The sequence below is a fragment of the Phocoena sinus genome, chromosome 14 (genome assembly GCF_008692025.1).
Source record: "Phocoena sinus isolate mPhoSin1 chromosome 14, mPhoSin1.pri, whole genome shotgun sequence".
Lineage (NCBI taxonomy): Eukaryota > Metazoa > Chordata > Mammalia > Artiodactyla > Phocoenidae > Phocoena > Phocoena sinus.
The window spans coordinates 39,230,931-39,375,109 of NC_045776.1; the positions used below are offsets into that span (position 1 = coordinate 39,230,931).

The 144,179-nt window shown below is 38.7% G+C and overlaps 2 protein-coding genes and 1 long non-coding RNA gene across 9 annotated transcripts; 2 read left to right on the forward strand and 1 right to left on the reverse strand.

Annotated features, from left to right (window-relative positions):
• The first annotated feature begins 4,008 nt into the window (after window positions 1-4,008).
• Window positions 4,009-76,693, forward strand: RPRD1A (regulation of nuclear pre-mRNA domain containing 1A). Of its 5 annotated transcripts, XM_032603143.1 has the most exons (8): window positions 4,105-4,349; window positions 35,226-35,355; window positions 38,149-38,255; window positions 38,335-38,432; window positions 41,536-41,662; window positions 41,772-41,947; window positions 43,284-43,399; window positions 43,475-43,559. In XM_032603143.1, exons 1-7 carry the CDS (start codon window positions 4,199-4,201, stop codon window positions 43,359-43,361), a joined length of 867 nt encoding a protein of 288 aa, XP_032459034.1. In that variant the 5' UTR covers window positions 4,105-4,198; the 3' UTR covers window positions 43,362-43,399; window positions 43,475-43,559. The 5 variants fall into 5 exon arrangements, 4 of the variants coding, with proteins under 4 accessions (XP_032459031.1, XP_032459032.1, XP_032459034.1 ...); XM_032603140.1 differs by lacking the exons at window positions 43,284-43,399; window positions 43,475-43,559 and adding an exon at window positions 73,179-76,693 and having other exon boundaries at window positions 4,009-4,349; XM_032603141.1 differs by lacking the exon at window positions 43,284-43,399 and having other exon boundaries at window positions 4,010-4,349; window positions 43,475-45,108.
• Window positions 76,694-97,454: 20,761 nt separating this feature from the next.
• On the reverse strand, window positions 97,455-104,910 carry C14H18orf21 (chromosome 14 C18orf21 homolog). Of its 3 annotated transcripts, none has more exons than XR_004345470.1 (5): window positions 104,759-104,910; window positions 102,889-104,674; window positions 102,173-102,372; window positions 100,389-100,588; window positions 97,455-98,033 (listed from the first exon to the last, which is right to left on the reverse strand). XR_004345470.1 is itself a non-coding variant. In XM_032603283.1 (5 exons), exons 1-5 carry the CDS (start codon window positions 104,833-104,835, stop codon window positions 97,880-97,882), a joined length of 654 nt encoding a protein of 217 aa, XP_032459174.1. In that variant the 5' UTR covers window positions 104,836-104,899; the 3' UTR covers window positions 97,455-97,879. The 3 variants fall into 3 exon arrangements, 2 of the variants coding, with proteins under 2 accessions (XP_032459174.1, XP_032459173.1); XM_032603283.1 differs by having other exon boundaries at window positions 104,652-104,674; window positions 104,759-104,899; XM_032603282.1 differs by having other exon boundaries at window positions 104,652-104,692; window positions 104,759-104,884.
• Window positions 104,911-123,108: 18,198 nt separating this feature from the next.
• On the forward strand, window positions 123,109-133,837 carry LOC116739295. The gene is made up of 4 exons (XR_004345525.1): window positions 123,109-123,194; window positions 123,277-123,460; window positions 123,787-124,060; window positions 133,705-133,837. It is a non-coding gene; the product is annotated as an uncharacterized LOC116739295 (long non-coding RNA).
• The last annotated feature ends 10,342 nt before the right edge of the window (window positions 133,838-144,179 follow it).

Below are 144,179 nucleotides of genomic sequence, written 5' to 3' on the forward strand. Positions count from 1 at the left end.
CCATTTGAAAACGTACAATTTAATGGTATTTAGTACATCTGCAATGTGTTGCAGCCACCACTTCTGTCTTGTTCCAAAACATTTTTATCACCCCAAAAGAAAATCCACATTAAACACTCACTCCCATCCCCCACCTCCCATGCACCCTAGCAACCACTTTCTGTCTCTGGATTTACCTATTCCGGATATTTACATATAAATGGAATCATAAATATGTGATCTTTTGTGTCTGGCTTCTTTCACTTAGCATAATGTTTTTGAGGTTCATCTATCTTCTAGCATGCATTACTATTTCATTCATTTTTATGGCTGAATAACATGCTACACTGTTTTTATTATTGTAGCTTTGTAGGAAGTTTTGAAATCAGAAACTGTGAGCTCTCCAACTTTGCTTTCCTTTTTCAAGATTGTTTTGGTCATTCAGTGTCCCTTGCAATTCCATATGAATTTTAGGATCAGCTTTTCTATTTCTGCACAAAAGACCATTGGGATTTTAATGAATTGCACTGAACCTGAAAATTGCTTTGGGTAGTATTTCCATATTAACAATATGTCTTCCTATGCATAAATAAGATTTGTCTTTCTACTTATTTAGGTCTTTAATTTCTTTCAATAGCATTTTATAGTTTTCAGTGTATACCTGAAAATCCTCTTGGTTAAATGCATTCCTAGGTATTTTATTATTTTTGATGTTACTATAAACGGGACTGTTTTCCTAAATTAATTGTCAAATTGTTCATTGCTGGTGTATAGAAATACAACTGATTTTTGTGTGTTCATCTGGTATCCTGTAATTTTGCTGAATTAATTTATTAGTTCTAATTATTTTTATGGATTCCTTATATATACAATTTTCTATAAATAAGATCATATCTTCTGCAATAAGATATACATTTACCTCCTCCTTTCCAATTCCGATACCTTGTATTTCTTTTTCCTTGTCTAATTTCTATGGCTAGAACTTCCAGTATAATGTTGAAAAGAAGGGGCAAAAATAGGTATCCTTGTCTTTCCTGATCTTAGGGGGAAAGCTTTCAGTCTTTCACCATTAAATATAGTGTTAGCTGTGGGTTTTTCCATACATGTTCTTTATTATGTTGAGAATAAAAATATTCCTACTTTGATGAGCGTTTTTTTTATCTTATCTTATATAAGGATGCTGGATTTTGTCATATGCGTTTTTTCCCCCACTAATTGAAATGATCATGTGTTTCTTCTTCATTCTATTTATATGGTGTATCATATTGATTGATTTTTGTATTTGAACCACCCTTGCATTCTTGGGATAAATCCCACTTGGACTTCATGTATAATCTTTCAATATGATGCTGGTTTCGGTTTGCTAGTATTTTGTTAAGGATTTTGTATTCCTTGTATACCACATATTCATTAGTGATATTGGTCTACAGTGTCTTCTTGTGATAGTCTTCCTTTTTTAAGTTGAAGGGGCATATCTTCTTGTTACTTGGTGGCCATTCCAAGAAAGCCAAAGATAGTTTATGGAAAAAAATGCATTGTTCTAAATTTGAGGCCTGTATTTGGGAAGACAAATTGAGAAATATGGTCAGAGGACCCAAGATATGAAAATAAGTCATAATTATCTAAGGGCATAAACAGTTACAATCACTATTTTGAAAACACAGCAATAATTAACAATGTCAATAAATACAGATCTAACTGCATGGTGTGGAAAGCCATGGTACACTTGTTAGGGGAACCAGTGACTAAAACCGCCCACCTTAGCCAGGCCCGATAGTAATCACTTGCATGAGTTATCTTACAGCAGGAGGTCCTACTAAGGAACACAGAACTAACAAGCTACCACCAGCTGGAAGAATTTGGGAAAGGTCAAAAGGAGAGAGGAGACGTCAGTCCATATGTCCTAACAGCCTCCCAGAATCCTTCTTGCTGGAATCCATCTTGGCAGAGTGATGCACAAACCTTTAGGAAGGTCCCTGAGTCAGAATGATTGGCCAGAGACAACCCGGAAACGAACTCCATTACCATAAAGCCTGAGACTGTGAGCCACGTGGCACAGCAGTTCTCCTGGGTTCCTTTACCCTGCTGCTCTCCACCCGGGCACCTGTTCCCAATAAAGTGGACATATGAATTATATATATTCTCTCTGCAGCTAGATTTTGCTCTCAGTGACATATATGTAGATATGTATAATTATAAATAAAATAGACTAGTGGTGTAAGTACTAAATAAGTCATTCAAGTCAGTTAATGACATAGAAAGGAAATTCTCACATGTATTGGACTGGTTGGGAAAGAAAAGAAGGTAGAATTTAAGGTGGTCTTTAAAGTTAAGGTAGACTTGGGGCTTCCCTGGTGGCGCAGTGGTTAAGAATGTGCTTGCCAATGCAGGGGACACAGGTTCGAGCCCTGGTCCAGGAGGATTCCACATGCCACAGAGTGGCTGGGCCCGTGTGCCACAACTACGGAGCCTGCACACCACAACTGCTGAAACCTGTGTGCCACAACTACTGAAGCCCGTGTGCCACAGCCGCTGGGGCCCACGCACTTGGAGCCCATGCTCCGAAACAGAGAGAGGCCACCACAGTGAGAAGCCCATGCACCACAACGGAGAGTAGCCTCCACTTTCTGCAACTAGAGAAAGCCCACACACAGCAACAGAGACCCAATGCAGCCAAAAATAAAATTAATTAATTTAAAAAATAAAGTTAAGGTAGATGAGATAGAGAAGAAGGGAGTGGGAAGAGTTGGAATCTCAGGTGAAGACAATTTGGGAGAAGATATGAAGCAATTTTGGTGGCTTCAGGGCTCAGGGAATAGTGTTGAAGATACTGTTAAGTCTTGGGAGACAGGTTAAAGTTGGACTAAGTTAAGGCTTAGAACTAGACTAAGCAGATTGGGTAAAGAAAAGGATGTAAAATGAGGGAAAGAGAAGAACGTAGAGATAGGAATTGATATTGGAGTGAGAGGAAGAGGAAGGAGAGTTACCTCACTTCTTGAGGTATCTCTGAACCTCAAGCTGTAGTGACATTAAAAATGGGAAAGAGAAGCTATACTTATAATCAAACAAACAAATAAATAGGCAAAGTTCTTGAACAGTGTTTCCCAAAAGATGGCTTAGGAATTCCTGTGGTTTCTTATATACCTTCCTTGAAATTTCTTGTATTAATATTTAGAATATGACAGCATCTGTCTTCTGTTTCTTTTGTGAATTATCATAGTTAAGACAAGTGCTATGTCCAAATGTGCTGAATTAATTATGAGATTTCCGAAATTAATTTTTAACTATGTAATATGTTCTTGTAAAAAATGAAAACAGGGCTTCCCTGGTGGCGCAGTGGTTGAGAGTCCGCCTGCCGATGCAGGGGACGCTGGTTCGTGTCCCGGTCCGGGAAGATCCCACATGCCGCGGAGCGTCTGGGCCCATGAGCCATGGCCGCTGGGCCTGCGCGTCCGGAGCCTGTGCTCCGCAACGGGAGAGGCCACGGCAGTGAGAGGCCCGCGTACCAAAAAAAAAAAAAAAAAAAAAAAAAAAAAAATGAAAACAATTCAGACACAGCTTAAGGGCACCAATTCTTATCCTCTCTTATTTGCATACTTATGAATTCTTATAAAATATATACTTTTATAAAACAAACGTTATACTGTACTTATTTTTTGCAACTTAAAATAAAAACAATCCACCATTGGGTTTATGAATCTTTTAAACTGCTGCATGTATTCTGTAAGATGAAGTATCACAATTGATTTAGCCATTTACATGAAGAAAGTCCCAACTCTTCACTGTTACTGAGCTGGACCACACAACTAGCATTTGGCGCCTTGTGCAAACACGCTGGTGTTTAAGGGATTTTTAATTACCCCTTGGTAAATACATTTTCTCCCAGGAGGAGGGTTCTAAGCCTGGCAAACCCCGCCCCGCCTCCGGCCCAGACCCAGGGGGCACGCCCCCCGACCGCCTCTCCAGGGCGCGTCTCTTCCCCGCCCCTTCCGCTCGGCCTCGGCAGAGCCTGTTCGGTGGGCGGGGCGTGGGTAGGCCGTGACGTCACTGCCGGCTGGTCGCCATCTTGCTGGTTTGCGGCTGATCTTGGAAGTGGCGGCAGCGGTGGTGAGGGCGTGGGGAAGGGTGGGGTGAGGGGGCGAGGCCGCGGCGGGGGCGGCGAAACTCTCCTCCCCCTCAGCCTCACCGCGTGGGACGGCGTGAGCACGGTATCGGAGGGATGTCCGCCTTCTCTGAGGCGGCGCTGGAGAAGAAGCTGTCGGAGTTGAGCAACTCGCAGCAGAGCGTGCAGACCCTGTCCCTGTGGCTAATCCACCACCGCAAGCACTCGCGGCCCATCGTCACAGTGTGGGAGCGGGAGCTGCGGAAAGGTGAGTCGGCCGCGCCTCTCGGCCTCTCCCCGCCGCTCCCTGCCGCTTCCCGCCACCCGGCCAGTTCCCTGGCATCCCCGGGACTACCCCCCTCCTTAGGAGCCCCACTCCCCTAGCGACCCCAACTCCCGGCTGCCCCGCACGCCGCCTCCCCAGGGCCCCGGGCTTCCTGGCGTCGGTGGTCTGCGGGCCAGGAGGAGCGGCGTGTACTGCGCTTCCTGCAAAGTCTACGTTTAGTAGGTGTTGTTGAAGAAGGTATTGTATAAAGGATTAACATTTCTATTGGTTTAACGCGGAAACAGTAGCCAGGGGCTCAGCACTCCGCACCTAATTACAGTCAGAAATTTAGGCAGTCAGGTTTTTTCGTTGGGTACATTGTAATGGAGGCTAGAGGAGGGGAAAGATTGGTATGGGGAGATACTTCCATTATTTCTATAACACATCAACTCAAACTTGTAAAATTAAGGAGAATCATAGTTTTAGAGCTGGGGAGTGTAAAATAAGATGCGTGATGCAATGGAAAGAACTCTTGAGTTTGTAGATTTTAGAGGAGATGGATTAGGGAGATTTCTTAATTTCTGGATTGCAAGTGCCTCACCTGAAAATGAGGGAATTAGATTAAGTTGATCTAAGGTCCTTTCTTGCTCTATGATTACATGCCTCTGGGGCAGCGTCTTTATTTTACAAAGCATTCTACAGTGCTCCTGTAAATGAAGTTAACTTTTTTTCAGCTGTAGTCTGCTGTCACTAAAATATCTAGAAGAATCATTTCACTACTGCAGAGCAGATTTATCCGTAAGAACTGATTGTATGATGGTACGACTGAAAATTAAAATATTTCATTTGGTTAGTCTGAATTTGTACCTTAATTCTTATTTCATTCGATAAAGAGAATGGGCACTCTTAATTGTTGTTTCAGACATCCTGATGTACCTGATATGATGGTTATTATTAATTGTTTTAACAAGCCATTATTAATCAAGTAGATGCTTGTGTACTGATCCATATGAAAGCCACATGATGATTAACATCAGAGCCAAAATGTGGCATTGGCTATATAGAGTGGAGACATTCTGTATGTTTTCTTGTGTATTTGCTTGTGGTTAATCCCTTAGAACAGTGGTCTCCAACCTTTTTGACACCAGAGACTGGTTTCATGGAAGACAGTTTTTCCACGGACCCGGGGGGGAGCAGGATGGTTTGGGGATGATTCAAGAGCATTACATTTATTGTGCACTTTATTTCTATTATTATTACGTTGTAATACATAATGAAATAATTGTACAACTCACCATAATGCAGAATCAGTGGGAGCCCTGAGCTTGTTTTCCTGCAACTAGATGGTCCCATGTGGGGGTGATGGGAGACAGTGATACCCTAAGTGTGTTGCTTATGTCCAGTCTACTCCGTAAGATGCAGCTTAATTGTCACTTGCCACTCACTGGTAGGGTTTTGATATGTCTGCAAGCAGTTGATTTATTATGGTCTCTGTGCAGTCAAAGCTCTCTGCTAATGATAATCTGTATTTGCAGCCGCTCCCCAACGCTAGCATCACCGCCTCAGCTCCACCTCAGATCACCAGGCATTAGATTCTCATAAGGAGCATGCAACCTAGATCCCTGGCATGCGCAGTTCACAGTAGGGTTTGCCCTCGTGAGAATCTAATGCTGCCACTGATCTGACAGGAGGTGGAGCTCAGGTGGTAATGCGAGTGATGGGGAGCAGCTGTAAATACAGATGAAGCTTCGCTCACTTGCCCACTGCTCACCTTCTGCTGTGTAGCCCAGTTCCTAACATGCCATGGACCAGTACTGGTCTGTGGCCCAGCAGTTGGGGACCCCTGCCTTAGAATAAGTTGATGTAGAGCCCTGTTTTTCACTTCATATGTAAGTGTATGTGTATTGGCTCTCATGGAGGAATTCACCTGTGAGTGGCCGAAAAGGTTTGAGAAACACAGATATAAATGTCTGGCGAATAGCTGTGAACTTTGAGAAGGCAGGAATTGTCTTTGCTTTTCTACCTTACTAGATATGAAAATCAACAACAGGTTTATATTTGGGGGTGGGGTGGAGAGGGAAGAAAGAGCATAAGGATTGGTACCCAAATTGTTCTTAAGAACTACCACAAATCAGTAGAAAAATGGCCATACTGTTAAAGGCATTTTACGTAAGCGGAAACCTGAAAGGCCAATAAATGATACTCAATCTTACTAATCAAGAAAAAATAAATCAATGAAGTACCACTTTAGACCCTTTGGTTTGCAAAATTAAAATTATGATAGGAAATGCCCTGCCATTCCAGTGGTTAGGACCCGGTGTTTTCACTGCCTGGGGCCCCAGTTCGATTTCTGGTTGGAGAAGTAAGCTCCCGTGGGGTACAGCCAAAAAAAAAAAAAGAAAAACAGGTGTGACAGTACCTAGGATTGGTGAGGATGACAGGAAACAAGGACTCTCTTACACTGCTGATTGTAGTGTAAAAAAGGAGATGAACTTAGCAACCTCTAAAGAAGTTGAAGGTATATGTCCTTTGGCCTACCAGTTCCATGGATATATCCTAGAAACTCAGGAAATTATGTTTATTGTAGCCTCTTAATAACAAAATTAGATAAACACTTTAAGCATCTCATTAGTTAGAGTATGGACAAATATATTTTGTCTTTCATACAGTATAATATAATACTGTCCAGCAGTTTTTGTGAATGAACTAGAGCTGCATGAAACAACATGACATGAATGTTGGGCTAAGAAAGCAAGGTGCAGACCAGTATGCTATATAGTGAAAGTTTGAAAACATGCAGAACAATACTCCATATTGTTTACAGGTATCTGTAGCTAGAACATGCATAGAAATGATTAACACCATAGTCCAAGATAGTGGCTACCATAAGGAAGAGAGGGAATGAAAATGGATCTGTGTTAGCTTATAGTACATATATATGAAACATTTTTTGAAACAAATGGAAAATGGTAAGATGTTCTATTAGCTGAGTTTGGGGATGTTTTCATATGTTAAAATGTTTCATAAATAGAAAGAGTTAAAGGCATATAAATAGATGCTTTAGGAGGAGAGTAGTGTTGGGTGATGATGGTGATGATAGAAATGATAGTAATAGTGGAGGTGATCATGCTGCTGCTGCTGCTGCAGTTCTCAGTGTGCTCTGGGCTTTTCTGCCAAGGGTTTCCTTTCCTTGACACACGATTGTGCCTTTGTAGGGTGTAGCCATTATGTCCTCCCCATTCTCTGCAGTTTTGCTCATCAACTTTAGGATCCTCTCTTTCCTTTAGCATAATGATAGTGACAGTAATTTACTGAGTACAAGGCATTGTTTTAGACATCTTACTGTGATATCTTGACTCCTCACATTATCTCTGCAAAGTAAGTATTTTTGAAAGGAATTGATCAAATTTGAAATGTCAAGAAATTAAGGAAAATTAGTTGAACATTTTGTATTAAGCTAGGCATTCTTTAGTTTCTTGAAGTGTTTAAAGAAGACAAAAATGTGACATTGGTAGGAAAAATTACTGCTCAAAATATGAGAATGAGTAGGTAAAATGATACGTCAGATATGGTAGTCATGCAGTTGTGAAGATTTCCCCTTTGTCTACTTTTCTTATTTTTGTCTCCTTTAAAGAAAGATAATTTCTTTTTGGAGGAATATACCCCGTGGCCCTTATGAAGACCAAAGTAGCTATAATTTCCCTGATAAATGCAATAGAGTGTAACCAAAAACATAAGTGACCATTTTGTTGTTTTGTAACAGCTCTATTGAGTTATAACTAAGATACCATACAATTTACCCATTTGGTTTTTAGTATATCATATATTGTAAAACCATCACCACAATAAATTTTAGAACATTTTCATAACCCATGCCTTTTAGCTATCATTCCCGCTTCCCCACCTCTAGGCAACCACTAATTTACTTTGTTTCTATAGATTTACCTTAAATGGAATCATATGATATATAGTCTTTTGTGACTAGGCTTCCTTTGGTTAGGATAATATCCTCTAGGCTCATTCTTGTTGTAGCATGTATTTAGTACTTCATCCCTTTTTATGGCCAAATAATAATCCATTGTATGCATTTATCCATTCATCAGTTGATAGACATTTGGGTTGATTCCACTTTTGGGCTATTATGAACAATACTGCTATGAATATTTGTGTACAAGTTTTTGTGTGGATGTGTTTTAATTTTTCTTGGATATATACCTAGGAATAGAATTGCTAGGTCATATATGAACTCTACATTTAATGTTTTGGGGAGTTGCCAGACTGTTTTCCACAGTGACTGCATCATTATACATTCCTGCCTGCAGTGTATGAGGGTCCAATTTCTCCACATCTTTAACAACACTTATTATTATCTGTCTTTTTGATTATAGACACCCTGTTGGGTGTAAAGTGTCTTGTGGTTTTGATTTGTGTTTCCCTGATGACTAATGATGTTGAGCATATTTTCATTTGCTTATTGGCCATTTGTATGTCATCTTTGGAGAACTGTCTATTCAGATCCTTGCCCATTTTAAAATTGCATTGTCTTTTTTTTTTAATTTTAGAATTTTATTTTTTTTATACAGCAGGTTCTTATTAGTTGTCTTTTATTATTAAGTGTTCTTTATTTTATTTTTTAAATTTATTTTTTTAAATTTATTTTTACATCTTTATTGAAGTATAATTGCTTTACAATGGTGTGTTAGTTTCTGCTTTATAACAAAGTGAATCAGCTATACATATACATATATCTTTATGTATTTTACATACAAGTCTGTTATCAGATCCATGACTTGCAAATATTTTCTCCCATTCATTGGGTTGTCTTTTCACTTTCTTAACACTGTCTTTTGAAGGTGATTGTTTTAAACTCTGAACTTCTCAGTAGTGGGCTAAATTATAAATTAGCCCACGAATTAAATTATATGTTGCATTAATTGCTGTAGAAATATCATCCATGAATGTACCAGAATTTATGAAACAACACTGACAGGCTGTTTCCTACATGCAAGTACAAGAACAAGTCTCTGCAAGAGTTGTAGAAAGAGAATAGATAGGAGGAAGTTCTTTGCAGTTGATTAGAGTTGCTGCTTTCAGTAGTCTAGTTGATTGAGTCGTTTACACTTGCCTCTTGTATGTTATTCATATTTGAGTCTTAACAAAATCATAATTGTCTCAGCCCTTTAGAGTATGTTAATTCACCCTGTATTTATTATCATATATGTGTCTAGCATTGGATATATTCCAGTCATAAAACAACGTGTTTTTTTGGTTTTGTTTTGTTTTGGCCATGCCGCGTGGCTTGCGGGATCTTAGTTCCCTGACCAGGGATTGAACCCGGGCCACAGCAGTGAAAGTGCCAGGTCCTAACCACTGGACCGGCAGGGATATATTTATATGTCAAATATATTTCAATTAAAAAAATAAATAAAAAGAAAGAAAGTTGGTCCCTGCCCTCATAGAATTTGTAGTCTCATGGGGAGGGCAAACAATGAACAAGAAAATTGTAAATATAAATTTTGTATTAAGTGCATTTAAGGGAGGAGAACCTTAAGTAGTTAGATGGTGAGGGAAATGATCTCTGTAAGGTGACCTTCAATTAAAGACCTCTCTGAACCAGCTATGCCATAAGTGGGGAGGAGGTATTCAGCTACTGGGATATGTGAAGATGCTGAGGCAAGAAATAGCTTGGAATGCAAAGAGCCAAACCTGGGAATGTTCAGCCCTTGAGTGCTCGTTACTGTTTTTCCCCAACTGGCAACAATTAAAATATTAAAATGCCTGAAGTTTAGATTTTCCTTCTATTTGTAATCACTTGTTAAAATCAGTACTTTGTTATCAATAAACTGTATTAGACATCTTTCAGGGAACTAATTATCACTTTATATTGTATTATAGACTGGGGGGTTATGTGTTGGTTATGAAGTAGATAGTGGGTTCCTATAGGTGGTTGTTTTCCAAGTTTTAGCCTGCATAATCTCAACATATTGCCTTTGATAAAAATTCTTAAATATGTTGAATTAACATTTATATTCATGAATATGGCTTTAGGTTTGTAAGTGGTGCTAAAATAAGTATATTCTTAGATACTCTATTTGGTTTTAGAAAAATACAAAAGGTTAAAGAACATTTTTCTTCCTCTTTAAAAACATGTAGCCATATAAATCCTTAAAACGAAGAGATTCTGTTTTTGAATTGACAATTCAGTGGCTTTTATATTGTCTAATACTGTTATTTTGGAAATACTGTACTTTTTTGTAGTTAGAATTAAACAAGTTAGACAGTGTTTATATTTTGTTAATTACACTAAGAATTTGTTTTTCTCAAATCTGTATGACTTTTATGCACCTCAGTGTAGTCATCATCCAGCTGTAACAGTTATATTCTTTGTTAACAACTTTAAAAAAGTTAATTTCTTAAAATATCATCAAATATCCAGCTAGTATTTGTTTCCTTGATTGTCTCACATTTTTAAAATTTTAGCCAGTTATTTGAATCAGGATGCAAATAAAGTTTCTTCATTGCATTTGATTATTATATTTAAGTTCCTTTCCATCTATGGATTCCCTCTTTTATTTTAAATTTATTGTTTGAAAAAATCACATTGGTTGTTACATAGATATTCTCAGGGTCTAGACCAGGGATTATCGACTGTATGATTAAAGGATCCCTTTATTTTTGTAAAAATTATTAAAGGCCCCTGATCAAAAAAAAAAAAAAAAAAAAAAAGCCCCTGATCTTTCATTTATGTGGTTTATATTTACTGGGAGTTATATTAGAAAGTGAAACCTTGAAAAATATTTATTTAATAATTATTATTTTAAAACTGTGGTACTAAATTGATTTTATGTTAACATAAAATGGCATTTTTAAAGAAAAATAACTTAAAAATATTAGAGAAAGGAGTGATTGTTTTACATTTTTGCAAATCTTTGTCTGTCTTAATTAAAGACAGCTGAATTCTCATGTCAGCTTTTCCATTCAGTCTTCTTGTGATGTATATCACATAACCGCAGGAATATAACACTGTACACAGGTGAGAGGATGAGAGTGCAAAAGACAAATAATGTCTTAGTATTATTGTGAAAATAGCTTTGAGTTCATGGACTCCATGAAAGGGTTTTGAGGACCCGCCAACAATTCACAAACCAGATACTAAGAGCTAGGCCATTTCCTATTATTGGCAGTTAGATCAAGAGGCTAGCACCCATTGCTTTGCCTTAAGCAGACATATTCCCTCCAAAATGTTAATTCCTACTCAGTGTGAACTTAAACCAAATTTATGAAATTTCCCTTTGGGTTATAATATAATTTTCTTCAGGTTCTCTTTCCTATAACATACAACTTTTTAAAAAATCGATGATTTGATGTTTTTACGGCTCCAAAATTTAGGGAAATTATCCTTAAATTTCTAATAAAAATAAAGGTGTGCGCCTGCATTAAGCAAACATAATTATAGTTCATAATTTTACAAGTGTATTTTTGAATAAAATGAAATTTTCATTTGATATGTAAAAGTTTCTCCTGTTGGTTTCCTTTACTCAGCAAACACCTATTGAGTTCCTGCTCTGTTGCTAGACCAAGGATGATTCAGTGGATAAGGGAGACATAGCTTACATATCAGTCAGGGCAACAGACTCTGCTAAATTAGTAATTTCATAGTGATACAAAGAGAAATATCAATATAATTGGGAAACTAGCTTAGTTTAGGCAATTGATTTGAGATTTGAATTTACTAGGAGCTGTACAAAGTATGTAGACATAGTTTTTAGTGTTGCTTTAATCGTTTGAATGTCGTTTTATGTCAAACAAAGGTTATTTGACATTTTAAATATAACATTTCAGTTCACAACTCCTTTTTGGAACTAGACAGGATAATAAAGTAAATATTTTACGTAGACTTTTAATGTTTTATGTCTGCAAAGAACTTTAAGTGATTTAAGATTTTTAAAATTCTTTTGTTTGTAAAAATGTATGAAGAGGATTATAATAATGAATTATTTATGTAGTCACCTTGCAGTCATCTAGGTTATTTGGTCATTTTTGGTTCTCTTGGCTTTTATCAGATACCTGTTAGTCTTGTTCTTCTTTTTTTTTTTTTTTTTTTTTTTTTGGCGGTACGCAGGCCTCTCCCGTTGCGGAGCACAGGCTCTGGACGCGCAGGCTCAGCGGCCATGGCTCACCGGGGCACGAACCCGTGTTCCCTGCATCGGCAGGCGGACTCTCAACCACTGCGCCACCAGGGAAGCCCTCTTGTTCTTCTTTTTATAGCTTTTCCTTAGTCCCTTTTATATCTATAATAACTGAGAAACTAAGAAAAAAATTACCATTCTATATACTTTCCAGGTGTATTTTTTTAAAATACAGTATATTTTAGTAGGTAGTAACACGCATGTAATACGAAATTGAAAAGTCACAAAGGCTCCTGTCCACTCTTCTCCCCCCACCACCCATTTTCCTTACCCAGAATCAATCTGTTAAGTTTATTCTTCCAGAATTTTCTATGCATATATAGTCATCTACATATGTTACAGTTTCTTTCTTTCATGTTTAGACAAATGGTTGGATATTATATAGATTTCTCTGTTCTTTTGCTTTTCTTTTTAATATGTCTTTAAGATTATGATGTATTTATATATATGATGTTGCCTCAATTAAAAAAATGACTGCACTGTATTCCATTTTATGGATGCACCAAAATTTATATAACTGTTACTCTATTGATGAACATTTAGGATGTGTCAGTTTATCTTATAGTTTATAAGTATTAATTTATGTTACTAAATATTCTTATTTTCTTAACGGTTTCAGCTGATAGAAGTGGTAGGCATTGGTTTATCACACCATTTTTTTTAAGTTCTTTTTACCTCCGCCCATTTGAAATGCCTCCTTTAACATACACTCAGTTTTCATATATATTTGGCATATTTGTAGACTGTCATTCTGCTCCATTCATCGGACTACTCATGTATCACTGTCACACTCTTTATTATGTTTTCACATCTAGTAGGACATCCCGCTCCAACCCCCCGCCAGCCTGCAAATTGCTCTCCTTTGTTTTTTTTCCCCAGAGTTTTCTTGTGTCTTCTTGTTTTGTTTTTCCATATAAACGCTAGAATCAACTTGTCATTTGCAAGAAAAAAATTATTTTGGTATTTTATTAACTCAAAGAGAATTCACATCTTTTTTTTTTTTTTTTTTCCTTTCTGCATAGCATGTGGGATCTTAGTTCCCTGACCGGGGATTGAACCCGTGCCCCCTGCAGTGGAAGCTCAGAGTCTTAACCACTGGACTGCCAGGAAATTCCCGAGAATCTACATCTTTATGATGGCTAATCTTCTTAGGCTGAGAACCATGCAGTCTTATTCTAAATGTATTTGTTGTAATTGTTTAAGTAAGTGGTTCTCAAACTTGTTCAGGTATTCGTTCATGATGCCTTGTAAAGCCCTGTGAAGACCATCACAAAATGCACATTTAAGTTTACAGTAACTGTACAACTTTGCACTAAATGTATCTCATTTAATTCTAGTACAGGCTAATAGAAGAAAGTGTCAGAGGATTGTCATGTTATGCAAAAGCACTTAAAACTGAAAACATTTACATTCATTAACGTTCTGTGTTTTTTTTGTAAATTGGGAAAATGGTTTGCATTGGTTGATTTTTGTGATGACATTTTGGTCCAGTTCAAGGAATATTCTTCTTCAAGAGCATGGTTTAAAGACCTTATCTATTTATGAATGGATGAACAAGATGTACATATATGCAATGGAATACTACTCAGCCATAAAAAAGAATGAAATAATGCCATTTGCAGCAACATGGATGGACTTAGAGATTGTCATACTAAGTGAAGTAAGTCAGAAAGAGAATGACAAATGCCATACAATATCACTTGTATGTGGAATCTAAAACATAACACAAATGAACCAATCTATGAAACAGACTCACAGACCTAGAGAATAGACTTGTGGTTGCTAAGGGGGGCGGGGGAGGGATGGACTGGGAGTTGAGGGTTAGTAGATGCAAACTATTATATATGGAATGGATAAACAACAAGGTCCTACTGTATGGCACAGGGAACTATATGTGATAAACCATAATAGCAAAGAATATAAAAAAGAATGTATATATATGTATAACTGAATCACCTTGCTGTATAGCAAAAATTAACACAACATTGCAAATCAACTACACGACAATTAAAAAAAAACCTTTGTCTATTTAATTCAACATGCTGTTTTCATCTCTTTAGTATTGGAATAAATTATAATGTGTATGGTATTCTATTTTATAGATTATTCTTTTAAACAAGGAGGTTTGGGTAGTTAAGGACCATATTTTTCCTGAACTATCAAAAAATTCAGTTTTCTTAGTAGAAAATCATGAGTTATCTTGAAGAGCACTTGTGATGGTTAATTTTATGTGTCAAATTGACTGGGCCACAGGTGGCTTTAGTTATTTGGTCAAACAGTATTTTGGGTATGTCTGTGAAGATGTTTCTGGCTGAGATAAAACATTTTCATCTGTAGAGTGAGTAAAGCAGGTTGTCCTCTTTAATGTTGATGGGCCTCTTTCAGTAAGTTGAAGGCTGGAATAGAACAAAAAGGCTGATGCTTCTGTGAGTAAGAGGGAAACTTGTCCTGCCTGACTGCCTTCTTTCCTGCCTTTGGACTTAAAGTGAAACATGGGCTCTTCCCAGATCTTGAGTCTGCTTTCTGACAAGTGCTATGCCATCAGCTCTCCTGGGTCTCCAGTTTGCTGACTGCAGATCTTGGGACTTGACAGCCTCTATAATCACATGAACCAGTTCCTTATAATGTCTTTCTGTGTACGCACACACACCTTATTAGTTCTGTTTCTCTGGAAAACCCTGAGTAATGTGTACATAATTCAGATTTACAACAATTTAATTAGTAAATCAACTAATACTTGATGTGGATTTAATCAAGTTTATTGTTTTAGAATTTTAAAAATGAAGTTGATGTGCTATAACTAGCACATAGAAAATGCTTAATGATTAAGAATAATTTCACTTTATATATTTTTAAAATTTTTTAAAAATTATTATTTATTTATTTTTTTGGCTGCGTTGGGTGTTCATTGCTGCGCACGGGCTTTCTCTAGTTGCAGCGAATGGGGGCTACTCTTCGTTGCAGTGCACAGGCTTCTCATTGCAGTGGCTTCTCTTGTTGAGGAGCACGGGCTCTAGGCGCGTGGGCTTCGGTAGTTATGGCACACGGGCTTCAGTAGTTGTGGCTCACAGGCTCTAGAGCGCAGGCTCAGTAGTTGTGGCACATGGGCTTGGTTGCTCTGCAGCGTGTGGGATCTTCCCAGATCAGGGATTGAACCCGTGTCCCCTGCATTGGCAGGTGGATTCTTAACCACTGTGCCACCAGGGAAGTCCCACTTTATATTTTTATAATTGACACTTTAGGTGTAATTTTTGCTTTCTTCCATCAATATGCTGATGATTCAATATTCTTTTTTTTTTTTGTAGCAGTCTCAATGTCACTGTATTTCTTGAGCACCTCAAACTCAGCAGGTACAATGCAACACTTTGTCATCTTTCCCCACTCTTGTCCCACTTCCCTGTTACTCTTCCTGTATTTCCTATCTGAGTGAAAGGGATTACTGTCTACCAGTTGCCTAATTTCAGAACTTCAAGATTATCTTGACCCCTCTCTTTATACATACCTCACCTGCAGCTTTTTTATTGCTATTTTAGCAGTATTCTGTTTGTCTCTGCTATCCCATCCCACTGCCCAGCTCCTCATCTTTTACTAGCACTCTTGCAGTAATCCTACTCCTAGGTATATATTCAGGAGAATTGAAAGTAGGTATTCAAGCAAATACTATACAAGAATGCTCATAGCAGTGTTATTCACATTACTCAAAAGGTGGAAACAACCTGAACGTCCATTAGTGGATGAATAGATTTATGTGGTATATCCATGCAATGAAATATTATTCAGCCATAGAAAGGAATGAAATACTGATTCATGGTACAATGTGGATGAATCTCAAAAACATATGAAGTGAGGACTTACCTGGTGGTCCAGTGGTTAAGAATCCTCCTGCCAGTGTAGGAGACATGGGTTTGATCCCTGCTCCAGGAAGATCCCATGTGCTGTGGGACAACTAAGCCAGTGCGCCACAACTACTGAGCCCATGCTCTAGAGCCCATGAGCTGCAACTACTGAGCCCATGCGCCACCACTACTGAAGCCTGCACGCCTAGAGCCTGTGCTCCGCAACAAGAGAAGCCAGTGCAATGAGGAGCCTGAGCACCACAATGAAGAGTAGCCCCTGCTTGCTGTAACTAGAGGAAGCTTGTGTGCAGCAACGAAGGCCCAACAGCAGCCAAAAAAAAAAAAAAGAAAGAAAGAAAAGAAAGGAAAAATGAGGAGAAAGAAGCCAGACACAAAAGGTCGCATATCGTAGGATTTCATTTTATATGAAGTATCTGTTGAATACCAATAGAATAGATGATTCCACAAAGGGAGAAAGTCGTTGCCAGAGACTGGGGGGAGAAGAGTAATGGGAAATGAATGACTGTTTAAGGGGTATGAGGTTGTCTTTGGGGGTGACAAACGTGTTTCGAAAATAGGTGTAGGTGATAGTTGCACAACTATATGGTAAATGCTCCTGGATTATACACTTTAACATGGTTAGTTTAATGTAATGTGAACTTTCTCTGAATTAAAAAAAAGATGATATAGGGAATTACCCAGCGGTCCAGTGGTTGAGAATCCGGGCTTTCATTGCCAAGGGCACAGGTTCGATCCCTCGTTGGGGAACTAAAATCCCACAAGCATTACAGTGTGGCCAAAAAAATAAATAAATAAAGATATAAAAATAAAAAAAGGTGGGGCTTCCCTGGTGGCGCAGTGGTTGAGAATCCGCCTGCCGATGCAGGGGACACGGGTTCGTGTCCCGGTCCGGGAAGATCCCGCATACCGCGGAGCGGCTGGGCCTGTGAGCCATGGCCGCTGAGCCTGTGCGTCGGAAGCCTGTGCGCCGCAACGGGAGAGGCCACAGCAGTGGGAGGCCCGCGTGCTGCCAAAAAAAAAAAAAAAGTGATATAAATACATTGCACTTTTATGTGTCTTTATATTGTTGTCACAAACTACATTTTTTTTTTTTTTTTTTTTTTGGCTGCGCAGTGCACCATGTGCGGTATGCAGCATGCGGGTTCTTAGTTCCCTGACCAGAGATTGAACCTGGGCCTCCTGCATTGGGAGCGTGGAGTCTTAACCACTTGGACCACCAGGGAAATCCCACAAACTACATCTTATATATGTTGTGTGCCCATCATCAGACTTATTATTATTTTATACATTTCTATTTTAATTCACATAGGAAGCAAAAAGAGAAGTTACCAACCAAAAAATAAAGTAATACTGGCTTTTATATTTACTTATGTAGATACTTTACTGATGTTCGTTATTTCTTATATGGCTTCTAGTTATGATCTAGTGTCTTTTCATGTCAGTCTGAAGGACTCTCTTTAGCATTTCTTGTAGGAGACATCTACTACCAATAAAGTCCTTCAGGTTTTGTTTACCTTGAAATATCTTAATTTCTTCTTCAGTATTGAAGGGTAGTTTTGCCGGATTTAAAATTCTTGGTTGACATTCCCCACTTCACCCCCACCCCCAGGGGTTTAAATATGGCATCTCATAGCCTTCTGGCCTCCACAGTTTGATGAGAAATTGTTAATTTTATTGAGGCTCCCTTGTGTTTACATGATAGTGAGTTGCTAATTGCTGCTTTCAAAAATTCTTTGTCTTTGGACAGTTTGATTATAATGTTTCTCAGTGTGGGTCTCTGAGTTATTCCTACCCAGAGTTCATTGAGCTTCTTAGATTCGTAGATTTATGCTTTTTTAAAATTTGGGGAGTTTTGGGCCATTATTTCTCCATATATTCTTTATGTACCCTCTTCTCTTTCTCAGACTCCTATAATGTGTGTTTGTTAGCTTGGTGGTGTCCCACAGGTACATTTCACTCTGTTCTCTTGCCTTTATTCTTTTTCTTTCTGCTCCCCAGACTCCATTTCAATGTTCTTATCTTCATATTTGTCAGTTCTCTTTATTCTTGACATTTTCTCTGTTGTCACCTCCATGTACTTTTTATTGCTATTATTACAGCTTTTAACATATAGTATTTTAGTGGTTCTGTGTTGAGTTTCTTATTACTGGAGGGCTGAGCCTATTCCTTTGTTTCCTCAACGTAGCATACAGTAGATACACAGTAAGTATGTGTTGAGTGAGCTACTGAATGAATGTTGCAAAGTATATAGAATCTGAGACTTTTAGAGCTAGGAGTATTACAGAATGTTTTGCTGTTTTTTTTTTAAGAGTAGTGCCTGAATTTGGAACTTCTGACATCTTAAGGCAAATGTTGAACTCCATTTATAAACATTTACCTGATTGAGAGAAAGACTTGAAAATTTTCCAGCTTTTTCAGTCTATCATATTGTTCTGCTCTTGCCATATTTATCCATCTTTAGAGAAGTGGTTCTTAAAGTGTGGTAACTGGATCCCCCTTGGTGGATCACCAAGACCCTTTTAAGAGGCATATGGGACAAGGTAAAAAATGTTTTCATAGTACTACTAAGATGTTCTCTCTCCCCTGGCCCTTTTCACTGTGTTGGCATGTTCTGTGGTGGTGTAAAAGCAAAGGTGGGTGAAAACTGGTAGTGTCTAATCAGTAGTCAAGGCAGAGACACCAGACTGTACCAGTAATCATTGTATTTTTCACACCACACGTTCACAGCTTAAAAAATATATTACTTACCTGACAGTGCTCATCAGCGTAGCTCAGATTACTAATTTGGTTAAATCTTGACCCTTGAGTGCATGTGTCTCTGTGCGTGTGCACTTTTTTCGTTGTGTAAAATATACATAACATAAAATTTAACGTTTTAACCTTTTTTTCTTTCTCTTTATTGTGGTAAAATATACATAATATAAATTTACTATTTTAACCATTTTTTAAGTGTACAGTTCAGTGCCGTTAAGTCCATTCACATTGTTTTGCAGCTGTCATCACCATCCACCTCCAGAACTTTTTTCATTTTCCCAAACTGAAACTCCATTCCCATTAAACAATAATTCCCTTTTCTCTCCCAGCACCTGGCAACCACCCGTCTACTTCCTGTCAGTTTGAATTTAGCTACTCTAGTTCCCTCATTTAAGTGAAATCATACAGTTTATTCTTTTGTGACTGGCTTATTTAACTTAGCATAATATCTTCAAGGTTCATCCATGCTGTAGCATGTGTCAGAACTTCTTTCCTTTTAAAAGGCTGAATAATACTCTTGTATGTATATATCACATTTTATTTATTTGTTGCTGACATTAGGGTTGCTTCCACTTTTTGGCTATTGTGAATAATGCTGGTATGAACATGGTTGTACAAATATCTGTTTGAGTCCCTTCTTATTTTGAGTATGTACCGAGAAGTGGAGTTGGTAAATCATATGGTAATTCGATGCTAATTTTTTTTTAAATAAATTTATTTTACTTATTTATTTTTGGCTGCATTGGGTCTTTCGTTGCTGCATGCAGGCTTTCTCTAGTTGCAGCGAGTGGGGGCTACTCTTCGTTGTGGTGCTCGGGCTCCTCATTGTAGTGGCTTCTCTTGTTGCAGAGCACGGCCTCTAGGTGCGTGGGCTTCAGTAGTTGCTACACATGGGCTCAGTAGTTGTGGCTCACAGGCTCTAGAACACAGGCAGGCTCAGTAGTTGTGGCGCATGGGCTTAGTTGCTCTGCGGCATGTGGGATCTTCCTGGACCAGGGCTCGAATCCATGTCCCCTGCATAGGCGGGAAGATTCTTAACCACTTTGCCACCAGGAAAGCTCTCTGTGTTTAATTTTTTGAGGAACAACTGTACTGTTTTCCATACTAGCTGTGCCATTTTACATTCCTACTTGCAGTGCACCAGGATTCCAATTTCTGCACGTTTTCATCAGTGCCTGTTATTTTCTGTTTTTTTCTTTTTTGTTTTGAAAAAAGACATTCTAATCGGAATGGAGTGGTATCTGTGGTTTTAATTTGCGGTTCCATAATGACTAGTGATGACTATATATGCAAGAGTTTTTTGCTAGGCTCGCTCTTCTATTTTATTGGTCTATATGTCTGTCCTTATGCCTATACTACAGTATTCTGATTACGATAGTTTTCTAGTAAGTATTGAAATCAGTAAGTATGAGTCTTTTCAATTTTAATTTTCTTTTAAAATATTGTTTTGGCTATTTGGGATCATTTGGGAATCTATATGAATTTTAAGATGAGTTTTTCGATTTCTACCAAAATGCCATTGGGAGTTTGATAAGGATTGCATTTAATTTGTAGGTTGCTTTGAGCAGTGTTATCTTAGCAATATTAAGTCTTCCAATCCGTGAAAATGGGATGTATTTCAATTTATTTGTATCTTCTTTTATTTCTTATTATAGTTTTCAGTGTACAAATCTTACACCTCTTTGGTTAAACTTATTCCTAAGTATTTTATTCTTTTTGATATAATGGTAAGTAGAATTCTTAATTTCTTTTTTGGATCGTTCATTGTTAATCTATAGAAATGCAATTCATTTTTGAATGTTTTGTATTCTGCAACTTTGCTGAATTCATTTATTAGCTCTAACAGTTTTTTTGGACTCATTAGGGTTTTATACAAGTAACATCTGTGAACAGAGATAATTTTACCTCTTCCTTTCTAATTTGGATGTCTTATTTCTTTTTCTTACCTAATTGCTATGGCTGGAAGTTCCAATACTGTGTTGAATTAAAGTGGTAAAAGTGAACATCCTTCTCTTTTTCCTGATCTTAGGGGAAAAGCTGTCAGTCTTTGACTATCGAATATTGCATTAGAGGTGATTAAATATCTTTTTAATAATCTGTGTGACAAAATGGGAAGTCTACATAAAGTACCATATACTGAACATTCTGGAGGAAATACGCCTGTGTGATTGAGTTGTGAGCTAAATCAGATGCTTTTTTCATGGAGCACCATTTTATTTGAAAAAATGACAAGAGAAACTGTGATTATTCAGACACGGATATTTGGCAGATGTTTTCTCAAAAAAATGAATATAATGAACCTGTTCATCAAGGAAGACAACTGACAGTATTTGTTACCCATTACAAAATTCAAGTTTTCAAGCAAAAATTAGAATTTTGAAAAACTCAAATGTGCCTTCATGAGCCTGACAACTTCCCAATGCTTTTAAACACTTTTCCAGTGAAATCAATAGTGATACTTACAAATGTGATTTTTTTTATATTGTCTAATAAAATGTTTCAGCAGTTGGAATGTTTGTGTAACTCAGCAAACCAGTATTTTTCAAAAGACTTATGCATGATGTTACAAAATTATACAGGAGTCAAAGATCCATTCAAAGAGCATGGTAGCTTAAAGTATTTTAATGTAAGAGGGTTTTAGCCGTTCATTGATATGTTTTCAGATTCCATATTACAATTTAGAATCTTTTTAAAAACTACAACTTGTTGGATTTTGGTGTAGTTTCAAAGAATATCCACAATTATTTGTAAAGACTGTTAAAACACTTTTCTCTTACCAAGTTTATATTTGGATGTGGTCTGCTTTTTTTTCAACTTTACTTTTACTAAAACAATATATTGTATGTTTAATAGGAAGCACATATGAGAATCCAGCTGTATTCTGTTGAACTGGAGATTTGCAAAAACGTAAAACAATATGACTCCTCTCACTTAAAATTTTTTTGATGGAAATATATTTTTTAAACAAATGTTATTTATGTTAACATAATTTTAAAAATTGTTTTTAAATGAACTAGCACATGTCTTAAGAATTCCTCTGTTTTAATTTTTAATAAGGTAAGTATTGGTGGATAAACAAAAGTTTTTTGGGGTTCTCAAGAATTTGTAAGAGTATGAAGGGGTCCTGAAACCAGAAAGTTTGAGAGTTGTTCTCAGATTAACAGAGACCATGGGTGCTTTGCATTAATTTTCTTTTAGTTCATCTCTATCTTGCCTAGTTTAATGTAGTAATTGTTTTCGTTTTTAAAGCTTTAGCTTTCAGATTCTTTTGGAGTTAAGTCACTGAAATTGATATTAATGTTTATAAATAAATATGTAGAGTGAACACTGGATTTTGTTTCAACCACCCTCTTCTGGGAGTGCTTTTGTAGTGATTTTTTAGCTTCAAAACTAGAGGACTTAAAATGAAATTTTTGAAAATACTGTTTATTTTTCTGTAACTACAGATTCACATTCATTTGTAAGAAATAATACAGAGGGGTCCTGTTTACCCATTTCCAGCTTCCCCCAATGATAGCATCATGGAAATCTAGTTTAAAATAAAATCTCTATAATTATAGATATTGCAAAACATCATAACTGTAATATTGACATTGATATAGTCAAAATATGGAACATTTCCATCACCACGAGGAACCCTCATGTTGCCTTTTAATAGCCACATCCACCTCAGTCCCGGCACACCCTTATTTAACCCTAGTTTATTGAATTTTTCTTTTATGTGTTATGATTTTAGTGTCAAGTTTAAGAACTCTGCTTAGCCCTGGATTCCAAAGATTTTTTTCCCTGTGTTTTGTTCTAAAATACTTATAGTTTTGCATTTAAGTCCATGATCCATTTTGAGTTAATTTTTATATAATGCGTGAAATTTAGGTCAAGGTGCAAATGCTCCAGCACCATTTGTTGAAAAGGCAGGCTGTCTTTCCTTTATTGAATTGCTTTGCTCCTTTGTCAAAATTGACTTGAGTGTATTTGTGTGAGTCTGTTTCTGGGTTCTCTGTCCTATTCCATTGATCCATGTGTGTCTCCCTCCACCAATGCCACAGGTAATCTTGATAGCTATATGATAAGTCTTGAAATTGGGTAGATTGATTCCTTCCACTGTATTCCTTTGCAGAATTGTTTTAGCTACTCTGGTTCTTTTGCCTTTGTCTATAGACTTTAGAATATAATCTGGTCTATATCAATAAAAATTATTTTGCTGGGATTTTGATAAGAGTTGCATTAATCCTGCATATCAGTTTAGGGGAAATTGACCTCTTTATTATGTAACATCTTCTAATCCATGAACATGGTATATTTCTCTATTTATTTAGATCTTCTTTGACTTTTTTTTTATCAGTATTATGTAGCTTTCAGCATACAAGTCCTGTACGTGTTTTGTTTTATTTACACTTAAGTATTTCAATTATTTTGAGCAATTTAAAGGGATATTTTATTTTTAATTTTATTTTTCTCATATTTATTCCTAGTATATTGAAATACAACTGATATAATAGCCAAGACATGGAAACAACCTGAGTGTCTATCAAGAGATGAATGGATAAAGAAGTTGTGAGATACACACACACACACACACACCCCACACAGCAGAATATCATTCAGCCTTAAAGAAGTGAGGAAATGCTGCCATTTTTAACAATGTGGATGCACCTTGAGGACGTAATGCTATGTGAAATAAATCAGAGAAGAAAATACTGTACAATCGCACTTATATGTTGAATCTTTAAAAAAAAAAAAAGCCACAAACCCAAACTCAGAAAAAGAAATCAGATTTGTGGTTGCCAGAGGTCGAGGTGTAGGAGGGGGAATTGGAAGAAGGTGGTCAAAAGGTACAAACTAACAGTTCTAAGATAAATAAGTAGTAGGGATGTAACGTACAACAGGATGACTATAATTAACGCTGTTGTATGTATGTATGACAGTGTTAAGAAAATAAAGCCTAAGAGGTGTCATCACAAGGAGAAGAAAATTTTTTTATCTTTTTGTTTTTGCGTCTATACGAGATGATAGTTAACTTACTGTGGTAATCAGTTCACAGTATATGTAAACCAAACCGTTATGCTGTACACCTTAAACTGATATAGTGCTGTATGTCAATTATATCTCAAAAAACTGGGGTGGGGGAAGCAGCTTTTTCTTTATTTTTATGTGTCAATTTCATTTTTTTTTTTTACTTTTATTATTTCCTCATGCTTCCTTGTGTTTATTTTGTTCTTCTTATTCTAGGTTTTTGAGGTGGGAGCTTAGATTATTGATTTTAGACTTGTTCATCTTTTCTAGTGTGTGCATTTAGTGCTGCAAGTTTCTCTCAGCACTGCTTCAGCTTTATCCCACAAATTTTGTATTTTCAACATATTTGCATATGCTAGTTGAAGCATTTTTATGATGGCTGCCTTAAAATCTTTGTCAATAATTCTCAAATCTCTGTCATCTTAGTGTTGGCATCTATTGACTGACTTTTTTCGTTCAGTTTGAGAGCCTCCTGGTACTTGGTATGATGGAAATTTTGCTGATCCATAGATTGTTTTGTATTATGTTATGAGACTCTGGACCTTACTTAATCCTGTTTAAGCTGGGTTTCTCTGACACTACCCCATCAGGGGAAAGAGGTGTTCTTTGTTACTGTTGGGTGTGAGTGGGAGTTCTGGCTCCCCACGAGACTTCCACTGATACCACAGAGTTGCTGGGCCATGGTGGAGGTGCTGACTTTCCACTAGGCCTTCTGTGACACCACCCCAGTGAGTGCCTCCTTACTGCCGAGTGGGGTGGAAGTCCAGGCTCCCTCCTTTGCCTTCTCTGACACTACTCTGGAGAGGTGTTGGGCTTCCACATTACAGCCTTTGCTGGTGTGGATGTGAGTGGGGTCACAGATTTTTCTTTTTTCTCTTTTCTTTTCCTTTCTGCGGTGTGTTTGGTTGGAGTAGATAGGGGATTTTGTAAAAGTTTTTCTGTCTTGCTAGGCTGCCCTTTTCCTGCTCCTTTGACGAGAGTGAGAAGGCTTTTTGGGGAACTTTTTATATCTGCACCTGTTAGGATTTCTGGGGTGCTGGCCTCTTCAACTTTGAATGTGAGATATATGAGGTAAAATGAAAACTCTGGGAACTCACCTTGTGTTGAGCTCCCAAGGTCCCTAGCCAGTCTTCTGCCTTTTCTTTTCCTATGTTTGGTTTATTTATAATGTCTAGGATTTGTAGTTGTGCTTTGCAGGAGGAATAGGGAAAAGTATGTCTGCTGTATCTTCTCAGAAGCAGAAGTCCTCTACAAATTGGGCTTTCTATTGGAATTGGTACACATCATTTGGAACTCTGAGACTAGTGTGTTCTACCAGTATTTTCTTGTCTTTGATATTATAAGATATTTTCAGGCTTGCCTGTTGCGTTAGTATTTTAACAAGCTTATTTTAATGTAACTGTATGCTAAACACTAAATTTTACTTTTTATCGGTTTAAAACATACATTTGTTGTATGTGTTTTAAAGTACGGTAGTATGTAAAATTGCTAAGTAAAAATTGATTGCAGAGAGGTCAGATATTCCCAGATTAATCTGTAAATTCAGGGCAGTCTGTAAGAAATGTAAAACTAATTCTATAGATCATTGGGAAAAGTGAATGTGGAGGAAGAGCCAAGGCAATCTTTGTCTTGTGAATTTTGACAGTTTTGAAGGGAAAACAATAATGAAAGTAGTGTGCCCTTTTAGGTATCCACGTAGACTGTAAAGGCATTGAAATTAGAAGAGTATGATGTTGGTAGAGGAAGAGAAATATATATATGAAAGGAACAGAGTAGAGATTTGTGAGAAGACCTATTTTATGTGGGCATTTGGTAAATTAGACACTTGAAACTCATGTGATAAGAGATGGAATATTAATAAATGATTCTTAGATTCCTAACTAATATCATATGAAATTAATCCAGTTGAATTAAAGATATAACATTGAAAAGAATCAACTATGGAGTCATGTAAGAAAAATACATATTTATAATCATTTCTAGTTTTGGATCATGAAAGGACTTTCTAAATACAATATAGGCCATGAGTCATATAGGAAATAGATTTGGCTACATAAAGTTATAAAATCCCTGAATGCAGAAAATATCAAATTTTAATTTAAGCAACAGATTTGGAGATAATATTTGCACTACCTAAAACAGGAAAAGGCTAATATGCATAACATATAAAATGCTCCTGTGAGTTGATAAAAAAACAAACAGCTCAGTAGGAAAATGGGGAAAATGATGTGAGTGGGGAACTTGAATTGAATTCCTTCAGTTTACAAAAGAAGGAATATAAATGACTGAGAAATCAGCTTTAGTAATATATAGGGAATTGCAAATAAAAACAGGATCATTTTACTCCCGAGAGGTTGGCAAAGATCTTAAATATTAATAGTATTATGTTGATGTTGGGAAATGAGCATTTTCATGTGGTAGGAGTTCAAACAGTTGGCCTTTTTGATGGGCAACTTGACGATATCTGTCAAAATTTAAACTGCATACCTTTTAACCTATCACCTCTGCCTGTCAAAATCTATCCTATAGAAATACTCGCTCAGGTTTACAAACATAAAAGCTATTAAAGATTTGAAACAACTTATATATATATATATAATGTGACTAAGTTATTAAAAGGAATGAGGCTCTTAAAGAGAGTTTGTGACAGATCTGTTTATGAACACAAAAATGCTTTGGATATATGAAGTGTGAAGAAAACTGTAAAACATTATGTGTGACATGATCTTACTGAAGAAAAAATTCTGTGTATGTGTGTATCTGTGAATAAGTATATAGTATTTGCAAAGGCACATTAAATGGTATGAAAAGGATACACATACTAAATAATTAACTCATTCATGGTGAGGGTGTGGAGATGAAAGGAGATTTCACTTTTTATGCTCAATTTTTATTTAATTTTTAAATTAACTGTTTATCATAGACTTAAAATTATATACAAAAGTAAGTAAAGACAATAAGATTTTGAACTTCCATGAACCCATCACCCAGCTGCATTGTTACTAACGTTATACCTTTCTGGTTTCATCTACCTAAATCTTTCCTACCCTGATACCTACTTATTTTCCTGTTTTTTTGTTTTTTTGTTTTTTTAAAGCAAAACCCTGACTTCAAACCATTTAAAACACATATGTCAGGATATATTTATAATAGATAAATTAAGCCTTATATTACAATTTTAATGTAATTGTAAGAGCTCTGTCACACCTAACGAAGTTAACTTTGATTTTTGTTGAACCTAGTCCGTGTTCAGTATCCTAGATTCCTTGAAAAATGTCTGTTTATAGTTAATGTTCAAAGTAGAATCCAGAAGGTTCCACATATAACATTTGGTTAACAGTTCTCTTTAATTTGTGCCCCGTCTCCCCCTACATTTTTTTCATGTAGTTTACTTGTTGAGGAGACTGTGTCACATGGACTATAGAATTTCCCTCCTTAGGCATTTGGGTAATTCCATCATTATGGTGTCATTCCCAAAGAATACTGCATTGCCTGTGTTATGCACTTCCTGCTGCATCACATTAAGAGATACCTAATGTCAAGTTGTTCTATATTTAGGGATGAGATTGATCAGTGGATTCAGTTGTTATCATTATGAATCCATTATGAAGTTCCTCATCACCTTTCACCCAGTGATTTTAGCAGCTTCTGATGGTGGTTGGTTAGACTCCTTATTTTATCAGGAGTTGCAAAATTATGAATTTCTAGTTCTTGTATTCTTTCTGTGTTTATTATGCAGAATTCTTTTCTAACAGTGGCTCTCAACAAGTGTAGGCCTCTGCAGCATCAGTATCACCTGGGAATTTGTTGGAAATGCAAATTCTTGGGTCCTGTCCCAGACCTACATCAGAAACTATTGGTAGGAACCAGTTATCTGCATATTAACAAGCCCTCTAAGTGGTTCTGAGGCATGCTGCAGTTTGAGCATTTGTTGCATAAGAACTTTCTTCATCAGCCATTGTTGACTCTGAAATTCAGTTCATCCAGGAAAAGGAGGATAAATAGCTTATTTTTTCCCCCTTGTCAGCTAAATTAGTTCTTTAGCAACCTTTTTTTTTAAAGTATTTTTTATGAACTTACGGATTTTTAGCTATTTGTGTTTCAGACAATTGTAGTTGTTCTTTTTGATACTCTTTTGCCAGTGGCAGCATCTTGGGGCATTGCTTGTGTCCTTTGGATACAACCTTTGGTAGTTTTTAAAATAATTTTCTTACTTTCTATCACGACGAGATGTTACAGGCTCATCTTATGTAGTTCCTGCTTTTATTAACAAAATGTTATTTAGGGACCATAGTATGTGTTGATTGATTTCAGTGCATTTCTTTGAGTGCATTTAATTACTTTAATACTTCTTTCATTGGTAAATGGGGATAATAACTTATTCTGTAGGGTTGTTTTGAAGACTAAATGAGATACATAATAAACTTTTAGAACAGTGCCTAGGTAATAAGAAACTAGTCAGTATTATTTTAAAGATATTCTTAATAGGCCAAAAAAGTTTTAGTTTCAGTTCCACTCTATAAGCATAATGTGAATATACAATGTGATGTGTATTCTTTAGAACTCTTCCAGTTCACAGTGTCTTTTATAGTGGTGTAATGGTCCAGGATGAAGTTTGTGCTTTTCAAGATTTTAAGAATTCATTTGTTGTGTATACCAAAATGAAGGTTTTTAAAATTTGAGGAAGCAGAATTGCCTTGGGCCTTTTAGAATGGGAAAGATGTCCATTTGTCTGGGCCTAGGTGGAGTTTTTTTTTAAACCAGACATTGAGACAGGAGAGATCATGGGTAAATGCCCTTGCAGGACAAAGTCAGTTGGTGGAGCACCAAGTCAGTACTACCCAGAAGCCCTTTTCAGCATGGAGGCTCAAGTTAATCATTTAATATATAGCTCATATGTTTCCATGTTATGACTTCTTTGTTGGTAACTCTTGATCCCCCTCAAATTCTTTCTTGATCTTCCCTCAGAGTAAAGCTATCTACTATGTGTGTGTTTGTTTGGATGTGTGTAATTCAATACTATTAGGTATCTTTCTATATTTGTATATAAATCTATCTCATTTTTTAACAGCTATAGAGTATTGGATTGTATGAATGTACCATGATTTAATTAGTTCTGTCTTTTGTGTTTTATCATTAATATGCTTAGTGTTTCTTTGTGCATTTATGAGAAGATACCCATAGGATAAATTCCTAGAAGTGAAATTTGCAGGGTCAAGGGATTTGTGCATTACATTTTTCATAGATATTGCCAAATTATTTTTCTAAGAAGTCACACTAATTTATATTTTAATTATAATGTCTGAAGGTATCTAAAGGTGATAATCTTACCCATATTCTTGCCAACTTTAGTTAGTGTCAGACATTCATCTTGATCAATTTAACAGGTAGAAAATGATAGTTGGTTTTAATTGCTTAACATTTGTACTTTTTGACCTTCCCCTTCACACTACTTGCATATTTTTCAGTGGGGTTATGATTTGTGAGAACTCTAGAATGGAGGAGGGGAAAGGAAAATATTTGAACTCAATATACTGAAAATAAGAAAGAGTGCTAGATCTGTAAGAAAGTAAAGTTTGTCTTCCATAATCAGAATTTGAAGTTGAGGTTTCTGAAAGTAGTGTAATTTTACGTGTTCCCCTTTCAGCTGCTGGGTGAGGTTAAGACCAGAAGCTAAGCTAGTAGAACAAATAATTAAAGACATAAGTTTAGGCCAAAATTGATTGATTTAGTAAATGTTGAGCAAATTATGAATCAGCTGCTAGCCTTGATTCCATAGATTGGTAGATGAGACTGACAATTGTTGCTTTAGATGGAATTTAGTTGGGAAACACCAGATTAAATTAAAACAATTATAGTTGGAGTAAATGCTCCATAGGAAAAGTATGAGGTGGTATGAGAGCGTATCAGGGCTGCCTAACCTATGTGTAGTGGGTGGTCAGGGAAAAATTAGAGGAAACCATTTAACTGAGGTCTAAAGCATGGATAGGAGTTGGGGAAATTGGAGGAGGAGTAGTGTTGGGCATGAAGAGAGAGTAGTGTAGAGGTGGAGACAGACCTTTTTGGGCCTTTGGTTCATGTTAAGGATTTAAAATGTTATCTGGAGAACAGTAGAAAATCTTTGAAGGATTTTAAGCAAGGGATGGGCTACCAAAAGTGTGAGGCATCCTGGCAGTGATACAGGAGTATGCCAGCTCTATCCATTTTTCACCCACCTCAGCCATTAAGAAGCAGCCATCTGTGTCTGACTGAACTGTTTGTCCTGTCTGGGATCGATAGGATCCATTCAAGAACCATCTGTTGATTATGCATTTTCTGTGGCAAAGAATATTACTAAGTTAAAGCAGTTTCTGCCTTACAGCCACCTATCCATCCATATGAACATGTTTTCTAGTCTGTGATTCAGTTTATCAGGGAAATAAATAAATAAGGCTGTCCAACAGTTGTTAATAAATCCTTAATAGATTTTTGTTTCAAGATAATGGCTTTTCTTCTGATGTCCTTCTATAAGAACTGCAGTAATGCTCATTGGTGCGTGTGTGTGTATATACATATATATATTCGTTTATTAAATTTTTTTGCTGCTTCTCTATATAGAATGCTTCCCTTGGAAAGAAGGTTCCTGTATTTACAGATAAAACAACATTTTTTTAGCTATTTGTTGTATTTATGAGCATTATCATCTACTCTGGTTATAAATTTCAATCTACGTAAAAACACAGTGATTAAATTAGATGATGATATTCTGTATCATATCAAAACAAGTAGGCATATGGTCTGAACAGTGTAAGAAAATAAGTAATGATCCTATCACTTTCTGATTATGAAGAAATAAAACTAGATTATGAACTCAGTATGAATTAGTGAGACTAGATGGCATTTCTGTAATCCTTTGAATAAGTTTGTTTCCTATTGTTTACTCGTCTGGATTCTTCTTTCTGAAGCTTTGTAATTGATCCTTATTTGAATTGTTTGTGAATTATTGTGAATCCATTTCTTACTTGTGTGATGAACTGAACTTGTATCGCCCTTTTTGGGGAGTATGCTCAACTTTTTAGGGAATACTATGTTCTCTTATATTAGCCAGCCAGACTTTATTATTATTATTATTTGTTTTGATGTACCTATTCATATACAAGGCCCCTGGAAAAGGGCTATACTTAGTACCTACAGGAACTTAAGATTTAGTTCAGTGAGGTGAGATATAAGAAAATGGTTTCTCACAATACGTTGACTAGTCCTTACTTGGCTTATATTGGTACAAACATAGCAGTATACACACAGACTAACGGGGATATAATATTGAATTTATGGTTGCTTTCTCTGGTGGTGTCATATTAGTGAAGAGAAAGAATTAAAAAAAGAGAACTAACATACTTAGTCATGTCACCTATCATGTGCCAGTTTGTATGGTGCTTGCAAACTCCTGATTGAACAGGAAAGGTTATTTTTGGTCTGTGCCCAGCATGGTCCCCGGCACATAGCAAACATTAAATAAACGCTAGTTAAATTGAATGGAAGATTGAGAAAATAGGTGTCTTTATAAGGAAACTGTGAACTGTAAAAACGTAGAAGTTGATTACATCAGACCCATTATTTAGCCTTATATTCTGTTGCCAATAGAGTTATTTCTTTAAGAAATTATGAAATGGCTTGTTTGCCCTTTCTGTTAACTTCGCATGTCTTTGTAACAATTTATGGCTCTGTTATATATAACTTATAAAAATTTATTTGAAAATCATTTTTGTGATTTTCTTCTGGAATTGCTTGTTGTGATTTGTTGCATTAGTTTATTGTTCTACATAAAGTTTTAAATGGAAGTAAACTTTTTTCTCTGAAAATTTGGAGAAGGGTATAATTTATGGCAATTTCTAGTTTTTCTCATATTTTAGCCTGGGTTCCACAAGGAAAGAAATGAAAATTATGTTTTGGTATTTGGATTCCATACTAAAGCCATGCTCCTGGTACAGAGTTCATTCTTTGGAATATACTGGGAAATGTGTGTTGAAATCTTGAAAATTTTTACTTTAGTGTACATTGCAGAAATGATTCTGAATTATTTTCAAGAGATTAGTAGCTCACAAATTTTAAAAAACAGTGTAAAATGTATACTTTTAAATGTTTGTGATAAAATAAACATAACAAAAAATTGACCACTTTAATCATTTTTAAGTGTGAAGTTTAATGGTATTAAGTACATTTATCCTGTTATGCAACTATCATTAGCATCCATCTCCAGAACTCTTTTCCTATTATAAAACTGGAACTCTATACCCATTAAACAGTAACTCTCCATATCTCCCTCACCCTAGCCCCTGGCAATCACCGTTTTACTTTTTCTTTGAATTTGACTATTCTAGGCACCTGATATAAATGGAATCACACAGTATATGTCTTTCTGTGACTGGCTTGTTTCATTTAACTTGATGTCCTCTGGGTTCATTCATATTGTAGCATGTGTCAGAATGTCCTTTCTTTTTAAGGCTGAGTAGTATTCTGTTTGTATGTATATACCACCTTTTGCTTATCCATTCATCTTTCGACAGACACTTGGATTGCTTCCACTTTTTGGCTGTTGTGAATAATACTGCTAACATTCTAAAATATTTTGGTTGAGTTGCTACTAAATCTTCTCTAAAGGTAGTATCCTCTTTCATTTATGACGGTAGGCATAGTCCAGTTGTAAAGAGGGAATGCTTTGGAGTTGGACTTTTAAGATTCAAATCATGGCTGATCCCTTCCTGTCTGTTTCACTGTGGGCAGATAATCTTTTTGATGTCTATTTTTATTCAACTGCCAAATGCAGATAATAACGGTACCTTACATTATATGGATAAATTAGGTTTTATATATATATATATTTATCTATATATAAAGTGCTTAGAACAGATTTGAGTATTTAAACTCATTTTGATGCTAAGAAGGCAAATACTTGGATTAAATAATACTTCTAATACTTGAATTAAATAAGGCCTTTTCTTTGTGTGAGGTGTTTTGTGGGCAGAGGCAGAGGTAGGTACAAAAAAAAAAAAAAAAGATAGGGTTGAATACTGGGAAAGTTACCATTATTATCATTTTCATGGGAAAGGGTCCTGGTATCTTAACCAGTTATACTCTATGGCTTGACTAACCAGACAAGCCAGAAGAATCAGAAATTGGTCTCTGTTATTGCCATCTCTCCCTTATCTTTATTCTATGCCAGCAACTTTCAAAAGCATGAAAATTGGTGGGCTGCAACTTTAGACAGGCAAACCAGGTTATGCAGTGGGTGGCACAGCTTTGTAAGGTCCGATTAGTTGTGACTCAGTATTTTACAGTTTCTTATGAGAAGGTTGGGATGCTAGTTTCCCCTAAAAGAAAAATGTGAACTCAAAAGTGGGTTAAATTTTAAATCGAATACTCAAATCTTGAGGACCAAGTGCACCTGGCCAAATATTTGTCTTAAATCCAATAAACTGGCCCACATGAATAGTGCACTGGATTATCAGTCCTGATCATAAGTCCCCTACACCATCATAATGTGGTTGCCACAAAGTATGTTGTTCCTGAATATAATTGTACAACTTTGATTCAATTTTAATTCTAGTAAAATTGAATTATGAAAATAGTCAATATAAAAGATTGTGTTCAGCTCATAGGTTTTCCTTTTATATATGAATCTTAAGTCATATTTAATACTACTATGCCACTTATCACTGTAACCAGTAAAAAAATGGATTCTGGTCAGCAATTAGTGAAATCTTACCTGCTCTTTTAGGAGGATGACTATACCCACAGAATATAGTGAGTAGGGGCATATTTTTGTCAAGATGAATCAGTTATTTAAGGCCATGTAATCCAAAGGGGGGAAAAAATCTAAACTTTGTCCATTTGGTTTCCCTAACATTTACTCTATTAGCTTGGCAAATATTTCTTTCATAAACAAAAAATATGTAATTGATTGAAGTGATATCTCTTTCAACCTATTTTACATTTTGTATTCTTTTATTTGACAATAATATTGAGTTTTAAATCAACATGGGTATTAAAATAGTCATAAATTCAGTTAAGATTTAGGGTACCATTTTAATAACATGACCAATCACCATTTTAAGTGGCTGTATTTCATGTAGTGTTTAATAGTTTTAATAAAATTTAGTACAGGATAGTCAGATGTGAGGATTTCTGTGTATAAAACTATTAGTTTGGAAATAATTAAGACTAGCAATCAAGGATCGCTCAGCCAAGATGGATTCCAGTGAGAAGGATTCTGGGAGGTTGGCAGGATGTATGGACTGGCATCTCCTCTCTCTTTTGACCTTTCCCAAATTCTTCTGGTTTGTGGTAACTTGTTTGTTCCACGTTCTGAACCAGGACCTTCTGTTGTAAGATAACTCATGCAAGTGGTTACTATCTTACCTGGACAGGGCGGGCGGTTTTGGTCAGTGTTTCCCTTAACAGTCTCTTCGTCTCACACTGGCTCTGCCAGACACAGGCGAGGAGAGGCCAGGGCCTTCCTCAAGCTGCGGCCTTGGCTTCCTCCCTGCCCGCCTGCCCACCTGACAGCTGGTCCATCCCTGGCCCTGTGGTGCTCGTGTCCACGACACGAGGTGGTAGTATTTTTATTGTTAAGGTTTGATTTTTTTTTTAAATATAGAATTAGGTTTTTTATCTTGTGTCATGTAACAGTCTATTTCCTTATCACCAATTTCTTTTAAATTTTGGATTAAATAAATAATTTGGAATAAATAAATAATTTTGTTTTGGGGAAAAAAAAGACTAATCAAGGATAAGTGGTTTGGGCGACTTAGAACTGCAAGGAAACAGATATTTCATTGACTATCTCTGCCTCTTTAGTTCTCTTTTTTCCTCACATGAGTGACCTTCAGAAACCAGAGTAGTTATCTTTTAAAGAATAATGACTTGCTAAGTTTGGTAGTAGAATGAGAAGTTAGGGTTGAACATAATACACAAAGGTTAGTAAGTTTGTTGTAGTTCTCTAACTGCTTAATTCAGGTATTGAGAAAGTTTGTCTAAATTAAGTGAGGATATTTTAATTAGGTTAAATCTTTTTTTTTTTTTTTCAGCCAAACCAAACAGGAAGCTTACTTTTCTCTACCTAGCTAATGATGTCATTCAGAACAGCAAAAGGAAGGGGCCAGAGTTTACAAAAGATTTTGCACCAGTTATAGTGGAGGCTTTTAAGCATGTTTCAAGGTATGATAATTGTTTTGGGTACTAGGTAACCTGTTGTAAATGCCTAATGTGTCCTTTTGCTAAAACTTGCCTTAAGACATTAAAGTAAAACAAAGTTATGTATTTCTTTGAAGTTTTCACTTGAAAAGACTTACCTGTAATGGCATTTGTAAATGTGTTAAATACTTGCTGTGAAGGAAACATTTTTTGAGCTGTTACTAAGGTGGGCATTTGGAGTACTTGAATTTTACCTTTTCCTTAAGTAACCAAAAGCAACTGCCATTTTGGAATGAAATTCATTAAGAATGAATGAATGTGTTGAATTGAAAATTTGTGTGCTTATAAAACTATCAATCTTCCAACTAATATTTCTGGAAAAACTTAGTACCCCTTTCTCTCATATTGCTTATAATGATTTTAAGGTTTTCTAGTGTGTGGGTGTATGTCATAACATTTTTAAATGCTTTGGAAATACAGAATATTTAAAATAATCATAAGCCTGTTGAAAATTTTGCCACAGAAAAATTCTGAAGGTAGAAATCTGTACTTTTAAAATGCTTATTTCCAAACATTATATGCAAATATTTGGTAGATTACTGGGTAAACATTATTGGGGTAGGCGATTAAATCAATCTAAATTATAGAATTCAGTGGTGAATGATGATCTGTGTTGAACGATTTAAGGATGAAAGTATACTTACCACATGCCGTGCAGATTCAGTCACAGTAGAAGCATTTTTTAAACAAATTATAGAGTGTGGAAAAAAAATTACAGAGTGTGAAACACTGCAGTATATTGCTTTCTTAATATTATTTATCCTTCAATTTAGATACTCTTACCATCTTTTCAGGTGCTGGTATTTCTTAGAGTTTAGTCCCGGGCCTTCTTCTGGTGTCATATTCTTTACTAGCCCTCTGGGTGATTTCATACATTACATGTATTTATTTATTATCCATACCGTAAAAACTGGCAGTCTTATGCTTCAGTCCAGATGTTTTTCCTTTTAGTCCTGTATATCCAATTGCCTTTTGATTTCTAGTTGTATGCCTCCAAACATCTCAGACTCACTGTGTCTGTTATTGAACTCACTATGTCCTTCCTCCCTGGCAAACTTGCTTCCTCTCTGGGTTCACTCTGTTGATGAATGGCAACTCCATCTATCCAGATGCCCATGTGAGAAACTAGGTGTTATCTTGAACTCTCTGTGATATAGTGATTTATAATATATCAACTGTCCTTTCTCCTTCACGCCCCTTATCCCTTATAGTACATATAGTTCCCTCGGTTCTTTAGATTTCTTTCCGTTCCAATTACCATAATGTCATTTCTGTATAATTACAGTAGCCTCCAGTATTGTTTAATCCACTTAGGAAACTGTAGCCAGAGTTGCAGAGCTGATACAACACTCTCTTGCCTTTGAGTGGTTCTCGTTTGTCCTAGACATCAAGTCTCAGGTCCTGAGTAAGACTTCAGGTATTCCTTCATGGCCCAGGCTACCTGTTCAGTCTCCTGTCTCACATTCCCCGTGGCCATCCCCCCACCACCCCACTCTCACACACACTCTATACACTATACAGTTTAAGCTAACTGAATCTCTTTTAGTTCTTTCTGCCTTAGGCCTTTAAATATATGTTGCTTCTCCCTAGAATTCAATAAAATATTTATTGACCACCTACTATGTGCTAGTCAGTGAGGATACAGTAGTGAAAGACAAAGTTCTGTTCTAGTAGAGCTTACATTTTAGTGGATGACAAAGTAATAGACAAGTGAATATATATTAAAATGTCAAAAGATAAGTACTGTGAAGAAACTTAAAACAGGGAAGGAGCTAGAGAGTGTGATGGTGCTCAGTTGTTTTATGAGATAAAGATTGACTGTTTTGGGGAGGTAGCATTTGAACAGAGACTAAAGGGAGGGATGAAACGAGCCATTTGACTCTAGGAGGAAAGGATCCTAGGTAGAGAAAAAACTTGGCAGAAACAGTGAGATAGCCATGTGCTGGGCATGTTTGAAGATCAGCAAGGAGATTTATATTTAGGAAATGTGGACTGAGAGGTAGCCAGGAAGCAGAATATGTCCACTTTGTGACCCAGGATAAGAATTTCACTTTTATTCTTGGTATGATTGGTGGTTCTTAGAGAACTGAGAGCAGTATGATATGATTTACTTTAGTAGGGAATAGAATGAAGGAGATAATAGTGGTTCATTCTATAGTGGTAGTGATGAAGGCGGTGGGAAGTGGTTGGAAGTAGTCTGTTTCCCACTTCCCTGTATATCCAGTCTTTAGAACTCAGATTAAATACATCATTTCCTCAAATACCCCTCCTCACATATCCTTCCTGATCTCTCTTGAAGTGGACTGTGTCTCTCTGTTAAGCCTGTTTTTAACACCCTGTTCTCTTTTGTGGCACTTATAAAAATACAGCTGCCATAAAGCTCCATTTGTATCTCCAGTGTCAGAGATAGTACCTTGATCGATAAATATTTGTTAAATAAGTTTAAAAATCACCCATTAGAAATCTTCCTTAGCTTTATGTTCATCCCCTATTAGGTTAGGGGTATCTTCTTGATAACCCCTAGGCACCAGTACTAACACTTTCATCATTTTTTGTTTAATAATATGTCTCTAAGCTCTTTAAGGGAAGCAGGGAATATGTCTATCTTAGTCACTTCACCCCTGCTGGTCACATAGTGGAACTCAGTAAACATTTGGGCAGCTTTTTTCAGGGAATGAGTGTCATTGTATTTAAAATCACCATTTTCTTTGCAATAGCACTATGCATTTTACTGTTAATATTTTTATCTTTCTTTAGTGAAACTGATGAAAGTTGTAAGAAGCACCTTGGAAGAGTGTTATCTATTTGGGAAGAAAGGTCTGTTTATGAAAATGATGTATTAGAACAACTTAAGCAAGCTCTGTGTAAGTATATAATCTTTTATCATTATCTCTTCATTAAAATGTATTCTCTGATTAAAACTTAAATGTTCTTTCAATTCAGATGGCGATAAGAAGCCTAGGAAGCGAACATATGAACAGATAAAGGTGGATGAGAATGAAAACTGTTCCTCTCTAGGATCTCCAAGTGAACCACCACAGGTAGTGGCTTTTCTCTGTTAAGGGAGTTAATTGCTAGTACTTCATGTAGCCATCAAGCTTTACTAATTTCAGTGTTTTACTTCTGTAGATTGACTTTTATTATAATTCTGGGTACAGGAAAGAAGCTATGTGAATAAGTCTTATTTTCTGATTAATACATTGCTTATGTTTAATGTAGTGTGCTGTATATTGTATATTAGGCGCTTACATTTTGCGTAGAAAGAGTATTTGATTGCTAAGTATGATTAGGTCTGATGAGATATCTACCATTTAAACAGTTTCCTTTTAAATAAATAAAACATTATATGATAAGACTATTTTGTTGTTTGATTTAAGTATGCTAAAAATTCCGTGCCTAGAGATAAGCACCACTCTTAAGTATTTTTGCTTTTAAACATATAAAAATGCATGTTAGAGTTAACGAGTATGTATTCATACAGTTCTATGTAACTATATAAAACCATGTAGTTCCATGGTAATAAAATAAGATGAATCAGAATCATTATCTTAATACTCCATGTCCTCCCAGGTTGATACAATGTAGCATTTTCTAACCATCAGACGATTCCAAAAAGACATTTTTACCTTAATTATGTGGGCATTGAGTCTTAAAGCTTCCTTCTTCTATGTTTCAAACATATAGGAGGGATAGGTAAAATTTTAAAGGAGAAAATGAAGACATAGCCATAGTCTTAAAACAAGGTAAATATTGCCATGGGCTACAAATGGTACAGAAACATAACTCAAAATATGAGCCAGAGTATGGTTCCTGCTGAGCTTTTGTCTGGAAGCAGACATGGTTTGCAGAAATTAGTATCCTGTAGAGTAACAAGAACCTAAGGAGTTGGAGACCTGGACCAGAACTCACTGTGTGAAACTTGAAGGTGGATGGAGCTCTTTCCACCATGAAAAGAGCTTGAAATAAAGATACAACCAATTACTGCCTGGAATTGTGAATTTATATCAGTGTTAGTACTTAGGAGGCAGAAAGAATTTGCCTGAGGGTCTCAGCTAGTACCTGAGTCAAGCCCCGGTTGGGGCTTACTGACAGTAATGCTGAAGCCCATATGCTAATAGGAACATAACGTTTGGAACAACCAAACAATAAGGCTTATATTTCTCTGTTTGGTAATAATTCAAGACAAGGAATCACTTTTTGCTAAGAGCCCCGTAATGACTCCATGAACAGTATTTTACCCCAGTTCTAAATATAGGGTCTTACCCTCTCCTGTTCTACCTCATGAAAGAGTAACCTAGGTTGTACTTCCTAGAGTTTCTGAGTAACCACCTGACTCTTCTCCAGTACTTGTTGTATAAAATGCTATCGCATTTTGTTGTTGTTGTTTTTTTTTTGGTACGCGGGCCTCTCACTGTTGTGGCCTCTCCCGTTGCGGAGCACAGGCTCCGGATGCGCAGGCTCAGCGGCCATGCATGGCTCATGGGCCCAGCCGCTCCGCAGCATGTGAGATCTTCCCGGACCGGGGCACGAACCCATATCCCCTGCATCGGCAGGCAGACTCTCAAGCACTGCGCCACCAGGGAAGCCCCACATTTTGTTTTATAATGACCATTTTCAGATTAGTTGTACTGCTTAATTCTCAGTGGTTCAGCTTTATAGTTAACCATTTTATATATGTCATTCTTTATAAGAATGGCTAAAATTTCTCATTATAGAATGTAGTTGAACTCATTTCATTCTCCTCTGTCAGGAAGTCCTAGGCTAGTGTTGTTTCAGACAACTTTGCTTTCTTATCTGGATCCTTGACTGAGCATTGGGAGAATTAGCTCATGTAGGAGTGTGAAGGTATGATGAGAGTAGGTTGTAATTAAAGCATGCGTACATCGTCAAAACTGTAAAGCCAGATTTCTTCTTAGAACTCTGGAAAATTTTAGAACTTTCTAAGACTGATTAAAAGATAAAAATATATAAGTTATTTGGGGCACCATGAGAAACAAGCTTCCTGGTAATTGTCATTGCTCTTAAGCTCACTTTCATTGTAGAGGTGAAATGTAACAAAATTATTTTTTTTAATATTGGGATTTTAAACATGTAGTGGTGAATTAAAAGCACACTTGGGATAGTATATTTCTTATTAGGTTCCATTCATTCTTACTATGTTTGATCATTTGCTATGTGCTAGACCCCAGTGGTAGCATTTTTTATAAGGGAATAACGTAAAGAAAAATCAGTTACTGGCTGTCAGTGTCATCTAAATATATACACAGAATTTGAATATCCTGTATTTTTCATGTATGTGTGTAATTTCCTAGTGTTCTAGAATCTAGGCTTAGAGATGAAAAAAAGAAGGAAAAAAGAAAAAGGGAGGTGGGATGGGAATGGAGACTAGCAAAAAGAAAATTTACTCCATTTTCTTTGGAATAACTTTAGATATATTATGAATTGTTAAATCATCAGCAGAGACTTGCCCTTCCCTCATAATTATAGCTGGTATGAAAACAGTGCAACTAAAATATTCTGATGATAAAATACTGGTTAAGCATTATATAAATATTAGTCACCAGATATATATGGAACTTTGTAATATTTTAATGATCTTAGTAACAAACCATAGGATAGTTTAGGTGCCATGTTTGAACATACATATTCCAAAATTACATTTCTCTTATACTTTAACTACTTTATTGAGAAATGGAATTTGGGGGGCTCTTGTATGTTGTGGTAGATGATGATTTGTATCCCCCATCCCCCAATATCCAATTTAATACAAAAAATTCTTAGGTATAATGATAATACAGTGACTATAGCATATATAAAACTTGTATTCTCCAGGTTGAAATTATAGCCTGCCTTTTACCACTGTATGTATTTGGCTTATAAATGAATCACGTTTTAATAGTCAGATAATTATTTTTACATTATTTGTCTCCACCACTAGAAATATCTATATGCTCCCAATTTATATATTTCCAATACCTAATATAGTGTAGCTTTTTTCTTAATATGAAAGAAATGGACTGTCTCTGAAAGCAGCTTAAACTAATAAATAGCCCATAAGGATTAAGGAATATGAAATAAATTTCAAGTCTTTTATATTTGTTTAAGCTTCACTAATTTTGATTCTAAAGTTGTATAACTTTTTAGACTCTAGATCTCGTTAGAGCATTACAAGATCTAGAAAATGCAGCTTCTGGTGATGCAGCAGTTCATCAAAGGATAGCTTCTTTGCCTGTTGAAGTTCAAGAAGTATCCCTACTAGATAAAATAACAGGTAAGAAAAGAAAATGTGATCTGGAACTTTTTTGGGAGTTGGAGTAAGGAAACCACATATGGCATTGTTTTTGTTGTGTAATAATTTTGTTATTCTGTGCCTTTCTTAGATAAAGAATCTGGAGAAAGACTTTCTAAAATGGTAGAGGATGCTTGTATGTTGCTGGCAGATTACAATGGAAGATTGGCAGCTGAAATAGATGATAGGAAGCAACTCACTCGAATGTTAGCAGATTTTCTTCGTTGTCAAAAGGAAGCCCTTGCAGAGAAAGAGCATAAATTGGAAGTGCGTAACCTTTTCCTTATTTAGTGCTTATTTATTTAATTTATTTTTGGTAGGAATTTTAAAATAGCTTAATATTCCTGAACATTTTGCATTTTTTGGACATAGACCTTTTAAACAATGGCTCAGGTAAGCTACTCCTTGCATTAATTGGTTTCTTTTTATTTGAACCAAATCAATCTGCCTAAGTAAATTTAGAAATTTGGAATTCGCAAAATTGGTTGCATTTTAAAATTATTCACGTGAAATTCCAGTAATAGTATTTCGTCTTCTGAGCTTAAACCTTTATCTTCAAGAACAAAAACAATGGGAAAATAACAGTTGGTATAAAGTCTGATGTCAACTACAGTAAATTATGGTTGGACTTAATTTCTGTCTGACTACATGCAGTCTTTTGGGTATACAGTTATGAAATAAAGACTTTTTGTTATGAGTATCCCCAGTCTCCCTGTTCCTGAACATCATTTTTGTTTGGAAAGGTAGTCTTCAAGTTACTCCTTTATTCCTATCCTTGATTCTGATGCTTAACATATTCCTACCCGACTCTTGGCTCAGACACACCCTTAGGTAGAAAGTTACTATTGCTTCTTTAAATTGAACGATGATTGATACTGTTGATGAGAAGTCTGGACAGGTGGACTTCCACCTGGACAGGTGGAAGTCTGGACACCCCTGGAAGATGCAGGGGTTAAAAAAAGAAACACTCAAATTTCCTTTGAGCAGAGTAGCCATTGTCAGGGGTGGATGAACCAGATTGGTTTTATTTAAAAGAATCTTTCATTTGATTAGTTCTTGTTTAAATTGTTTGCTGCTGTAGCAATTTCTTTTTCAAATAATATGTAGGAGAATTTCTCATATGTCCGGATCCCTTTTTCAAGACAGTTCTCTTTAAATTTGTAGGTATGTTATGATGCTGCCTCTGTTAAGTTGCTGTTATTTATTAGAGTTTAGTTCTTGTTTCAGCAGTCTCTAATTGTGCCAAAGATGATTGCCATCTCTACCTGTGAAAGCAGTTAATTAGTATCAGCAGCAGAGCTCTCCCACCCCAAATTGTAGCACTGTTTAGCATTGCACCTTTTCAGTCTGCCCCTCCTCTGCTCACATATACACACTCATAGTTGTTGGCATTGTACTCTACCTTTAGAGAGGCTGCCCAATTTTACATAGAAAGGAAAAGATAGAATTTTTCAAAATACATTTCATAGTTAACTTGCCAGTTTTTTTTTTTTTTTTTTTGTGGTACGCGGGCCAGCGGCCCTGGCTCACGGGCCCAGCCGCTCCGCGGCACGTGGGATCCTCCCGGCCCGGGGCACGAACCAGTGTCCTCCTGTATTGGCAGGCGGACTCTCAACCACTGCACCACCAGGGAAGCCCCAACTTGCCAGTTTTTGATCTTGTGATGGAACTTCAATCCTAAACATACTGTTACTTGTTTTATTGTTAGCAGAATTAAGGGTAAGTAATGTCATACAATTTTTGTCTTTAGTCTTTGGTATGGTTTCTTTAACTTCTATTGAGCTTCTGTTGCAGGTATTGGACATGGGCGTATCTTCTAACGATGTCATCATCATTAGCATATCCTTCCTGCTAAAAATAAATATCAAAATCCAAAGCCTGAATTGTCTCATGTTTTTGAAAATTGAAGACTGAAGCTTTGTTATTCTGCTGCATACTGCTTTCTCACTTAAACTGGTTATATATCACTTGTTACAAAAATAGCATTTATGTTTGAAACGTGTAGAAAAAAGATCAGATACCATCCCACCTTAACTCCCTCTTTTCCCAGTGCCTTCCAGCCAGAGTTCATGATTGATAATTGTAGGTGGTGAGGCTGATGATAATAATGGCAGTAAAATTTACCATGTGTCAGGTACCAGCTGGATTTCATGATTGATAATTATAGGTGGTGAGGCTGATGATAATAATGGCAGTAAAAGTTACCATGTGTCAGGTACTTTTCTAAGCACTTCACATATATCAACTCATTTAATCCTATGTAGCAGGAAATGTTACTATCCAGATTTTACAAATAAAGGAAACTGAGGTACTGGGAGATTAAATAACTTGCTAAAGGTCACAAAGAGGTAGTGAGTTGTTTAGAACCTAGGGAGTCTGCCTGCAAAATGACAATTTTGCTTTCAGTTTTTGCTTAAATGTACGATTACAGCAACAGCTAAAGCCCTCTCTCCAACTCTGTTTCCTCCCTCCTCGGAGGTAATCACTTTCTCAAAATAAAGTGTTCTAGGAACTTTTTTGTTGTTTTTTAGCATGACTGGATTTTCATATTATAAATAAACCACCTAAATTATGTCAAACGTTTCTTACAAGTAAAAAATACTTAGATTTCTAATAAACTAGGAAGTTATTCCATATAACTCTTTGTAAATTATCATTTATAACTATATGATTCTTGTGTCAGAAGATGTGAAAATGATTTGAGTTATTTAGATACTTTTTTGTACCAAGTAGGTGGTATCCCTTTGAAGTTGAGGCTGAGAGGTCAGGATTTATACTTACCATATCAGCTGTGATAGCATCACATAGTTTTCACTTATCAGGCATCTTTGAACATCAACTGTGATTGACTAGGTATTGACATGTCATTAATTGCTCTTTTAAAAAAAAAGGACATAAATTTAAAGTATCAGCTCAGGAATTGGCTATTTCATATTTATTAAGGAAGCCACTGTTAAAGCATTTGTAATGAATGAAAACATGAAGTGTTTTTAAAATATTTGAAAATTATGAATCATGTTTTAAACTTGTAACTACCTTCAGCTGGTTATTAAAGCAGATAACTTAAAATAGACTAATAAACCTAATTAATAAACCTAAATTATGTTTAAAAATCTATTTCATAGATTGCTATGGGAATCATTCGCATGATAACATCTTTGTTGCTCAATTTTTAATACTTCTTTTCATGATTCAATTGGTATAAGAAAACATGCTTTTATAAAATCCCAATTTAGACTTCCATAGAAAATTGGAAATCAAAGTTTGATGGCTCTTAAAAGGAGAAATAAAATCATAGTTCCAAGTTCTAGAAGTCAGGATGGGAAAGCTGTCAGAAAGGATAGTGTTTATCTTTTGTAGTCTTACATCAGTATATTCAGATTTACCTCATTTAAAAAAAAATGAGGGGGGCTTCCCTGGTGGTGCAGTGGTTGAGAGTCCACCTGCTGATGCAGGGGACACGGGTTCATACCCCGGTCCGGGAGGATCCCACATGCCGCAGAGCGGCTAGGCCTGTGAGCCATGGTCACTGAGCCTGCGCATCCGGAGCCTGTGCTCTGTAGCAGGAGAGGCCACAGCAGTGAGAGGCCCGCGTACCGCAAAAAGAAACCCAAACAAAAAAGAAAAAAAATGAGGGCATAATCATTTTATGAATGTTGTTTGTTTATGTCAGTCCCTTCTCATGGTGTCAGATTGCATCCATTGAGTTGCTTTAAGTTTTGTGCATTATAGGTAGTACCAGAGAGAACATCCTGGTGATGCAGGTTTGTACAGCTGGCTAGTATATCTATCTGTTGGATTGATTCTCAGAAGTAGAATAAAATAGGTGGGTCAAAAAGAATGTCTGTTTAAATGTTGATAATGTACTCAAGCCCTCCAAAAGGTTTTGCCTTTTTAAACTCCTTAAAGTATAAGTGCATCTTTTCCTGTACAACCTCACCCAACACTGAATGTCAGTGATCTTTAAAATTTTTGCATATCTGATAGGTTAAAAAAATTTTTTTTATTCACTCAGATTGGTCATTTAAAAATATTTATTAGCCTTTTTATTTCTGCTGCAAATTTCTTATATCCTTTGGCTACTTTTCTGTTTGGTTCTAAGTTTATGGTTCTAAGGCAAATTAATATTTGTCTTTGCCTTTATAGATTATAGGTTTTTTGGATGTAGTTAAGATCACCTTCTCAATTCATAACTACAAAAATACAAGTTTTCTATAGTTTTTTTCCTAATAATTTTATCCATTAGGATTTTTTTGTTCATGGTATATATGATGTAGGGATATAACTAATTGTCTGAAAATGATAGTAAATGTCCCGTCATTTATTGATTATAAAGGTTAGTCAATACTCTATATTTTACTATATTGTAAAATGCCATTTCTGTCATTTATTTCTATATATACATGTGTATACATGAATGTGGTCAGTTTTCTGTTCTACTGGCTCATTTGTTTTACCCACATTTAGCTGCTTGGTAGATTTTTGTTTTTATTACTTTTTGGTATTTTTCATGTCTGTAATTTTAGCTAATCATGATTATTGTGCATATGAATTATATTTTCTTCCCACTTATTATCATATATATTTGCCTTCATAATTAATATTTTAAATGACATTTTGCTAAGTAGACTTTTTTTTTTTTTTGCGGTACACGGGCCTCTCACTGTTGTGCCCTCTCCCGTTGCGGAGCACAGGCTCCGGACGCGCAGGCTCAGCGGCCATGGCTCACGGGCCCAGCCGCTCCGCGGCATGTGGGATCTTCCCGGACCGGGGCACGAACCCGCGTCCCCTGCATCGGCAGGCAGGCTCCCAACCACTGCGCCACCAGGGAAGCCCAGTAGACATTTCTTTATTGGTCTTTTCAAGAGTGCTTGCTTTTATAAAATTTTATTTTCCAAAATGTTCAATTTCCATTTTTTAAAAATGCTTAAATATCAATTTTGTTTTGCCTGAGACATTTAGTGATTAGAAATGCTTAATGTCATCTCCCAATATAGGGTATAAGAATGTTTGAAATATATAGCACTGAAAATGCAAATTTAAAAGTCTGTTGCTAAAGGTGTTGTTTTCATGTAGCTTTTTTGATGGTTATTGATTTATCAAATTACAAATACCATTCAAGGGGATAGTAGGAAGAATATGGAGAACTGCTTATGGAATCTTTCATCTGTGGTTCAGTTATTTCTTTATATTTTACTTTGTTTTTCCATTGAAATCATATTGATTAAATTTAAAATTAATTTGATAAGATGGAGCTATATGGATTTTTTAAAGGCAATTGTTACTAGTTTCTTAATGATTTCTTAGATAATTTTTCGAGATCGAAATATCATTAAGTCTAAAAACTTTTTATGGTTAATTTATCCATTAGTCAAGAATCATGTAATCTTTTAATTATTTTTATTAATTATGCAAATAAGCTTTTTTCATCATAGGAAAAAAGCTACATACACAGAAGGCTTAGCACCATGTATTGGGTCCATGTATTATTTTGCATATTGTCCTTTTCATGTAATATTTTATGTTCATCTTATCATGTCAGTGTTTACATTTTTAATGTATGGATATATCATAGCTATCTGTTCTTTACGACCAGTTGCTTTCATTGGTTTGAAATTATAAACAGTATTGCAGTGAACATCTTTTTTTTTTGGCCATGCCATGCGGCTTGTGGGATCTTAGTTCCCCGACCGGGGATTGAACCCAGGCCCTCAGCAGTGAAAGCACCAAGTCCTAACCACTGGACCGCCAGGGAATTCCCAGTGAACGTCTCTTTTATTAACCCTTTACTCACTTATTTTTTCTTAAATAAATAAATTTATTTATTTATGGCTGTATTGGGTCTTCATTGCTGAGCGCAGGCTTTCTCTAGTTGTGGCGAGTGGAGGCTTCTTGTCGTGGCTTCTCTTGTTGCGGAGCACGGGCTTTAGGCGCGCAGGCTTCAGTAGTTGTGGCACGTGGGCTCAGTAGTTGTGACTTGTGGGCTCTAGAGCTCAGGCTCAGTAGTTGTGGCGCACGGGCTTAGTTGCTCCGTGGCATGTGGAGTCTTCCCAGGCCAGGGATCGAACCTGTGTCCCTTGCATTGGCAGGCAGATTCTTAACCACTGCATCACCAGGGAAGCCCCCTTTACTCACTTATATCATCTCTTGTGATAAATCCCTAAAGGTGAAATTGCTGATTCATGTTAAAGACTTTCAGTAAGATTATACTAGATCATTGTGTTAAGTGATTCCCAGATAATTGTTATCTGTATAGGTCTTCTCTTCTGAGCCATTCCTTTTCTCTAGAGAAAATGTTTTAAGTTTGCTGGGTAGCTAACATAGGGCATCTGTATTCAGAACAGTGCCTCACCTCTTATCTGTGTGATTTGGATCTCCAAATGCAGATCTTTGGCTTAGTTTCTTATCCCTCATTTTTTGGCTCTATGGGGTGAGTTTTAACAGATTGATGTAAAGATATCTATTTGATCTTCATTGTCAACCTTAAGACTTACCGTTACATTTCAAGGAGGTTGATGCCCCAAAGTCCTGAGACTTTCAAAATTACTCAGGATGAATTACATTATTTTTGGTCATTTTCCCTGTTTCATTTTTTTCCATCTTTCAAAAATTTCAGAACATTTGTGTACTGTGGTTCCCTCTTCTCTGTCTTTGTGGGTTTCTGCCCTTATAAATTGTTTTATTATTTTAGTGACTTTTGGGGAGGAGTGGAGATAAACATGAGTTCACTTTGTTATATAAATGGAAGATCTTTTGTGTCTAATTAAATAGAACTAATAATATGTTTCATAACTCCTGCCAAATTACTCTTGTCTGTTGCCTGGTTAACAACTGATATTCCTATTCCCTCTCTTAACTGTCTACATCACTGCAGCCAGATTGATCTTTTAAGAAAACAGGTCTCATCATTCCCCTATGTAAAACTCTTCAATGCTTCCCATTACAATTTTGGATATTATTTTAAACTCCATATAAGTCCTATGAGATCACTAGTCTTGAGTCTCCATTTAACCGCATCTTGTAACCATCTCAAAGGCATCCATTTTGCTCTTTAAGCAGATGAAGCAAGTTCTCACACCAGAGCTTTTGCTTTGCTGATTGCTAACAAGGTGGCTGGAGTGCTCTCTCCTAATCTTTACTAAGCTGGTTCCTTTTTTCATTCAGGTTTAAGTTCCTCTGTCACCTGTTTAGAGCCCTTCTGTATCCATTTCATTTGATTCCACCTACTCTTCTCCTGTATTACATTGCTGATTCATGCCAATACATTGTTCCCTACCACTGTATTACATTGTCATTTTTGTTTTTCTAATTTTTTCTTCATGGAACTTACCACTGTTTGAAATTTAAAACTTTGTATACTTAGTTATCATTTGTACCTGCCTGGAATGTGAGCACCGTGAGAAGAAGAACTTTGTTTTTTCATGTTTATTGCTATATCCTGAGTGCTTGGAGCAGTCCTTTTCTCCTGGTAGGCAGTCAGGTGTTTTTGTTGAGTGAGTAAATGATAGTTGGCCATCGAATGATGAATGAATGAATGAAAGCTAGTACAAATTTAGTTTGCAAGTAGTATGTAATGTTTATATTTTAAATTGGTGATTTCTTTTGTAGATAGATTACAAAAGAATGATGCTTTGATAAAATGATTAAAGATACTTGAGGTTTTTGAAGAAAGTCGTATCCAGCACAAAATAGGTTAACTAATTTTTGTGTGTGTGTGTGTGGTACGCGGGCCTCTCACTGTTGTGGCCTCTTCCGTTGCTGAGCACAGGCTCTGGACGCGCAGGCTCTGTGGCCATGGCTCACGGACCCAGCCGCTCCGCGGCATGTGGGATCTTCCCAGACCGGGGCACGAACCCGTGTCCCCTGCATCGGCAGGCGGACTCTCAACCACTGCACCACCAGGGAAGCCCGGTTAACTAATTTTAAGTCATATTACTATAGCCCAGTACTTTAAAAAAAAGTGGTTGTGTGTTCAAGGACTGTGAATTCTAGAACTGCAGCTGAGCATTTTGAACAAAAGAATGAATGACCATTTTGAAATTTTAAAATTATTTTACCAGTTTGCCCTTTTTTTCCTTTAGTAGAATAACACATTAACAACGTGTTAGAAAACATGAATGACAAATGAACAGTAGTACTCATGAGTCCATAAGTGCAGAATTTGTAAGCGTCACGGTTCTACCTGGTGGAAGAACTGGAGCTACAAATGAAATCAGTCCTTAATCCTGTGTTTGTTCATTACGCTCTAATTGCTCTCTGCTTGTTAACTCCTTCGTGGAATAGAACTCATAATAGTAATATCCTTCAAGAGAGGCATTGCTCTCTCAGCTTGCTGTAGCAGCTGAGAATTACTAGGAATGAGATGAGATTGATAAGTAGGTTGGAACCAAATTGTGAAGGGCAGTGAATGGCTGGCCGAGCAGATGGTTATAATAGTCCAGAGGACAGAGAGGACTGGTAGTAGTAGTGTTTGGAGACCTGCTTATAGTTGCTAAGTGGATTAGAATGGCGAGAGATTTACAATAGGGAGACCAAGATATGACTTGATTGGAAAATTTTATATTGTGGGTAATGAAGGCCTGAACCATAGTTGATGATAGCAGTGAGAAAATAAAGGAATGGGCAGGTATGGGGAACAATTAAATCACCATAATGTGTTAACTGGGTCTGAGAAGTAGGAGGAATCAGTGATGAATGAGATATTGAAAATGATGGGACGCATAATTCTGGCACTGACTAAGAGGATATTGAACTAGGGAACTAGTTTCGGGGAGGGGGGAAGGATGGTTTTGGTTTTAAGTAGGTCAATAAATTTTAGTTCTTTAAAAAAAATTGTAGAAGTATGTGCTCCTCATGGTTTAGAAACCATTGGTAAGCACAGAGGCCCCCTAAAGTCTCATTACCCCTTAAATAACCCTTGACAAGATTTGGAAGATGGAATCAGTTATTACGTTAGCATCTAATGACATTTTTACACATTGTCCTTTTTACACATTTACTGTAAACGTTTTCCCATGATTACAGATATTCTCATTTTAATAGCTAGATCATATTCTGCTTTAAAGAAGTATTTCTTTAGCCAGCTACCTGTTTAGCATTTGTATTTTCCAGTTTCTTGCCATTGAAAAACATTGTTTTGAATCACCTTTTAGCTAAAAATCTTTGCTTATCTGTGATAATTTTCTCAAATTCCTAGTAGGGGAAAACAAGAAAAAGTAATAAGCGATGCGATTTTCATGCTCAAGTCAGGTAGTTTAAGAAAATGAAATGAACGTCCTCTGCAATGGCAAGGGAAGGTGGAAGTGGGGACTCTTACACTGTGGATATAAATTCGTATATCACCCATTCTATGTGAAGGACAGTTGGCAATAAGTACCAGAGCCCTTATTTTACACAATGATTTTTTTCTGCTTTCGGCCTTCTACCAGATCATTTTACATTGCATAGTACTCTAAAAGTAGTTAGTGGGACAAATTCTGGGAGCACTTAAAGTGATGGTATAGTTTTATTTTCTTTTACATTAAAAATTGTAGTTAAGATAGACATACAATTGATCATATTAACCATTTTTAAAAGTGTACAGTTCAGTTGTGTTAAGTATATTCATATTCTTGTGTAACCAGTCTCCAGAACTCTTTTCATCTTGCAAAACTGAAACTATACCCATTAATCAACTCCCCATTCCCTACTGCCCCGGCTACCTGTCTCTATGAATTTGTCTATGCTAGGTATCTAATAAATGTGGAATCATACAGTATTTGTCCTTTTGTAACTGGCTTATTTCACTTAGCATTATGTTCTCTAGGTTCATCCATGTCATACCATGTGCCAGAATTTTATTTTTTAAGGCTGAATAATATTTCATAATATGTATAATACCACATTTTGTTTTCCCAATTATCCATCAGTGGACACTTGAGTAGCTTCCACCTTTTGGCTATTGTGAATAATGCTGCTGTGAACATGGGTTCATAGCAGATATCTCTTTGAGTCCTTGCTTCACATCTTTTGGGTGTATACCCAAAAGGGATTGTTGGATCATATGGTAATTCTGTTTTCCATTTTTCTGGGAAAATGTTATTACCATACTATACTATCTATAATGACAACTATTTTAGATTCCCACCAGCAATGCACAGGGTTCCAATTTCTCCACATCCTTGCCAACACTTGTTTCTGTTTTTGTTGGTCAGTAGCCATCCTAATGGATGTGAGGTGGTATCTCACTGTGGTTTTGCTTTGCATTTTCCTAATAGTGATATTGAGCATCTTTTCATATACTTGTTGGCCATTTGTTTAGCGCCTTTGGAGAAATCCTTTGTCCATTTTTTAAATGAGTGTTTTGTTTTTTCATTGAAAAATGATGGTTATAGTCTTAGATTGATATTTGTTACTCGAAATAGTTTGGAGATCATCTAACCTACCCAGTGCTGGAAATTATTTTAGCACACTTCCTGAAAGATAGATTAATCTTCTTCCCAAAAGATAGATTAATCTATCTGCTTGAATGTTTCTGATGTGAAGGGAGCATACGGTTTTGAGAGTAGTCTTCTCCATTTTCTGGACAGTTGCTAGAAATTTATTATATACTTTTATTTATGAAATTTCACAAAAGTATTTGTTCACCTATGTGTGTGTGTGTGTGTCTACATTCACATTTATTCGTTGGGGAAAACGTGGAATATACCAGAAATCCAGAATGGTAGATAAAAACCACAACCTAATATTGAAATTGCATAATTTGAAATAGTAGCCCTCTTTTAGTTTCTCCCTCTCTTCTCTTTCTTCCTTACCGACCAGTTTTATTTATAGAATCCTAGATCCTTTTAGTGGTCTGTAGAGAATCATATTATTCTTATTTTTAGATTTTATTACATTATTCATATATTATTTGTCATTAAAAAATTTACTTGAGGGCCTCCCTGGTGGCGCAGTGGTTGAGGGTCCGCCTGCCGATACAGAGGACACTGGTTCGTGCCCCGGTCCGGGAAGATCCCACATGCCACGGAGCGGCTAGGCCCGTGAGCCATGGCCGCTGAGCCTGCACGTCTGAAGCCTGTGCTCCGCAACGGGAGAGGCCACAACAGTGAGAGGCCTGCGTACCACACACACACACACACACACACAATTTACTTGAAAAGCTCTTCCAGTCAACTATGTCAAAATAAAGGACAGAGATGTGGAAGTCATGAAGAATAACAAAATAGTGCAAGTCCTAGCGTGTCTGAGAGTGCCTTTCCTTTCTGCTCACCTGTGAATGTCTGCTTGGCTGAATATAGAATTCTTGGGTCACTCTTTTTCTTTTGGCCTAGTTACTGTATTTTTTCCTTTCTCATACACATTTAACAGTTTGACTATCATATGTCTAGGATATTGGCCTTTCATTAATTTGGCTTGACATTGATATGCCCTTTTATCGGAAAAATGCATGTTGCCTTTTATTTTTGTTAATTTTTTATAGTTCCTCTTTAAATTCCTATTACATATATATTGAATCTTTTGAATCTTTATTCCACATTGCTAATCTTTATTCCACATTGCTTATCTGTTTTCATCATTTTTTCTCCTTTCTGTTATTTTCCTTCAGTTTTTCCCATGAGTTTTTGTTGATGTTGCTGTTGTTTTTGTTGTAGTTGTCCTTCCTCGCAGCATGCTTGTCTAATGGTGGGAGTGGAGAGTTTTGTCAGTTTTTTATCAGTCTCTATTGAAAAAAAGAGATTTATACAGCTTTTACTTGGCCAGTTCACAGATTCTGCGACTCTGAGGCAAGTGCATAGGAAATCAGAATCAGAGGAGGTGTTAGGGCCAGAGTTTTGTGAGTTTGCCCAGTCAGCCCAGACCTCACTGGAGCTTTGCCTCTCTTTTGCCAGCCCACCAGCCACACCATACAGTACTCCTTTAGTCATTGTAGGGCTTGGACCCCCTCCGTGCTGCTGGGAGTCCCCACGGGCGCAGGTTGCTTTGTTAAAGTGACACATACGAGAGTCTGCAGTATAAATATCTGTAACGACTGTGAAATAGTCCTGCCTCCAGAGCTTGGTGAAGTCTACAGGAGTGTTTGGACCTATTCAATGTAAATGTAAAATACTGCTTAATTTGCTACTGTCTACTTTTTATAAACCTCAATATATGTTTCTTTGTAGGTTAGCTGCTTATATTTTTTATTGCTAGCAATGAGTGCTTAAAGCATTTTCTCTCCTTTTATTTTTGTAGCAAAATTCATTTTTTATTTGAATTTATTTATTTTAAAATTTATTTATTTATTTTTGGCTGCGTTGGGTCTTCGTTGCCACGCACAGGATTTCTCTGGTTGCAGTGAGTGGGGGCTACTCTTCGTTGTGGTGTGCGGGCTTCTCATTGCGGTAGCTTCTCTTGTTGCGGAGCATGGACTCTAGGTGCGCGGGCTTCAGTACTTGTGGCTCGCGGGCTCTAGAGTGCAGGCTCAGTAGTGGCTCACTGAGCCACCAGTGGCTCACTGGCTTAGTTGCTCCACGGCATGTGGGAGTGTCCCAGACCAGGGCTGGAACCTGTGTCCCCTGCATTGGCAGGTGGATTCTTAACCACTGCACCACCAGGGGAGTCCCTGTTTATTTTTTTATACAGCAGCTTCTTATTAGTTATCTATTTTATACATATTAGTGTATATATGTCAATCCCAATCTCCCAATTCATCCCACCACCACTGGCCCCTCACTTTTCCCCTTTGGTGTCCATACGTTCTCTACATCTGTGTCTCTATTTCTGCCCTGCAAACCAGTTCATCTGTACCATTTTTCTAGATTCCACATATATGTGTTAATATACGATATTTGTTTTTCTCTTTCTGACTGACTTTACTCATATGACAGTCTCTAGGTCCATCCACGTCTCTACAAATGACCCAATTTCATTCCTTTTTATGGCTGAGTAATACTCCGTTGTATATATGTACCACATCTTCTTTATCCATACGTCTGTTGATGGGCATTTAAGTTGCTTTCATGACCTTGCTATTGTAAATAGTGCTGCAGTGAACATTGGGGTGCATGTGTCTTTTTGAATTATGGTTTTCTCTGGGTATATGCCCAGTAGTGAGGTTGCTGGGTCGTATGGTAATTTTATTTTTAGTGTTTTTTTTTTTTTTTTTTTTTTTTTTTTTTTTTTTTTTGCGGTACGCGGGCCTCTCACTGTTGTGGCCTCTCCCGTTGCAGAGCACAGGCTCTGGACGCACAGGCTCAGTTGCCATGGCTCACGGGCTTAGCCGCTCCGCGGCATGTGGGATCTTCCCGGACTGGGGCACGAACCCGTGTCCCCTGCATCGGCAGGCGGACTCTCAACCACTGCGCCACCAGGGAAGCCCTATTTTTAGTTTTTTAAGGCACCACCATACTGTTCTCCATAGTGGCTGTATCAATTTACATTCCCACCAACAGTGCAAGAGGGTTCCCTTTTCTCCACACCCTCTCCAGCATTTGTTGTTTGTAGATTTCTGATGATGCCCATTCTAACCAGTGTGAGGTGATACCTGGTTGTAGTTTTGATTTGCATTTCTCTAATAATTAGTAATGTTGAGCAGCGTTTTACGTGCCTCTTGGCCATCTGTATGCCTTCTTTGGAGAAAAGTCTATTTAGTTCTTCTGCCCATCTTTTGATTGGGTTGTTTTTTTAATATTGAGCTGCATGAGCTGTTTATATATTTTGGAGATTAATCGTTTGTCCGTTGATTTGTTTGCAAATGTTTTCTCCCATTCTGAGGGTTGTGTTTTCGTCGTTTATAGTTTCCTTTGCTGTGCAAAAGCTTTTAAATTTCATTGGGTCCCATTTGTTTATTTTTGTTTTTATTTCCGTTATTCTAGGAGGTGGGTCAATCTCTCCCAGCTTTTAGATTACTTTTCCTAATCCATGGGTTTAGGAAATGTGCAAGTAAATAGGTATTTGAAAGTATATGTTTGGTGAAAATAATGGGCTCTGAGAAAGGATCTTAAGGATCAGTTCAGTAAGCAAAGTAAATATATAATGAGTCTTTATACTTTTTATTCTTTAAGTAAAGAATATTTAAATTATTTCCTGTAAATAAAATATTTATTACAACATAAGTAACGTAGAGCTTTTTTGGCTGCATATAAACTTTTTTCTAGGCTCTGAGGGGTTTTTTTTTTTTTGGTGGCGTATATTTTTGACAATGTAGCACTGGCATTTTTTTGCTCATGCTAATTTTGGGACTACTTCTAACTTTTTAAACATCAGCCATTCTTTTTTATTTTTTTTAAATTTTTTAAAAAATTTAATTAATTTATTTTGGGCTGCATTGGGACTTTGTTGCTGCGCGCTGGCCGGCTTTCTCTAGTTGCGGCAAGCAGGGGCTGCTCTTTGTTGTGGTGCACGGGCTTCTCATTGTAGTAGCTTTTTTTGTTGTGGAGCACAGGCTCTAGGCACATGGGCCTCAGTAGTTGTGGCACACGGGGTCAGTGGTTGTGACCCGCAGGCTCTAGAGCACAGGCTCAGTAGTTGTGGCCCACGGGCTTAGTTGCTCCACAGCATGTGGGATCTTCCTGGAGCAGGGCTCAAACCCGTGTCCCCTGCATTGGCAGGCAGATCCTTAACCAACTGCGCCACCAGGGAAGTCCACGTCAGCCATTCTTAATCTTGGAATTGTTTGTCAGATTCTTATGTAATTAGTTTTTAAAATATATATATGTCTATGTTAATTAATTGAGTCAATGTTTAAGCCTGTAGAGTTTTTTTGAAAACTTGACTTTTGTTATTTCTTGTTTTGGTTCTCTTGGCTTTGTTTCTTCTTCAGATTTCTTAAGGATATATTCTAAATTATAGATAAAAATCATTTTATGTGTTCAAGAGATAATGCTAAAAACATGCCTGTGGTTAGAAATTTTTCTCCATTAATTGACTTGGTCTTGGACTCGTGAACACATCGAGAGGCAGTTTAGTCTTGTGCTGAAGAGTAGAGACTCTGGAACTGGATTACCTGAGATTAGATTCTGGCTTCACCACTTACTAGCTGAGTGACATTTGGCAAAGCGTTTGACCTCTCTGTACCTCAGTTTCCTTGTCTGTAAAATAGAGATAATAATTACACCTGCTTTATATGGTTATTATGAGATTTAAATGATTTGGGTACTAAACTGCCCAGCATATAGGAAGTACCTCAGAAGTTGCAGCCCAAAACAAAAAGACTTGGAGGTTTTCTAACTAGTTTATATCTGTTCTCTCATTTAACCAGTGAATTTATGTTTTATTTATAGGGATACTCTAAAAAGAGTATAAGATATCTGCAATGTTTTTACATCTGTAGGCCTCTCAAAAAGCGTTTATTTATAGTCCTCTCAAGAAGTGTTTATATTCCTAGTTATATTCTTAGCATCTCAGTGATTGCAGCTGGATTCCTAAGTTCTTTTAAACAATATGTTGAATCATTTTCTAAGATTCTGACTTAATCTGCACCAGGCCTACCTCTCTTGTTTATAGAGTCTACATCTTTTCAGAATTAGGTACAGTATTTGCTGGTGTGTACCTTCTTGGTAGTTCTTTATGACATCTGAGATGTAATTGTCTCAGGAATCAAGTTGGTCTGAAGTGTTTTTTACCTTTTACCCCAGCATTCTGGAATGTAATTGATTCTGTTAAGAGACTTGGACTTAATTAAAGTGTGTTGTTCACGTTATTTCCTTGCTTGATTTAGATTTTCACTCTATTCTGTAGAGAAAACAAAAGCAGAATAGATTTCTTTTTACGATGTTAGACTGAGTGGCAGCTTTTCCCACCTCCTAGAACTTATAGAAAAGATAATATATATATTAAAATAAAGAAATTATAAAACCTAGTGTAGTCTGTCTTTATCATATAATTATATAATAAAGATGTATACATCTTATGTTACATATATATTACCTAAATATAAAATATAAAGGTATAATGAAGAGAGGGAGATGAAACAGGAAGAGAAATGAAATGGAAGGAGAGAGATGAAATGGGAGGGTTGAGGTGAAATGTAGAGAGATAAGGAGCTGCACTGTTCAGTAGGTGGCCACTAGCCACAGTGATATTTAAATTAATTACAATTAAATAAAATTTAAATTATCAGCACTAGCCCTATTTCAGATGCTTAGTAGCCACATGTGGCTCTTGGCTCCTCTGTTGGATAGTGCAGATGTAGAACATTTCCATTGTCACAGAAAGTTCTATTCATAATGATTGATAAAGATTGCTTAAGAGATAGATGTAGATAAAGTGGGGAAATTATATTTATTACATATGAGATATGTAATAACTCCACTCTAATAAGAGAAGGAATGCTGTAGGTGCCCCTCTCCCTCAAATGGCAGTCTTCTTAGAAGGTGGATTGCTGACAGGAATTGAATTGAAGAAATAAACCACATCCTGGCATGTGCCCTCTTAAAGGTGGGAGCATCTCATTTACACAAATGCTCTATGCTCAGAAGTGGAACACCGGGAAGAAGGAGGTTGGAACAACACAGTGACTAAGGGTGTTGCAGTGGAAACAATCAGGAAGGTCGACTCCTGTGCATTCCTCCCTTCCTGGGCCAGGTAGCAGTGGTGAGGTGTCTGTGTCTTTGTAGGAGCTTGCAACAGGGGAAACGGGTAGTGTCTCCTCCAGGCTGGTGAAACCCAGGAGTGATAGGGATCATCTGTATCTGGAAAACCATTCCCTGGGATAATTCATGTTGGATCTTGTCCACTTTACTGACATCCCAAGTAGGTTGTACATACAGTCTAATTACATAAAGATAGTAACATCACTGGAACCATCAAACATTTTTGAAAGGACAGTACGTAAGACAGCAGATTCAAGAGGGAAGAACTTTTCCCCTAGGAAATAGTTGATAGAGGATTCAGCACAGTAATGTAAACTACTGAAAATGCCTAAACACCTCGAGATCCTGTCCCATCCCTAATTAGTATTCACCAGAAAACAGGGTGTCCTCACAGCCATGTTATGAAAAGCTCTGTACTGTTTTGTTCTGATCAACAAAGGAATGTTTGGGAATTCTAGGCAAGTAAGCAAGGAAACAATGTAAGCAATGACATAAAAACCTCAATGGCTATGAAATGAGAGTAGGTGAGAGTGGAACAGTCGAACAAGTGAGATACTTTGTGAGATTTTGCAAAACTAAAATTGTGCTGATGAAGTTTAAACATAGTGTAGTAAGTCAGTGCTCCATTGTTGGTATACATGATGCATTCCTAAAAATGTGAATAAAAATAAACTATACTAAATTTTAGCAACAAAAGCATATATTAAGAGGGACAATTTTTGCCCAGAGAGATTTTTTTAAATTACAAACTTCCTTGCTGTAGTTATTGATGTTTTTTAAGCCCCCATGTATTATTTGAGATATAAAGTTAGTAAGGACATAAATTAATTATTAAATATAGACAATGCAATTTAAAAATAATATAGTCAGGAAGAACTGATCTTCAAGTTGAAGGATTTAGTTTTTATTGAACTGGATATTGCAGTGCTGATTTTGACATTTTGACAGCAGTCTCATCAACTTCTGTCTGTCAAGCAGAAGATGTGTAACAATTTGTCATCTTCTCTTGCTTTCTTATGAAACGTAAAGAAGCATTATCGTCCTTTCTTTGGATTTGTGAAATTCCCTTTACTTTTGGATTACTGGAGTTTTTGATGTTGAATCCCAATTCAGAATAGTAAAATTCTGTTTTCATTATCTTTTAGCATGGAACATAGAGCAAGCCAGCCAAAGTCCAGGGAGTATCTGTGTGGCAAGTATTTGCCACTCTTAGCATGTCTGATTTCTATCCGTGTATTTTTTTTTTGGTTGTTTGTTTGTTTTTATCACAAGTATCAGCACCCACGTACCTCCTCGGACTTTTGTACAAAACTGAAATGTTGACAGTAGTATGATAGGGTAGCTTTGACCTGTTTGCTAACGAATGTGTGAAAATCTGAATTTGGTGTCACAAAAGCTGTTTAGGATTATCTGTATGTAGTGTATATACGTAGGGAGTATTAGGTATACTGGTATATAGTATATATACATTTCACACAAAATGAACTTTGTGTTGTAAATGATAAGAGTTAAGAGTTTCCTTTGACAGTAGAACTCAGCATGAGGCAAAGGAACAAAAACAGAGGAGAGAAAAAAGATGGAAAGAAGGAAAACTGGGAGAAAGAAAGAAGATAGGAACAAAGAGTACAGCTTTCTTCACACCTGCCAGAATTTAATGTTGGTTCCCATCCAGCAGCTGCTATTGCCAGATGACTCTTTTTCTTCAGCTCGCTACCTAGACCTGTCCGAGAATTTATCTGTAGGAAGGAGTGGAGCATCTGGATGACTAGTGCTAGTGAGGTAGATTGACTTTTAGGACGTCAGCTCGGGCTCTGCCTGCTAGATTTCATTCTCTCTGCAATCCCATGTTGTTACTCCTTCCTGACTCATCAGTGAGCACCATTTTCCGTCATTTGAGTGTCTACACTCATAATGAAAACAACAAAAACTCCTGTTCATCAAGAAACCCTGCTCTTGGAGCCTCTAAGAGATTATTAGTTTTTAGATTCCCAGAATTCTTTGGCCTCTTGAATGCAATATCCCAATCCTGCATAAGGGAAACATTTCCATACATTATGTGGGTGAAAAATTACCAGTGCCTAACCTGATACCTGCTATTGCACTTAAACTCCATTGTAAGGGAGATAATTTAAATTTTTATCATAAAATAATAACTGATACTTAGCATTTACTCTGTGTGAAGGTACCATTCTAGGTACTGCTCGTATTTTTATTTGTGACTGTATGAGGTGGATTACTATTATTATACCTGTTTTATGAATGAGAACACTGAGGCACAGAAGTAGTAACATTATCTGCAAAGGAAATTTGAAAAATACATTAATTACATTAAAATGAATAAGACCACTTAGCTCCTGATAACACTTCCATGTATTTCCTTAATCTTATAAAAATCATAGATTAAAAATACCATTGTAAGCATAGTTATAAAAATGTTAAACAGTTGTAGCCATACTGTATGTACAAATTTACATCCAACTCAGGTACTTATCTTGGTTAGTCTTCAGTGAGTATGGAGTATGGATTAGAATAATGAACTGAGAGTTATGGGTTTTAGAACTTACTGTGTGAACTCGAAGAAATTGTGCAGTATCAAGCCCTTTTTTTCAAAATGTAGATATCAAGCCTAATGATTTGTGAGATCTATTTAAGTTCTAAAATTCAGTGCTTTTGACTTTTCTCCTATTCCCTTCTTATAGTTAGAAACTTCTGAATACTTTAGAAATTCATCTTTTGAAAGCAATATGCAGTTTAAATTTTTTTCCTTGCCTTTTATTCCTAAAACACTTTCCCATCATAAAAACAATACATGTTTATTATAGAAAATTTGGAAAATACTGAAAAAAAAACCAACTCAAAAGTTTACACGAACCTCTGAAAACACTTATTAATATTTTAATGTGTTTTACTCCACTCTGGGTTTTTTGTTTGTTTTAAATAATTGTGTATATTCAGTCTCATCTTTTAAAAAATGTTTGTGAAAGTGATTTTTTAAAAACATTATAGGTGGCTAGCATTTATTGTTTCTTTTGTTTCCTTTATTTCAAACAGGGGTGGAACTTTAAAAAAGGTCCATTTATCCACATCAGGATAAATAAGTTGTACTTACTGGATTTACTGAAAGAACTAGGTCCATGTGACAGATTGGGATGGGGGGGGATATTTACTATCAAGAATATTGGAAGTTACCTATTTACTACAAGTCATTTCCTCTCTAAGTTCAGTCCTTCAGTACACCATTGTAATTTATTGGGGGAGTGGTATTTTTGTTAGCTATACCTTCTAATTTATTCACTCCTTACTTTTGAAGTAAGATTCATGTTAGAACTAGAATTTATCTTGTAATTTTCATATCATTGCACACATAAGATTTGATAAAGTAAAATGTGAACCTCTTAGATAGTTAAATCAATCAAAATTTTAAGGAGAGCCTTATGTCATTCACACTAACAGTCTCACAGAAAGAATTCTGTCAGGCATAACTTCCTAAAGCAAAAATTCTTTGTAAAGCATCTGCCAGATTTGGTCATGCTTAGATCAGGTTATGGAGAAAGGCACTGCTTCAAAGTAAAGCCAGTTCCATTCTTGGAATCTTTCTAATATCAGTGATCTTATTCCAATATAAAGTAATAGTCTTGGGTGTTTTTTAGGATTAATAAACTTAGTACATTTTAAAATTGAGGTAATTTGCATACAATGAAAATGCACATATATTAACTAAGCAGGTCATTATCAGTAAATTTGATAAATTCTGATAACTTATTAGATGCTAAACACATTTTGCTACAGTAATGTGCTTTATATTCTAATTCCTAATGAGATTGTAGTTACCTTTTGACTTTTGGGACCATAGCTAAATGTGTTCAGTTTTCTTTGATTAAAAAGTTGTATTCATGAAACACCAGAAAGATTGCAGAAATATGAGAACATGGCCCTTTTTAACCTTTTTTGAGTTGCCAACAGGTTTGAAAAATGCACACGCGCACAAATTTGCTTACAACTTCAGTTGAGTTAGGGCTGCCTACAACTTCAGTTGAATTAGGGCTGCCTCTAATATGCATCTTTGGCTCACAGTTTAATAACCATTGGTCCATAACTAGTGCAAATTGAATGGGAATCAATGTGAATCTTGCATTGCTTTCATTATCACTTTTCGCTGCTTAAAAATTTCTGCTGTCAGTTCCTACATTTAGATTCCTCTAAGCTAACTGCATCAACATGATCAGGACCTGGCTTGGCATCACTTCATGGAAGAAAGCAGCGGTCATGTAGCTGTTAGTCAGCATGGTGATATAGCTATGGTAACATAAACAGTGTTAAGCTACACTAAGTGTTCAGAATATGGAAAGTACGTTCTGTTTTATTGGATGCTGGTTAAACAACAGCCAGATTTATGTATTGAACTCAGGCTGAATTCTGCGTTAGCAAAGGGAATTAACTTAGCACAGTGTTTATTCAGAGGCAGAGGCCAGGATGGCAAAGGAAATGGAAACAAAATACATTGGAGAACAGTTGAACAAATGGGGATATCAGAGATCAGACTTGAGGACAGGCATAATTTATGTGTTACCTGTCTTCAGATGCTTTGAAAGCTATCAGAAGAGAAGAGTTGGGTCTACATAAGAAGGCAGAACCTAGGACCAGTGGATATGTTCCAGGTGACAAGCAAGACCATTCTGGCAATTAGAACTGGCCTAATGTGAAAGGATTACTTGATAAATGTTTCAGCCTCGGCTATCTACATGTACAGCAAACCTTAAATACAGCCCCAATCCTGGCCAGATTAATGTAAAACCTCTCAATAAAGATTTATTTACCTCAGTTTTTATTGCCTGGTAATCACGTTCAGCTTTTGAAAAAATTACAAAGCATGCCAAAAGGCAAGAAACAGCCTAAAGAGACAAAACAAGGATCAGCAACAAATTCTTGTATGACACAAATTCTGGAATCACCAGTTCAGGAATTTAAAATAACTGATTAATATGTTAACAGCTCTAATGAAAAGTAGACACCATTCAAGAACAGATCTAAGTAGAGGTGAACATGCTTAAGAAAGAATCAAAAGCAAATTTTAAATGTTAGAAATAAACACTGACAAATGAAAAGTGCCTTTGATGATCACCTGAGTAGACTGGACACTGCTGAGGAAAAAATCAATGAGCTTGATAGTAGAAACTTTCCAAACTGAAATGCAAAAAGAAAATAGAACAAGCAACAACCTCCCCTCCCAAACAAAACAAAAACCAAACACAGAGCATTCAAGAATTGTGGGACAGTTTGGAAAAGTGTAACATACATGTGCTTGGAATACCAGAAGAACAAATGAAGCAGAAGAAATATTTGAAGTAATAATGGCCAAGAAATTCCAGAGTTAATGACAGACTTCAAACCACTGACCCAGGAAACGCAGAACAAACACCCGACAGGATATCAAAAAATCTAGTCTGCACTTAGGTGTGTCATATTCAAACTGCAGAAAATGAAAGGCAAAGAGAAAACCTTGAAAAAAGCCAGAGGGAAAAAACATCTTACTTGTAGGCTAAGAATTACAGTGCACTTCTCAGTAGAATCACACAAGCAAGAAGGGAGTGGGGTGAAAAGTGTTCAAGGAAAAACACCAACCTAAAATTCTATATCCAGTGAAACTTCTTTAAAAGTGAAGGATAAAGTAGTGTTTGCTGTTACTGAAGGTGGTCAAGAAGAAGTTGAATGACAAGGACAAGAGAAATGTTGGGTCTAACGTTTGCCTCACTGTATTCTATATATAAACAACTGGCTCTGGGAGATGGTAGTATATATTCAGCAAACATGTATTTCAGGTTTTTGAGGAGATTTACAAACCAGATTCCCTTCTTGGAGCTTCACTCTGGACATGAGCATATTGGAGATTGGAGCAGGGTTGTAGCAGAGAAACTATGTGTGCTCCCAAACAGCCCAGAACCTCTGATTTATGGCCTGCCTGTTAAAGCCTTGTGTAACAGTGTTCCGTGGGACACCCAATTTGGGAAATAACAAATTGGCTGACCTCCATGACCCTGAAATAGTGTGATTCTTTAGAAACTGGGTAATACATACTAAGGGAGTGAGACCAGAAGGTCACACAGAAAATGAAAATAATTTAGGCTAAAAGGTCACACAAAATGAAAATTTATAGAAAGCATAATTAAGTCTACTTCCTAATTTAAATATCAGACAAGTAGAAAAATTAATTTGTTATATCTCACTTCCTTAAATTCCTTCTTCCCACTTGATTTTGAAGTTGCTTACAAATAAATGACCTCAGTTATATGCTGCCTATCAGCTCCTGGCTCCCCTTCCCCCTCCAAGGTCAAAACTGATGATTAGTGATAGGTTCAACTTTCCTGGAATATTGGTCATCGTTCCTGATTGGACTAGCCCTTTGCCTTTTCTTGTTTCTTTTCCCGTGTGTCTTCTGTATGTTGCTACTACTATTATTAGTCCTTCTTTTGTTTTGTTTTGTTTTTAAGTCTCTAGGCCCATATGCTGTTATTCATGAGAAAATGACAGCTCCTCTCCATTACTGGGGATTCCAGAGATGTTTTAATGGCAGAATTAGACTACCTAATACAAGTCACAGTTTGTTTCCTAAACATGCTGGATTTTGAGTTTTAGGGACATAACTGTTAGTCCTGTGACTGTGGTGATCCTATATTTCATGTAAGGTAGATTTCAGTTGGATAACAGACTTCTAAAGAATACCCATCCCAATAACAATTCCAAGATACGACAGGCAGGATAGCATAATGGTTAAGCATGAGGACTCTGAAGCCAGACTGTCTGGGTTTCAGGCTTTTTTGACCTTGTCTGTTGACTTAAGAGGAAGTTTCTTAATTAGTGGTTAATTGTGCTTTAGTTTTATTATCTGTAATGCATGGATAATAAGAGTCTCTACCTATGAAGATTAAATGGACCACTTAGAACAGCATTTGGCATTTAGTAAGCACTTCAAAATCTTGGTTAGGGTCACACTCAATCTAGAAATGTATAAAGCTTATTTATAACAGTATCTACCCTCATTACAATTTAGCATTTTTGATTTTTTAAAACCCAGTCAATAGCCAGGTAGGCATTGGGTTCCTTGCAGAAAACTAAGTCCCTGAGAAAATATTAAATCTTTTTTCTACTTGTTAATCCAGAAGGCTAATGAGCCTTCATTATAATAGAATTATAATTTATTAACAGGTGGGAATTACCTATTCCAAGAATATTTTAGAAGTAAAATCTGCTTTTATTGTAGAATACTTATTAAAGAGAATGACAGTAAGCCCTCAAAGGAACTGCAAGATATAAGACAGTCTGTTAGATGACATTCATTTACACAAAAGTATTTCCCACTAAAAGGTAACTTTTCTGCAGATGGTCAAGGAAAAATGGTTCCATCAGAGATGTGTGGGATAATGTGAAAAGAAATGAGAAAGGATTTGATATTTTACTTTTAAAATACTTTAATTATATATACAATAGTTTTTAACAATTGCAGGACTAGATCCCAAGCTAAGTTTGGGTATTTGTTTTCTAGAAGACAAGTCAGGGCAAACCACTGAGATCTTTACTTGCTTTACACTCTGTTACCTGGAGATGGCAACAGACTTGACTAATCTCCCCGACATCATGGAATTTCTTGGCCGCCTTTAAGAAAATAAGTGGTATTTTTAAAATATTGATTGATACTTCAATTAACTTTTCCTGTCTAGTCTAGCAAAGAGCCCCAACCCCAGGGTAAGCAAAATGAAGTAAATTATGGTGGATCCTGAAAAGTGAGAATCAGAGCTTCTAAATAGTTACATTGAAGAAAGTCACTTAAGGAAGACTTGTTAACATTTAAAGGGAGGCAGAAGACGTAATGAAATACATATCAAAGAACAAAACCATTTAGGGGTCTGCAGAAGAACAAATAAAATGAACCAGGATTATGAAGATTACCATCAACCTAAGGGGTTCTATAATATGTTCTGAAGATTATGTCTTGATACTATTTTGAATGAAGATAACTAGCTCCACCTTCAACATTAACTTGTGCTTTTGTGACCCAAGGACCAACTTATTTTATTCTCAAACATGTAGTTACTATGACGACTGATTAAAAATGATGTAACAGGTAAATTTTAAGTAGCCCAAACTGAATCAACCAGATTTCAGACTAAGAATACATATAGTGAGATATAAAGGGAGAAATTAAATTGCTTAGGTGTTTGCATAGATACAGCTTGTGGAACACTATGGAAATAAGATGTCGTATGGAAATACGACATCACTCCATCTTTAAGAAATGCTATTGTGGAGAAAGTCTTTAATACTAGGATGTCCATGTTTTTTTGGCTGAAAAAAATATCCTCATATGTCTTTTAAAACTGGGGGTTGTCCAGCCCATATTGTTATACTTGAAAGGCACCCTAAACATTGATTTCACAAATGAACAATGAAAAATGAGAGAGAATGCATTATCAAAGCCTTGTTTTCAGAGCATTCTGGAATCTGGATTACATTCAAACTCGATTCCTACAAAAGCTACACAGCTTGCTCACTAGAATCGGGATTGGGCTTCCTAATTTGATATATTCCTCTTTCTGCTGCAGCAGCTGTCTCTCAGGAAGTGGGTAGGAAGGAAGGGGCTGTAATATGGTAGGCATGATGCTTGAAATTGTTGACCACAGCCCTTAATGGCCACTAAAGATGCACATGTGGGTATAGTTGAATTTCTCCACGTTTTTTTTTTTAATTCAGAGTCATGTATGAAAGAAGAGAGCAGAATTATTAGTAGTAGCATGTGCAAGGTAATGGCAGCCCCTATATATGTATATATATATATATATTTAAATTCAGAAATAGTTAAGCTATTTATTTTAAGCAACTGAAATATTAGAACAACTGTATCTGGATCAGCCCTAAAATGAATAAGAACTCCAAATTTTAGGAAATTTATCCTCTTAGCTGTTTTGGGTGCAAGATGGTTCTGATACCATCCCAGAATGATAACTGCGGTTCTGTGGCACTTCATAATTTGAAAACTTCCACATTAACTTATTTAAGCCTAACAGCTCAGTAAAATAGATACCCATATTTTACAAAGGAAGCAGCTGAGGCTTAGATAATCTTAGGGTGCCCTTGCCTAAGATTACAGGTAGTAAATTGAGGAGGTGGTACTTGTATCCAGATCTTTTGACCTAATGCCCAGGAGGATCGACTGGGGACCTCTTCACACCCAGTGTTCTGCTGAACACTGTAAGGAATATAGATACACACAAAGTGTGTTTCCCCCTAATTATGAAAACTAGAAAACAGTATAGTAGTATTTAAGTTCAGAAATAACTTGAATAGTAGCAGATCATAGGAAGTTAGTGTGAAACTAAAGTAGGAAAAGTTTCTATGGCAAAGTTTGGTCTTAAAATAGGTCTTGTAAAATGGAGATTTGGACACAATGTATACTCAACATTAGCTGCAAAGAAAAGCATTTCTAGTGGTGGTTCAGATTTCAACCTAGCTCTAACCCACTCTAACTGCACACAAGATAGATAACACCTCCTGATTCATTAATGTTGAAATATAGTCAGACGAGGGTTTGCGGTTTTAGGGTGGTGGTGGTGGTGATACCGGCAAGTAAATTAAGAACAAAAATACAGACCTTGTTGAATGAGGGGGGAATAGTGAGGGAGAAGTAAAATGACTCATGTAAACAGTCAACAGGAAATGAGGTGAAGCATTGGTTCCCAAAGTGGCAGCTGATCTTTCAGCAGAAATTCTGCAGGCCAGAAAGGAGTGGCATGATGCATTTAAAGTGACAAAAGGGAAGAACCTACAACCAAGAATTCTCTACCCAGCAAGACTCTCATTCAGATTTGATGGAGAAATCAAAAGCTTTACAGACAAGTAACAGGTAAAAGATTTCAGCACCAGCTTTACGGCTGTTAATGGAACTTCTCTGGGTAAAAAAGAAAAGGCCACAACTAGAAACAAAATTACAGAATGAAAAAGCTCACAGATATAGACAAACATACAGTAAAGGTAGGAAATCATCCATACACAAAGCTAGTAGGGAAGTTAGACAAAAGTAGTAAAATTATCCGTCCACAATAAGGAGGTAAGGGATGCACAAAACAAGATGTAAAATATATCAAAAACAGTAATTGTGAGGGGAGGAGAGTACAAATGAAGGGTATTTTTAAATGCATTTGAAATTAAGAGATCAGCAACTTAGAGCAATCACGTATATATATAGACTGCTATTCCAAAACCTCAAGGTAACCGCAAACCAGAAAATCTATAATACATATAAACACAAAAAAGAAGGGATCCAAACAACACTAAAAATAGTCATCAGATCACAGGAGAAGAAGAGAACAAAAGAAGAAAGAGACCAAAGGGGACAGGGCGGGAGGGATAAACTTGGAATTCGAGATCAACAGATACAGACTACTATATATAAAATAGATAACAAGGACCTACTGTATGGCACAGGGAGCTATATTCAATATCTTGTAATAACCTATAATGGAAAAGAATCTAAAAGAATATATATAGATATTCTTTAAATATATATTATATATAACTGAACCACTTGCTGTACATCTGAAACATTGTAAATCAACTGTACTTCAATTAAAAAATTAAAATTAAAAAAAGACTTTTAAATACACAGACTAGTCAGAGCACGATACCTTTGCAGTAAAAGCAGTTCAGTATTGCTGAGGGAAGGGGCTTAATTTTTTAATGCTTTGGCTTTTCAGAAGTTTTTTTTTTTTTTAATTTAAAATTAGGTCCTTCCCCTTCTTTGGGGCTGGAACAGGGCTAAGTTCTTTTGAAAGCTGTTTTTGCAAAATGCAGGTTTAGTTAGAAAAGAATGAGAACACTGAAAGAGACTTGTGGCCTTACCTATTGATGTGTTTATCAGATTAGACTATCACACCTTTGACTTTCCCTGATACATGCATGCCACTGGATCCACGTTTGTGATTTCTCTTTCATGCTTAGGGTAATTTTCCTGGTTTACTGAGAATAAAAAGAGATATTTCTTTTCTCCCACTCCAGCTTTATTGAAGTAAAATTGGCACATAAAATTGTATATATTTAAAGTCTACGATGGGATGATTTAACATGTATTTGTGAAATGATTACCACAACCAGGTTAATTAATATATTCATCACATGGCTACTTTGGTGATGAGAACACAAGGTCTACTCTCTTAGCAGTGTATCAAGTGTACAACAAGTGTACAACACAGTATTATTAACTATAATCACCATCTGTACATTAGATCCCCAGAGCATATTCATTTTATAACTGAAGGCTTGTACCTTTTGACCAGTATCTCCCCATCTCCCACCCCCGCTCCACCCCAGTCCCTGGTCACCATCATTTTCTGTTTCTGTGAGTTCATCTTTTTTTTAAGGGTCCACATAGAAGTGAGATTATATAGTATTTGTCTTTGTCTGGCTAATTTCATTTAACGTAATGTCATAGGCTTGTGCAGGTTGTTGCAAATGACAGAATTTCCTCATTCTCGTAGCTGAATATTCCATTGTATATATGTACCATGTCTTCATCCATTCACCTGTTGACAAAGAGTTAGGTTTTTTCCATATCTTGGCTATTGTGAATAATGCTGCGATGAACATGGGAGTGCAGGTATCTCTTCCAGACACTGATTTTGTTTTGAGGTCAGTGTTAGATATTTGTTCTGACACCAGGAGGGCGCTATGTGTTTTATTACATGTTTCTTTCTCATGCAAAATCTTTGAGTCAGGTCTGTGGAACTAGGAGTGGGACAATGGCCAGCTTTTCTTTAAATGATGCCCCTGCAATAGGAGCTGAGCTGTTGGTGAAGGGAAGGGGTGCAGGAGCCTGTGTTCCTCTTGGCTTGCCTCTTCTCATGAAGACCACCACCTCCTGAATCGGGGGCAAGGGTTATCCGTGCCCCAGTATTCTCAGCTTCTGCATCTAAGGTAGAGCCTGTGTTTCACGGAGTGGGGCTGAGCAGAAGGGCGCCTTCAGGCTCTTAAACTTAAAATTTTTGAACCCTTAATCCTCTCTTTTTTTGTTTACTTGTAAAGTAGCCTTGACTTCCCCCCCCCCACACATGGCTGTATTTTATTCTCCTATTGCTCAACTTTATTTTCTTCATTGTATTTATACCTGAAATAATATTGATATTTATGTTTTTTTATGCCTCCTTCCCCCTGAAATGTTAGCTTTGTAAAGGCAAGAGACCTCATCTGTTTTGTTTAACACTGTTATCTCCAGCGCTTAATAAGTATATACTAGCCATATGCTGGGGACCGCCATCACAACACTTGCAGTCTTGTAGGGCAGAGAGGAGGATTGTAAATAGACAGTCAACAACATTTTTCTGAAGGTGCTGTGAAAGAGGAGAGTGCATTCATGGTGCTGTGATGATTCTGACCTAAGAGAATTACTATCATTATTGTACATCAGAATCAAAACAATATACATATCTTATTGTAAGCATCATTGCCTTAGGAAGCCAACTTGTGGAATCTTGGAGCCTCTTTCTAGACCACCAGTGAGGCAATTGAAAAGTTTTGGGACTATGGCCTGGATCATAGAATTGGGTAGTTCGTCAGGTTTCATCTGGTTTTTTCTTCAGGCTAACATCAAATAGTTAACCAGAGCTACTTAAATCTTTTGTCTTTCAGATGAAAGTCCGCCTGTGACAGTAGCAGAAAGCTTTTGATCACTACTTTTGTTCCTAATATAGTAAAGCACGATTTTACTCGCTTATGAAGGATAGTCACTCTTCTCACAGGATTATTGAGAGGATTAAATGAGTTCGTATTTTAATGCGTGGCATTCAATAAATGGCAGCTTTTGATTATGTTTACCAAGTTTTTTGTATGCAGTGTTGCCAGTTGGTAGAAGGCTTTTATCAATAATTGCCACAGATCCTTTGAATCAAAGGATTAATATAAACCTTAATAATTGAAGTACAGCCTATCTGGATGCTAGAAACTAGAAATTAGGGTGAGCAGTAATGACCACTAAAGGCACATAAGACATATCTCAAAACATCTAGCCTCGAGAGGAGCAGAGAGTAATTACTTTTGAGCGTGTTTGAACAGCATCTGGATATGTCATGCTGACCCCAGAGTACTTTAGGTGTTACTTATTAGAGAATGATTTAGTAAGAACAGAGGGACAGATGGAGATATGTGTTTGCCCCCCAATCAGCATGTGCTGAGGAAGACACGTATGCCAAATGAGATGTGTGTGGAGATCCGACTGAAAAGTATGCATCTAGAATGAAATACTCTGGTGCTTCTCTTTTGTTTGCCACTCCGAGCTGTTATGCTGAAACCTACCTGGTGTTCCAGTGTGTCACTGGCAAAGGGGAAAAGGGAACAGGAAAATCTTACCTTGAGGTTATAGATCCCAATTAAACTCTCTTTTACTCAACCTTGATCTCCATGATGGATTAGAAATTCAGGAACAGGCAGACATGGCAAAGATTGACCCCGCTCTTGTGTGCCCAAAGCTATCCTAGAACATGTCCAGCTTTCAACCTTGTCTGCTTTGTCTGCCATTGTGCCCAGTTCCCCATGCTTCAGAAATCTTCTCCTTTCCCTTAGAGCAGTTGCGATATAGTAATTCTGACAAACTCCTTTCCCCAGGTGTAGTTATTCTTTAAAAGAGGAGGCTCAGTAACACAAAGTTTGCTAACTGATTTCATTTTAGACAGAAAAACCGTAGAGAAGTAGCTCACAAGTTGGCTGTGTATTAGCATCCTTTGGGGGAGCTTTTACAAAATTTGAGAGCTCTGGATCCACTGCCAGAGATTCTCATTTAATTGATAGATAGTGAGGCTGGAGTTCTCTTGAAAATTCTGAGTTTCTTCAAAAATTACCTAGGTGATTCAGTCAGAGTTGAGAAACAGCTAAAGAAGAAGGGCTCTTTGTGGAGAGACCTTCGACCCCAGATGAAAGCTTATGACTCGCCTGGTCTGTCTTGAGATCACCCTTGGTCAGAGGGAAGGAGAGGTCTGTAGGCTTTATAGAGGGAATAATACCCACTTTCTAGGTTCCCCTCTTCACATCCCACCTCTACTAGGTGATGGAGTAAAGAAGGGTCCTCTCTCCTTGTTGAAGTCTGGAAACTTAAGTTAAAAGATATTTCCACTACAGAGAATGGGCTGTTTCCCCACTAGGCCAAACATGATCTTAATTAGTTTCCAGTCTGACTCCTTAAGCTGCTGTTTGCAGGGTTTCCTAACCTTTTTTCTGTGTCATTGTAATCCTTTGGTGATCTGGCGAAGCCTTGGACCCCTTCTCAAGTTAAATATTTTAAATATAGAAAATAAAATGCATAGCATTACAATGGAAACAAGTTATATTGAAGTAGAGTTATTGAAATAATAAAATTTGTGCAGTAATATATGCTTCTTTACTGATATAATAAATTACATGTAGCAGTTGGTCTAATAATTTCAAAGTAGTCATAAATGTAAACAATATTTTAAGATAGATGTGAAAAACTGTAAAGTAGTATTGAAGCAACTGGTTTCTCTTAAACTCACAGATACTGATAATGCTCCTGTGGCCTGCTGCCAACACTCAGAACTGAAAACAGTGCTAAATTTCAGTTTAAGTTGGTGAAAATAAATATATACTTTTTCTTATCCAAGCTCCTGTATACCTGAAAATCTTATATGCTGTGGTTAAGTATATTAATATTTTAGTCTTCTCTTTACAAGTGTGAAACCAGAGCTTAACGATTGTGATTTTTCATAATAATGAGTTTACCTACTTGAGTATTTCCCAAGTCCCTCTTTTGATCCTAAAGCTCACATTATAATCTCGTTATTCAGCATAAACTGAATGTTTTACCAGATTTAACGTAGAGCATTAGCTAGATAAGCTAGATAGCTCTTCTCTGAACTCCCAGAAATGCTAATGAGAGTGGTTTGATGTTACAGGAATACAAGCGCAAGTTAGCCAGAGTTTCCCTGGTGCGAAAAGAACTCAGGTCCCGGATCCAGAGCCTGCCGGACTTATCTCGATTGCCCAATGTCACTGGCAGCCACATGCACCTGCCCTTTGCGGGGGACATCTACAGTGAAGATTGATGACCAGTCTCTTTCCAGGGCCCAGGACTTTGCAAGAGATGGAGACAGGTTAGGTGGATAGTCCTGTAGTGTTATTTTTGTATATTGTTGAGAGAGTGACATTAACAAAAAGAAATAAGTAATTTATAAAATTGTTTAAAATGTTGGTTTGTTTACTATTTTATTGGTAAGTTAACATGACTTAGTTTAAACAACGTGAATCTCTGTGTATTAATAAGCTCACAAATAGTGATTATTTTCAAAAGATCTTTTTGTAAATTTTTTTGATTCAGGGCCTTGTGAGAAATTCCATGTTTCTATTTCTTCATGTATTTTCAAATGATTTTCTTTATTTTCTTCAGTATCTAATCACTGTATAGTATGTAATTCCTAAAGAGTAAGAACTAATGAGGAGTTTGTTGAGAATTTATTATGGTATAGTTAGGACTTGATTGTAGAAGGGACTAAGTGTTCCAACTTAATTTTCACCCTTCTCCCCAACCAAAATATCAGTTCTGTGCCTCTCAATGCCTTTGATTCCTATTTCCTAGAGGTCAATAATTTAACAGTAAACATGGATGTCATTTTGAGAGTCAGATCAGAACCTAGAGAACTTTTCCACAATAGTACTATAGGGGTTCCATTCCAACTGCCACAGTGTAGAATAAAAGGAATGTTAAATAGGGACCCCCTTGAATAAACTGTTTATTATTATTTGGATAGATTAATATGAAAATGCTTTGGAAATGTTATGAATTTTGACATTGTACCAAGAGAACAACTCTGATTCTAGAACTGATTTCTAGTTGTCAAATCAGGCTCCTTTTAGCATAATTGATCCCTTTAACACAAAGCCATCTGTGGGATTAAAAGAAGTGTAAAATAATGATACTTTATTATTCTCTTAGCCATTTAACTTTAAAAACAATAGTATTTTTAGCTTTAATATCTCAAGAACACAATATTCATTAATGTTCAGTAAAGTAGCCTGGAACATTTTTAATGTTTCCTTGAGGTTTTTGAATGACTGTATATTTGGAAATTAAGCAGTGCTACACTACAGGGTAGATCTGGTAAATATTATATTTGTATATTTAGAATTACCAAAACAAATGTACTTTTTTTTTACCTTTTATTTCTAACCCTGTGTGTTAGAGCAGTTGCATGCTCTCCTGCTTTCTCTTTAAATCACATTGTTAAGCTGTGGATTTTGTACTCAGTGATGACTTAGGATGAACATTTTTTTCATTCATTACTTTACATATTAGAAATTTTTCTTTTCGTTGTAAGAAGATTCAACTGAGATAGTCAATAAAACATCTTTTAGATCCCACAAGCCAGTTATGTCTCACTAGTCTGAATGGCTTCACTCTTTCTCAGTATTAGAGATTATAGCTAAAATGAATTTATATGTGAAGGAGAAGACAAATATTTATTTTTAGTAGCCAGTAGTTTGGGGAACAGTGCTTTTAACAGTTTGACCTCTCAGAAACAGACACACAGAGAAGTAGTTCCCACATATGGCTTATATTCCAAAGTTTTTTAGTCAACTTTTGGGACTCGGGGCACATTTTTTCACAGGAACGGTAGTAATTAGATTCCCTGTGAACACTACCACAGAAAGCTCACCCAGGAATCTAATCCACTTAACCATGAATGTACTTAACTTGTAATGTGGTTGACAAATTACTGGTAGTAGATCCTGACCAACATTTGTAACGTCACTAAGAAAATGGTGTGTAGCAGCCAGACTTACACATTGGGGTGTATGTCTGTCTTGTGTACTTCTGTCCCTAGGTGTAGGATATGTAAGAAAAAGATTCAGCATGGTGGTGGAGGGTGTAACCAATGCACAATTATTAAAACCTGGTTATACCTGTTGTAAAAGTATGTCACACAAGTTAATTTTTGTTAAAGTGAAAGCAAAAGCTTGTGTATTAGTTTATTTTCAGCATCTTGACCTTATTTATGATCTGCTGAAGTGTTGATTTATCTATTCAAAATACATTTTTTCCATTTAAAACTAATTTATAAACTATGTACTCCTGGGAAGATTTGAAACCTATTAGAAGTTTGTTGAAATATTTTCACCATTTAAGACAGACTTCTGACATAGATACTGATTTTAATGCCAGTATCTGCTCTAAATATTTATGATGAAAACGCATTATTTTTTAAAGAGCTTGATGCGATTTGTCATAAGTGATAGTACTCAACATGAATCCTACTCCCAATTTCACCCTTTGACCAATCCTCCACAAACCTTCAGTTGTTGGTTGATTTACTGACTGTAAACACAAATGATATGGTCTGGTTTAGAAGTTATGTTTTCAGCCTTATGATAACTAACATGGTAAGCCTTAGCAGTAAATAGCTTTCCTTTCTAAAAGGGAGACTACATTTTCTCAAGAAGTGGGGCTAGCTGGGGGTACTGTAATACCAGATTCTGAATCATGAGCATTTTCTTCACTGTGTACGTGAGGCAAATCATGCATTTTTGAGTGCAGCTTGGCCTGGCCCCTCAAGAGAAAAGCATGTCACCATACTTGCAGTAGGGGTATTTTGGTTTGAATGGATACCATCACTCTTTTCTCCACAAACAGTGCAGAGAGCTGTCTGGAGTGGCAGTTTGAACAGATTCCCTGGCGTTCCCTCTGCTCCTTCCATCATTACAGTAAGTAAAAGAACCACATGGGGGAACCCGGGAGTCTGAGAAAATGAGCTGTGCTTAATAGCCAACCTCCCTTTCTAGGAAAACCAGTCCAGGTGCAGCTATTTTGGTACCTCTTCTCACGTGCACTCTGCGTCAGGGTTTTTCTGTAAGAACTCCTTCAGGGTCAGCAACAGCCGGGATGACCTTGTCATCTTGATTTGCAAAATTAAAATAACAAACCTAGGTTGTCAATTGTCACTGTAGATGAGCAACTCATCTGTTATCATTATTGAACAGGTTCTGAGAAATCTTTAGAAAGAAAACACTCAAAAGTACAAATTAATAAGGAAAGTTAGAATGTCCTTTCTGAATTTTCCATTCAAAAAATTTATATTATATGAAATAACATAAAGCTCTATACTGCTTTGATTTCTATTAAGAAGTAGCTCCTAAGATGTAGTCTTGTTTAATAGTTGTTGCACTGCATCAAAGCTTTTTAAAGTGTAAATCCAATTCTTCCCTGTATAGAAAGGGAGCATTGTGTTACTTACTGAATGTATTTATACAGAGCATTTGTTGCCATCTGTAATTCCAGCCATCCACACATGAGTCTGTTCTGAGGTGGCAGTAGCACACGGGAAGATGAAGTTTCCCTATTTCTTTACCCCTTTTTCTTTGGTGGTATCTGATGAAAATATAAGATGTTCTTAATAAAGTTTTACGTTCTTTTTGAGATGTGTAGATTATTTTTGTGAATTTGTTTAATTGGATATGGGGTGGGGAGGGAGACATTGATGGACTGGGAGGGAAACAAAGTACTGGGAGTGTCCAGCAATATTACCGTGGAGAAACTGCCAAAGGAGATTCTATTTGCATGGTCAATGGGAACCAAACTTGAGCGAACATCCGAATCACCTGGAGGGCTTATTAAACGATAGGTTGCTGGGCCCCACCCCCAGAGGTTCTGGGATAAGGCCTGATAGTTTACATTTCTAACAATTTGATGCTAATGCCACTGAGTTTAGGGACCACATTTTGACAACCGCTCTTCTAGAGTAACTTTCAAGTCCGTGACTTGCTTCATGATTTAAAATTCCAGGTAATTTCAGGCAATTCCAAGTAATAAGATAATAAAGTATGGGTTTTACAGTTCCGTATATAGCAGTTCCTTTGGGCAGAGAACGAGACCATATCTTGTTTTGTGACCTACTGCACAGAAATAGTGCTTTTTTTCTTTCTTTTTTTTTTGCGGTACACGGGCCTCTTCCGTTGCAGAGCACAGGCTCCGGACGCGCAGGCTCAGCAGCCATGGCTCACGGGCCCAGCTGCTCCGCGTCATGTGGGATCTTCCTGGACCAGGGCACGAACCCGTGTTCTCTGCATCAGCAGGCGGACTCTCAACCACTGCGCCACCAGGGAAGCCCAGTAGTGCTTTTGAGTGAACAGATTTACTTGGTACCTTGAAATCCCTGGAGTACAGGTCCTCTCACCACATCTTGAATTTAAAGCAGAATTGGAAAATACTAGAAATCTGAAGGAGTCTCTAGGGCAGTGTTTGCCAAACTCCTTTTATAAGACTCACTTGGGACATTTGCAAAAAGGGCACATACCTCCTGAATCAGAATTCTCTGTGATTCTTATCTAGAAAGTCTGGGAGGTCTAGTCCTTAGGCTAGTGCCCCTGGTTTTCCATTCCTGGATGGCCTCTGGTCACTTTATCTGAATCCGGGTGCTTCCCATTCCCATTCCAATTTTCCCCCCTTGCAGCAGTAGGTTTTATACAGTGGGACCTGCATCCAGAGATTCTGTTTCTGAAGATTTGGGATAGATTTGGAAATCTGCATTTTAAACAAGCTACCAAGATGATTCTGATGCAGGTAATTCTTGACTGTACTTTGAGAAACAATGCCCTGCAAAGCAAATTATGGTCTATAACATACAATGATGGTAGGTCACGCATTTATGGTACTTACTGTACACCAGGGCTGCTCTAAGCACTTCACATATCCTTTGCGATAGATGCTCTGATTATTCTAGTTTTACATATGGGGAAGCTAAGACACAGTGTAAATTCTGTGTGACCCTGAGCAAGTCAAATGGTGAAGCTGGGATTCAGACCCAGCTCCAAGTCTGACTCTGAGCCTGTGCTTCCGAACCACTACATAGTGCTGCCTGTTATACTGATATGTTGTGTAGCAGCTCTATCATCACCATATCCACATTTTGCATAACGTGAAGTTATAGTGAAATTATAACGTGCAAATATTCAAATTAAAAAGTAACATCTTAGCTAGAAGTGTGGTGAAGGAGGGGGGCTTATGAAAAGATATTATACACAGTTGTCTTGTGTGTTGTTTTTATTGAGCTAAAATGTGTGTAACATAAAATTCACCATTTTAAACTGTACTCTGGCATTCAATACACTGATGGTTAACACTTGTGCAACCATCACCACCATTCATCTTTAGAACATTTTCATCTTCCCCATTTAAAACTCTACCCATTAAACTATAACTCCCTATCTCTCCAGCCCCTTGCAACCATTTTACTTTCTGTCTCTATGAATTTGACTTCTCCAGGTACCTCATATAAGTGGAATTACAAAATATTTGTTCTTTTGTGCTTGGCTTATTAAACTTAGCATAATCTCCTCTAGGTTCGTTCATGTTGTATCATGTGTCAGGATTTCCTTTTTTTTTTTTTTTTTTTTTTTTTTTGTGCGGTACGCGGGCCTCACTGTTGTGGCCTCCCCGGTTGCGGAGCGCAGGCTCAGCGGCCATGGCTCACGGGCCCAGCCGCTCCGAGGTATGTGGGATCTTCCCGGACCAGGGCACGAACTCGTGTCCCCTGCATCGGCAGGCAGACTCTCAACCACTGCGCCACCAGGGAATACCAGGATTTCCTTTTTTTTTTTTTTATAAAGTTTCTCACCACAGACATTTTTTTAAAATTAATTAATTTATTTTTGGCTGCGTTGGGTCTTTGTTGCTGTTCGGGCTTTCTTTAGCTGCATCGAGCGGGGCTACTCTTTGTGGCAGTGCGCGGGCCTCTCATTGAGGTGGCTTCTCTTGTTGCGGAGCACGGGCTCTAGGTGCACGGGCTTCGGTAGTTGAGACACACGGGCTCAGTTAGTTGTGGCACGTGGGCTCTAGAGCGCAGACTCAGTAGTTGTGACTCACGGGCTTAGTTGCTCCGCGGCATGTGGGATCTTCCCGGACCAGGGCTTGAACCCTTGTTCCCTGCATTGGCAGGCGGATTCTTAACCACTGCGCTACCAGGGAAGCCCTTGAATTTCCCTTTTTAAGGCTCAGTAGTATTCCATTGTATAGATATAGAATGGAATATTTTGTTTATCCAATGGATATTTTGTTTATCCACATTTTGTTTATCCATTCGTCTGTTGATGGACCCTGGATTGCTTCCACCTTTTGACTATTGTGAATAATACGACTATAAACATGGGTGTACAAATATCTGTGCAAGTCCCTGCTTTGATTTCCAATTGGTTTTTTCAAAGCAATTATTTATATTTGTATCAATGAAGTAGAGTTAGAATGAACTATTGATAGGGATAGTCTAGACAACATTTTAATGAATACCTATGTTTAAGGCATGGTGTTAAATCTTGTGAGATATACAGAGATTATTCAACTGCATGGCTGCTCTCTAAAAATTTACAATCTAGTGGGAATGGATACAGTAACAATTTTTAGAATTGACCAAAGCTTGCTTTTATTTTTAAACTAGCATATTTTTTCCAAGCCAGTGGTTCCATAGGCCAGCATTAGCCTCAGCTGGGAACTTCTTTGAAGTGCTGAAGTCTCAGGCTCCAGACCTACTGAATTAGAAAATCTAAGGCTGGGGACCAGCAATGTATCTTTTAAACAAGCCCTCTAGGTAATTCTAATGTACACTCAAGTTCCAGGTTTGTATTGTGTACCACTGTTCTAGGCATCCAACACCTTACCTCAACACTTTATTCTCAAGTATGGGAAAGCTTTAGAGGGAATAAAAGGACTTGGTCCAACAAAAGCAACTGTAAAAAAGTGTGCTTTTCCTGACAAGCCAAGGAATGCTTTTTATCTGCCTTATTTCTACTCTTAGGAACCCCACTCTGTCTGCCCTGGCAAATTTCTCCATATTTTCTTATTTCATTTCTCTGTCTAGTGCATCTCTTGTCATTCATCTGAGGCTGGTAGAGTGAAGGAGAAACAGTAATGCAGTCTGGGCTCTGACCATTATCTGCCTTATCTAAAAGACTGATTAGCCCTAGGTATAATTACACCACCACAGGTTTAGCCATTTTAATTGCTGAAGTCCCTGTGATTTTATTTCCAACTTGTTGGATGCCATCAAAAATGAAAACTGTATTTTACTGCCCTTTTTGTAAATGGATCACTGACTAAAATGGAATGACTAAAGTGAATTTTAGAATTACACATTTCACATTTGAGTTCTATGCATCATGGAAAAGGTAAAAAATTGAAATTTTGAATTAATTTTTTTTTTTTTTTTTTTTTTTTGCGGTACTTGGGCCTCTCGCAGTTGTGGCCTCTCCCGTTGCGGAGAACAGGCTCCAGACGCGCAGGCTCAGCGGCCATGGCTCATGGGCCCAGTCACTCCGCGGCATGTGGGATCTTCCCGGACCGGGGCACGAACCCATGTCCCCTGCATCGGCAGGCGGACTCTCAACCACTGCGCCACCAGGGAAGCCCTGAATTAATTTAAGTAAAATTGTTATGCAGAGCCATTAGCTTATTCAGATGTATCTAGAAAAAATCAGTTGTATCGGTATTGTTTAGTTTGGTTGATTGTCTTAAAGTCATATTTCAAACATACAAAGAAATATTTTTAAAAAATAAAACGTGTTTACTTATGGAAATACAAGTTAAACAAGAAATTCTGAGGTTTAAATCATATATTAATACATTAGTATTTAGTGTCTCCCTTTTCCAGCTCTTGATATTTATGTTATAAAATCTTGTAATACTCTTATGGGATTGAGTTACTAGCAGAGAGCTCACAATGCTATTTGATTTTTAAGGGTCTTTGCATAATTTAGTGATAACTGCCATAAGGTGGTTGTGGTTTTGGTTGTGGTTTTGTGATTTGAACTGTTAGACCGCTTAACAGAGGGAAATTCAGTTTTCATTCTTCTTTTTGAGCTGGTATTTGAGCTCTGCAGGACCTCGGGCACACTTCATGTCCATGTCCAGTTCCTTGTGCCTTTATCTAATTGATAGTTCTTGATACCCTATCCTAGTCATTAGTGCTTAGCATTCTCCCTGTTAGAGTTGCTAGTCCCTCCCTACCTTGGCTAGCATGAGGAAGAAAGACTAACTTCTTTCTATTTCCTTTGTCTTTTCTTCCTTGCTTTTATGTCCATTTGATGGACAGAGCAATTACAATTGGGGTAAAGTTTTACATCAACAGAATAAAGCTCTTTTACTAGTTGGGTGTAATTTTCCCACCAGGAACCAATAAAAAGCAAACTACTAATGATGGAGCTTATTGATTGGTTAAAATATAATTTTTCCTTAACCAGCAGGTTTTGCAACATGGCTTAGAGCTTTTTTTTTTAAGGCTAGTATGTTTTTCAAAATGTATGACTTAGAAATAATATTTAAACAGAAAACCTAATTATTTTAATATAGTGGAAGTGTTTTAGAAATAATATGTAAACAGAAAACCTAATTATTTTAATATAGTGGAAGTGTTTTTAAGGGCGTTTTGTTTTGTTTTGTTTTGTTTGCGGTACGCGGGCCTCTCACTGTTGTGGCCTCTCCCGTTGCGGAGCACAGGCTCCGGACGCGCAGGCTCAGCGGCCATGGCTCACGGGTCCAGCCGCTCCGCGGCATGTGGGATCTTCCCGAACCGGGGCACGAACCCGTGTCCCCTGCATCGGCAGGCGGACTCTCAACCACTGCGCCACCAGAGAAGCCCCTAGGGCATTTTTAAAAAGCTCCATATTATTTAAATTAGTTTAAAAATCCTTGTAGTTATACAATGTAATAATTGGTAATTCAAATAACCCAGGGCAATAGGTATGCAATTTTATTTTTAGATGTTACTTAATCATAGTCATATATGAAATTTAATCTTTACTAGATATATATTTTGCAGCTTAATAATTACCTTTGAATACTTTGATGAGGTTAGATATAATGAAGAGATTTCCCAAGTGCTTGTTTGCTGTCATTTTAGAAATTCTAAACAGTTACTTTCATCATAAAAAGTTAGAGGCAATGTTAAGCATCATTTGGTTAAAATATTCCTCTATTTCATATTTGTTTTTGAACATTGATTTGTTTTCCATTTTTGTTATATTACTGAGTGCATTACATGGATATGATAGCATTCTGTAGGCACTTTATAATTTCTTGGTACTGTAGTAGAAATCTCATTTGTTGTTAAAGTATATATAGTATTAAGGATATATAGACTTGTTTCATTGTATGCCACTTAGTGAAATTGTAATTTGTATTTTATGTCCTCTAAGAATGCACAATATACTTTTCTAAAGGATGAAAACTGTCAGTAATTGTTTGCAGAGGTCTTCAGATTAAAAAAATGAAGCAGTCTTCTATTTCAAAAGACATACTATCAAGAGCCAACAAAATTCAGCTGGAGTTGGAACAGCAATTGAAATACATTTCTTTGCTGTCTAGGAAGAAGTTTAATGAGTTCTTTACATTTTCAAAAATGGCGCCAACTAAACTGTAGTGACGAGTAAGAGGAAGGTGGTCTCAGAGTTTGTAGATTCCCAAGAAAACTGTAGTTTCCCAGTCCAAAATTCCCAGTCCAGCTTTTCAAGATTTCATTGACCTAAGTTGTCAGAAGCCCAATTAATAGGGATGTATAGTGTCTAAATAAATCCCTCCTTTCCATTTAATACAGCAAATGTAGTTTCTATGGTTTTTGAATGAATGTGTTGAGCCTTTAATATATGGAAGTTACCATACCAGAAGCTGAGAGAATTCAAACATGAGTAAGATGCAGCTCTGCCCTTACAGAACTCAGAATCTAATGTGGGAAACAGACACTGACTATATTATAATGTCTTAAGTTCTACACAAGTGGTATGAAAAATGTGGAACACTGAGGAAAGAATGGTTGATGTCTATGGGGAACTGTTGGCTAGAGCTTTATAGAAAAGATGAAAGACATTTGAATTCATCTCTGTCAACTAACCATGGGTCAAATAGCAATGAAAAAGATTTTTTAAAATGTGTTCTGTGCCTGAACACAACAATACTGATGAATTAAATGAAAATTAAACGAAATGAAATAGTATATATAAACATACCTTTTGCTCAGTGGAAATCTGAAGGCATTAGATCTTACTCATGTTGAATAACATGGCTAAGTTTAGGGTAAGTCTACTGGAAAGAAGGGTAAGATTTTAAGGAAGAACGTAGTTACCTGATTTCAAGCATGTGCTGCATGGGCCAAACGACAGAAGCTGTCTTGAGGATTGTTCCTTGCCCCCCAACCCCTACCCCAAGCCACAGCTATATGTGTAAGTACACGTATGTGTGTATGTATATATACACACACACATTTCTCTGTGGCTAAAAAGGTGATGCAGTTTTTTTATTCTATTCATGTTGTTGGAAATTCTGTGATAGATAGAACATGATGTTTAGTTTCATAAAACCCAACTCTGTGTCTGAACTGAATTGCAACAATTGTTAAAGTATAGACCAGTAAAATAAAGACTCTAGCATATAAAAATGAAACATGATGTGCAGTCTGATTTCTTTCACTATATTGTCATGACTGGGATTGACTATCTGACAGGGAGAGTGGGACAGATTGCAGCTATCTGTCTGAACTGTAGACCAAGGAGCATGCCACTTGTTCTTGCTGCTAACTAGCTAGATTTACTCTTGGGTAAATGCAGCAGCTCATTTGTTTAACCACATAATTTGAGGAATGCCGTTTCTGACTGTGTAAAGGATTTGAGGCAACAGCCAGAACTACGTACAGTCTGAGGTAAAATATTTGAATTCTCCTTGGAGGAGCATCCCTCACCCAGCTTTGGCTGTGTCTCTCAGACCTGGACCTTTAAGTTAAAGACTCAAGTGAGGGTTCTGTTCACGGATTAATCTAAGGACTGATTTGTTGGAATCTACTATATTTTCCTGCTTTTATTGAATTAATAATTCCCCTGCATGAGCCTAAAGGCTTACATAGTTAATTGAGGTTATGAAACTCCCCCTGATCTGAGTAAGTAAGTGTTTTTCTCTTGTCAGAATTTAGGTACTATAGTTTTCAAGGAAGCGCCTAGAGAGAGTATTATCATATTTGATGTGTGTATATAAGACTGTGGTAAGAAAGTTTGTAAATTCTTTAGAATAGAATTGGTATGCTAGCAATAGTGTAGGTAGACCATTCTCTCTGAGCACTTTTATCCTAGACAAGATGCTGTACCTTAGAGAGCGATACTTGAAGCTCAGGGGAATAGTGAAATTCCTACTGAATTGATGTGAGGGAGCAGTGAGGGAGCAACACAGCACTGATTGGAACCTTAGCAGTGGTGTGCTCTCCCCAAAACCCAAAAGTCAAGTTAGATTTTTATTTTTTAATTTTTTGGCCACACTGTATGGTTTGCAGGATCCCAGTTCCCCAACCAGGGATTGAACCCAGGCCACAGAAGTGAAAGCCTGGAATCCCAACCACTAGGCCACCAGGAACTCCCCCAAGTTAGATTTTTAAACAGAAGTTTGAAGTCAGCCACCCAACTGCTCCTTTATATTCCATTTGTCAAACAGTCGTGTATTTCATCAAGACAACAGCAGAAGTTTAGGAGATATTTAAAATTCAGAAGCATTGCCTGTATTGACTTGGGAGTTCAAAAAAAACTGCTTTAAACCTCCCCAAAACTGTCACTATTAAATAAATAGTCCTGCTTTTGGCCACAAAATTAAAAAGTTAAATCTTACCTACCTAAAAAACTTCTGTCTCTTTTCATTAATCATATAATTATCAATTATATTTAAATATCAGGTATCCTGCCTGGTGTGCCCCTGAGGGTATATGAAAAAAAGTAGCTGGTACTATAGCTAGCTAGTAATACAGGGAGAATTATTTAGATCTATACACTGTAAATGTAATTCCAAGATACTGAAACGAAAATCCCAAATACAGATATTTAAGACCACTACCCAATCTTTGTGCAAAGTTTCCCTAAATTCAGAGTGAAATTTTGGAATAACTAATCTGAAATGAATTAGATCTAATGCTATGACTGGTGATTTTACATTTTTAAAAGTTAAGGATTCAAAGACATACTTTAAATAGTGTAAATCATATGTATATTTGATGTGTGTGTGTGATTGCATATTAAAATTAGTAAGAAAATATTCTCTAAAAAGCTAATAGTTCTAAAAAGCTAAATTTTAAATATTTCATATCAAGAAAAGGTTAAAAAGACTTAGGTTGAATTGAATATATCAAAAACTATATACTTTAAACACCTGTACCACTGCGTTCTCTTTTGTCTGTTAACTTTAATGACAATTGATAATTGACCTCAAGATTTATAACCAACATTTTGGGGTGCACAATATATAAGAGAATATGTTGATTCCACAAGTGTTGCTACAGTTTCTGTCCTTGAGAAAAGTAAAAGATGATTTGGAATTATTCTAAGCAGACATGTATATAAATCTTGTATTTACAACTTTGGATAGAGCCATTACAGGAAGACCCAGTTGAGGCTGTAAGGGCCTCTTGTACATAATTCTGGAGGTTGAACCACTTGGATTTTCTGCATTTCATGAAATGAATTCATAGGTCAGACTTCCATTAACCTCCACTACCTACATGCCACCTCAAGAAAGCAGTCACCAAAGTAAATCTGTCACATGTTAGAACACCAAATTGCCTTGAATTGAACCTGAACTTAGACTTAAGATATATTAGACAAGTGTTGATATTGTTAAAGAAAAAAATAATCTAACACTTGTTAAAAGACTTTATTCAGGACCTTTGTGATAGGTATCAAGACTATTCCAATAGGGGAGAAAGTTTGAGCTCAACTCTGTGCTAAAGACAGCTGGGGATTTATGGCCAAGGAGCAGAGTAAGAGGATCGGTGGATGGAAAATTACTAAAAGGAGATGTTGAGGGTGGGGAAATTCTTGCTAAACTGACTTAGCAGGATTTTTGCTAAAACTGGGCTAGGCAGGACAAATACAAAGCCCAAGGATGAGGCCTAGTCAAAAAGAGGGCTCAGGGCGTCCCTGGTGGCGCAGTGGTTGAGAGTCCGCCTGCCGATGCAGGGGACGCGGGTTCGTGCCCCGGTCCGGGAGGATCCCACATGCCGCGGAGCGGTTGGGCCAGTGAGCCATGACCACTGAGCCTGCGCGTCCGGAGCCTGTGCTCCGCAGCGGGAGAGGCCACAACAGTGAGAGGCCCGTATACCGCAAAAAAAAAAAAAAAAAGAGGGCTCAGAGAAGCTTGTCTAAAGTTTGGTCAAGAAGAGGGTCTTTGTCCATATAATTAAAACCAAAAAATGTTTACAAATACCTCAAAACAATTTGCCTACATCATTAACGAGATGCTTTCAAAGGACAACCACCACAGGGTAATGCTAGATCTTGTTATTCATCTAGTGGTTTTATTGTTGGTGTTCATAGTTTTTCAGTTTTTTTGATCAATTATGATAATACCACAAATTTCTTGAGCACTTTCAACATGCCATCCACTCTTTTAGGTGTTTTTCACGTACCATCTCATGGAGTCCTCACAGCACCTTTATGTGGTAAGTACTATCGTTACCCTCATTTTACATATTAGGAAACAGACTCAGAGAAATTAAGAATTTGCCAAAGATTACACAGTTAATAAATGGCACAGCCAGGTTCTGCAAGGCAGGACCACAAAGACTACAGTCTTAACCAGAAGGTTGTATTTGTTTTTAAGAACAAACAAGTAATTCTTAGAATTAATTTTATTTAAATGAACAATATATGGTATATCAGATTATAAAAGAAAAGATACTTATATTTGGTTGCAGGGTTAAAACATTCAAGTAGGCATTTGGTAATATTAGAATTAAATTTTAAGTATAAGAACTCAGGATTTTTAAGAATTTATCTTTTCCAGCTCTGCCTCTGCAGTGGTCTAGGTACTACTACTATTCCTCAGTAGAAGTATCACCAACATCCTATTTCTGGCATCACTACTAATTTGTGCTCAAAAGTAGCAGGGTTTCTTGGAGAGGGGCTGCTTCCACATCTTATGACTGAGAGAATGAAGATAGTCTGGAACTTTTCTTTGCGAGAAAGCAAGGCAGATGCTTTCAAAGTTCTGATGGGGTTGAAAGAAAAAAGAAGGCAGCTTAAAAGGGCCTCTCATTGGCCAAGATGTAATAATTTAAACATCAAAATAGAGACTAAATTAAAACAAGTAGTCTATAGAAAACTTGGGATTTTCTTTTCAAATAACTGGTATTATATGCAATTGATTTTTATTCAGAAAAATTCCTATTTATATTTAATTGTACGTTTAGTCCCAGGACAGATGGAAGCATACTGAACACTTTCTGGCTGAGTTACACCCAGGGGTTACAGCCCTCACAGCTCAGACTGGGAGGCACACAGGCACAAGTCTCACCAGGCTCCTGTGTGGGAAGAGCTGTGCAAAGGCTTGTGATCAGGGCTTTGAGCATTTCTCTGTGTGTTATACATCAATAAACGGCTTACTAAAAGCAAATTAAAAAGGCTGAGAGTAAGGATCCAGTAGAGGGAGAAGATGAAGAAGGCAGGGCTATTCCACTGGCCAACGGCCCTGGGTCAGAGAAGGGGCGAAATCCAGGATCGATGGCCAGACTGGCCTTGCTGGGGAGGAGGAAGGCTGCCTCTTCTGGAACAGGAGGGAAGCAAGAGAGGCCCTGGTGAGAAAGTGAGAGAACTCAGCTTAAAAGTAGACCAATGTGGGCTTCCTTGGTGGCGCAGTGGTTGAGAGTCCGCCTGCCGATGCAGGGGACTCGGGTTCGTGCCCCAGTCCGGGAGGATCCCACATGCCGCGGAGCGGCTGGGCCCGTGAGCCATGGCTGCTGAGCCTGCGCGTCCGGAGCCTGTGCTCCGTAACGGGAGAGGCCACAACAGTGAGAGGCCCGCGTACCGCAAAAAAAAAAAAAAAAAAAAAGTAGAGCAATGTCTCAAATGTGCAATTGTACTTTGACTGACCCACCTAGGAACATTACTCAGAGTCCTAAAATCTGAGTAGGGATCACATTAAAAGTCACCATTGTGCTTTCGCAGTTGCGGCCCAGGGGCTGTGCTGAGGGAGACAATAGTGGACAGCATGGAACCAGGGTATATTGAAGATGATTTTGGTCTACAGATTGTCAACTATCTGGTGCCAAAGTTCTTTGTGGACACAAATGAGGCAATATTAGATCTTTGTCTCCCCTTGCCCCTTTCCCACCCATTCCTGTTGGTTTGATTTTCCCTCTCAGGGTTCTGCCCACCCCATCCCTCTCTGGCTGGTGAGGGCCTCCAATTAGGCTTGCTGCAGTCCACAGGATCAGTGGTTCTCTGGTCACATGTTCCAGTCTCCGCATCCAATGACTAGACAAGTAGCCCAGAGCTAAGCGAGCTGTGTTCAGGAAGCACTGCGGTAGCTGGGAGGATTCATCAGCATATGAACAAGTGCCATGGCAACGAGATGGAGGTCCAGGGATCAGAACTGCTCGTAGTCTGAACCCTACATGGCACATGTGCTGCTTGTCTTTATAAGACTATCATTTTCACTTACCTATCTACACTGTAATATTTAAAAAATTATTGAAGTATATTTGATTTACAATATTGTGTTAGTTTCAGATGTACAGCATAGTGATTCAGTATTTTTGCAGATTACACTCCATTATAGGTTATTACAAGACTCATGGTAAAATTCTCTGTGCTGTACAGTGTATCCTTGTTGCTTATCTATTTTATATAGAGTAATTTGTGTCTGTTAATCCCATACCCCTAATTTGTCCCTTTCCCCTTTCCTCTCCCCTTTGATAACCACAAGTTTGTTTTCTGTATCTGTGAGTCTGTTTTGCATATACATTCATTTATATTATTTTTTAGATTCTACATATAAGTGATATCATACATTATTTGCCTTTCTGTGACTTATTTTACAAAGCATAATATTCTCTAGGTCTATCCACGTTGCTGTAAATAGCAGTATTTCATTCTTTTTATGACTAATATTCCATTGTATGTATATGTATGTGTATATATGTCTTATTAATCCAGTCATCTGTTGATGGGCACTTGGATTACTTCCATGTCTTGGCTATTGTAAATAGTGCTGCTATGAGCATTGGGATGCATGTATCTTTTCGAATTAGTGTTTTCATTTTTTCCAGAAGATACCCAGGAGTGGAATTGCTGGATCATATGGTAGCTCTGTTTTTAGGTTTTTAAGGAACCTACATACCCTTTTCTATACTGGCTGCACCAATTTACATTGCCATCAACATACGCTGTAATATTTTTAGGTAATTTTTAATTTTCATTTTTTAAATAACAGCTTTACCACATCTTTTTTTATCTTCATCTGTTGATGGGCACTTAGGTTGTTTCCATATCTTGGCTATTGTAAATAATGCTGCAATGAACATGGGATACAGGTATCTTTTCAGATCAGTGTTTTTGTATTCTTTGGATAAATACCAAGAAGTGGGATAGGTAGATCTTGTGGTAATTCTATTCTTAATTTTTGGAGAAATCTCTATACTGTCTTCCACAGTGTCTACACCAAGTTACATTCCTACTAACAAACAGTGTACAAATCTTTCCTTTTCTCCACATCCTTGCCAACACTTTGTTGCCTTTTTTGATACTCACAGTTCTGACAGGTGTGAAGTGATATCTCATTGTGATTTTGATTTGCATTTCCATAATAATTAGTGATGTTGAACATCTTTTCATGTGTCTGTTGACCATCTGTATGTCTTCTTTGGAAAAATGTCTGTCCAGCTTCTCTGCCCATTTTTTAACAGGTTATTTTTGCTGTTGTTGTTGAGTTATATGAGTCTTTTATAAATTAATCCCTTATCAGATATATCATTTGCAAATATCTTCTCCCATTCAGGTTTTTTCATTTTATTCATGGTTTCCCTTGCTGTGTAGAAGCTTCTTAGTTTGATGTAATCCCATTTATTTTTGCTTTTGTTTCCTTTGCCTGAGGAGACATATCTAGAAAGATAATGCTAAGACTGATGTCAAAGAGCATATTGCCTATGATTTCTTCTAGGAGTTTTGTGGTTTCAGGTCTTAACATTCAAGTCTTTAATCCATTTTGAGTTCTTTTTTTTTGGCGGTAGGTGGGCCTCTCACTGTTGTGGCCTCTCCCATTGTGGAGCACAGGCTAAGGACGCGCAGGCTCAGCGGCCATGGCTCACAGGCCTAGCCGCTCCATGGCATGTGGGATCTTCCCAGACCGGGGCACAAACCAGTGTCCCCTGCATCGGCAGGCGGACTCTCAACCACTGCGCCACCAGGGAAGCCCTTGAGTTCATTTTTATGTATGGTGTGATAGTGGTAGTTTCATTTTTTTGCATGTGGTTGTCCAGTTTTCCTAGCACTATTTATTGAAGAAACTAACCTTTCTTCATTGTATGTTCTTAAGAAAATTTAAGTTTTAAGCTTTTGAGCAGCAAAGAGGCTTGGAAACATATTATAAAGTATCTAAATTGTTTACTTAAAGAGCTTTTAAAAGGTTGAATACAGTCCTAGCCTATCATTTAAAGAATGTTTATCTATGTTCCAGGAAAGACTTACGATAGTTAAACTGTTACTATGTTATTTTTTTTTTAAATTGGAGTATAATTGCTTTACAATGTTGTGTTAGTTTCTGCTGTACAATGAAGTGAGTCAGCTATATGTATACATACCTCCCTCTTGGACCTCCCTCCCACCCCACCCCCCATCCCACCCATCTAGGTCATCACAGAGCACAGAGCTGAGCTTCCTGTGCTTTATAGCAGGTTCCCACTAGCTAGCTATGTTACACATGGTAGTGTATATATGTCAATCCTAATCTCCAAGTTGGTCCCATCCTCCCCTTCCCTGACTGCGTCCACATGTTTGTTCTCTACATCTGCGTCTCCATTCCTGCCCTGGAAATAGGTTCATCTGTACCATTTTTCTAGATTCCATATATATGCGTTAATATACGATATTTGTTTTTCTCTTTCTGACTTACTTCACTCTGTATGACAGACTCTATGTCCATCCACATCTCTACAAATGACCCAATTTCGTTCCTTTTTATGGCCGAGTAATATTCCATTGTATATATGTACCACCTCTTCTTTTTCCATTCATCTGTCATTGGACATTTAGGTTGTTTCCATATCCTGGCTATTGTAAATAGTGCTGCAATGAACACTGGGGCACATGTCCTTTTGAATTTCGGTTTTCTCAGGGTATATGCCCAGGAGTGGGATTGCTGGGTCATATGGTAGTTCTATTTGTAGTTTTTCAAGGAACCTCCATACTGTTCTCCACAGTGGCTGTATCAATTTACATTGCCACCAAGAGTGCAAGAGGGTTCCCTTTCTCCACACCCTCTCCAGCATTTATTGTTTATAGATATTTTGATGATGGCCATTCTGACCAGTGTGAGGTGATACCTTGTTGTAGTTTTTTTTTTTTTTTTTTTTTTTGTGGTACACGGGCCTCTCACTGTTGTGGCCTCTCCCGTTGCGGAGCACAGGCTCCGGATGTGCAGGCTCAGCGGCCATGGCTCACGGGCCCAGCCGCTCCGCGGCATGTGGGATCTTCCTGGACTGGGGCACAAACCCGTGTCCCCTGTATCGGCAGGCGGACTCTCAACCACTGCGCCACCAGGGAAGCCCTTGTTGTAGTTTTGATTTCATTTCTCTAATTAGTGATGTTGAGCATCTTTTCATGTCCTCTTGGCCTCTGTATTTCTCTTTAGAGAAATGTCTATTTAGGTCTTTTGCCCATTTTTGATTGGTTTTTTTGTTTTTTTGATATTGAGCTGCATGAGCTGTTTGTATATTTTGGAGATTAAATCCTTTGTCTGTTGCTTCTTTGGCAAATATTTTCTCCCATTCTGAGGATTGTCTTTTGTCTTGTTTATGGTTTCCTTCTCTGTGCAAAAGCTTTTAAGTCCCATTTGTTTATTTTTGTTTTTATTTTCATTACTCTAGGAGGTGGGTCAAAAAAGATCTTGCACTGGTTTATGTCAAAGAGTGTTTTTCCTATGTTTTCCTCTAAGAGTTTTATAGTGTCTGATCTTACACTTAGGTCTTTGATCCATTTTAAGTTTATTTTTGTGTATGATGTTAGGGAGTGTTCTAATTTCATTCTTTCACATGTAGCTGTCCAGTTTTCCCAGCACCAATTACCGAAGAGGCTGTCTTTTCTCCATTGTGTGTTCTTGCCTCCTTTGTCATAGATTTGGTGACCATAGGTATGTAGGTTTATCTCTGGACTTTCTATCCTGTACCATTGATCTGTATTTCTGTTTTTTGCCAGTACATACTGTCTTGATTACTGTAGCTTTGTGTAATAGTTTGAAGTTGGGGAGCCTGATTTCTCGAGTTCCGTTTTTCTTTCTCAAGATTGCTTTGGCTATTTGGGGTCTTTTGTGTCTCCATACAAATTGTAAAACTTCTTTTTCTAATTCTGTGAAGAATGCCATGGGTAATTTGATAGGGATTGCACTGAATCTGTAGATTGCTTTGGGTAGTATAGTCATTTTCAAAATATTGATTCCTCCAGTCCAAAAACATGGTATATTTTTCCATCTGTTTGTGTCATCTTTGACTTCTTTCATTGGTATTTTATAATTATCTTTTTTTTTAATTGGAGCATAGTTGCTTTACAATACTGTGTTAGTTTATAATGTACAGCAAAGAGAATCAGCTAAACATATACACATATCGCCTCCTTTTTGGTTTTCCTTCTCATTTAGGTCACCACAGAGCACTGAGTAGGGTTCCCTGTGCTATACAGTATATAGTTTTCTGAGTACGGGGTTTTTTGCCTCCTTAGGTAGGTTTATTTCTAGGTATTTTATTCTTTTTGTTGCAATGGTAAATGGGATTGTTTCCTTAATTTCTCTTTCTGATCTTTCATTGTTAGTGTATAGGAATGCAAGAGATTTCTGTGCATTAATTTTGTATCCTGCAACTTTAACAAACTCATTGATTAGCTCTGGTAGTTTTCTGGTGGCATCTTTAGGATTTTCTATGTATAGTATCATGTCATCTGCAAACAGTGAGTTTTACTTCTTTTCCAATTTGGATTCCTTTTATTCCTTTTTCTTCTCTGATTGCCATGGCTAGGACTTCCAAAACTATGTTGAGTAATAGTGGAGGGTAGACACCCTTGTCTTATTCCTGATCTTAGAGGAAATGCTTTCAGGTTTTCACCATTGAGAATGATGTTTGCTGTGGGTTTGTCATATATGGCTTTTATCATGTTGAGGTAGGTTTCCTCTGTGCTGACTATCTGGAGAGTTTTTATCATAAATGGGTGTTGAATTTTGTTAAAAACTTTTTCTGCATCTATTGAGATGATCATATGGCTTTTATTCTTCAATTTGTTAATATGCTGTATCATATTAATTGATTTGTGTGTATTGAAGAATCCTTGCATCCCTGGGATAAATCCCACTTGATTATGATGTATGATCCTTTTAATGTGTTGTTGGATTCTGTTTGCTAGTATTTTGTTGATTATTTTTGCGTCTATGTTCATCAGTGTTATTGGTCTGTAATTTTCTTTTTCTGTGATATCTTTCTATGGTTTTGGTATCAGGCTGATGGTGGCCTCGTAAAATGAAAGTGGGAACGTTCCTCCCTCTGCAAATTTTTGGGAAGAGTTTCAGAAGGATAGGTGTTAGCTCTTCTCTAAATGTTTGATAGAATTCTCCTGTAAAGCCATCTGGTCCTGGACTTTTGTTTGTTGGAAGATTTTTAATCACAGTTTCAATTTCATTACTTTGATTTGTCCGTTTATATTTTCTAATTCTTCCTGATTCAGTCTTGGAAAGTTGTACCTTTCTAAGAATTTGTCAATTTCTTCCAGGTTGTCCATTTTATTGCCATGTAGTTGCTTGTAGTAGTTTCTTATGATCCTTTCTATTTCTGCATTGTCAGTTGTAATTTCTCCTTTCTCATTTCTAATTTTATTGATTTGCGTCCTCTCCTGTTTTTTCTTGATGAGTCTGGCCTAAGGTTTACCAGTTTTGTTTATCTTCTCAAAGAACCAGCTTTTAGTTTTATTGATCTTTGCTATTTTTTTCCTCCATTTCTACTTCATTTATTTCTGCTCTGATCTTTATGATTTCTTTCCTTCTACTGACTTTGGGGTTTTTTGTTTTTGTTCTTTTTCTAGGTGCTTTAGGTGTAAGATTAGATTGTTTTGAGATTTTTCTTGTTTCTTGAGGTGAGATTGAATTGCTATAAACTTCCCTCTTAGAACTGCTTTTGCTGCATGCCACAGGTTTTGGGTTGTCGTGTTATCACTGTCATTTGTTTCTAGGTGTCTTTTTATTTCCTCTTTGATTTCTTCAGTGATCTCTTGGTTATTTAGCAGCACACTGTCTAGCCTCCATGTGTTTGTGGGGTTTTTTACAGTTTTTTTTCCTGTAATTGATTTCTAATCTCATAGCGTTGTGGTCAGAAAAGATACTTGATACGATTTCAATTTTCTTAAATTTTCTGAGGATTGATTTGTGACCCAAGATGTGATCTATCCTGGAGAATGTGCTGTGTGCACTTGAGGAGAAAGTGTATTCTGCCACTTTTGGGTGGACTGTCTTATAAATATCAATTAAATCTATCTGGTCTATTGTGTCATTTCAAGCTTGTGTTTCCTTACTAATTTTCTGTCTGGATGATCTATTGGTGTAAGTGGGATGTTAAGGTCCCCCACTATTATTGTGTTACTGTCGATTTCCCCTTTTGTAGCTGTTAGCACTTTCCTTATGTATTGAGGTGCTCCTATTTTGGGTGCATAAATATTTATAATTGTTATATCTTCTTTTGGATTGATCCCTTGATCATTAGGTAGTGTCCTTATCTCTTGTAACAGGCTTTATTTTAAAATCTATTTTATCTGATATGAGTATTGCTACTCCAGCTTTCTTGTGATTCCCGTTTGCATAGAATATCTTTTTCCATCCCCTGACTTTCAGTCTGTATGTGTCCCTAGGTCTGAAGTGGGTCTCTTGTACACAGCATATATATAGGTCTTATTTTTGTATGCATTCAGCCAGTCTGTGTCTTTTGGTTGGAGCATTTAAGTCATTTACATTTGAGGTAATTATCGATATGTATGTTCCTATTACCATTTTCGTAATTGTCTTGGGTTTGTTTTTGTGGGTCTTTTTCTTCTCTTGTATTTCCTGCCTAGAGAAATTCCTTTAGCATTTGTTGTAAAGCTGGTTTGGTGGTGCTGAATTCTCTTAGCTTTTGCCTATCTGTAAAGCTTTTGATTTCTCTATCAAATCTGAATGAGATCCTTGCTGGGAAGACTAATCTTGGTTGTAGGTTTTTCCCTTTCATCACTTTAAATATGTCCTGCCCCTCCCTCTTGGCTTGCAGAGTTTCTGCTGAAAAATCAGCTGATAACTTTATGGGGATTCCCTTATATGTTATTTTTTGCTTTTCCCTTGCTGCTTTTAATATTTTTTTCTTTGAATTTAATTTTTGTTAGTTTGATTAATATGTGTCTTGGTGTGTTTCTCCTAGGGTTTATCCTGTATGAGACTCCCTGTGCTTCCTGGACTTGGGTGGCTATTTCCTTTCCCAATTTAGGGAAGTTTTCAACTATAATCTCTTTGAATATTTTCTCAGATCCTTTCTATTTCTCTTCTTCTTCTGGGACCCCTGTTATTTGAATGTTGGTGAGTTTAGTGTTGTCCCAGAGGTCTCTGAGACTGCTTTCCATTCTTTTCATTCTTTTTTCTTTACTCTGCTCCTTGGCAGTTATTTCCACCATTCTATCTTCCAGCTCACTTATTTGTTCTTCTGTTATAATCCTGTTGATTCCTTCTAGTGTGTTTTTCATTTCAGTTATTGTGTTGTTCATCTCTGTTTGTTCTTTAGTTCTTCTAGGTCTTTGTTAAACATTTCTTGTATTTTCTCAGTCTGTGCCTCCATTCTATTTCCGAGATTTTGGATCATCTTTCCTATCATTACTCTGAATTCTTTTTCAGGTAGTTTGCCTATTTCCTCTTCATTTATTTGGTCTTGTAGGTTTTTAACCTTGCTCCTTCATCTGTAGTATATTTTTTTTGTCATCTCATTTTTTTTGATGGGTGAGACTGTGTTCCTGTCTTACTGGTTGTTTGGAATGAGGCTTCCAGCACTGGAGTTTGCAGGCAGTGGGTAAAGCTGGGTCTTGGTGCAAGATGAGAAACTCTGGGAGACCTGACTCCAAGGAATATTCCCTGGGGTCTGAGGTTGTCTGTTAGTCCAGAGGTTCAGACTCAGTGCTCCCACCACAGGAGCTCAGGCCTGACCCCTGGCCCATGAACCAAGATCCCGCATGCCACGCAGCAAAAAAAAAAAAAAAAAACCCAACATGGCGCATAACAATAACAAAGAATAAGAAATAAAATAAAATTAGAAAACTAACAGATATATTAGAAACAATAAAAGTTTAAATGAAACAACAACTGGAAGAGAAAACAGAACCACAATAGCCAAAAAAAAATGCCAGAAAAGGCCTTGGCTTAGGCAGGGCGTGGGGCTTAGGCAAGGGTGGGGGGTTTAGGCAGGGGGCTGGGGCCTATGCTTAGGACCCACGGGGCCAGAAAAGGCCCAAGTGGGGGGCGGGGCTTAGGCTCAGCACAGCTGGATGGGGCCCTGGAGTGCTGCCAGCCTCAGAGTGCAGAGTATCAGGGCCAGGACCTCAGCAGGCTCGCCAGGGCCCAAGTGGGTGCGGGAAATGATAGCTATGTTCCCCCCCAATCCTCATACCCCAAGGGTCCATCCCCATTCACCTCTACTCTTCCTCCCCCATCCTCCAATGCCCCCACACAGCCAGAGGGGGCCCTGGAGGGTGGAGGACAAGGCCCGTGACCCCAGCAGGCTCCCTGGGGCCCAAGTGGGCAGGGGAAATGCTAGCTGTGCTCCCCTCCGATCCTCTGAATCCCCGAGGGCTTCTCCGCATCCCTGTTGATCCCCTCACAGCGAGTGGGCCTCTCGAGGCATGGGAACCCTTCCCCTACCGCCACCCCTCAGGGGTGCCAGTCCCATTCCACCTCTACTTCTCCTCCCCCCTCGCTCCCCCGCCCATGTTCTGCCTTATCTTTTGGGGGTTCCTGCCATACCCTTGGGTGTCAAGGTCCCCCACCAGCATCTGGTAGGTGCCCTAGTTGTGAGGAGACGCAGACTCTGCGTCCTCCTACTCCACCATCTTGACTCTGCCTCCCCATGTTATGTTCTGATATAAATTTTAGACCTAAAAATAAGTCTTCACCAGAGCAAATGAAATGCCACTTATGGTGAAATATTATACTTTATTGTTTTTCTGAATTATCAATAAGGTTACAGACACCTAGAAAGGAGTAAGCACACCTCTCATAAAGATCTCAATTTCCTTATGAAAGAAAATGACATAATGAAAACTTAAGGGAGGAGAAAATAATAATATAACCACTCAATTCCATATATATCTTTACTACTTACAAGGACCTTTCATATATTTTTGATCCTCACAATCACCTGGTGAGGTAGGCAGGTTTCAGTTTCATTCTAATGAGGTATTTTCTCCATAAACACTGAAGAATGCCAAGAAAAGTTTGCTCTTGAACCCTAGTTTCCATGTATTTTAAGAATAAATAAGTTCTTTAAAAAGTAGGTTTTCTGACTAACTTTAGTTTCAGAAATTACATTAAACATTTCTTATTTTCATAGTCCATCCTTTACAAAGAAGACAAGAAATTTCTGAAGTCCACCTTTGGATTCTTTTCAGATTCACTCTGACTAAGCAACATTTTTAGTTGAGAGAAGTGTTTCTTTGTTTTGCTAACATTCTTTGAGGAGCAAATGGTTGTTGACTGTCCAGATTTAGCTGTTCTGAAAAGAAACATAAAGCCACACTTAGGTATACTGACAAACAACAGTTCTTCCTTCTTAGCCTAGATACCTGCTACTAGAATCGTTTTCTACTGTTCCATAATTATGGCCATATATGAGCAGTGGCTGTACCCAGCAAAGTCATTCCAATTTTATTTAAAAATCTCCTCACTAAACAGGCTACGGGCAACATTTAGGAGGTATAATGGGTGGTTCTGGAAGCTTCTTTCACCACCTGAAAGAGAAAGCTAAAGGCAAAGTGTCATCAGGTCTGAGTTCCTTGTAAGTCTGACACCAAGATTCATGACAGTTCTAAGCAAGGACTTTAAAAACATATTTTTTCTTCACAGCTCAAGACCACTTCTTTCTCAAAAATGAAGAATATCAACCTACACATATAGGTACCATTCCATTGTATTTTCGCCCCTACAGTATAAGCTCCATGGGGCAGACACTTTGTATGACTAACTGTATATTCCAGTGCTTTTTAACAGTGCCAAGCACAGAGGACGCCCTCTAAAAATATCCACTGAATAGATGATTCCCCATCTGGTATGTGTGTATTTATGCCTTGTTCTATTTCCTTCCTTCTAATTGTGTTCATCCCCCCAAACAATATTTGGGATTTGTCAGTCTCATTCCTCTTCTGACTCCCCATCCATGATAAATGTGAAATAGCTTTCTCTTTCCTGCATATATCTAAGAAGGAGTCTGGTCTAAATGCAATTGAATTATTTTAACTATGCCAAATGTTCTTTTATCTGCACATGTCCAATAAAGTAGAAACTTCCATGATGAATTCCTATTGTATCAAACATCAAAATAACTAGGAATATAGAGAAAACTGGACTTGAAATTTTAAATGTCAAACCCAATATAAAAAACCTCAATTCAGTAAAAACAAATAATCCAGTCCTTGCTGAATTTTGTTATTGATTTTCAAGAAACTACCAGACTCTTTTGTAACAAAATGTTTGTTTAAAAATTCCTTTCACAGTTTCTATGGAGCTAAATTTATTGATTAGCATAGTGAAGAGTGTATTGAGGATTATTAAAAATAAAACATGTGCCCAGTCACACAGTTAACTTAGTATCATTTCACAAATCCCTATTCAGTTAGATTTCCACAGGAATTTCTGATACAGGAAACAGCAAGAACAAAGGTTTAGAGCAGGAAAGTAAACTGAGTGGTTCAGTTTTGCTGACACATAAGATGAATTAAGGCAAGTAAGAGAGGCAGACAGATTGGTGCCAGGTAGTGGGGGCTGGAAATCCATAATGGAGTATTTGTTCCATATGCTACAGAGTGAGGTGCTAAAGCTTCTAATCAGAACTGTGCTTTTGGACTTCCTGGTGGCACGGTGGTTAAGAATCCGCCTGTCGGGGCTTCCCTGGTGGCGCAATGGTTGAGAGTCCGCCTGCCGAGGCAGGGGACACGGGTTCGTGCCCCAGTCCGGGAAGATCCCACATGCCGTGGAGCAACTAAGCCCGTGCGCCACAACTACGGAGCCTGCGCTCTACAGCCCACGTGCCACAACTATTGAGCCCACATGCCACAACTACTGAGCCTGCACTCTACAGCCCATGAGCCACAACTACTGAGCCCATGTGCCACAACTACTGAAGGCCTCATGCCCAGCACCCGCGCTCCGCAACAAGAGAAGCAACCCCGTGAGCCTAGAGCTCATGCTCCACAACAAGAGAAGCCACTGCAAGGATAAGCCCATGCACCACAACGAAGAGCAGCCCCTGCTTGCCACAACTAGAGAAAGCCTGCATGCAGCAATGAAGACCCAACGCAGTGAAAGATAAGTGAACAAATAAATACATTTATAAAAATAAAAATAAAAAATATCAGATTAGAAGCACTTGAAACTAGGAGCAGGAAGACTCAGGGAAGTATTGTAGTAGTCCTGACAAAGAGTGAATAATGACCTGAACAGACAGCAGCAGCAGGGAGAAAAAGGAAAGAATAGCTGCAGACACCTTGGAAGCAGGATGGATAGAAACTGGCGACTCACTGGACCAAGACTGAGCAAGTAGGATTGTCAACTATACTCACCATTTCAGGTCAGAATGTCTAGAAGGGCATGTTCATTTACAGAATAAAGAACTTAGGAGGATGGGCAGGTTTGAGTAGTTACCTGTGGGGACATGTAGGGGTGGGAAGTGGATATATTTAATAGGCAGCTGGGGACAGGTCCAGGGAGAGACTGGAAGCAGAGGAACACACCTGGAAGTCAGTGCAGTGATGACTTCCTCAACTGCATGGCAATTTCAGGGAGTGTATTAACAGAGAAATTAGAACTCATGGGTTAACACTGGTAATTTAAATAACTTAATGGATTAAGATACCTGAAAATCAATGCTGGGCTCTTGGCTTTGGAACCAGACATATCATGATTTAGTTTTGCAGAACTTAGAGTCTTTCTCTCTGGGGTCTTTAGGCTGAGTTTACTCGCAGGAGTGGTAGGATTGCTCTTCAATGTTGATAGAAAGCTTCTACTTTTACCATGATGTTTAACTGTTCTGTTGCATGTTTTACAAGTAATCAACTGCCATAAAAAGAAGAAATAGTGGGTCTGATTTCTCTTGTAATTTAATCCAATAAACTGCATGCTCATTAAATTCATATACATAAGGGACTAAACCAGGTACTACAGGGTGAGTAACAAAGGCTGCCCTCAGCAAGCTTGTAAACTAGCAGCAGGAACCAGACAAGACACAAATTTAAAAGAAAATCTTCAATAAAAAGTCAATGGCTAAACATTTGTATATAATTTAAAACACCTTTTTAAAGATGATAAAGTCTTTACTTTCTCAATGTAAAACCGTGTTTGGCGGGGAATGGAGGAGACTGGGAATGATACCCTTTAGCATCTGGAAAGTTGTTCTTTATAACAATAGTAGACATTTAGCAGTTTTTTGCAGACAAACTCCAAGCCTTTTCCCAATACAACAATGGCAAAATATCACTGAAAATTTAACTGACTCTTTCAAACCTTTTATTCCTGTAAATACAGGTCTAAAGCAATTTATAAAACCAATCAAATGAATCCTCACATTCTCATACTTCTTCACTTCATTAGCGATAGAGGTTGACTTTCTTTTCAGGATTCATTTTTCAACACATGGTTCATTTTATAGCTAAATGCCTTTCTTCTACATATCTGACTCACAAGGCACAGGATTCAGCCCAGGCCTCAACAAAATTAACAGAAACTAGTTTAGCTGAGAAGTACTCTGATGTTCATGAGCAGGTAAAAATGCATTTACAGAGGTCTATTTAGGTTACTTTATGCTTTCTATAAACAATCAATTTTATGACAAAGCAAAATTCATCTACCTGTCCAATTATGGTAAACTCCTAAATATGGCAGTTCCAATCTAAGTTATTACCAACTGTAGTCTTGGGCCAGACATAATCTGTCATAATGTCCAGAATGCCCAGCACAGTGCCTGGTAGTAAGCAAGCACTCGAATAGTTGATAAATGTTAACACAAAACATGCAGATAAAGTGTATCTGATACTGGTCTCTATACAGTAAACCGAGTAATTTGCTTTTGGTTGTTTTATTGCACTTAACATCCCCAATACACAGCGTTGTCTGGCATAAGATAGATCCTCAATAAATGTTTGATGAATGAACATAAGATGCACTTACCTTTGTTGGGCATAAATTTAAATACATACTCTGACATGGAGCGGAGGTGACTGAAGAAGTAACACTGGTACCTAATACATAAGGCAAGAGCCTTATGTATATCTAATACATACTGCTGTTCAAAGAAAGGAACCATTAGCTGAAAAAATAATTTAGTGGTAACTGCAGTTCAGGTGAAGTCACACTGGTGAGCTCAAGAAATTCTCAACTTTGTGAAAATAACTGTGCTCAGCAATAAGATCTGGGCAATTGAGAGTTCACGATGTTTGGTTTTAGGTAATTGTGAAAAACAAAAATAAGCTGTACTCTTGATGAAACAGTAATCACTAGAAAGAAATCCTATGTATATATTTTGACAATCTAAATATACTACTACAAACCTCTGAGTTATATTCAGGCTAATTCTTAACCTCATCTTAAGTGAAAGAAAAGAAAATTCTGGTTTACTTATACATACTGGAATTGAAATCTTACCAATACACTTGTGGAGTCTTTGTACTTTTTCAAAATTTTTGCTTCTTTAAAACTGAGTGTATAATTTCTTGCTTCTCGATTAAGAAGTTTCTGTATTTTGGGTGTCAATTTGGGTTTGGGTTTGAGACGTACTCGAGACTTATCCTGAACCAGCAACTGGAAACAGTATGGACACGTTCCTTCAAAAGTGCTTTTATCATCTAAAATTATACAAATGAAACTCATGAGTCAGCAAACAGAATATTTTGTTACTGTAAACTATCAATATTATAAATGCAAAAGAGTACATTATTTAATACAAGCAAATATACATTTTCCTTAAGCACACACTCAAAATATGAGAATTTACAAAAACATAAATCAGCAATAATTTATTTTATAAAACACTATAATTCTATCCATTCACTCCTTTTAGCAACAGATAGGTAAGTCCCCACCCTTTGCTACATTGTTCATTACTTGCTACCAAGTAAAAAAGGCTGTATTTCTCATCAATTTTACAAACACATTTATCACAAAATAACAAATTATATTGTGACTTTTCTTTTTACAACAATTAGCACAATTTTGTGGTTGTGAGCTGGGCTTTGTCTGCAGTACAAGGTAACAGGACAACAGACTTGCCCCAGGACCTTTATGCAATCAAGAAAGCATTCACTGATCATCTACCATGCTAGGCTGTGGAGACATAAATATGGAAGTAAAGGAGTTGCTACCTTTATAGAACTCACGCTCTTGGGGAGCCCTAAACAAATAAAGATAAGATTGGTAAAAACTGCAACAGAATATGATTTAAATGCCCTGAAAATTATTAAACTCTGCATAGACTAGCCAGAAACACTTCCAACAGGCTTGAAAAAAGTCATCACAGGTGACTGTAAACTCTTATCTGTATTTGGAAATGGCATCTATCATTGGTAACGGGCTTTCAGGTACAAGTACAGTGAAAAAGCAAGCATGGTTATTTAGGGAAAGGTGAGGTGTGAAGGTGATGCTGCTAAAAAGGAAGGTGGGCACACTATCTGTTATTCAATAAATATTTATTGGTGAGCCCTGTGTTAAGTGCTAGGGATAGACAGCACTACAAAAAGCCAAAGACCATGTTCGTAACTTAGCTCTGCCAAATGTAAAATTCATTCATATTTACTGAGTGACAGTTAAGTGCCAAGCACTGTTCTGGGTGTGGGAAATACCACAGAGAACAAAGGACAATTCATGCAGAGAGACAATGAATACAACAATGCCAAATGTTAAGTGCTGGGGAGAAAAAAGAAATACAGGAAAAGGGGAATGGGGCGTAGCGATGGAGCTGCTATAATCTTAAATAGGGCAGCCAGTGAAGGCTTTGTGGGGTGACATTTGCAAGAGACCAGAAGGAAGTGAAGGAAGAATCCAAGGAGATATGTGAGGTAAGATTTCCAGGTAGAAGGGCAGGTGCAAAGGCCGTGAAACAGCACAGGGGCCTGGCAGTGGTTGGAGTTCAGTGAACAAAAGGGAGAGCAGGTCGGAGAGGTAATGCAGACCTATGACATAGGGCCATGAAGTCCCTTTAAAAGATTTTCACTTTTACTCTGAGATGGGCAGTTATTTCAGAGTTGGTAGCAGAGAAGTGACATGATCTAGCTTAGGTTTCTATTAGGCTCACGTTGGCTGCTAGATTGAGAATGGACTGTAGAAATGCATGGGAGCTATTGCCAATAATCCAGGAGAGAAACTGATGGCTTGGACCACGGTGGTAAGTTGGATGTGGAGAGAAGTGGCTAGATATTGGATATATTTTAAAGCCATTGGGATTTCTGGCGTACTGGCTTGGGGAGGAAGGCGGCTGTTAGTGAGTCAAGAGTGGCTCCTAGGTTTGGGGGCTAATTCTTAAGGATGGGGTTACCATTTACTGAAATGGGAATAACTGGAGGAGGCGGGTTGTCGTGTTGGGGGATAAAGCTTGAATTTTCGCCTAGCATAATATTCAAAAAAAGTTGTCAACGTATCTGGATGAGCCTAGGATTCGCGGGAGTGGTCTGGACTGGGGATATAAATTTGTAAGTCCTCAGTATGCAGAATTTAAAGGCCATGAGAGTGGATGAAAAACTGTCACCAAGGAATTGAGTGTAGCTAGAAAAAACGTCCAAGGGATGAGTCTTGGGACACTCCAACATTTGTAAGTTGGGGAAATTAGAAGAAACCAGCAAAACAGAAGTACTGGATAAAGAGGTAGGAGGTGAACTTTGTGATGGTCCGGAAGCCAAGTGAGAAAACTATTTCGAATAGCCAGATCAATGCGTCAAATGCCGCTAATAGGTCAGGCAAGATAAGGCACGTTAAGGAATTTGGATTTTTTACGAAACTGAGAAGCCTCTCGAGGGGGTTTATTATGGCAGTGGGTCGATCCGATTCTTTTGGATCATCCTGAGTGTTGTGGGGAATGAAGGCGAGCGGGGCGACGACAGCCTGACCCACAACCAACGGGCGTCCTCCCTACCGTGTGACGAACCGTAGGCCCAGCTGCAAAAGAGAAAGAGACTCATAAGGGACAAGGAAACACCCTCTAGCGGCTAGCCTCCCGCTCCCCCTCCCTCCCTCTCTTACAGGAGATAGCGGGCCTGGCCCGGGCAGCTATCCTGTAGTTTCCGCGCCGCAGCCTCAAGGTAGTGCTTCTGCCTCATAGCCACCGCCACCTCTCCACCGCTGAGACCCAGTCACAAAAAGAAACTCCGGAAACCGGATTCCCAACGTGGCGGACTTTGACGTCGGGATAAGAGCTTCCTCCGGAAACAGGTGCCCTAGGCTGAAGGGTTCCGGTGCCTTCACGTCCGGTCCGGCGCGCAGGCGACCCTCCCCCCGCCGTTGGCCCCGCCCCCCGGGTCCCACCCCGCCCCCCGGGTCCCACCCCGTCCCCGCGGGCGAGGTGGCGATCACCTCTGACGTTTGTGTGGGCGGAGCAGCTTGACTGGGCAGGGGTGGCAGCGTCAGGAGCCGAGGGTGCCGCCCGCCTCTCCGTCTTTGTCTGGTAGCCTCCTTTACCATACCCCTGTCGTCATTTCATCAGCCCCCGTCGCCCTCTAAATTTGCGGGCTGGGGTACTGACTTGGGCCGCGGCGGGCGGAAGCGCGGTCCGCAGGGGGCAGCTGGGAGAAGCGAGGCCTCGAGCTTCCTTCCTAACTTCCGTCAACTGAAATTCACATGACATAACGTTAACCAATTTTAGGTGAACAGCTCAGCGATGTTTAGTACAATGGCAGTGTTGTGCAAACACCACTGTTACTAGTTTGGAAACATTTCTATCAGCCTACCGGTACCCCATTAGCAGTTACTCCCCATTCTTCCCTCCCTCCCAGCCCCTGGCAACCACTAGTCTGCTTTTTGTCTCTATGGATTTACCTATTCTGGACATATCATATAAATGGAATCATACATGGAATCTCTTGTGTGAGGCTTCTTCCATTTAGTATAATGTTTTTGAGGTTCATCCACTTTGCAGCCTATATCAGAACTTCATATCTTTTTATGGCCGAGTAATATTATGTTGTATGTATGTACCATGTATTGTTTATCCATTCATTCATTGATAGACATGTGAGTTGTTTCTACCTTTTGGCTATTGTGAATAATGCTGCTATGAACTTGAACATGTATTTGCTGCTGTATCTGTTTTCTATTCTTTTGGATTTATACCTAGCAGTGAAATTGCTGGGTTTTACTATAATTCCATTTTTAACAAGGATTCCAGTTTCTCCACATCCTCACCAACACTCATTTTCTGGTTTTTTAATTCTAACCATCCTAGTAGTGTGAAGTAGCACCTCTTTGTGGTTTTGATTTGCATTTGTCTAATGGCTAATGATGTTAAGCATCTTTTCACGTGTTGTTGGCAATTTGTATATCTTTGAAGAAATGTCTGTTCCACTTCTTTGCCCATGTTTAAATTGGATTATTTGCCTTTTGTTGTTGAGTTGTTAGAGTTTTTAAAAAATATATTCTGAAAAAAAAAAGGAAAAAAAATATTCTGGATACTAAACCCTTATTTATCCTTCATTTTTAAGTTCAGGAAGGAGTCAAATGATGCAAAAGTTTGTAAAGAGAAACTATATATTTACCCCTATATAGACATATTTTAATTTTTCAGAAGAAAAGTTATTACGTCTGCTCTTCCCACCTTTCCATCCTGCTTCTGTGAGGTGATCAACATTAGCAGTTGGGTCTCTTCTCCTTCTATGACCTTCAACATGTAAGCACTTGTATGAATGTATAAATATCCCCAATCGCCATCACCACACAAACAACAACAAGAAGACATACACAAAAACCAAAAATAGAATGTTAGTCCTTTACGATATAACTTGCCTTTTTCCTTAACAACAGGCCACAAACATCTCTCCAGTATACACAGTTCTCACATGTACTTTTTTTTTTTTTCGGTATGCGGGCGTCTCACTGTTGTGGCCTCTCCCGTTGCGGAGCACAGGCTCCGGACGCGCAGGCTCAGCGGCCATGGCTCACGGGCCCAGCCGCTCTGCGGCATGTGGGATCTTCCTGGACCGGGGCACGAACCCGTGTCCCCTGCATTGGCAGGCGGACTCTCAACCACTGCGCCACCAGGGAAGCCCTCACATGTACTTTTTTTTTTTTTTTTTTTTTCACATGTACTTTTTAATAGCTGACAATATTACAAAATGTAATGAACCATAATTTATTTTCCTATTGATGAACATTCAATTTTTTTTCAGTTCTTTGCTAGTTCAACTAGTATACCAGCAAATATCTTGTATATGCTAATGCTTTTTATTTCTTTTGTCTGAATTCCTAAAAGAGAAATCACTGAGTGGAATGATATCCATATTTTAATTTGCTAGATCATTCAAAAAAGGTTGTAGCAATTCACATTCCCAGCATCAATATGTGAGAGAACTGGGTCAAACTGGATGAGTGAAAAGGCGAAGGTCATTAGTTCACTTAAATACCGGTGAGATAAAGCCTCTATTCATTTATTTCTTGATGATTTGCATTTTCTTTTGTGAAAAGAAATCGTCACTGGGTTGTTTATCAGTTTCTAGGAATCTTTGTATTTTGGTGAAATTCATCCTCTGCTTGTCATTTATGACGCAATGTTTCCTCACTTAACTCTTATCCTTGGCAAGGTTTATAGCATTTTTGCCACACAAGATTTTGTATGTGGTCAAAATCTGCACGATTGGGTCTGGGTTTTCTGTATAGTGTTAAAGGGCCTCGTTTATGCTGAAGCTAGACAACTGACTATTCATCCAAATGTTTTTCTCATACTTTTCTAGTTTGGTTTCTTCCATATACATCTCTTTTTTTTAAATAAATTTATTTATTTTATTTATTTATTTTTGGCTGCGCTGGGTCTTCGTTACTGCGTGTGGGCTTTCTCTAGTTGCGGCGAGCAGGGGCTACTCTTCGTTGCAGTGCACGGTCTTCTCAGCGTGGTGGCTTCTCTTGTTGCCGAGCACGGGTTCTAGGTGCACGGACCTCAGTAGTTGTGGCACGTGGGCTCAGTAGTTGTGGCTCATGGCCTCTAGAGCGCAGGCTCAGTAGTCGTGGGGCTTAGTTGCTCCATGACATGTGGTATCCTCCTGGACCAGGGCTTGAACCCATGTACCCTGCATTGGCAGATGGATTCTCAACCACTGCGCCACCAGGGAAGTCTCTCTTCCATGTACATCTTTAAACCGTATGAACTGTATTTTCACTTAAGTATGAGGTAGAACATATAACTGGAATTTTTTCCAGATGGACAGCAAGTTATGCAAAGATCCCTTACTAGCTAAACTAGTCTTTTTCTACTGGAGTTGAAGTTTAAAAAAATATGCACTGAACACTGCATATGTGCCAGGCACTTTTTAAAGTGTCTTGTATTAATTCACGTCATCCTCACAACCCCGTGGCATAGGTGAAATGTCAGCTTATCTATATAAGTTTTTTTAAAATAAAGTTGCATCTGCTTCTAGATTTTTTTTGTTTCACTAGCCAGTAAAGCAGAAGAGGAGAAATGCACTGTATACACATGTGTACATACTCCCCTGGCCCCCAGCACTTTCCTTCAGCTGTTTCCTTCTATCTGCTCTGAACACCGCACTCCTATAACCAGATGCCTCGTCAGCACCACTACTTGCATCACAACTTATTTTCTCAGACACCGTGGGGCCTAGATAGCACCCTTGGCTTCCCCCACCAAAGAGCCATTGCTGCTGCTGCTTCCCACCCCTTGTAGCCACTCCACCCACAAGCTCTGCGGGCTCCCAGTCAGAGGCAGATCACGACTCTGCCCACTTCTCCTCACACCTAGGCCATCCTCTCTTCTTTTGCCTGCATCCCTACCTTGGCTCCTACATTCTTTTCCTGCTTCCTTTCTCCCAGTCCATTCTTCACAGGGCAGACAAAGTGACATTCTTAAAATGTAAATCGTTTGGGGGGACATGGAGTATCCTCTGCAAGCTCCTCGTTGCACTTGGAACACAAGCTCCTTGCCCTGCTCTCCAGGGCCCCATGTGGCTGGCTGGTCACTGCCCCACCGCAGACCTCACCTTGTCTCACCTACCTATACTCATACTGCTCCTGTCTTGCCAGCCTTCTCTCTGTCACTCAACATATCCTGCTCAGACCCACCCCAGGGCCTTGGCTTTGAATGAGGATCCTTTCCGTGGCTACTTTTCCTCCTCATTCATCTTGGCTCAAATATCACTCTCTCAGAGAGGTGTTCCTTGACCACCCAATAAAGAACTGCTCCTGGCCCACCCACCAAGTCACTCTCTGCCATAACTAGTTTTTATTGTTGTCATAGTAACCTCACTATCTGAAATTGCCTTATTTGTTCATGGTTGACCTGTTCTCCTCCTGAATGCCTTGGCAGCAGGACTTGGTCTGTCCTTTTTGTTGCTCTTTACGTGGACCCCAGCCCAGGGCCTGGCAACAGAGCAGGGGCTCAATAAGGAGCTGCAAAATCATACTGGAAAGAAAGGAAGTTGAAGGGGTTGAAAAGAAAACTAGATTGGCCATGAGTTGACAGTTGTTGGCAGTGAGTTTGTTATGTTTATTTATTATTTTAAACTTTTTATTATGAAAACTCTCAAACATATACAAAATAATCACCATAATATAATGAACCTTTATATATACATCACACAGCAACTCTCAGCATCCTGGCATTCTTGTTTCATCTCTAACTCTCCCTACTCCCCTTCAGTTATAATAACAATTGTAAACATTTTTAAGGAAAAATGTACTTATGTTGAAATATACAAATCTTAAATGTACAATTTAAAAAGTGAGGATACTCCTATCAAGATATAGAACATTTCCAACCCCCTGGAAGAGGAACTACACTCTATCAAGATTTTCCTCATCCCATAAGTCCCTGTAGTGATCTTTCCCAGTCACCTGCCCCTCAAAGAGGCACCACTTTTCTTCTCCTTCTCTTCCTCCTCTTCCTCCTCTTCCCCCTCCTTCTTCTCCTTCTCCTTCTCCTTCTCCTTCTCCTTCTTCTTCTTCTTCTTCTTCTTCTTCCTCTTCTTCTTCTTCTTCTCCTTCTTCTTTTTCTTCTATCATATATTAGTTTCACCTGTCCAGAATTTCATACAAGTGGAATCATATGATATACACTTTTCACATAAATTAGTTATGACTTTCTAGAACTTCACATTAATGGATTGAAATAGTATGTACTTCTTTTACTGTTTTTATTGCTGGGTGGCATTCCATTTTATGGTTATACTACATTTTGTTTATTCATTCACCTGTTGAACATTTGGACTGTTTCCAGTTTTTGTCTATTTTAAATAGAGCTGTGATTAACATTGTTACACAAATCTTTTTGTAACCTATATTTTCACTTTTCTTGGGTAAATAATAGTAGAATTTCTTGGTCAAATGAGCATGTTTAACTTTATAAGAAATGGGCAAATATTTTTCCAAGGTATTTGGATCGCTTTGGATTCTCATCAAGAATGTATGACAGTTCCAGTTGCTCCACATTTTTGCTAATGTTTGGTGTTGTCAGTCTTTTAACTTTTGAACTATTGTAATGGTATGGAATGATATCTCTTTGTGGTTTCAATATTCACTTGACTGGTGAATAATGATATTGAGCACTTTTTCGTGTGCTTATTGGCATTTGTGTGACTTCCATTGTGAAGTGTCTATTCAAGTCTTTTGCCCATTTAAAAAATTGTGTTTGTTTTTATTATCAAATTGTAGGAGTTTATTTTATTTTATTTTATTTCATTTCATTTCATTTTGCCGCACCACGCGGCTTATGGAATCTTAGTTCCCTGGACCAGGATTAAACCTGGGCCCTTGGCAGTGAGTGTGTGGAGTCCTAACCACTGGACCACCAGGGAATTTCCCATTATATATTCTTTTTTTAAAAAAAATAAATTTATTTAATTATTTTTGGCTGTGTTGGGTCTTCGTTCTGTGTGAGGGCTTTCTCTAGTTGCGGTGAGTGGGGGCCACTCTTAATCGTGGTGCGTGGGCCTCTCACTATCGTGGCCTCTCTTGTTGCAGAGCACAGGCTCCAGACGTGCAGGCTCAGTAGTTATGGCTCACGGGCCCAGTTGCTCCGCGGCATGTAGGATCTTCCCAGACCAGGGATCGAACCCATGTCCCCTGCGTTGGCAGGCAGATTCTCAACCACTGCGCCACCAGGGAAGTCCCCCCGTTATATATTTTTAATAAAAGTCTTGACTACCCATTTTCTTAATGGTGTCTTTTGATGAGCAGAAGTTTTAATTTTGCTGAAATCTAATTTGTTAATTTTTGTTATTTTTTCTTGTATGGTTATTGCTCATCTAGCCTCAGATTGTAAGATAGTCTCCTATATTGTCTTCTAAAAGCTTGGTAATTTTGTTTTTATGTTTAAGTCAATGAGATACCTCAAATTAATTTTTGTGTGGTGTGAGGGTAGGGTGTTAGTAGTTCCAGCAACATTTGTTGTAAAGACTAGCTTTTCGCCATTGAATTATCTAACACCTTTGTCAAAACCAGTTGATCACTTAACTGTGGGTCTATTTCTGGACTTTCTAGTCTGTTGTATGGATCTATTTGTCTACCCTTATGTAGATACCATACTGTCTTAATTACTATAATTTTGTAATAAACCTTGAAGTCAGGTAGTGTAAGTGCTCCAGCTTTGTTCTACTTTCCCAGGATTGCTTTGGCTATTCCAGATCCTTTGCCTTTACATATGCATTTTAGAATTTTCCTGCCAATTTCTAAAAGGAGCCTATTGACATTGAATTGTAGGGAGACCACTGTGGGAGAATTGACAGCTAAAAATGTTGAATTTAAATCCATAAATGTAGTATATATCTCCATTTATTTAGGTCTTCATTAATGTATCTTTGCAATGTTCTGTTGTTTTCAGAGTATAGGGCTTACATGTCTTTTATGAAATTTATTCCAAATACTTTATGCTTTTGATGGTATTGTAAATGAGATTATTTATTTATTTATTTATTTACTCATTTATTTGGCTGCATAGGGTCTTAGTTGCAGCATGCTGGATCTTCATTGCAGCATGCTGGATCTTCATTGCAGCACATGGGATCTTCATTGCGACATGTGGGATCTTTAGTTGCAGCATGTGGAATCTAGTTCCCTGATCAGGGATCGAACTTGGGCCCCCTGCATTGGGAGCACAGAATCTTAGCCACTGGACCACCAGGGAAGTCCCCAAGATTATTTTTTAATTCCACTTTCCCAATGTAGACATACTATTGATTTTAATATATTGACTTAGTTAATCTCACACATTAGTTTACGAGTAACCTAGTTAAACTCATGTATTAGATCTAGAAGGTTTGTTCCTGTAGTTGATTCCTTAGGATTTTCTATATAAATGATCATGCCACATGCAAATAGGGGTATATATAGTTCTTCTTTTTCAGTCTATGTGCCTTCTGTTTCTTTTTCTTCCCTTATTGAACTGGCAAAGACCTCCAATACAATAGAATTGGCAAGAGCAGAAAACCTTACTTTCTTTCTACTATGAGGGAAAATGTGTTTAGTGTTTCACCATTAAGAATTAATTAGTTGTAAGTTTTTCACAGATATCTGCAATTGAATTAAACAAACTCTCTTTTGTTCCCAGTTTACTGAGAGTTAAAAACATTTTTTTTCACAATGAATAGGTATTGAATTTTGTCAGATGCTTTCTTTGCATCAGTTGAGATAGTCATATGTTTTTCTTTATTACCTAAATATGGTGGGTTACATTGGTTGGTCTCTGAATGCTAAACAAACTTTGTATTCCTAGGAGTAAACCCTACTTTTTCATGATGGATTTATGTATTGTTATGTTTGATTTACTGATATTTTGTGAATAATTTTTGTATTCATATCTTATAAGGTCTTTGGTATCAGGGTTATGCTGATCTCATAAAACAAGTTAGAAAGTGTGCCTTTATCCTTTGTGTTCTGAAAGAGTTTAAGATTGATATTATTTCTTCCTTAAATGTTTGATAGAATTTACTAGTGAAACCATCTTAGGCTTAGGGTTTCTTGAGAGTTTTTGGTAATAAATTAAATTTCATTGATAAATATAAAGTTACTCAGATATTCTACTTTTTGTATTAGTTTTGGTAAGTTGCATTTTAAAGCAATTTTTAAAGGGTCTTCTTTAAGTAAAAAATAAAAGGCCATAAGTAGAAATAAGAAAATATATGAATTATATTCCAATAAAGATGTTAAAAAAAAAGAAAATAAAAGAAAAAATCTCACTGGTAAAGGCAAGTATACAGGAAAGGGAATGGACCAACCACTTAAAAAGCTAGTTTGAAGGTTAAATGACAAAAGTACTAAAATCAACTATAACTACAGTAAGTAGTTAAGGGATACTCAAAATTAAAAGATATAAAATAAGACATCAAAAACAAAACATTGTGGGGGTGATGGAGTAAAACTTTAGGTGCTTTTAGAATGCATTCAAAGTTAAGGACTATCAACTTAAACAACTATACATATAAGTCAATATTTAGGAACTTCATGGTAACCACAAAACAAAAACCTACAATAGATACACAAAAATGAAGAGACAGGAACCCAAAAATAACAATAAAGAAAATCATCAAATAGAAAGGGAAGAGACCAAGAGAAAAAAATAACAGGGAAGAACTATGAAAACTACCAGAAAACAGTTAACAAGATGGCAAAAAGTACACGCCTATCAATAATTACTTTAAATGTAAATGGACTGAATGTTCCAATCAAAAGATGTAGGGTGGCTGAATGACTAAAAAAAGAAGACCCATCTATATACTGCCTACAAGAGATTCTCTTCACATTTAACGACACACAGAGACTGAAAGTGAGGAGTTGGAAAAAGATATTCCATGCAAATGGAAATGAACAGAAAGTTGGGGTAGCAATACTCATTTCAGACAAGGTAGACTTTAAAACAAAGTCTACAGTAAAAGACAAAGAAGGACATTATATAATAATAAAGGATCAGTACAAGAAGGGGATATAATATTTGTAAACATATATGCACCTAATACAGGAGCACCTAAATAGATACAGCAGATATTAACAAACATGAAGAGAGAAATTGACAATAATACAATAATAGTAGGGGAGTTTTAATACCCCACTTACATCAATGGAGAGATCATCTACTCATCCAATAAGGAAAATTGTCCTTAAATGACACATTATACTAGATGGAATATACAGAACATTCCATCCCCAAACTGCTGGAGTACACATTCTTTTCAAGTGCACATGATATGTTCTCCAGGATAGAACATGTTAGGCCACAAAACAAGTCTCAAAAAATTTAAGAAGATTGAAATCATATCAAGCATCTTTTCTGACCACAATGATATCAAACTGGAAATCACTTACAAGAAGAAAACTGTCACACCCACAAATATGTGGAGACTAAATAACATGCTGCTAAACAACCAATGAATCAATGAAGAAATCAAAGGGGAAATAAAAAATACCTTGCAGGCTTCCCTGGTGGCGCAGTGGTTGAGAGTCCGCCTGCCGATGCAGGGGACGCGGGTTCATGCCCCGGTCCGGGAAGATCCCACATGCTGCGAAGCAGCTGGGCCCGTGAGCCATGGCCGCTGAGCCTGCGCGTCCAGAGCCTGTGCTCCGCAATGGGAGAGGCCACAACGGTGAGAGGCCCGCGTACAGCAAAAAAAAAAAATAAAAATAAATAAAATAAAAAAAAAATAAAAAATACCTTGCGATAAATAAAAGTGGAAACACACTTTTCCAAAATCTATGGGACATAGCAAAAGCATTTCTCAGATGGAAGTTCCTACTGATACAGACTTACCTCAAGAAACAAGAAAAATCTCAAATAAACAACTGGACTTTACACCTAAAGGAACAGAAAAAGAAGAAACAAAGCTGCAAAATTAGTAGAACGAAGGCAATAATAAATATCAGAAATAGAGACTAAGAAATAATAGAAAAGATATATGAAACTAAGACCTGGTTCTTTGAAAAGATTAAAAAATAAACTTTTAGCCATACTTATCAAAAGAGAGAGAGAGAGAGGGATTAAATAGATTCAGAACTGAAAGGAGAAATTACAACTGATACTACAGAAATACAAAGAATCATGGGACTACTATAAGCAATTACATGCCAACAAATTGGACAATCCAGAAGAAAGCTAAATTCCTAGAAACATACAATCTTCCAAGACTGAATCAGGAAGAAATTGAAAATCTGAACAGACCAATTACAAGTAATGAAATTGGGGCTTCCGTGGTGGTGCAGTGGTTAAGAGTCTGCCTGTCAATGCAGGGGACACGGGTTCAAGCCCTGGTCGGGGAAGATCCCACATGCTATGGAGCAACTAAGCCCATGTGCCACAACCACTGAGCCTGCACTCTAGATCCCACGAGCCACAACTACTGAGCCTGCGAGCCACAACTACTGAGTCCATGAGCCACAACTACTGAAGCCTGTGCACCTAGAGCCTGTGCTCTGCAACAAGAGAAGCCACCACAATAAGAAGCCCGCGCACCACAACAAAGAGTAGCCCCCACTCTCTGCAACTAGAGGAAGCCCGCGCCCAGCAATGAAGACCCAACGCAGCCAAAAATAAATTAATTAATTAAAAACAAAAAACAAATAAACAAAAAAAAGTAATGAAATTGAATCAGTAATCCAAAAACTCCCAACAAAAAAAAGCCCAGGATCAGATGGCTTCACAAGTGAATTCTACTAAACATTTAAAGAGTCAACACCTATCTTTCTCAAACTACTACAAAAAATTGAAGAGGAAGGAATGCTTCTGAACTCATTCTACAAGGCCAGCATTGCCAAAGCCAGACAAAGACACTACAAAAAAAAGAAAATTTCAGGGCAATATCCCTAATGAACATAGATGCAAAAATCCTTAACAAGATATTAGCAAACTGAATTCAATAACACATTAAAAGGATCATACTCCATGACCAAGTGGAATTTATTCCAGGGATGCAAGGATGGTTCAGTATCTGCAAATCAATCAGTGTGATACACCACATTAACAAGATGATAAAAATCATATGATCATTTCAATAGACGCAGAAAAATCATTTGACAAAATTCAACATCCACTTATGGTAAAAACTCTCAACAAAGTGGGCATAGAGGGAACATACCTCAAAATAATAGAGGCCATTTATGACAAAACCACAGCACACATCATACTCAATGGTCAAAAATGGAAATCATTTCCTCTAAGATCAGGAACAAGACAAGGAAGTCCACTCTTGACACTTTTATTCAACATAGGATTGGAAGTCCTGGTCACAGCAATCAGAGAAGAAAAAGAAATAAAAACCATCCAAATAAGAAAGGAAAAGTAAAATTGTCACTGTTTGCAGATGATGATCCTATATATAGAAACCCTAAAGACTCCACCAAAAAACTATTAGAAATAATAAATTAATTCAGTAAAATTGCAGCATACAAAATTAACATACAGAAATCTGTTGCATTTCTATACACTAATAACAAAATACCAGAAGGAGAAATTAGAAAACAGTCCCCTTTACAACTGCAGTAAAAAGAACAAAATACCTACCTAAGGAGGTAAAGATGTGTACTCAGAAAGCTATAAGACATTGATGAAAGAATTTGAAGATGATGCAAACAGATGGAAAGATATACTAGGCTCATGCATTGGAAGCATTAATATTGTTAAAATGACCATATTACCCAAGGCATCTACAGATTCAGTACAATCCCTATCAAAATACCAAAGGCATTTTTCAACAGATCTGGACCAAACAATCCTAAAATTTATATGAAACCAAAACAGACCTCAAATAGCCAAAGCAGTTTTGAGAAAGAAGAACAAAGCTGGAGGTATTATGCGCTCTGATTTCAAACTATACTGCCAAGCTTTAATAATCAAAACAGTATGGTATGGCACAAAAACAGACACAGATGTGTCTTTCACACAATGAAACAGAATAGAGAGCCCAAAGTGAACCCATGCTTATATTAATCTATGACAACCTACTGAATGGGAGAAGATATCTGCAAATGATATGTCTGATTAGGGGTTAATATCCAAAATATATAAAGAACTCATTCAACTCAACAACAACAACCTAAAAAAACCCAAGCAAATTTAAAAAATGGGCAGAGGATCTGAATAGACATATTTCCAAAGGAGACATACAGATGGCTAACAGGTATATGAAAAGAGGCTCAACATCACTAGTCATCAGGCAAATGCAAATAAAAAACACAGTGAGTTATCATCTCACACCTGTCAGAGTGGCTACTATCTAAAAGATAAGTAACATGTGTTGGTGAGGACATGGAGAAAAGGGAACCCTTGTGCACTGTTGGTAGTAATGTAATTTGGTACATCCACTATGGAAAAAAATATGGAGTTTCCTCAAAAAATTAAAAATAGAACTACTATATGATCCAGCAATTCCACTTATGGGTATTTATCCAAAGAAAACAAAAAAACTGATTGGAAAAAAATAAATGCACCCCAATGTTCATTGTAGCATTATTTACAATAGCCAAGATATGTAAGCAGACTAAGTGTCTATCACTAGATTAATGGATAAAGAAGATGTGGTACACACATACACACACACACACACACACACACAGTGGAACATTACTGAGCCATAAAAAGAATGAAATCTTGCCATTTGTGACAACATGGATGGACCTAGAGGGTATTATGCTAAATGAAATAAGTCAGACAGAGAAAGACAAATACCTTATGATTTCACTTATATGGAATCTAAAAAACAACAATTGAACAAAGATAAAACAGAAACAGACTCATAGATACAGAGAACAAACTGGTGGTTGCCGGAGGGGAAGGAATGGGGAGATGGGTGAAATAGGGCAAGGGTTCTAAGAGAGTTACAGACTTCTAGTTATAAAATAAATAAATCATGGGCACATAATGTACAGCATAAGGAATATAGTTGATAATATTGTGACAACTTTGGTAACAGATGGTAATTAGACTTATAGTAGTGATCATTTAGTAAGCATAAAAATATCAAATCACTATGTTGTATACCTGAAACTAATATAATATTGGAAGTTAATTTTACTTTAATAAAAAAATATATAAGACTATTCATATATTCCATTTCTTTTTGTGTTACTTTTGGTAAGTTTTATTTTAAGCAATTTGTCTGTTTCATCTAAACTGTCAACTTTATTGGCATAAAATTATTTATAATACTAACTTATTATCTTTTTCATGTCTGTAAAATCTGTAGTGATATCCTCGCTTTAATCTTTGATATTGTGGTTCTGGGTAAGGATTGAGTGAGCACACTCCATTCTGTCCCTCCACTGAATGTAACTGTAAAACCTGGACAGAATGCATAGGGCACCTACAGGAAGACTGAAAAGTGAATTGTAGCAGGCTAAATGGGAAGACGACTTGAAGTACCAGTGAGCTAGATGTGAGTTTACCATTTTTGTTCCTTTGGTGGCAATGTAGCCTGGGATGCATGTAGAGGGAGCTCCAGGGGAGGCCCTTTAGTTCTGGCTGATTATCACGAAACTCCTAACACTCAGAGAGAGTGTGTGTGGAATTCTCCATGTTTTTTCTTCTCCCAATTTTCTGTAGCCCCAGCCCCTAAGCCTTCCTGTGGTGACAGCGGCAAAGGCCACAACAAGAACCAGCAGGAGCCAAAACTCTGAGGGAGGGGAACATTCCTCCCCAATTTGACCAATCCCTATTGCTTCTTTTTTTAAAAAAATTTTAATTAATTAATTAATTTATTTTTGGCTGTGTTAGGTCTTCGTTTCTGTGCGAGGGCTTTCTCCAGTTGCGGAGAGCGGGGGCCACTCTTCATCCCACACGCACAAGCTCAGTAGCTGTGGCTCACGGGCTTAGTTGCTCCGTGGCACGTGGGATCTTCCCAGACCAGGGCTCGAACCCGTGTCCCCCGCATTGGCAGGCAGACTCCCAACCACTGCACCACCAGGGAAGCCTCCTATCCTCTTTATCCTCTTTCTGTCTTCTGCCACTTGGCCAAAGATGGCAGCAGTCACAGGAGTACACAGAGTGAAGTAACTTTCTGGCCATAGGATCCAAAGGGGGAATTGTAGAAAACTGCACAGTACTGGGGAGATTGTGTAGAAAGAGGTGCTCTTTCTTAATTTTATAGGAAAATCTCATAAAGCTGTACATGAATTTCTGGGGTCACCACTAGGCTCTGCACACACGGGTCTGATCAGGATAGCTGTGACTTTGAAAACTGAACTAACAGACAATCGACCAGGTTCCAGATGACTGAGTGTCACATGTTCAGGGTCTATCCAAATGGTACTGCAAGGGCTTTGAAAACTGAATTTACATTTGAACCCACAACCCACAGAAGGCAGGGTGAACTTGTAGCCCAAACCTAAGCAAGTCTATTGCCTAAGACAAAAATATGTCCATTCTCCATAGAATTTAAACAAGACCTAGAGTCTCATTACACAGTATTAAATTTTTCCAGGAGACAGTAAAAAAAGTCTTGGTATATTAAAAAAAAAAACGAGGAAATTCTCAACTCACATGGCCAAAAAATCAACAGACATCAAAGCTGAGATTGACACAGATGTTGGAATTATCTGACAAAGACTTTAAAGTACCTATAGTACAAATACTCCAACAAGAACACTCTTGAAAAGTAGAAAGACAGCAAAATTTCCCATGAAGGGCTAGGTAGTAAATATTATTGGGCTTTGCAAACCATTTGGATCTGATTCATCTGCTCAGTCCTATGAAAACAGCCATAGATAGCCATAAAGAGTACATAAAAAAATGGATGTAGCTATTTTCCAATAACACTTTATTCATGGGATTTGGTCAGAGACCATAGTTCACCGATCCCTGGACTATAGTGTTTTGAAGATATTCTATATATTTACTGAGTTTTTGTGTCTAATTCAATCAATTATCAAAAGCAGGGCCTTAAAGTCTTTCACCGTGATTGTGGGTTTGTTTATTTCTCCCTTCAGTTCTGTTAGTTTTGCTTAAGGTTATTTTGAAGCTCTGACATTAGGTGCATAAAAACTTATAATTGTTAAGTTTTCCTGATGGATTAACCCCTTTTTAAACTGGAAGTTTAGTTGATGTGCAATATTATATGTTACAAGTATACAGTATAGTGATTCACAATTTTTAAAGGTTATACTCCATTTATAGTTATTATAAAATATTGGCTATATTCCCTGTGTTGTACAATATATCCTTGTAGATTATTTTATACATAATTGTTTGTTATCTCTTAATTTTCTATATTGCCCCTCCCCCTTCCCTCTCCCTACTAGTTTGTTCTCTGAATCTGTGAATCTGTTTATTTTTTGTTATATTCAGTATGTATTTTTTAGATTCCACATATAAGTGATATCATACAGTATTTGTCTTTCTCTGTCTGGATTGACCTTTTACAGTTATGAAATTTCCCTTTTTATCTCTAATAATATTCTGTCTTAAAGTCTATTTTGTCAAATATTAATATAGCCACTTCTGATTTCTTTTTTTTGTGGGGGGGGTTGTAAAAACACATAACATTAAATTTATCATCTTAACAACTTGCCTCTCACTGTTGTGGCCTCTCCCGTTGCGGAGCACAGTCTCCAGATGCGCAGGCTCAGTGGCCATGGCTCACAGGCCCAGCCGCTCCACGGCGTGTGGGATCTTCCCGGACCGGGGCACGAACCCACGTCCCCTGCATCGGCAGGCAGACTCTCAACCCCTGTGCCACCAGGGAAGCCCCACCTTAACAACTTTTAAGTTCAGTAGTGTTAAGTATATTCATATTGTGCTACAGATCTCTAGGACAGTTTCATCTTGCACAACTGAAACTCTATACCCATTAAACACTAATTTCCCCTCCCTCTCTCCTCAGCCCTTGGAAACCACTTATCTACTTTCTGTTTCTATGAGTTTTGACTGCTTTAGATATTTTGTATGAGTGCAATTATACAGTATTTTGCCCTTTTGTGACTGGCTTATTTCAGTTAGCATAATGTCCTTGAGTTTCATCCATGTGACAGCATGTTACAGGATTTCCTTATTTTTAAAGGCTGCATAATATTCCACCATATGTATATATCAGGTTTTCTTTAACCATTTGTCTGTCAATGGACACTTGGGTTTCTTCCACCTCTTGGCTACTTTAAATAATCCTGCAGTGAACATGAGTGTGCAAATATCTCTTTGAGATCTTGCTTTGAATTCTTTTGCATATATACCAAGAAGTGAGATTGCTGGATCATATGGTAATTCTACTTTTAGTTTTCTGAGATAGCTGGATCATATGGTAATTCTACTTTTAATTTTTTTAATGTTTTGCTCTACCTCCACACTGTTTTCCATACAGTTGCACCATTTTATAGTCCTACAAACAGTACGCAAGGGTTCCAATTTCTCCACATCTTTACCAACACTTGTCATTGTCTGTTTTTGTTTGTTTGTTTGTTTTTTAATAGTGACCATCTTAATGGATATGAGATGATATCTCATTGCAGTTTTGACTTTCATTTCTCTTATTATTAGTGATATTGAGCATCATTTCATGTATGTGCTCGTTGGCCATTTCAGATTTCTTATTCTTTCTGTTTGCATGGCATATCTCTTTCCATCCTTTTACTTTCCACTTCAGATTTCTTATTCTTTCTGTTTACATGGTGTATCTCTTTCCATCCTTTTACTTTCAATCTATTTGTGTCTTTGTAGTTAAAGTCTTTTCTTTTGGTAGATAGTATACAATTGGGTCTTGTCTTCTTTAGTTTTTAATCCAGTCTTACAATCTCTGTCATTTAATTGGCATGCCTAGTGTATTTATATTTAATGTAATTATTGATATTAAGATGTGACATCTTTGAGGGATCAGAGGGCAGACTGTCATAGACAGCGTAATGGCCCCTTGAAGATGTCCATGCCCTAATCCCCAGAATATGTCCATATGTTACTTTACATGGCAAGAGGGATTTCACGGATGGGATTAAGTTTACTGACCTTGAAATGGGAAGATTATCCTGCATAATCTGGGTGTGCCCAATCTAATTACATTATTCTTTTAGAAGCAGAGAAACTTTCTGGGCTGAGTCAGAGAGATGAGACAGTGAAGAGTGTGAAAGGGATTGAACCTACAGTTGTAGGCTTTGAAGATGGAGGAAGGAGGCCTCAAGTCAAGGAATGTGGCAGAGGCCTGTAGGAACTGGGAATGACCCTCAGCTGACAGCCAGCAACAAGGCAGGAAACTCAGTCCTACAACTGCAAGGAACTGAATTCTGTCAAAAACCTGAATGATCCAGAAACGGATTCTCCCCTACATCCTCTAGAAAGTAGTGTAGCCTGTCAACACATTGATTTTGGTCAAGTGAGACCTGCACAGGACTTCTGACCTCCGGGACTGTAAGATAATAAATCTGTGTTGTTTTTAAGTCACTAAGCTTGTGGTAATTTATTGTGGCAGCAATAGAAAACTAATACAACACATATTTTGGAGTTCATCCTCTCCATAGATTCCTCCGTGCATTTTCCCGCTAGCTTTCCCATTCTTCTACTGGCCTTGTGTCTCCTTCAAGCCAGTCAGGCTGTGGCTCTCTTCAGCTGGAGCTGCTCATGGATTGGGGGTTGCCCTCAGATAAAAATCCACAACCTCACCAATCTCAACAATTTCCATTCATCTTTCAAGGATGGTTTCCTCTCCAGCTTCTACCTTCTTCTGGTCAATCTCCAAGGCCTTCAAATATATTTTTTAAATGTTTTGCTCAGATTTTAGAAATCTTATCTGCATGAAGATTAGTCCACCATTACCAAAAGCTAGAATCTATTATACTCTTCTGCATACTTTTATGTCTGCAATTTTCTTTTTTTTAAAAATAAATTTATTTATTTAAGGCTGCGTTGGGTCTTTGTTGCTGCATGTGGGCTTTCTCTAGTTATGGTGAGTGGGGGCTACTCTCTGTTGAGGTGCATGGGCTTCTCATTGCGGTGGCTTCTCTTGTTGCAGAGCACAGGCTCTAGGTGTGCAGGCTTCAGTAGTTTGGCGCAGGGCCTTAGTTGGGCATGTGGGATCTTCCCTCCCCAGGGCTCGAACCTGTGTCCCCTGAATTGGCAGGCGGATTCTTAACCACTGGGCCACCAGGGTAGCCCAGCAATTTTCTATAATTACAAAAAGAAATAAAAATGGATTGCACAGGATTTTGTCTTAATCTTTTTGGTCTTAATTGTCTTAAATCTTCTAATTCTCATTAATTCGAAGGCTAAAAATGAGTTGCCTTCCATTAATATGGCACTTAAAATACAGTAAAATGAATAAAAAGGAAAGTTTTCAAAAGTTTGATATGGCAGGCGTGGGGGTGGGCAAGAACCCTAATCTTAACTGCTAGGAGGTTAGGAAGCCTTGTTTGCGGGTTTAATCCACCACATGCAGTTCCTTACAGTCACCAGCAGGGGGGAAAGGTAGTTTTCTGTTTCCGATGGATCCCGGCGCCTCGCAGCTAATTCCCTAACCAAAGGAAAAGAAGGGAAGAGCGCCGGGGAGATCTCGGTCAGTGTACAGAGGTAAGTGGCCTAGAGCGGTCACTCGGAACGCAAGGACCCGCGAAACAGAATATACATAGTCCCAGCAGCCCTGTCTTTCCAGGCACACGGGATAAGTTGGCTGGAACTCCCTGCTGACCGCTCAGCCCTGCATGCAGGGCTGCAGCAGCGCAAAGCCTGCTCCAGAGCGGCCGCAGAGGCGCGGGCAGGAGGGGGACCCAGGTGGGGCCGCGCGCCGCTCCACGGGTGACCAGGTGAGCCCACGCCCGAGTCCGAGTGGGAACCAGGTGAGCGTACGCCCGTGTCCGCCGGTGACCAGGTGAGCCCCCGTCCAGCGACTCTAGGGTCCCGGTCAGAGTCGGGTCATAGGACTCAAGCAGTCAGAGGGCAAAATGGTTTGAAGCGGACAGCGAAGCCGGCTGGTGATTCAAGATACCGGCCTGCACAGTTGTGTCTTCCAGGGCGGGGATCAGGAGATTGGAAAGGACATTCTCCTGACAAGTGTGTTCACAGTATTAGCCTTAAAAATAAACCATGCTCCTGAGATGCTGTGTGTGGAAGGGGAAGGAGAGTGGTTATTTTATTAGCGCTGAATGTTAACTATTCCCTCCAGGATCTTGGCTAAACTCTGTATCTGGTGACCAGTCGTAGAGCCTGGGTCTGTGCCCCAGAGTAAATGCGTGGGCAAATGATGAGCTGCGGCTGGAAACAAACAGCCACCACTTTCGAGATCTTTAAGATGGAAAGTCAGTGGGTGATGAAGCAGCGAGAGAGATTGGAGACGGAAAGCAAAGAACAGAAAGATAAGAAGCAAAGATATGGGAAGTCAAGGAAAGGAACCGCGTGGACACAGCCGGGTGGACCCCGCAGCTCGGTGAGGCGCGCAGGTTAGCAGCAGGAGTGCGTCCGGGTTGACGTCTGTCTGTCGAGAGCCAGACCCTAAGCAGATTGTTGGAGTCAGAGGAAGGAGGTCATTGTTTCAGAACCCACTGGTTATCGCTGGTATTATAAGGTTATCATGGTAGGGATAGAAACGCGTGCACCATGTCAGCAAGTTTTCTTCTGACAAATGGTCAAATGATAAGATGTACACATTTAATTGGCTTAGGAGATAAATTGCCAGATGCTTTGTTTTTCTGCACCCTGATGAACATTCAGAGAGGAATCTCTGGAAAAGCCTTTCGTGTAAATAATTAGACGTCAGGATTAAAGGGTTGCAAAACAGCACAACAAATTTTTTAATTACTCTAGGTCTTAATAATACTGCATGTAGCAGCAGTAGTACTCTAATTATGTTTAAAAAATATTTCAAGAATGTGTCCTTTTTTAAGATAGCTGATTACTAGTTTTAAATAGACAGGAATCTAAAATATTCCAGTCATTTGAAATATATGCAAAACATCAAATAAAACATTTGCCAAACCCTACACGAAAATGAGTGAAATAATAACATAGCCAACTTCAGCTACTTTTCGGAAGAGATGTATTAGGCTACAATGCAGCCATTTCCCCTGTCTTTGTATTTGAGTGCTGGGGGCTATTTGTTATTGCAGATTTGGTCTGTGTGCCCTAGTCAGGCCTGTAATACTTGACTGTCCTTCCCACTTCTCAATTTACCAGTCCTAGGGTCCTCCTTTGCACATCTGTTAAAAAAAAAAAAATCCCATTCTTGTGTTTTAAAACTTGCCTGTTTGCTTGACATTTAAGAAAACTTGGAATGGGGAGGAAAGGCTCATAAATCAGCCTCATTTTTTGGAGAAGGGATCATTTGACTGCATGGAAAATGAGAAATTAGGGGTTTGGGGTAGGATATGGTGACCCCATTTGAACTTTACATACTATTTCTTCCTAAATGGGGAGGAGTTTAGAATAGGCACTCAAGCTTCGTTTTGGCTGAAAGACATTAAAAATATTTTTCTCAGGCACGGTTTACATGGAAGTATTAAGGAACATCTTTACATTTTCTCGTAAGCCCCCAGGGACTGATGCCTAGTACCTTAGAGGCAGAAGTTACTTGCCACTAAACATTTACCTTTGCTTTAGTATATTTTATATGGCTCTAATGGAACTTAATGATTAATCAGGATATGTGCTATTAGTTATATATATATGTACATATATATATATTTTTTAATAAGAAATGTGTTGTGGGCTATGTGATTCCTTCTGTTGGCTGTTCACATTTGAGCTGCTGCCCACTGGAAAATCCAAATAATCATAGCTTAGGCAAGATAGAGGTCTATCTTTTTTATTGATTTATTTTTGGCTGCATTGTGTCTTAGTTGTGGTGCGAGGGGCTTAGTTGCCCCACAGCATGTGGGATCTTAGTTCCCCCACCAGGGATCAAACTCTCATCCCCTGAATTTGAAGGTGGATTCTTTACCACTGGACCACCAGGGAAGTCCCAGAGGTCTATCTTTTATAAATGTGTAAATACTCTGGAAGTAGGCAGTCCTTGGCTGGTGTAGCAGCTCCTGTATCTCACCAGGAACCTTCTTCCTTTCTGTTATCCTCAGTGTGTAGCATCCATCTTCCAGGTTGCCTCATGGTTGCAAGGTGACTGCTGAAGTTCCAGTCATCATACCCACATTCTAGGTGGGAGCAAAGAAGAAAGGGAGAAGGGCAGAGGGCACCTGGTAGCTGAGTAAGATTTAACAACTTCCACTATTTAGTGACGGGTACCTTGCCTCGATATATTTTGTGGTATATTGTCCACATAGATGGCTGCCAATCATTCTTGTATGCTCATGTCATTTTTCCCATCAAGGAGTGGAGTCTCTTTCTTTTCTCATTGTGTGGGGGCTGGCCCTGTGACTTGCTTTGACCAATAGAATGCATTGGAAGGCCTTACTAGGCCTTGTTGTTTCTGTTTTTACCCTCTTGGGATCTAGCTACCATGTAAAGAGACTTGGACTAGACTACTTAATAATGAGCAACCATCTGAAGGGAGGTGCAGCCAGTCCCCAGCTATTCCAGCTACCCCAGCTGAGGTATCAATCATGTACATTAAGTCATCTTGGTTGTACCAGCACCAGCTGAGCTCCAGCGGATACCACATGATACACAAGAACCACCCAGCTAAGCCTTGCCAACCTACAGAATTGTCAAAAATGATAATCATTGCTGAATTGTGTTGAAACACAATCAGTTGGCCCCCTGCCTCCAAATGCCAGGATGACCAAGAAGTGAGGTTCATTATTTGGGTCCTTGGCTGCATTGGAAGTGGTAGAAGTCTGTTATTATAGAGGAAGGGGATGGCTATCCCAGGTGGGGTTGGGGAGGGGTGAACAGTTGTACACAGCTGCCAGTTACCTGGTGGCAGCTTGAAACAGAAAAGGCACCTATGGGACCTCAGGAGCAAGGTCCTATGGGATCATTACTCTCAGACTTTGGCACATGGGCCGTGCTCCTGTGTTTGGCCTCGACCCTCTTCCTCTGTTCCAAAGCTTCTGTCCTGCGTGACCTCAGGCTGCCTCAACCCCCTCTCTGTGTGCATTGTGAGCTGGCAGCTCCTCACTGCTGTCAGGCTGCCTGGCTCCTGTTCTCAGAGAGGAGGTCTGATCGAATCAGATCTCCATCCAGCCAGGCCACTGCACAGTCAGTGCTGTGCTCTGGATTGGCTGCACATCCCTTCCCCTGATCCCTCTATCCTTTATCCAGCCAGCCCTGTAAGGAGAGAGCTGTGGCCCTTGAGCTCTGGAAGAACTGGATCAAGTCCTGGCTACACCCCCTTTCTGGCTGTGTGACCTTGAGCAGGCTTTATTGTTCTGCCTCAGTTTTCCCATCTGTGAAATGGGGTCAATGGTACCCACTTTATAGGGTTGTTGTGAAAATTAGAGAGAGTGCATGTGAGTACTAGTGTGTGCTCAATAAATGGCAGCCATTACTGTGATTTTATTTTAACTTACATAAGCAACTGTGTGCTCCCTTTGTGGAATCGATGATCTTGAAAAGTTAGCTATTCATCAAATGATATCTTCCCATAGATGTCTGTCATAAAACAAGAATCCTTTCCCACTGAAAAGTTTATTTTCAATGCCATTACTACATTTAAAAGCTTCTTTTAAAATACTGCAAAACTTTTTTCAAAATCATGAATTGAGAGGAACAGTATCTAATTATATACCAAAGGTAACCCAAAGCTTCTCCATAATATATGTACCTGTTTTTGCTCTGTTGGGGGTAAGTGAGGAGGTTGGAAGTATGGGGTGTTTGTTCCTCTGTGTTACATGATCCCCCAATGCTGCTTTTGGGTGGGACTTAGACTGCTCCTTTGGGACAAAGGCAGCTTGAGAGAAAAACCAGTCACATCTGGGTGCTCTTGAAGACATACTTTGCATTTGTTTTCGGCTGTGCCTTAACCAAAGGTTAAGTGTGATCTTCCATGTGGGGAGGGTTTTAAAAATACTGTAAAGTGAATTTTCTCATAATTGCTTATGTAATAGCTATAGGCAGGGATGTTACAGGTTGTTGATGTGTTTTTTGATATTTTTTGTGGCTGTTTACAGTGAGGACAGGCTTGCCATTCTGCTTGTGATAGACCTTTAAACTTACTGCTTGCGTTATATATTACTTCCATAAAGACAAATTCCTCACGGAGGACTTTTTGCCTTTCCTAGATTGTGAAGCAGTATATAAATGTAAGTGTCACTATAATTCTTTAAGCTGGACACACCTTTACTTGGTTATGACATGTCTTTCTATAATACCTGAGGGTCAGGTAGTACCACATGTAGAAACTGATGATTGATTTTGTGAGCTTGAGACTGAAAAGGGCTCTGTAACAGGGTAGAGTATACACTCACATCTTAGTGCACTATATTGATATGAGGCAAGGAAGAAAAACTGCTTTTCCTAAAACAGTTTCTAACTTGTTTATAAGCTAATCTACTCATAAATTTCAGACAGCTCAGGAGAGTATAAGACCTCCCTCCCATCCCCCATAGCTAGACAACCACTAAGAGTCTCTCATTCTCCAATTAGCAATTTTCTGTGCATACACACCCGAAGTTTGTGGTTTACACTAAGGTTCATTCTTGGTGTTGTGCATTCTGTGGGTTTTGACAAATGTATAATGACATGTATCCACCACTATAGTATCATACAGAACAGTTTCACTGCCCTAAAAATGCTCTGTGCTCGACCTAGTCATTCCCCTCACCCTCCAATCCCTGGCCACCACTGATCTTTTTACTGTCTTCGTAGTTTTTGCCTTTTCCAGAATGTCATATACAGCAGTTCCCCTTATCTGCAGGAAACAGCAGTTCCCCTTATCTGTAAGAGTTACGTTCCAAGATCCCCAGTGAATACCTGAAATCTTGAATAGTATCAAACCCTATATATACTAAATTTTCTCCAATACTGATGGACGGGTAGCATATGCAGCATGGACACACTGGTCCAAGGGATGATTCATGTCCCTGGAGGGACAGAGCAGGAAGGCACAAGGTTTCATCACGCTACTCAGAACAGCACACAATTTAAATCTTCAGTTCATTTGGGTAAAATACCAAGGAGTCCTACATCATTTGGTAAAAGGGTATGTTTAGTTTTGTAAAAAACTGCCAAAGTGTCTTCCAAAGTGGCTGTACCGTTTTGCATTCCCACAAGCAATGAATGAGAGTTCCTGTTGCTCCACTCCCTTGCCAATATTTGCTGTTGTCAGTGTTTTGAATTTTGGCCATTCTAATGAGTATGTAGTGGTATCTTATTGTTGTTGTTTTCATTTGCAATTCCCTAACAACAAATGAAGTTGAGCATCTTTTCATAAGCTTCATTGCCATCTCAATAACTTTTTGGTGCGTTATCTGTCCACATGCTTTGCTTATTTTTAAACCAGGTTGTTTGTTTTCTTATTGTTGAGTTTTAAGTGTTCTCTAACAGTTCTATATCAGATATAGCTTTGGCAAATATTTTCTACCAGTCTGTGGCTTGTCTTCTCATTTTCTTGACTAGAATTTTTTTAATTACTGAAAAAATCATATCCATTGTAGCAAGTGTTACAAAGCAGAGATATTAAGAAAAACTCAATAATCATCTCTTTGCCTCTAATTGTATCCTTTGAGGTAACTGATCTAAAGAGCTTGATTTGTAACCTTCTGCATCTTTCTGCTCAAATGTGTGTGTGTGTGTGTGTGTGTGTTTATGGAAATGTATGTGGGCTTCTTCCTTATATTTTTGTTCAAGAATAAGTTTCTGTATACATTTCTCCATAATTTTATTTTATCCCCTCCCTCTAAACAATTCACCACTGGTATATGTCTAGCCAAATATGTATAAATGTGATGTTTTTTCTTCATGGCTGTGCAATATTCCTTGGTACGGATATTATAATTTAGCCATTCCTCTAGTTTTAGGATAGATATTTAGGATGTGTCCAGTTTTATTTTCCTTTTCCATTATAAACAATGCTGGTGCTTTTATTCTTATAGGATAAATTCCCTGAAGTGGGACTCTTGGGTCAAAGGTGGCATGAATTTCTAATTTTATTGGATATTGCCAGAGTATCTTCCAAAAGATTGTAAAAATTCATTCCCTCACCAGCAATGTATGAGAAGTGCATTTCCCCACATCCTCATCAGTGCTGGATGTTAGCAGTCTTTAAAACATTTTCCCATTTGCTGGTATTGCTTTAATTTGCATTGTTTTTACAGCTAGTGGCCCTGGGTAGCTCATTATAGGCATGTGGGTTCGTTGTTCATATCCTTTGCCCGTGTGGTTAATAAGTTTATACGTGGTGGCCTTTCAAAGGCTGGAGTAGGACAGAGCAGGCAGTGCAGGCACCAGGTGGACAGAGGGTAGATTCCCATCCTCTGGGCAGCTGCCATTATCACAGTAGGATGGTGACGCCTACCATTAGCACCTCCTCCACCTACCTCTGTGTCCCTAGGTCACATCCAGGGCCTCTGGGTAGCACAACTCCAGGGGCCACGTTCACCTGGTGAATGGACAATGTGGGGGGAGGAGTGAGATTCCCAGAGGCTCCCACGATTGTGCCCCTGGAGCTGTGCATTGCCAGGACCCTAGTCTTGCTTTGGTGATAGCACTTGCAGGGCCGCACCATGACCTCCATGTGACTGTCTGTTTGCCATCTTTTCAGACTCCGTGCTTACTTAACTTTGATCCCCAAAGCCTAGTATAGTGCCTGGCACATAACCAGGCCTGTTGGAAAGTGTTGGCTGATGGAATGAATAAAAGTGTCTGCAAGAGCTGGCAGGCCTCAGAAGGTGGTAGGCGAAGGTGGTGGTGGTTTGTGTGTGTGTGTATCTTTATATAAATATCAGGTATTGGGGCTGGCCTTAGGGTAGGGATTGCTGCCAGGAAGCTCAGTCTGGGCATGGATGAGAGGTACCCAACAGGTCAGAGACCCTACCCCCCTTTTTTACCCACTTCCATCTAAGACAGTCGCCCCTAAGACCCCTTTCTGTTGTTCCCTGTCTTTCTGACTTTATGTAGGAGTCACTGTCCTTTCCTGAGAACTCCTTCCCACCCACAGCTCAAGGGGATTTTGTATAAGAGGTCAAGGGTTGTGTTAGATGAAGCCAATTATTCCCCAGAATAATTCTCCCAGGGAACATGGGTCTGCAGACCAACCGTTGGCTTATGTGTCGTTTGAAAGGAACTGGCTGAACCCCGAAACAGAGGTCAGAAAGATCATGACGAGCTATTAATAATTACTTCCCCCTCCCCAAAGCTAATTAAATCTCCCACAAAGCATTGAAATTTACTTAGTTGACTTGAGTCACAGTGGAACCATAAGGAGGCAGGGGATAGAAGTGTCTGTTGCCAGAGCACATGAATGCCAGGTGAAGATTAGAAAAACCTTCTAAGAAAGATAAAAGGCAGAGTTTTCACTTTGAACTTGAAAAACATTCACGCTGCACAGAAGTAAGTGGCCGGAGTTAAACCTGACAAAAACAAACAGAATGCAGGGCTATCATCATAGGCATTTAGAGCTGTGGGTCCTTCTTAGAAGGTGCATAATGCATTTACCCTCAGGGCATTCTTACACATTTATTCCGTACTTTTGTCATGTTTTCCTGTCCTAAACCTAAACGTCCTCTTTATCATCATTTGATAGGAAAAGGCCTTGCAGGGCACCTGCACCAGAGGCCAGGAACCCCTCTTATGACCGTGAGTGAGTCTGGGCCTGGTACAGCTACGAGGCCGGGAAAGGAAGCTGGGAGGTGGGGGGAGGGTCCTTCTCTCCATGGAGGGGCCTTGATTTCCATCCTGAGGTTTTCAAAAAGTCCTCACCCTCTCAGGCATTGGCTGTGAGCGTGACTTTTCTCACTGAGCACATTCCTCTTGGGTTTGCCGACATTCTCTTCTCAACTGTCTGTAACACCTTGACTATCCAGGGTCTTTGAACACGACTTTCCTGGATTAACAAATGTCAATCCTTTACATCCACATATTCTGTGCCTTTGAACAGAAATCATTCCAGAAACATAGCACACGTTTTGTCCTTACTCAGCTGAATGGACTGCTTTGTTTTGAGGGGATGGAGAGTGACCCCAGCAACTGCTGTGGGTTAGTTCCCTGGGAAGGAGCACAGGTGGGCTCAGAAGAGCTCCAAGCGTTGGCCTGCTTTCCACTTTGCCTCCTCACAGAAGTGCAAAGGCAAGTGTGGGGCTGCAGACCTGGAGGCAATTTAATGAGGCTGCTTCCTTCAAAAAGTAATGTGTTACAAGCGGAAGCAGTCTTTCCCCACAATGCACAACACTTGTTTTTTTTTTGCCTGCGCTGCGTGGCTTGTGGGATCCTAGTTCCCCGACCAGGGATTGAACCTGGGACCCCGGCAATGAGAGCATGGAGTCCTAACCACTGGACAGCCAGGGAATTCCCAGCAACACTTTTAATTAATTAATTAATTAATGGCTGTGTTGCGTCTTTGTTGCTGCACGCGGGCTTTCTCTAGTTGCGGTGAGTGGGGGCTACTCTTCATTGCGGTGGACGGGCTTCTCACTGCGGTGGCTTCTCTTGTTGCGGAGCACGGGCTCTAGGTGCATGGGCTTCAGTAATTGTGGCAGGTGGGCTCAGCAGTTGTGGCTTGCAAGTTCTAGAGCGCAGGATCAGTTGTGGCGCACGGGCTTAGTTGCTCCACGGCATGTGGGATTTTCCTGGACCAGGGCTCGAACCCATGTCCCCTGCATTGGCAGGTGGATTCTTAACCACTGGGCCACCAGGGAAGCCCAACACTTTCTTAAATGGCAGAAAACTCTACCTTTTCCTTTTTCTCTGCCATTATCCACATCCTTTGATTTTCCACTGGTATCCCAAACGTTGTCTCTTGTTTTTGCCTCTAACACAACACAACTCTTCAGCTTACCTCACTCATATTGAAGTGGCTAAAACATGCAGGAGAGACATCCCTCACCATCTTCAGGTTTTATCCAGAGCTCACCTTCCCAGCTGAGTGCACTTTTGCCGACAAAACACAGGACTACAGTTCCTCCACAGCTTCCTCGATATTTTATTTTTTTCACTGAATTCCAAGCACAGGAAATATTTGAAAACTAGGGCTTTAGTATTCTGAGGCTGAAAGTCTTATAGAGTGCTGTGCCAGTCATTAAGCTGCCTCTTAGCTGCAAACCCATCCTGGGTTGGATGCTGGTACAGGGGCTCTGCAAACCTCATTTTTGCTTTTCCTGCTGACAGTTAGGCTGTGCCAGTAGGGGGTGCTAGATGGAAAGGGCAAGCTGCAGGAGGAAGGGACATGCTCCCCTCTTCTCTTGGCTTGTGGCTCCTGTGAACATTATTCCAACAATGGTTGGTCACCCTGGAGGTGGCAGTTCCTCCCACAGAGGCAGCTGGATCCTGATGGATCCTGTTTGTAGTTTTTCCAACACTTGCAAAGCTACACTCATTATGCTCCTCTGTGAGACCCAGTGTCTCCTCCTAGAGATCTGGACTCCAGGCTCACGGGGACCTCCATCCAAGCTCAGAGACACCAGCACCAACTGGTCAGCGCCCCTTTCTCAGAGTTTTGGGTCCCAGGTCTGGATCTCATTCTTCTCTGAGCAGCTCAGAAACACCAGCATCAGTGGAAGCGTCTCTTGCCCTCTTGTGTCTGAGGAAACCTGCCTTCCCTTGCTGGAGAACTTTGGCATGAAATGTCTCATTAAATGATATTCTGAATAATGGCTTGGACCATAAGTTGAATCACTGAGGTAAGAGTGATGGATAGAAAAAAAAAGAAAAATCTTAGACTTTTTCATTGCTCAGGGGAGGCCCCATGTCTTGTCTAGCAGTAGACTCATTTACTGTCTTCAGGCAAACCCCCGGTTCTGCAGTAACCATTGGATACAGTCGAATAAATTGAATGCAGTCATGAAAGGTCACTTTCTCAGTGCATTTGTTCACGCTTTGCAAACGGCTGGCAAAAATGTGGCACCTTTGAGAACCTGGAGAAAATTAGATTTCTTCCCAGGCACCAAAATTTCTTCTTTCTTCTTCTTTTTTTTAAATGGGTGCCTATAGCATAAGAATATGCAAAAAAGTCAATGTGTCCTTTTTTACTCTGTTTCAGATCAGGGGCACATGCTCCACTTATGAGGAAACTGACAAGTGACACTACAAAGACCCATTTCATCAGCCTTGTACAACTGCCCTAGAGAAAGAGTACTTTGAAATGCATCTATCTGAGAACGCCTCACATTGTCCACCAACTCCGTGGTCTGATTCCTGTCATGACTCACTTTGAAATGGACAAGTCAATCTTCAGAAAATATATGGTGCAGTCAGACATACTTGTCCACTGAAATCTTTGCCTTTGGCTGAGCACTGAGCTGATCTTTCCTTGAAAACCTCTCTCTCCAGAGTAGGGCAGTGGCCAGTGGCTTTCACAGTGAGAGGCTGAACCTGCTAAGAATATGATGCTTTGTCTTTTCCAATCTCTGATGTCCTAGATACTGATGCCTTCTCCTGGTTAAGGCTGCTTTCTAGCAGAGCCTGAGACAAGGGCTTTGCTGCAGACAGCTCATTTGGGAGGTGATTCTGGGAGAGGAGAGGGTGAGTCAGAGAGGAGCGGGGGCTCTCTCTCTGGGTAGAGGGCTCAGTTCTGTCAGAATACCTCTCAGAGTTGTCTGCCGAGGGCCAGAGCCCAGAGCATTTCTCCACTGGCTCCTGTTGCCCATTGGTTGAAGATTCCCTGGGCCTCTTCCCTGCCTTGCATCTCTAGGCTGCAGGTAGAGTGGGATGGTGTGGGAAAGCGGAAAGGTGCGGCATAAGCTGGAGGGCCTGTCACAGCTCACGTGGAACTGTCCCCTGCAGCTGCACCTCCTATTAGGGGGGATGAATGTGATGGACATCGTAACCGGAGGTGAGCAGCTCACTTTGCAGCCAGACCACCTCAGATCAGATCCCTGGCTCCAACGATGATTAACTGTGAGATCTTGGTCAAAAAACCAAACATCACTTTCATCGTCGGATATTATTATCCTCTTGGGGATAATAATAGTACCATTACCGAAAGCAAGTTCATGTGCCCGACACACACTGAGGCCCAACAAACTGAAACATAGGAGTTTGGAGCAAAGAAAGGTTTATTGCAGGGCCATGCAAGGAGAATGGGTGGCTCATGCCCCGGAAAATCCTGAACTCCTCCAAGTGTTTCAGCAAAGCATTTTTAAAGGCAAGGTGAGGGAGGGGCATGGTTGGTTGCTACCTCCTTGGTGTAGGAATCCTTTTTCTTGCAGCTGTCCAGGTAGGTCAGGTCATGATGTTCCTGTAAACCTCCCACAAGACAGATGTTATTCTCTGTTCTGCAAATTTTTATCTCTACATGAATGGAAAAGTATTATTATACCCTTAAAGGTCAGAGCCTTGAGAATGGGCTATCCTGTATATTTCAGGCTATAGGCAACATTCTTAACTCAAAGCAAACGCCAGAAGAATACAAAGGTTAAACTAAAAGAAACAGATCTAATATGGAGTCGGATTTGTTCTTCCCTATTACGGTACCTCATGGAGTATTGTGCTCAATAAAGATTAGCTATCGTTACCCAACAACAGTCTCCTAGTCTAAATTGTGTCCAGAGTTCCCTTTTCTCTTTCAAGGTGAGCACAACTTCTCTGTGCTTCCGTATTTCTCTCGGGGAAATGTGGAGACCTGTGTCAGCACACGCTGTTGAAGCACGCCTTATATCTCCTGCCACATACCTCAGGGTCTTGCAGCTTAGCTGCCACTCCAAGGACACCCACATGGTCCCCCTTCTCCTTTTCCATCCCTCCACTTCTCTACTTTTCTGCCATCTTCGTTGTCTGGATACAGAGGGGCTGCAAAGCTCAAGCCCTCAGCATGCCCTCCTGGTGCTGCTGGCTGCACCCCTGTGGGGCTGGTGTCACATTGTAATTTATTCCAAAATTCACTGCAACTCACTGTACTTTCTTGCAAGTGCTGATGTAAATGTTTCTCTGCCAGAATCTGGTAACATTCTAATACTTCCAGGACTTAGATTAGTGTCGACACTTTTGTTGACCTTCTAAAGACAGATAAGGTGAAGTGGTTCGGCTAATGTCAGCTTTCAGGGGCCTCATCTTTCCAAAGTGACTACAACCATTCTAGATCTTACTTTCTGCTAGGAAAAACTGTGATATCTTCTGGCAAACAGGAATGTTTTTCTTTTTCAGATAATAAAAGTTATGTAAAAATTAAGCTACTTTTTTTTTTTTTTTTTTTTACTTTGGTTGCTAGGATGCTCTGAGTTAAATTGTATGTTCCAGTATAAAAATTATACTTCACTGTTGTTTTCTGATATGTCTATCTTTTCCACTGGATATTTAATTCTTATTTTAATTGTCCTAATATATAGGTCTTTGTATTGTAAGCTGACTCAAATCCTGCTAGAGGCAGTGCATAAGTAGAAAGTGATGTGTGAATTATTAGAATTGCCCCCATTAAAATACAGTCACTGTTGGTTGTTCGCTCTTCCTGAGTATAGCACCTTTCAAAGCCAGAATTTCTGAAGCCTGTTACGCAAGATATGGTAGTTTCCACTCTATTAATCGTTTAATAATTCAGAAGACACATGACATTTTAGTTAGGACGTTTTGGGTTGCAGGTTACTGAAAATCCCATCTAATTCACAGGCCTTGAACATTAGAGGAGATTCACTGAGTCTTGTGACCCAAGTGCTTGATGGGTTTCAGGCATGGTTTGATCAGGGTTCTGCCTATGGATCTGTTTCTCTTAGTTTCTCCTAGATTGCTCCCCTCTGTGTTGGCTTTTTCTTGAGGCTGACTTCATTCATAGGGGTAGGGGCTGCCAGCTGCCTCTGTGCTTTACTCTGATTGGGCCACACTGTGCAAGACTATTCCCAAACCAAACACTGCAGCAGAGGAATAGGGGTGCTCTGATTGGGCTGGACTAGTCAGGTCCTACCTGCAGCCACGACCCCACACAAAGTCCCCGGGGGCTGCATGGTAGGGTGGGGTGGAGTGGAAGAGAGAAAGCGAGGTTTATTGCTCACTCCATCTGACAGGGCCAGTGAAAAGAGAACAGGGGAAGGGCTTGGACCTACTGTGAGGAGTGCTACTATAAAACTGTGTGCATATGCATTTCTTTGGGATGAACAACGCCAGATTGTGCCTTGGCAGGTCTTGTAAATTCTATCAAAACTCTCTCACTCTCTTGTTGGCCTCCAGAAAGAATCTGTCTTGCGATGCCTCTAGATTGGGGCAGGTGGAAAGCTTCCTGCAATTATATTCCTTATAGGTAACATTTCTCTACCAGACATTTGCAGTTTTGTAGGGTCCATCAACCAGTTGATAGCGGATTTGAGATGTGAGTTTAGTGCATCAGAGAAGGAGAGGCGGGTTCCATGTGCCCAGGGAGCAGCCTGGTGCTTGGCTCAACGTGTCCACCGATTGCTTTATAGGAGAAAAATCCTTAGAGGAATTAATACACTTCTGCAAAGAGGGCTCAAAAGGGTTCTGGATTCTTTTCCTCTTAATTAACCAAGGAATATTTCACTTCTTTTTAGAAGTAACTGTTTTCTTTCCCAGTTCCTATATTTTGCCGTATCTGATTATAATTTATGTCTGAAGTAAGCATTTCATAGAGGACCATCAGAATTTATGGAAAAGAAGAAACCCCATGTGTGCACACGCAGGTACACATACACCCTGACTCACAAATGACTGTTTACGCCAGCATCTTTTTCATGGCTGGACTAAGGGTAGGACAATGGCCTCTGCCAAAGGCCTTTTCTTGAATGAGCACTGTGGCTTTCAAGTTCCCTTGCAGAGCTGTGGCTTGGCCATACTTCTGGCTTCGAGAGTAAAATGACCCAGGGTAGAAGGATGGGCATGTTGGCTGGGGGAGGATGGAACCTGCCCCAGCAGACAAGCTGTACCACTTCTGTACCCAGATGTCCCGAGAGCCTGTTCGCTGCCGGGTGAGGCCAGGGTACTTGAGTCTCACTGTGGTGGCTTGTAGTGAAGTATGAATCTTGGTGGCTTTGTCCTCAGTGAGGAAGACCAGGCCAAGGTGGCCCAGGGCTCTCTATATAACAGGGTCGCTGCGTGTGTTCTAGGTGTTGTTGTCATCCCTTCAGTAATTACTGTCAGCTGCTTAACACCTCTCCCCACCCATCCTCACTTCTACCTAAAAAAGCAGAAATGAGGAGCTTGAAAAGGCCATTTGTTGAATCCAGTGTGTTTTGGGTGACGGCACAAGACAACCGAGTGAACGGGACTGCTTCTTGCCCTGAGAAACACTGCTGCGAGCCCATGTTAACAAAGGCAAATCCCCCCCAAAGTGGAGCCAGTTGGTGGTTTGTGCGGGCGCTTGCTTGAGCTTAGCCAAGGAGTGCCAGGGAGGACAAGGGGAGGACTGGGAAGGGCAGATCGGGGCTGGAGACCAGAACACATAGAGGGCTCACCCACAAAGGGAGTGGTCAACCATGCAAACTACGGTGCCAAGGGTTGCAGATAGCTCTGGACTGATCAGGCTGGGACATGACCTGACTCTGCTGAAACTCTGGTTCTTGGGACCCAGCCCAGGATCAGGGCCTTGTCGATCAGGCCCCTGAGGCAGAAGCCCCATCATATGAATATTGTGAACATTGCAATTTCTAGAAAGACCCTTGGATAGGGACATCTGCCTGGGAGAGCAGTTTCAAACTTAGCACACTCTGTCTTTAGCAAAAGCCCGGAAGATTACTCAAAGGCTGCAGGCTGCAGCCACAGCCCCACCTGCCAGGGATTAAACCGGGAATGTGGGAATGCTGGTCCCGGACCCCGACTGTGCCCAGCATCCTGCAGAGTTGCTTTCACCTAACTGGAGTCTCAAGGTCAGCCTACCACCCTGATGTTGATGAGGGAATCCACTGTGTGACACAGTCTTTGGTTTATGGGCACCCTCCGGAGAAATGTGACCTACTTGAAGAACAGGAAACTGGCACTTCTCAGCATGAGACTTATTTTTATCTTAAGGACACTGTGAATCAGGTAAGCTTCTCACAGTGTTTTCACAGAGTTTTCAACCTGTGTATAGGGCTTTGTAGTATACATTTTCATGTTTACTAATTCCTGGCTCCATTTTACTCCTTTATGCTTGTTTCATTCCTTCCTTTTCACCTACTTTTTGCTTATGTTACCTTGATGCATTTTATGTACCCTTTTAGGTTGCCTTCCAGTGGTGTGCTAGAACCTTTGCAGTTGTTAAATATTCAGACATTTTATGAGCCCCCTGTTAAACAGTTGATAGCTTGAAATCAGCCATAGTGGGAATATTTACACCACAGACATAGGCAGACACTACAAAATAGGCCTTCCCCCCCACCCCCGGGGAACTAGTTTACCAGCATACTACTGTTTATATCTTATCTAGAAAAGGTGAAGTCTTAATAGATGTGTTTTTTAGGACCTAGAGATTATCATACTAAGTGGAGTAAGTCAGACAGAGAAAGACAAATATCATATCACTTATATGTGGAATCTAAAAAAATGATACAAATGAATTTGTTTACAGAACAGAAACAGACCCACAGACACAGAAAACAAACTTATGGTTACCAAAAGGGAAAGGTGGGGAGGGATAAATTAGGAGTTTGGGATTAGCAGATACATACTACAGTAGTCTATATAAAATAGACAAACAACAAAGACCTACTGTATAGCACAGGGAACTAAATTCAATATCTTGTAGTAAACTATAATGGAAAAGAATCTGAAAAAGAATATATACATATAACTGAATCACTTTGCTATACACCAGAAACTAACACAATTTTGTAAATCAACTCTACTTCAACTTAAAAAAAAATTTTTTTATTGTGTTTTTTACAAGTACTATGAAATTATCTATCTTATTTAAATATTGCCTATAATTTTAAATCTAAAGAACATTGGCACTGTTTTGGGTCCAAAAATGTTTCCAGGGTACATAAGTTTATGAGATTATTTTTTATTGATGGCAAAGGAAAAATGGGATTCATCCAACCGTGCCTTCTAGTCAACTTGGCTGTTGTGCAGCTGTTCTGTAAAGGAGAATATTTATGTATGGGGACGTGGTAACAGCTGTTTACATTTCTGTTTATTTCATTTTAAGTTGTACTCTGGTAGAGCTAAGATTTTGGTAAATCTAGCAGTATTAGAAGTAAGTTGATATCCCATTCAATGTGGGATTGTTGTTAAGGGACCATTCAATGCAAATTAGAAGTAATAATAGCTCTGGTTTAAAAGGGCAAAGAATTAGGGCTGGGAAGGGAAAATGACTCCCTACATAGGACAAGGGTTTTGCAGTGACAAATGTGGACGTTTGCTCAGTCCAGGAACTGAGAGCCAAGGAGGAGTGGGGACAGAGCAAGGATGAGGAAAGCTGCATCATTCCTGGCAGGCTCCTCTGGTCTTGGCTTGCCTTGGAATAAGTGTAAATAGCAGCAGGAAGCATGTTTGTTACCCAGACTTGGCAGCCCAGCAATTGCAAACTTCTGCAACAGTACGAAAAGGGAAGAGAAGATCTCTGACAGTAAAACGGCAATTCCTGGGCCACAAACAATGATACTGAAGACAGCTGGAAAGTCCCCCAAACCTGAAGATTCCCCCGAAGGCACTGCAACAGAACCATTCACTGACCGTGGAAGAGCTAACAACGTCTGTGTGTTGACTGCCACGTACAGGAGTGTGCTAGAAAACACTTTCCTTGTGTAGCCCGTTTAATTCTCCAAACAGACTAAGAAACTGACACATAGATGGCTGGAAGTTACTTGCCCCAGGTGCTCAGTGATTAAGAGAAGGAGCCAGGATTTGTGCCTCTGCTCTCAACTGCTCAGATCAAACAGAAAGAAAAGATTTGGGTGGATGGTGATGATCTGAAATGCGGTGATCGGGGCACAGGGAGCAGGTAAGTGAAGAGGAACGATGTAAGCAGCATGAGAATGATCTCAGAGAGGCAGCAGTGAGTGGTGGCCTGAAGCGAGATCTTCATTCCCTGCCCAGGAATTGAACCTGGGTAGCCTGGATGAAAACCAGGAATCCTAGCTACCAGAAGCCCTGGCTCTTGCCTCCAGTGAAAAATGCATTTCTCACGGAGGCAAAAACTGTAAAAACAGGTACAAAGTTTATTATTAGAGACACAGCACAACAGCGGGAGAGCACACAGTTTGTTTAGTTAAGATAGAAGCAAGGCAGAGAGGCACACCGGGAGAGAAAGGATGTGGGCGTCCTCCCTAATGAGGAGGAACGCAGCAAAGAGGCGGTTAAGTGATCTATATAGGGCAGTTCTTCCGGGTCTTTGTTTACCTTTGGCCAATTACCTGGTTTCTTTTTCCACACCTGACCTGCCCTAGGGCCCTCCCCAACAGGCGTTCGCAACTTTTTTCCAAGATGGATTTCAGCCCAGAGGCCTATGGGATGGCCTTAGCATCACATATTAGGGGGTGGTGCCCCCTCCTTTTTGACCCCCAAGGAGCTTTTATGCACATGTGCAATGTCTCCCTTGCCTCAAGGATGGGAAACATGTGACCTCTTGGTCCTTTACCCAAACAATGTTTAGCCCCTCTCTGTTCCTGCCATGACCGTTATCTTAAGGTGTCCACAGGAGACAAAGCCTGGCTGTTTACCTTGTTTCTGTTGTTACTTCCATTTGGGAGAGGAAACAGGAGGCTGATTTTAAATGTCTAACCTGGAGCCCATCTATCTCCTGTCTCAGGAAATGCAAGCAGGAGAGACTAGTTGTAAGTGTCCGGCCTGAAGCCCACTTCTTCCTGCCCCATGAAATGTAAACAGGAGGCCAGTTGTAAATGCCTAGCTTGCGGTCCATCCATCTCCTTCCTCAAGAACAGTAAAAAAGAGAGACCGCTGAGGGGTGGGGACCGGACAGGGCCCAGTTCCCAGCTCAGGAGACCTACAGCCTTCAACTACAGGGGGAGGAAACCACCTAGAACACCTAGACAATCTGCTTTCTACTGGCCAAATAGCACCACATATCAAGCTGTTGCTGAGCCTCTGTACTGTTAAAGGCGGCCGTGGGTGTGGGATTTGAGGGGTTACACTGGTGTAGGGCAGTTTCTAGAGGGGACCATGCATGCTGAGCTGCATGTCTGGAGGGTGGATTATCACCATATAGAGGACTTTATTGAGCAGGGTACTGGGACAGAGACTCAAAGATCCGAAGATAGGAGCAAACCCATAAAAACACTGATCTAAACCTTAAGGGAGAAAATGGGAATCTTTATGTCATTGGAACGGACTGAGCGCCAAAAATTTGTCCAGATGAGCACAGCCATGCTTCTTCCTTGTGAACTCCACCTATTTGCCCTGAGGACCATTACTCCTTACCAAAGAGTCCCAGACACTGCGCTATTTACCAGCTGATAGAAATCTTTGCGGATTGCTGGTCAAGTAGCTATATATTAAAGCACCACACAAACACACCAGAGGCTAGACCTTGTTTGTTTGAGGAGCTCTTGGCTGCTCATTGGACAGAACCCGGACTTTCGCTAGGTGACTTTGGTGTTTCCAGATCCAACAGCACTGAAGGCAAATTCTGGCTCCCAAGAACCAGAGCTGGAGGGTTGAAGCATCCTCTCCCAAGCTCCTCCCACAGGACCCAAGTCTTTAACATACAGTTTTCTCTCTCTTTAAAAAAAAGTTTTATAAGTTATAATTTACCTACCATAAAATTCACCTGTTTTTGTTTGTTTGTTTGTTTGTTTTTTGTGGTACGCGGGTCTCTCACTGTTGTGGCCTCTCCCGTTGCGGAGCACAGGCTCCGGACGCGCAGGCTCAGCGGCCATGGCTCACGGGCCCAGCCGCTGCGTGGCATGTGGGATCTTCCCGGACCGGGGCACGAACCCGTGTCCCCTGCATCAGCAGGCGGACTCTCAACCACTGCACCACCAGGGAAGCCCAATTCACCTGTTTTAAGTGTACAACCCAATGGTATTTAGTACCTTTAAAGAGTTGTACATATATGACGATCTAATTTTAGAACATTTCCATCATTCCCAAAAAGAAACCTCCATTTGTATTCACACCCAATTTTTACCTCCAGGCCTAGGCAACCACTTATCTGCTTTCTGTCTGAACAGTTTTATATGGGGATGAAACCGGGGATGTTTTGCAAACACAGCATCTGCCCTGCACCTGGGATGAAGCAAAACACAGACAAGTTGACAATTTTTGCATAGTCTCATAAAAATAAAAAATTCAGTAACTTTAATGTGTTACAATTTAATGTGTTAAAAGATGCAATAACCTATTGCTTACCATCTTTGAATATATTCTGTGAAAGATCAGTTATGAATTGTCGGCTGACTTGAAGGTCCAAACTTTCATATAGCTAGATGATTGTAGAACTCCATAGAGATAGTAGGGTACAAGCCTAGATTTGATTTTTTGTTACCATTTTCTTTTTCTCTGAAATTCATGTCGTTAATTTAACTTGTATTCTTGGGTGCTTCTCAGAGTACGAACTGCTATGACAAAGCAGATTTCATGAGGAAGTTGGCCCATTGTTTGAACTCCTCAGAACTGGGAATCCAGAACGTCACAGCTGCATTTGAATCTCGCCATGTGTCCTGTAGGATTAGATGGCTGAGTGTGGGCCCCTCCCTCTCCTCTCTCTGATAGACCCTTTCCTCCTGCAGTTTTCTCCTTTCTCTCCTGTACTGTTGAGTTTTCCCTTTACTGGACCATTTGTAACAGGGTGCACACCTGCAGCAATTTTTTTCTGTCTACAAAAACCCTCTCTTTGCCTGGCTTCCCCTTCAGATACTGCCCATCATCTCTGATTCCCTTTTCAGAGAATTCTGGGATGGAATTGTCTAAGGTAGCTCTCCCTACCTCTTCTTCAATTCCCTCTTGAACTCAGTTTGGGCAGGGCTTTGTATCTGCCACTCCACCAAAATGGCCCACGGTGTCATTGCCAGTGACCCCACGTGACTGATCCCATAGTTGACCCTCAGCCTCTCAATGCAGCTTATCAGTTGCACTGACACATTGATCATCCTCACGTTCTTGAAGCACTTTCTTCTCCTGGCCCCTGGAACAGCTCTGTCACTTGGCTTTTCATGTGCCTTGCTGGTCCTTCCTACTCAGTTTGCTGAAGGCTACTGCTCTTCATATCTCCAGCATAGCTAAGTGTTGGAGAGTCCCAAGTCTTGTTTCTTCACCTCTTCTCTCCTCGGCCTGGGACCCCCTTCAGGTGATCTCATGTAAGATGGTGGGTACTTTAAATATTATATTGCTCCTGACTTCCAAATTTGTATCTCCAACTCTCCCATCCTAAAACTATGGGAGTTCAGGAGAATTGTTCATGGGGATGCTAGAAATGTGAGAGGGCTCAGTGGGCCCTGTCCTTGGACCTCTTCTCTTCTTTGCACTCCTTCACTTGGTGGTCTTATCCAGTCTTATAGATTTATTTTAATGAAGTCCAGCATATCATTTTTTTCTTTCATGGATCATGTTTTTGGGGTTGCATCTAAAAACTCATCACTAAACCTAAGGTCATTATAGATTTTCTCCTATATTTTCTTCTAGCAATTTTATGGTTTTGCA

Bases quoted from the DNA above. Each gene is read 5' to 3' on its own strand.
- RPRD1A (XM_032603140.1), top strand. From the start codon at position 4,199: ATGTCCGCCTTCTCTGAGGCGGCGCTGGAGAAGAAGCTGTCGGAGTTG. The intron at 38,256-38,334 runs GTAAGTATATAA...CTTTCAATTCAG, and splicing joins ACAACTTAAGCAAGCTCTGT to ATGGCGATAAGAAGCCTAGG. The intron at 38,433-41,535 runs GTAGTGGCTTTT...ATAACTTTTTAG, and splicing joins CTCCAAGTGAACCACCACAG to ACTCTAGATCTCGTTAGAGC.
- C14H18orf21 (XM_032603282.1), bottom strand. From the start codon at position 104,835: ATGAGGCAGAAGCACTACCTTGAGGCTGCGGCGCGGAAACTACAGGAT. The intron at 100,589-102,172 runs GTAAGATTTCAA...TTTTTATGGCAG, and splicing joins AAGACTCCACAAGTGTATTG to TTGATTACTTGTAAAACATG. The intron at 98,034-100,388 runs GTATCTTAATCC...GTTTCTTTTCAG, and splicing joins AGCCCAGCATTGATTTTCAG to AACAGCTAAATCTGGACAGT.